This window comes from Fistularia commersonii, chromosome 9 (genome assembly GCF_037954325.1).
Source record: "Fistularia commersonii isolate RoL2024-O1a breed Wild chromosome 9, RoL_Fcom_v1.0, whole genome shotgun sequence".
Taxonomy (NCBI): Eukaryota; Metazoa; Chordata; class Actinopteri; order Syngnathiformes; family Fistulariidae; genus Fistularia; species Fistularia commersonii.
Genome location: NC_141292.1, coordinates 15,868,286 through 15,975,785, shown reverse-complemented (window position 1 = coordinate 15,975,785; position 107,500 = coordinate 15,868,286). Strand labels below are relative to the sequence as shown.

General features: G+C 42.7%; 7 protein-coding genes across 15 annotated transcripts in view; 2 read left to right on the top strand and 5 right to left on the bottom strand.

The window, feature by feature from the left end:
• The window catches only part of LOC147231366 (G protein-coupled receptor kinase 5-like), a 17,654-nt gene extending 16,325 nt beyond the window's left edge, over positions 1 to 1,329 (bottom strand). Inside the window, exon 1 of the mRNA XM_086152727.1 lies at positions 1,203 to 1,329. Within this exon, the coding sequence (XP_086008853.1) occupies positions 1,203 to 1,254 (52 nt within the window). The 5' untranslated portion in view covers positions 1,255 to 1,329. The remainder of the gene's footprint in view (positions 1 to 1,202) is intronic.
• A 5,524-nt stretch (positions 1,330 to 6,853) lies between these two features.
• dusp26 (dual specificity phosphatase 26) lies at positions 6,854 to 14,305 on the top strand. Its single transcript, XM_086152698.1, has 4 exons — positions 6,854 to 7,198; positions 8,648 to 8,831; positions 8,912 to 9,123; positions 10,389 to 14,305. Exons 2-4 carry the CDS (start codon positions 8,653 to 8,655, stop codon positions 10,598 to 10,600), a joined length of 603 nt encoding a protein of 200 aa, XP_086008824.1. The 5' UTR covers positions 6,854 to 7,198; positions 8,648 to 8,652; the 3' UTR covers positions 10,601 to 14,305.
• Positions 14,306 to 16,757: 2,452 nt separating this feature from the next.
• ppiab (peptidylprolyl isomerase Ab (cyclophilin A)) lies at positions 16,758 to 21,429 on the bottom strand. The gene is made up of 5 exons (XM_086152726.1): positions 21,240 to 21,429; positions 20,167 to 20,197; positions 18,460 to 18,548; positions 18,145 to 18,317; positions 16,758 to 17,030 (listed from the first exon to the last, which is right to left on the bottom strand). The coding sequence occupies exons 1-5, from the start codon at positions 21,306 to 21,308 to the stop codon at positions 16,898 to 16,900; spliced, it is 495 nt and encodes a 164-aa protein (XP_086008852.1). The 5' UTR covers positions 21,309 to 21,429; the 3' UTR covers positions 16,758 to 16,897.
• Positions 21,430 to 22,236: 807 nt separating this feature from the next.
• Positions 22,237 to 49,381, bottom strand: zmiz2 (zinc finger, MIZ-type containing 2). 4 transcript variants are annotated; one of them, XM_086152723.1, is made up of 22 exons: positions 47,760 to 47,892; positions 47,083 to 47,373; positions 42,291 to 42,370; positions 41,352 to 41,469; positions 40,853 to 41,055; positions 39,270 to 39,438; positions 38,184 to 38,402; positions 37,729 to 37,944; positions 35,843 to 35,926; positions 35,398 to 35,575; positions 34,029 to 34,170; positions 33,872 to 33,950; positions 33,659 to 33,790; positions 33,474 to 33,579; positions 31,761 to 31,918; positions 31,617 to 31,684; positions 29,738 to 29,806; positions 29,414 to 29,655; positions 26,297 to 26,445; positions 25,945 to 26,145; positions 25,269 to 25,421; positions 23,007 to 23,145 (listed from the first exon to the last, which is right to left on the bottom strand). In XM_086152723.1, exons 2-21 carry the CDS (start codon positions 47,140 to 47,142, stop codon positions 25,314 to 25,316), a joined length of 2,781 nt encoding a protein of 926 aa, XP_086008849.1. In that variant the 5' UTR covers positions 47,143 to 47,373; positions 47,760 to 47,892; the 3' UTR covers positions 23,007 to 23,145; positions 25,269 to 25,313. The 4 variants fall into 4 exon arrangements, with proteins under 4 accessions (XP_086008848.1, XP_086008851.1, XP_086008850.1 ...); XM_086152722.1 differs by having other exon boundaries at positions 22,237 to 25,421; XM_086152725.1 differs by lacking the exons at positions 47,083 to 47,373; positions 47,760 to 47,892 and adding an exon at positions 49,204 to 49,381 and having other exon boundaries at positions 22,237 to 25,421.
• Positions 49,382 to 55,524: 6,143 nt separating this feature from the next.
• On the top strand, positions 55,525 to 61,345 carry pargl (poly (ADP-ribose) glycohydrolase, like). Of its 2 annotated transcripts, XM_086152720.1 has the most exons (16): positions 55,525 to 55,645; positions 56,024 to 56,545; positions 56,631 to 56,753; positions 56,892 to 56,981; positions 57,424 to 57,495; positions 57,572 to 57,658; positions 57,721 to 57,881; positions 57,994 to 58,073; positions 58,147 to 58,219; positions 58,527 to 58,602; positions 58,674 to 58,821; positions 59,048 to 59,126; positions 59,214 to 59,322; positions 59,898 to 59,994; positions 60,074 to 60,202; positions 60,280 to 61,345. In XM_086152720.1, the coding sequence occupies exons 2-16, from the start codon at positions 56,063 to 56,065 to the stop codon at positions 60,396 to 60,398; spliced, it is 1,926 nt and encodes a 641-aa protein (XP_086008846.1). In that variant the 5' UTR covers positions 55,525 to 55,645; positions 56,024 to 56,062; the 3' UTR covers positions 60,399 to 61,345. The 2 variants fall into 2 exon arrangements, with proteins under 2 accessions (XP_086008846.1, XP_086008847.1); XM_086152721.1 differs by lacking the exons at positions 59,898 to 59,994; positions 60,074 to 60,202; positions 60,280 to 61,345 and adding an exon at positions 59,708 to 59,818.
• ogdhb (oxoglutarate dehydrogenase b) lies at positions 60,970 to 81,240 on the bottom strand. Of its 3 annotated transcripts, none has more exons than XM_086152718.1 (23): positions 81,166 to 81,240; positions 80,062 to 80,446; positions 74,899 to 75,069; positions 74,299 to 74,392; positions 69,725 to 69,840; positions 69,159 to 69,313; positions 68,937 to 69,083; positions 68,267 to 68,357; positions 67,985 to 68,164; positions 67,747 to 67,875; positions 66,955 to 67,134; positions 66,024 to 66,176; positions 65,844 to 65,946; positions 65,632 to 65,760; positions 65,414 to 65,564; positions 65,129 to 65,256; positions 64,860 to 65,038; positions 63,339 to 63,410; positions 63,118 to 63,243; positions 62,959 to 63,031; positions 62,724 to 62,831; positions 62,224 to 62,378; positions 60,970 to 62,139 (listed from the first exon to the last, which is right to left on the bottom strand). In XM_086152718.1, exons 2-23 carry the CDS (start codon positions 80,293 to 80,295, stop codon positions 62,077 to 62,079), a joined length of 2,937 nt encoding a protein of 978 aa, XP_086008844.1. In that variant the 5' UTR covers positions 80,296 to 80,446; positions 81,166 to 81,240; the 3' UTR covers positions 60,970 to 62,076. The 3 variants fall into 3 exon arrangements, with proteins under 3 accessions (XP_086008844.1, XP_086008845.1, XP_086008843.1); XM_086152719.1 differs by having other exon boundaries at positions 62,724 to 62,887; positions 81,166 to 81,232; XM_086152717.1 differs by having other exon boundaries at positions 62,724 to 62,887; positions 81,126 to 81,205.
• A 6,123-nt stretch (positions 81,241 to 87,363) lies between these two features.
• Positions 87,364 to 107,500, bottom strand: part of camk2b2 (calcium/calmodulin-dependent protein kinase (CaM kinase) II beta 2) — a 35,508-nt gene continuing 15,371 nt past the window's right edge. The window contains exons 14-22 of one of the 3 annotated variants that reach the window (XM_086152713.1): positions 107,359 to 107,424; positions 103,877 to 103,911; positions 100,061 to 100,129; positions 98,984 to 99,028; positions 98,337 to 98,385; positions 96,159 to 96,234; positions 94,185 to 94,279; positions 93,872 to 94,108; positions 87,364 to 90,573 (exon numbers count right to left, since the gene is read on the bottom strand). In XM_086152713.1, the coding sequence (XP_086008839.1) occupies positions 93,873 to 94,108; positions 94,185 to 94,279; positions 96,159 to 96,234; positions 98,337 to 98,385; positions 98,984 to 99,028; positions 100,061 to 100,129; positions 103,877 to 103,911; positions 107,359 to 107,424 (671 nt within the window). In that variant the 3' untranslated portion in view covers positions 87,364 to 90,573; position 93,872. The remainder of the gene's footprint in view (positions 90,574 to 93,871; positions 94,109 to 94,184; positions 94,280 to 96,158; positions 96,235 to 98,336; positions 98,386 to 98,983; positions 99,029 to 100,060; positions 100,130 to 103,876; positions 103,912 to 107,358; positions 107,425 to 107,500) is intronic. The other 2 variants (XM_086152714.1, XM_086152715.1) reach the window with 2 other exon arrangements.

Sequence of the window (107,500 nt, the reverse complement as noted above, 5' to 3'; positions counted from 1 at the left end):
GGGAAAAATATGAATTAAAAATATAAAAGGTTTAGTGTTTGACAGCATGTGGTGTTTGCAGCCCCCTCTAATCAATCCCCTGTAGTAAAATGTAAATCAAAATTATTTTTAAATTTCATGCTATTAGGTACATAACATCGAACCTGATCAATGTTTTTTTTTATTCATTATTAATTTTCAGAAAAGTGTAAAATATCATCACACAATATAAAAAAATCAGAATGATGTAAAAGCCAGCAGGAAATGCAAAGAAAAATGCAAATAATTATAAAATAAAATAATAATAATGAAATCCTAAAATATAACTAAAAAAGAAAAATGTATTTAAATCGAAAAAAAATACTGAGGAAAATAAGTCCAGTAAAGTGAGGGAAAAATATGAATTAAAAATATAAAAGGTTTACTGTGTGACAGCATGTGGTGTTTGCAGCCCCCTCTAATCAAGCCCCTCTAGTTAAATGTAAATTAAAATTATTTTTAAATTTCATGCTATTAATTGAATTTGATCAATGTTTTTTTTTATTCATTCTTTATTTTCAGAAAATTGTAAAATATCATCACAAAATATGAAAACAATCAGAATGATATAAAAGCCGCAGGATATGCAGTGAAAAAGCAGAATCCGCAAATAATACTAAAAAAAATAATATTAATAAATATAACCAAAAAAGAAAAGTGTATCTAAATTTAAAAAAAAAAATGGAGGAAAATAAATCCAGTGAATTGAGGGAAAAATATGAATTAAAAAATATAAAAGGTTTAGTGTTTGACAGCATGTGGTGTTTGCAGCCCCCTCTAATCAATCCCCTCTAGTAAATTGTAAATTAAAATTATTTTTAAATTTCATGCTATTAGTTACATAACATCAAACTTGATCAATATTTTTGATTCATTATTTATTTTCAGAAGTGTAAAATATCATCACAAAATATTAAAACAATCAGAATGATGTAAAAGCCCATGTAAAATAATACTACAAAAATAATAATAATAATAAAAAAATGAGAAAAAGGAAAATGGATTTAAATCTAAATTTAAATACTTAAAAAATAATAGTAATAAAATATAACTAAAAAAGAAAAATGTATATACATTTTAAAAAAAATTGAGAAAAATAAATCCAGTGAATTGAGGGAAAAATATGAATTAAAAATATAAAAGGTTTAGTGTTTGACAGCATGTGGTGTTTGCAGCCCACCCACCTGCCCGGGCCCGGACCAGGGCGCTGTTGGCCACCATGCTCTCGATCTCCATGCCTCCGCCGGCCTGACGGCGTCCACAGTCGCCACAGTCGCTGCGCTGGCAGGAAGCAGCCGGTCGGTCGGGTTGGAGGCGAGGCGAGGCGAGGCGAGGCGTGTCGCACCTGCCGTGACTCAGGGCCGAATGTGGAGGAGCTGCAGGAGAGGAGGAAGAGAAGGAGGACTTGTTACATCAGCAAACAAACCGGAGCAGTTTGATGACTTCCTCCCTCCCATCGGTTCACACACACACACACACACACACACTTTCAATTCTTCTTGTTTTAAAGGACATTTCCTTCTCATGGTTAGAGCATTTTTGGGGAGTTGTGGACTTTTCCTGCACTCAGGGTACGGAGGCTATTATTATTGTTATTATCTTCTTCGTCTTCTTCATCTTTCGGCTTTTCCCTTCAGGGTGTCCACAGTGAATCCACCCTCAGAATCCCTCAGTGAATCCTCCAGACCTCCTCCTACCCAGATCTTCACCATCTTCCTTCCTTTGTTCATGTCAAACCATCTCAATCATCACTTAGTCTTGGTCATACATGTCCTGCACCTCTTCTTCTTCTTCTTCTTCTTCTTTCGGCTTTTCCCGTTAGGGGTCACCACAGCGAGTCAACTTTCTCCATCTAACCCTATTCTCTGTATCTTCCTCTCTCACACCAGCTACCTTCATATCCTCTCTCACTACGTGTCCTGCACCCCTGTGACAAATTCTTCTTTTCCTTTGGTCTTTTCCCTTCAGGGTCTTCACAGCGAGTCAACCTTCTCCATCAAACCCTATTCTCTGGATCATCCTCTCTCACACCTTCATATCTTCTCTCACTACGTCCATAAATCTTCTCTTTGGTCTTCCTTCCAGACCTCTTGCCTGGCAGCTCCAAGTCCAGCATCCGTCTACCAATATATTCTCTATCCCTCCTCTGTCCATGACCCAACCATCTCAGTCTGGCTTCTCTGACCTTCTCTCCAAAACATCTAACATGTGCCATTCCTCTGATAGACTCATTCCTGATCCTCTCCATCCTGGTCACTCCCAAATAGAACCTCAACATCTTCATCTCTACAACCTCTAGTTCTGCCTGCTGTCTTTTGGTCATTGGAACAGTTCCTGGTCCAAACATCATCTCTGGTCTCACCACTGTCTCGTACACCTTTCCTTCTATTCTGGCCGATAGTCTTCTATCTCTTGGTACCCCTGACACTTTTCTCCACCCATTCCAACCTGCTTGGATCGTCTCTTCACCTCTTTTCCACACTCTCCTACTCTCTGGACTGTTGACCCCAAGTACCTGAGATCCTCCAGCTTCTTGATCTCCACTCCCTGTAGCCTCACCGTTCCACCCGAGTTCCTCTCATTCACACACATATATTCTGTCTTGCTGCGACTAACTGTCATTCCTCTCCTTTCCAGAGCATACCTCCACCTCTCTAGATTTTCCTCTACCTGTTGTCTGCTCTCACTACAGATCACAGTGTCATCTGCAAACATCATGGTCCATGGGGATTCCAGTCTAACCTCATCTGTCAGCCTATCCATCACCATTGCAAACAAGAAGGGGCTCAGAGCTGATCCCTGATGGAGTCCCACCTCCACCTTGAACTTCTCGGTTACCCCTACAGCACACCGTACCAGTGTCTCACAGCTAGCATACATGTCCTGCACCAGTCTAACATACTTCTCTGCCACTCCAGACTTCCTCATACAATACCAGAGCTCCTCTCTTGGCACCCTGTCATCTGCTTTTTCTAGGTCTACAAAAACACAATGCAGCTCCCTCTGGCCTTCTCTGTACTTTTCTATTAGCATTCTCAACCCAAATACTGCATCTGTAGTACTCTTCCTAGGCATGAAGCCATACTGCTGTTCGCAAAAAGTTTCACGCCAGATGCCATTCCTGACACAACGCTCTGCATAAATCTGGACTCTAGGAGACACCGGCCCTGAGGCTGCATTATTATTGTTATTATAATTAGGATTAAAATCCTATAAATACTATTACACTCTATTACTAGTATTACACTCATCATAAAATCATTATTATTATTATTATTATTATTGTCATAAATGATTTTATTATTATTTTTTATGCTATTTGCTGATTCTAACTTTTTTAGTTGCATTTCCTGCTGAATTTAACATCATTTTGTTAGTTTATGTTCTAAATTCCTGTGATTATTTTGCATTTTTCCAGAAAAAAAAATCTATCGAGTTAGATGGTAGGAAAATGCAAATTTGGAAAAGGTTTCCTTTAAAAAAACGGCTGTTTTTTAAAGGAGTATAATAGTAGTACAATTGTGAATATACTACAAATCGTCCAAGTACAATAATAAAGTGACAGCATTTTGAAAATAATAATTTTAATGAGAAGTTATGCTCTATAAATATATTGTTGTTGTTGTTGTTGTTATTATTTGCTAACATTCATTTTTTAGCTGTATTTCCAACTGACTTGTACTTAATTTTGGTCATTTCATTGTAATATTTTGTAATTATTTTGTATTTTTCTGGAAAATGTGTGCAAAATTGGTAAAATGGGTTTTCATTTTAAACCACGAGGAATAAGTAGAATGATTTAAATATTTCAAAAGTATATTTTAATGAGGATTACGTTCTGTCAATGTACTATTAGTATTGTTGATGTTATTTGCTGATTCTAATACTTTTAGCTAAATTTTCAGCTCACTTTTACTTGATTTGGTTTTTGCATGTTAAGATTTTGAAGTCAATTGGACAAATTGGCAAACGTTTTCTTTTAAAACCACCAGGAAATAAGTATAATGATAATAACTGTGTTTAAATATTAAAGTTCACATTCAAAAAAAAATCTCATCCACTTATTGTAAATTATAATAATTTATCTGTATATATGTTCATAACTATGCGATATTTCATAACAGCTACATGTAGAATATTTTTTTATACTCTTGTGCACTCCTTATCTTTCACTTGTTACTTAAGACACTAGTTTATTTGTATTTCTTATTCTCCCTTTTATATATATATATATAAAAATATAAATATATACAATCTTCTATTATCACTTGTTATCGTTATATTTTTCTTGTAACTCTGGCTCAACAATTTCCTTCGGGATCAATGAAGTTGTTCTTATTCTTATTTTAATTAGCATTTATGCTCTTTAAATATATCATTATTGTTATTATGAATATTGATGTTGTTATTGCTGTTATTTAATTTTTTGTTGCATTTCCTGTCAGATTTAGCGTCATCTTGTTCCCTTTGTTCCAAATTGTGCAGATGGTGTGAAATTGGCAAAAGTTTTCCTTCATTACATATTAAATATAATAAGATATAGTAATATAATTTTAAAAAAAGTAAAATAATAAGGTGACAGAATAAAAAATAATTGTCATGAGGAGTTATGCTCATATACAGGCCTGACTCAGAAAATTGGAATATTGTGATAAAGTTCTTTAAAAAAAACAAAAATTACTTTTTCATGATATTCTAATATTTTGATATAGGATTTTTGAGTTGTCTTAAGACAGGGGTGTCAAACATACGGCCTGCAAAGGGATTCAACCAGGCCTGCAGGATAATTTGAAAGTGGAAAAAATGCATAAAAGACAAGGATTTTTTTTTTTTAATTAAATGCAATTCAAGAATATTCCACTAGGGGGCGCTATTCTGGTCAGCGTAGAAGACAATCCGCGTCACTGAGACGGACCAATCAGCAGACGGTATCAATGCACCACCTGCTGCTTGTTATGACGTAGTTTCCACCCTGTTCTCCACCTCATTAGCCAAAATGTTGTTATCAAAACAGAGAAAAGTAGTTAAAGAGTGTAGAATTTTCAAAGAAAAATGGACTACGTCCTATTTATTTACGGAGACGCACGGGAAACCTTTGTGCTTGGCGTGTTTGCAACAAGTTTCGGTATTTAGGGAATATAATATACGGCGTCACTAAGAGACTCATCAGAGCGAAAAATATGACAGCTTGCAAAGAAACTGAGAAGAGAAAAGATCAACCAATCGCTGAAGAAACAGCGTCCACTTTCACCCACAGATGAGAAATCAGTGATGCAGCGGTAAAAGCCAGCTAGCTAATTGCTAGCGAAAATGTGCAATTTAATGTTAGTCAGCAGCTTCACTACTTAAGAGTATGGTGGAATTCAATTTAATGCAACTCCATACATTTTCAGTGTGTATTGTATGTGTTTGCATGTTTCATGGATGAAGTTTACACATTTACAGGTAAATACTTTCTTCCTTATTTATATAGCACCCTCATTTAATAGCTCTCTCTTTAGTTTGTAAGGTGTAGGCAGGGATTGAATTTAGATTTTATATGCACATGTGTAAATGGTTTAAAAATCCTTTTCTTTATAAGTCTCATTTAATCTTAAAGTGCATTACTATATTTTTCAATACCAATTACTTGTTAAAGTTTTGTGCCTTTGTACAATCAGTGGGATCACATGATCACATGATTGCAATGCAAACATGTGAATGATAGAAGTAAATTTCACTTTTGTCTAAGGAAATATGAGGTGTTTCATGAAATGTTTTGTAAAGGGATTGTGCATGAAATTCCAAGATTTTCCTGATGTCCTTGTACTTCTTTACACCAAAACAGAGGAAAGACATGATATTTTGGTTATTTATTGCTGAGTATGCTATTATCTTAACAGTCCAGCCCACTTGACATCTACCTAGGCCGTATGTGGGCGCCATGAGAAATGAGTTTGACACCCCTGCCTTAAGACATAAGCCATAATCAGCAATATTAAAATCATCAAAGGCTTGCAATATTTCAGTGGATTTGTAATGAATCCAGAATGTATTTTTGTTTTTGTAATTGCATTACAGAACATAAAAAACTTTATCACAATATTCTCATTTTCTGAGACAGTCCTGTGGTAGGATATTATACCATCGGAGGAGTAACGTGTCGCAGAATCATGACGTATAATGTTAGCAGAATGTGGTAAGTTCAAATTACATTACATTACATTTGGCAGACGCTTTTATCCAAAGCGACTTACTATAGAGGACATAAGGACTGCAAATAACACTTGCAAATACAAGATGCACAGGAAAAAAAGATGCACAAATGCAATGTATAATCACAAAACATAAAGCCGTGGGTGTGGACATTGGGGTGTATCTGCACTACAATATGTGTAGTATTTGGGTCTGATAAATGCATGATATAATGGTGGAATGAATGAATGTGCAGCTGTAGTGTATGATTGAGTAGATGTCGTATAGAATATGATATTAATTGTGTAGCATTATACAATAAAATGCTCAGTAGAGTGGTACAATGTCAAGGTATTTCGATAATCGTCATTATAAAGTGCTTTTTTTTCCTATACAATCATAATTACTCTCATGTTCTGTTGAAGTACTTCTGCTATAGTGAAGTACTATTGATTCACTGACAGCGGCGAAGTACTTCTGAGTCAAAAGATACAGCAAAGCACTTCAACGAACGAATACATTACAGAAGATAAAGAACTTTATCCCAATATTCTAATTTTCTGAGATATAAAAAATAATCTTGCTTATTTTTTAATTAGACTTGCAGTTCCACCAATCGTCCACTAGATGGCGCCATATCCGCTCCTCCGTCCAGGAGCGCTAGAAGCACCGGCGTCATGCGCAGCCGTCATTAAGCATTAAATATAAAAATAAGATCCGTAATTTCAGCCGAGCAGCGCGGGGGAGGAGGACGTTTCGCGTCGGACGCTGGGAAACGTGTGTCTTTTCCTTGTTTTTTGTTTCTTTTTCCCCGCTGTGAGAGGTAGAAGAGGAGGGGGGACTTGTTGAGGGCGACGCGGGCGGAGATGAAGATGTCCGCCGGATGCTGAGCGTCTCCGAGCGGACCAACATGGCGGCCGAGCCCCGGTAACGGAGACTGGTCGAGCTAACCCCGACCGGAGGCGACCGTTAGCCGCCTTCCGCCGCCGTCGCGATAAATCCACAGGTAATCCGCCGACACCGGAGGGCTCCCGGTAGACGCTCACCGGGTTCGAAGACCGGGGCCCCGGGTCCCCCCTCCCCGGGCGTCCCCACCTGGGTTCCCCGCTTCTAGCGGTCAAGAGGTCGGATAACGACCCTCCGAGCGACCGCTCTCAGTGGAGGGCCGTACGGTGACTATTAACAAAATAAATAAAATACATTTTTTCCAAACGCTAAAAAAAAAAAGCTGATTAATAAAAAAAGAAAAACGTTTATTATAGTTTAGTTCGTTTTTAATTATTAAATAAAATATTGAAATATCGTTTTAAGAATGTCACGTGATCCAGTGTTAAATCAATAACAACACGCCTGGGATTTAAATCCTGCTGATTGTGGTGTTTTTATTTGGAACAACTGTTATTCAAATGCTTTAAACATATTTTTTTCTCTATTATTTGAACGTAAAGAAAAAGGAATAAATTGCTGCCAAATAGTCTCTCCCTATCAAGTGTCTCCACGTCATTTCTGTATTTTCTTTCTCTTAAATTCATTGAAATAATAGGTTTTATTTCTCATTTTCAAGCAAATCGACAGAAATGATCTAAAAACAGCACAAACACAATCATTTGTCATTTTTTAAAGGATTCAATCTCCCCTCTGGTCATATTTTTACTGACTTTTTCTCTTTTATTTCAGTCAAATCAGTAGTATAACACACACCAATTTATAAAAAACATAAAGGACAAGGCAATATAAGCAACTTCAGAGCCTCCATTTATTTCCCACCCCTATTATCATTACTGTATTTAACCAGACACTGCTGTATCATTCTTCCATTTGACTCCATCAGTCCGTTTTCTCTCCCTTAAACAGGTGAAATGGGTGAAATTGTTTTTAATTATTAAATAAAATATTGAAATATCGTTTTAAAAATGTCACGTGATCCGGTGTTAAATCAATAACAACATGCCTGGGATTTAAATCCTGCTGATTGTGGTGTTTTTATTTGGAATAACTGTTATTCAAATGCTTTAAACATATTTTTTTCTCTATTATTTGAACGTAAAGAAAAAGGAATAAATTGCTGCCAAATAATCTTTCCCTATCAAGTGTCTCCACGTCATTTCTGTATTTTCTTTCTCTTAAATTCATTGAAATAATAGATTTTATTTCTTATTTTCAAGCAAATCGACAGAAATTATCTAAAAACAGCACAAACACAATCATTTGTCATTTTTTAAAGGATTCAATCTCCCCTCTGGTCATATTTTTACTGACTTTTTCTCTTTTATTTCAGTCGAATCAGTAGTATAACACACGCCAATTTATTAAAAACACAAAGGACAAGGCAATATAAGCAATTTCAGAGCCTCGTTTTATTTCCTACCCCTATTATCATAACTATATTTAACCAGACGCCGCTGTTTCATTCTTCCATTTGACTCCATCAGTCCGTTTTCTCCCCCTTAAACAGGTGAAATGGCGTTCATGTCCCGCTTCTCTCGGTCCCGGAGCAGCTCCAGGTCTCCGAGCCGGAGGGATTCGGAGCGGGTCGCCCCGAACCTGACCGTGTCGGAGCTGGAACGGCTCCTCTGCACCGGCAAGACGGCCTGTAACCACGCCGATGAGGTGTGGCCGCGACTCTACATCGGCGACCAGTGAGTGGAAGCGTCGGGGCGGCGTGTAAACAAAAGCAGCGGGTCGCTTGTGTTCATTCTCCGTCTTTCTGCCGCTGCAGAGACATCGCGTCCGACCGGCGCGAACTGACCAAGCTAGGAATCACCCACATCCTGAACTGCGCCCAGAGCAAGTGGCGCGGCGGCGCCGAGTACTACACCGGCATGAACATCACGTATCACGGCATCGAAGCCCACGACTCGCCCGCCTTCGACATGAGCGTCAACTTCTACCCGGCGTCGGAGTTCATCCACAAAGCCCTCGCCGCCGGAGGTACGGGGGGGGTCAAACTGTGGATGTCTTCGTTTTTGAAAGTCATTTCAAATATTTCTCGAGCCTCAATGTCATTCATTCATTCATTCATTCATTCATTATCTAAACCAGTGAGCCAAAGTTGTTAGGAGTCAAACCAGGACACCCAACAGGTTAGTCAAGCCGAGCCTACGGCCCCCTCTTGTGTTCTGTTCCAGTATTGACGTATTGATGTGTCAGAAATCTTTTCATTTCAGCTGCTCCCTTCAGGAGGGAATCAACCTCCTCCTTCTAACCCGGTTCTCTGGATCCTCATCTTTCACACAAACTTACCTCATGTCCTCTTTCACCTGCAATTCCAGCATCCAAACATCTACCATGTGCCGCCCCTCTGATAGACTCATTCCCAAAGAGAACCGTGACATCTTCATCTCTGCTTCCTCCACTCCACCTACCGCTGTCTTGTACACTTTTCATTCTAGCTGATACTTTTATGAAACTTAACCCCTGATTCTTTTCTCCGCCCGTTGCAACTTGCTTGATGGTGTTTCTTCACCTCTTTTCCCACACTCTCCATTGCTCTGGTCTTTTGACCCCAAGTGCTTCAAATGTGATGGTGCCCATTTTTAGGAATAAAGGGGATGTGCAGAATTGCAGTAACTGTGGAGAAATAAAGTTGATGAGCCATACAATGAAGTTATGGGAAAGAGTAGTGGAAACTAGACTGAGAGCAGAAGTCAGCATTTGTGAACAGCAGCATGGCTTCATGCCTAGAAAGAGTACTGCAGATGCAGTATTTGCTTTGCGAATGCTAATAGAAAAGTACAGAGAAGGCCAGAAGGAGCGACACTGTGTTTTAGTAGACCTAGAAAAAGCATATGACAGGGTGCCAAGAGAGGAGCTCTGGTATTGTATGAGGAAGTCTGGAGTGGCGGAGACGTATGTTAGACAGGTGCAGGACATGTATGCTCGCTGTGAGACAGTGGTGCTGTGTGCTGTAGGGGTAACAGAGAAGTTTGATGATGGACAGGCTGACAGATGAGGACTATAATCCACTCCCTGCAGCCTCACCATTGCCCCCTTTGGTTCTTCTCATTCACACACATATATTCTGGCTTGCTGTGGCTTACCGTCATTCCTCTCCTTTCCAGAGCATACCTCCACCTCTTTAGATATTCCTCCGCCTGCTCCATGCTCTCACTATCGATCACAATGTCATCTGCAAATTCCTCTAAAATGAAGTTGAGCAAATAAAAGGCCAGTCGGTGGCGTTGTTTCTGCCGCAGGGAAGGTGCTGGTCCACTGCACGGTGGGCGTGAGCCGCTCAGCCACGCTGGTCCTGGCCTACCTGATGATCCGACAGAACCTCACCCTGGTGGAGGCCATCAAGACGGTCAAGGACCACCGGGGCGTCACTCCCAACCGGGGCTTCCTCCGCCAGCTCAACGGGCTGGACGGCATCCTCCGGGAGAGCCGCCGGACGCCCCAGCAGAGCTGAGCTCCTCCCCATGACATGGAGGTGAAGGACTCGCCCAGCAGGGTTCTAACCTTATGGGGCGATCCAAACGGTCATATGAGCTTTTTTTATTGAGATGACGGTTTAGTCTGAAACAACCAAGCAGTGGTTAAAGACACAACCCCCCCTATAAGATACGCTGATACATTATTACGAGGGGGGGAATGGTTTAGCTCTTATTTTAATACGATTTAAGAACAAGACATCACTGTCGCTGATCTGACCTCAAAAATATAAAATCGAATAAATCTAAAATTTCCTTTTTTTTTTTTTAGTATGTAACCTGATTTTCCTCCAATTTTTACTTTTTTACTTGACATTTTCACATGTTTAAGAAAGAAATCAGAAGGAAAACTTTTACGTCAATGTTAATAAGTATACATTGAATTAAAAAAAAAATATGAAAAGGTTAATTACAAACATTTATTTTTAATTTGATTCTTTTTTCATAAAAAATGAAACCATTATTACTATTACTAGTGTTTTTTTTAGCTCAGAACAGCGACAGACTGTGCAAGCATGGGTTTGCTGAGACAACAAAGACTGAAGACTCTCAGAAACCTAGAATTTTTTTTATCAAACTTCAAACATTCCCTGTGAAGAAAACGTTAAGAATCTTCACAGATTTTTGGGTACCAGCACTGCCTCCTCGCACCCCGAGATCTACGTCGTATCGGAACAGAACCTCCGGACGTTTTGGGTCACGACCAAATTTAAGTCAAAAAACAAACAACAAAAAAAACTTAACAGTCTAGATGCTGGAAACGTTTTTGTTTTTTTTATTTTACCGATAAACCGCTTCAGTGGTTTGCCGACAAACCAACTGATAAAGTTTTGTTTTTTTTTACTTATTTTAAGTATAAATCTTTTTTTTCATATTTTTATTACGACAAAGTATCTAAGATAACTACCGAATATTTGCAGAATAATGTCACTTTTAATGAGTGAAATCAAGAGCATGATGTTACAAAGTTGTAATATTTCAAGAAAAAAGGAACAGTCAAGACTTTTTTTTGGTAGAATAACATTGGGAATGAGGAAGATTTAAATTCACTACAACAGAGTTATTTCGTGACAACTAGATAATATTTTGTAAGAGTTATAATGGGAATAAGGCAGGAAAACAAAAACCAATTCAGGTCAGAGTTTATTTGTACGCCACCAAATCAAAACATAGTTGTCTGAAGGCGTTTTCCATGCAGAGAAGGTATGGACCACACACTCCTTGGACAGATCCTGGCTCAATGTTGACGGCCTTCTGCCTCAACTGGCTGGGTTAGAGCTGGTTGGGAAAGACATCTAGAATAATAAGAAGTACAAAAAATAAGAAAACCGACTGGAGACTTTGTCATATTACAACTTTGTTCCGATAGTATTTGGATTTTCATCTCTGTAAATTCTGCTTTCGTTCACCGACTGCATTGATTGAAATCAGTCTTTTTAACTCGACGACTTATTTCGCGCGAGAGGTAATACCATAACATTAAGACTTCATTATTATTATTTTTGTAACTGTTCATTTTTACTTTAAAGTCACTTTAGTAGCACAATTTTTCAACTTGAATTCACTTTTTCATTTTCCTATAAAGTTATTTATTGTAAGATTGAATATTTGTGACATTCCAACTTCCCCCTCCTTTTTTTCAAATTTCCGGAATTTTATAAAATAATCCATACTGTTTTATTTTTTAATGTAAACACGGAAGTGAAATCCCGGAAGCACCTCAAAACGTATTTCCGGATCACTTCCGGAATCCGACCAGCGACCTCGTGTAGCCGGTTAGCATCGCGTCTTAGCCGCGGGATGTTACCTGTGTTTTTTGCGTCTCCGCCTGTTCCACTTTGAAAATACCTTTCTTTTTTATTGAAAAAGATGGGGGATAAAAAGCAAAACGTATCAACATCTTATTCTAAAAGGGGCTTGTCCGACTTCCTGTCGTGCGTCACTGTAAGCAGGTGAACACTGGAAAATAAAAAATAAATATCTATCGCAAAAGTGCCGTCAGAAATCAAAGCTACTAACTGCCTGGATGACGGGAAAAACATTCGGTGCTTTTTAAGTCTCGGTGTTCGACAAGGCTTGTCATTTTAAGTGAAATAAAATAAAATAATGGGTTCAAACCCCGCCCCCGCTAGCGGATTACCTCAAGTCAGAAACCGTTATCTACCGTATGTCGAGCTGTTAGCCTAGCTAAACATGTACATAAACTATGCGCTTCGCAAAGTTGTCACAGAAGTTAATATTACGTATATTAAAATACGCGATGTCTTCTTTTTACACTGTCCGCCACCGAGGCGAGACGACGAATACGCCTCTATCGGCTTGGTTAGCGTAGCTTAAATTAGCTTAGCATAAAGAGCAGAGCCGCGGGCGTATCAGGAATACCCGGATGTGGAAACAGCGCCATTGTTTACTAGTGGCCAAACCATGTAATTGCAAGCATGGCGTCTCTATATCCGCGTTGCAAGAACCGGAAAAAAGCGGCGTGCAGTCGGTTTTTTCTCCCGTTAAAGTAGCCGAAAAAACTCAAAGACGAGACGCCTGGAGACGGAAGACTCCAAACTACGGTCGGGTATTATTTAAGTCGAAGTTTGATCTTTGGAACTTGGGAGATGATAAATGTTTGTTTATGTTTGGTGCAGTGGGCGAGGATGAGGCTTCTCGTCGCCAACAGCAACACTGTGTGTGTGTGTGTGTGTGTGTGTGTGTGTGTGTGTGTGTGTGTGTGTGTGTGTGTGTGTGTGTGTGTGTGTGTGTGTGTGTGTGTGTGTGTGTGTGAGACCGCCGATTCAACCAGCTGGATGTGTGTTAATGTCACAAGTGGAGGTGTTAAAACTCCCGTGTTTGTGTTTTTAGATGATTTCAGTTGGTTTGACTTTGTAAATTCGTGTCTGCATGAAACTCGAGAAATCAGATGCAGCTTTTCCAGTCTGACTTTTAAATATTTACATTTATTTTTCATTGTTTTCTTCACAATTTTCCGTTCTTGCGAATTTTTGCTGTGAGTTTTATTTGTGGTGTTTGCCTTTTATTCAGTCCAGGTCCGCGTTGGCATCAAAACAAAACTTTTTAAAGTCTCATCAAAATTCAGTCGACACAAGTGATAAAAATACCTCAAAAATGAGTAAAAGGCAAAATGATCACATCATTTCTTTAATTGGTTTCCAAAAACTGCATTGATTAGAAAATACTATTAAACTAATATTTTGTTTTATAAATTAGATTTATTTAGTAACTAATGGAAATGTCAAAATAATTTAGGAAAACCAACATTAAATGAATTCATAAAACCACGCCGAACACAATTATTCATTTATTGACTTAAACTACCAGCTAATATTTACAACAAAAAAAAGACAAACTTGTAAAATCAGCAAAAAAAAAAAAAATAAATGAAAATCGTCACTATTGGAAACTAAATTCAATTTCAACATTGGATTCTCACCACTTAATTGATTAGTATAATTTCATAGTAGTGATCATATGTTTATCTTAACCGAGTCAAATTGGACCCTTTTCTTACCCAGACCTTTTTTAGTTTCCCGTTGATCCCCGTCATCTTCCGCCGGGAACGTCGATGCCTTAATCTCTTGTTCTTTGTTGTTGTTTTTGTTTTTTTTTTATTGTTGTGGATCTCTTTGTTTTGATAAATTCTGTCAATAAATTTGTGATGAAGTTGCTTCTTGGAGCCGGCGGTTTGTGTTTTGATTTTTTTTCAGTCGCTGTTGATCTTGAAAAAAATAAACACTCCGACTCACCTCATTACACAGTCATAACATAATATCATAACATAATATAATTTTTTATAAATATTCATTATACATAAATGTGAACAGATGTGTTGTTTACAACCATTGCAGTCACAGTTAATTCAGGTATTTTGAAACATATTTTATATTGAACTAACAGATAAAAATATCTCCCCCATAACAGAAATATATATTCAGCGATCGGAAATAATTGAATAATTTGCAACAATAAAAGCAAGTCAGATTTCTTGGTAATATACAAGTTTAGCTAAATAAACAATAAAAAATATTTTGATACTTAATTTTGCATCCCATTCATTAACTTCTTATTAAATGAACCTTTTGATCGAGGATGAAAACACCAGAAATCGATCACTAGCAGGACAAATGAGGAGGCGCTACTGTTGCCATGGAGACCGTCTCAAGAAAGATGATGAAAATTTTAGACCCTTTCAAGATTTCTAAGTGGGAGAACTTGCAAAATCACAGGGGATCAAATACTTATTGACCTGACTGTATATATAATATTTTTCTAATTTTTTAAGCTCTGATTTGTTTACAGATAAGGTACAAATGTTGATTACTTTTTAGACCTTCAAACACTTGATAGCCTTAACTTGACACTTTATATTTTGAGAGATGAGATGATGAGAGATGGGAACAACTTTATTAATCCCGAAGGAAATTGTTGTGCCAGAGTTTCAAGTACAAAAACATAACAGTAATAGATAATAGTAGAAAGAAGGAAGAATAAGAAATATAATGAAATATGAATTGTCTTAGCTGTTAGCAGTAACTACAAAGATTGAAGATTCCCTTCGGCTGAGGGAAGAGGAATTAAAACGTCTGATAGCCTCAGGTAGGAAAGACCTCCTGTGGTGTTCAGTGGAGCTCCTTGGTGGTTTCAGTCTACGACTCAAAGAGCTCTGACAGGACGTCAGTGTCCATGCAGGAGGTGATGGACATCCATGATGCTGAGGAGCTTCTCTGACACCTGCACCACAGACTCCAGCTCCACTCCCAGGACAGATCCAGCTCTCCTGATGAGCTTGTTGAGTCTGTTCGCATCAGCTGTCTTGATCCTGCTGCCCAGCACACGACAGCGTAGAAGAAGGCGCTGGACACCACCGAGTGGTAGAACATCTGCAGCATGGTCCTGCAGACGTTGAAAGATCTGAGCCTCCTGAGGAAGAACAGACGGCTCTGACCCTTCTTGAAGATGCTGTTAAAGGTCCAGTCCAGTTTATTGTCCAAGTGGACATCCAGGTGTTTGTAGGTGTCCACAATGTCAACTTCAGTACCCCTGATGGTGACCGGATTCAGGTGGGTCCTTCGTTTCCTGAAATCCACCACCAGCTCCTTTGTCTTAGACACATCGAGCTGCAGGTGTTTCAGTCCACACCACTCCACAAACCTGTCCACCACCCTCCTGTACTCCTCCTCCTGGCCTCCGTTGATGCAGCCCACGATGGCAGAGTCATCTGAGAAGTTCTGCAGGTGGCAGGACTGCGAGGAGAACCTGAAGTCTGAGGTGTAGAGCGTGAACAGGAAGGGAGACAGGACCGTCCCCTGCGGCGCCCCCGTGCTGCTCACAATGGTGTCCGACGCGATGTTCCCCAGCCTCACGTACTGCGGCCGACCTGTGAGGTAGTTGTTGATCCAGGCCGCGAGTGGAGCATCTACCTGCATGTCCAGAAGCTTCCTGTTCAGCAGGGCAGGTCGAATGGTGTTAAAAGCACTGGAGAAGTCAAAGAACATGACTCTCACAGTGCTTCCTGCCTCCTCCAGGTGTGTGTAGATTCTGTGCAGCAGGAAGATGATGGCGTCTTCCACTCCTGTCCGGGGCTGGTATGCGAACCGCAAGGGGTCCAGCGAAGGTCCGACGACTGTGCCAAGGTGCCTCAGGACGAGCCTCTCCAGCGACTTCATGACGTGTGATGTCAGGGCCACCGGTCTGTAGTCGCTGTGTCTGCTGGGATGCTTCACCTCGGGCACTGGAACCAGACATGAGGTTTTCCACCGGTCGGGGACAACCATCTGGGTCAGGCTCAGGTTGAAGAGATGTGAGAAGATCCCACACAGCTGAGAGGCACATCCTTTCAGCACTCTGGGGCTAAGGCCGTCAGGGCCGTCAGCTTTCCTACTCATTTCATTTTGTCATTCACACATTATAAACATATAATTACCAAGCTAACTTTTTTTTTTAAGCACAAAAGGCTTCCTGTCGGCATCTGATCTTCTAGCAGAGCGGCAGAGTCTTGGGCCGAGGCAGAACGCTTATTTATCAACCACTTATTTAAGCCGGTAAACGTCTGGGTGGACGAGAACCCCGACGGTCGCTTCCTTTCCGCAGCTCGGAGGCCGACAAACGACAAGAGGACGGCGGACGGGCTTTTGGGGGTGTTTTTATTTACATCTTTCTGCTCAGATTGGGTGAACAAACGTGGCCTTTGGATGTGGGACGACTGAAAGGACCCGATCGTGGGATCACGGGAAGGGGAGGCGGCGCCGCGGGACGGCCTCCGTCTACTACAGCTGGCCGGCGTTGGCGATCACCACCTTGGCCTTGGGCGTGCCGGACCTCGTGCCGTACTTCTCCACCTCCTGGACGACTTCGATGCCCTGCACCACTTTGCCGAACACCACGTGCTTCCCGTTCAGCCTGCGGGACGACACGGCAACATCAGGAAGGGTTGCGGCGAGAGTTAGATCTGGCCTTCTCACATGAATGGATGGAAAATTGACTGAAAATCACCTGGTATTTTGGAAAAAACAAACTCAATAATTTGATTTTTTTTTTTCCAATTTTCAAAGAAACTGTGCTTCAAGAAAAAGGAAAAAAAAAACATTCAAAAAGGAAAAATGCAAAAAAAAAAAAAAAAAAATTGCATTAAAAAAACATGGGAAAATGTGATTTTTGCTTTTTTTTATTTACAAGAAAAAATTTGGAAAATATAAAAAAATATTAAAATTTTCCTTCAATAAATGACTTAAAAATACAATTAAAAATGTGCAAAAAGTTATCCGAACATTGCATTGAAAAATGTGACATCTTGTAAATAAATTTTTACAAGACAAAAAAATGCAAAAAATGGCATTAAATGTTCCACTAAATATTCCTTCAAAACATGTAAAAAAATGCAAGTGTTCACAAAAACGTTTCAATAAGGAATAAATTACAACGTAATTAGCAAAATAAGTCTATTAATTAAAATTGTACATACAAAATGCTAGCAAATAGGAAAAAAAAGCTATTTTAAAAACAAATTTAAAATAGCTAAAAAAAAATAGAAAAAAAAAAAAAAAAAAATCACTTTTAATTTTTTTAACAGGTTTATCACAAAACAGAGCCATACGTCAAATAAGTCGATTTTATATAATAAACCTGACTTTGGTATTATTTATACATGTTTTCCTTTGGGGAAAAAAAAAAAAAAATCAACGGAAAAGATTGCCTTAAAAATGTCTCTGCAAAATGGAAGGAAATTCCCGATGAAACCTCAAAGAAGTTGAAATAAAAAAACTTGGGAAAAAATAGAAAAACAAAAGGAGAGATTTTATTTAAATTGCTTGACAAATGGAAGAAAAAAAAAAAGAAAAGACCTTCATGTGAGGCTAAAATGGTGCGTCCAGTTCAGAAACCATGGCTTTGGAAAAAAGAAAACTCACCAAAAAAACAACAAATAAAAAGGGGAAAAGTTAAGAATTTGCTAGAAACAAAATAATAATAATAAAAAAAAAAAAAGAACTGAAAATGTGAGACGGAGTAGCCTCACCAGTCGGTGTTGGCGGTGCAGATGAAGAACTGCGAACCGTTGGTGTTGGCGCCGGCGTTGGCCATGGAAAGCGTCCCCAGGCCGCCGTGCTTCAGCTGGAAGTTCTCGTCGGGGAACTTCTCGCCGTAGATGGACTTCCCTCCGGTGCCGTCGTGGTTGGTGAAGTCACCGCCCTGCGGAGCCCGACGGACTTTGTCTTATTTACAACAAACCTCCTAAACGGGTCGTTTCTTAAGAAACCGCCATTTGTTTTTTAAATCTCCAAGTTATTTTTTGTTTGCAAAATCTTCAAATGGGGTTCCTTGTGTTTGTTACCTGGCACATGAAGCCGGGGATGACGCGGTGGAAGGTGGATCCCTTGTAGCCGAAGCCCTTCTCGCCGGTGCAGAGCACCCGGAAGTTCTCTGCAACACAGACACGCTGCTTGGTGACATCGTTTTATGTCACTTTTCCAGAAAAAAAAAAAAAAAAAAAAAAAAAAAGAATTAATCAATTACTCTGTGATTTGATTTTTTTTTTTTTTTCAAATGTTCAAAGCAATTGTGCGTCAAAAAATACCATAAAGTACAAATTCAAAAATGAAAAGTACCAAAAAAAAAAACTGTGTTGGAAAAAAAAAACATGGAAAAATGGTGATTTTTTATTTTTAAGATAAAAAAAATCTGAATATATATAAAGAAAAAAACTCAAATTTTCCTTCAATAAATAACTCAAAAATACAAATTCATTAAAAGGGTGCGAAAAATGATCCTAATCATTGCATAGAAAATGACACTGAAAAATGTGATTTTGTTTTTACTTACAGGAAATAAATTGGATTTTAATTTTCCACAAAATATTCCTTCAAAACTTTGTGTAAAAAATACAAATGTTCACAAATACGTTACAACAAGGAATGGATAAATTACGACGTAAGCAAAAGGTGTCTATTAAAATTGGAAACAAGCAAATTAAGAAAATAGAAAAAAATGAGCACAGCCACTTTACAGATTAAAATTGTGAAAAATAAATTCTCCTTCGTAATATAATTGTCATTTGTACCAGGTTTGTCACGGAAAAAAAAAAAAAGCCTTATGTTTAAATAAGGAGTTGATTCAGACAAAAAAATATTGGCAATAACTTAAAAACAAAAACAAACAAAGCTGCCGTCAAGTTGCTGACTTCAAGGTTGACCATCCCGACTGCGATTGGGCGAGAGGCGAGGTTCACGCAACCAATCACGGGGCCACATATAGAGATCCCCCCCATTTCCCACCCAATCTCCTTTCAGCTTCCTGCCTGGAAACAAAAAGCTGCTTCTATTTTCCCTTTTCCTCCAGAACTCTTCCTATCTTTTTCCAGGCCAACCTCCAGGGTCTTTCATTTGCGCAGCATCCTCTCCCCCGCCGCCATATTTAGACCACCCACGCCCGCTCGCCAAGGATTAACGGGGTCACGGCGTCCGACGGCGGCGCCTCTCCTCCGCACTCATTAATAATTCACCGTTGCTTTCATAAGCGGAAAACACCCGGGCTATTTATAGCGCACTCGCCTGTCTGATCCAGATGGGGAATTACGTTTAAAAAAGAAAAGAGAAAAAAGGGGAAAGTTTGAACACACCATTCTTTATGGTTTTTATAACGCCATTTAATGCTAGTTTTTTTGTTTAGCTTTATTTGGTCAGTTCCACTCCCGGCCACTAGAGGGCAGCACCTCCCGTTACTGTAAGAATTCCAGTGTTTACATAACAGTGCTTTGAAAAGGTTAATCTGGGTTTAAACTATTAAAACCAGCTTAATGTAACACCTCTTTGTCACTTTCTTTTATTTTTCTGGTGTCATGTTGCAGATTTCACATCTTTATCATTCTATTTTCTTTGATGTATTTACACTAAAACACATGTCCCCTCTATTTTTTTCCGCATATCGCTCTTACAATAATAATCTAATAAAACGGTCTTTTACAAAAGCGATGTTTGCGTCTCTGAAAGGGGGAAACAGAGCGTGAGAGCACTTGGTCCCCGCTGGGTCAAATCTTACCTACCGGCAGTCTTTGGGACGACGTCGGCTCGCAGCTGCAACACAAGAATATCCCGGGATAAACGACTCAAGCAAGCAGGACACAAACAGAGGCAAACAAAGGAGACTGATGTGATAAGATGTTCTCCGGGATCTCCATCCAGAGGCCAACATCTGCTTCTTTAGCTTTGTTTAAGGCCACCAGGTGGTGCCACCTCTTAGCTATCGCCTGTGTTAAATTAAACCATATTCCACAGAATAAAACATTTTCATATATATATATATATATATATATCATATATTTCATATTTCACATATATATATTGTAACATAATACCTTTCTTAATTACTTACCGTGCAAACGATTTATTTGAATTTGAAGTATTTTCAAGACTTTGTATCATATATTTCATACATATTTTTAGCTATTGTATGCCAGAACTTCCTTCTGGATCAATCTATCCCACCTAACTACTTCACTATTTTCAAAAAATTAATTAGGCATCCATTTCTGGTTCAAATTGTTGAGAAAGGTAATGTAAGATTACAAATGTTATGTTTGAAAACAATTCGCTGCTACTAATCCATTACGTAACGTACACTTGCGTGAAACGGCCGTTTCCGGTTGCACATTTTCCACGAATTGTTAACTTAATTCAACCACTTGCAGGAATTCACTTAAAAAAATCGTCTTTTATAAGCAAGACTTTTTTGCCGATTTCTCTGACAGGTAACTCGTCGATTATTTGTAATCGATTATTAGTCAATCACTTCCGGTATTTCCCCCTCGTGTTCCCCGCAGCGCCGCATGATGCGTTCACGGACGCTCGGTTATTGCAGCTTCGTCGGCGGGGCGTGGCTACTCCCGCTCACCCGATGCATCATTTTTAATTTGATTTTTTCCCCTTGTTTGTCAAACCAGCCTGTCTTAGAAGCTTCACGGCGGGGTGAAAACACATTTAGACGCCAAAACGAGCGACGAGAATGAGTCAATCGGTGGAAATGCCACATTTTAACCGCCGGTTTTGAACCGCAATGGAAAAGTCCGGAAGCGACTCGCTAGGAAACGTTAGCTAGGCGGCGTCGGGCTAATCTTACCTCCATTACGATCCTGCCGATGTTTGAGCCTTCGACAGAGATGTCAAAGAACACTTTAGGGTTCCCCATCTTTTAATTTTGCTTTAATAAAAGTGATATTCAGACGAAATGCGCGATGGCGACAGAACACACTGGATCGTAACACGATTCCGACGTGTCAGATAAAGGCGCGCAACCCGTTTCTGGCTGTTTTTATGCGGTTCTGTGACCATGTGACGTCAGTGGAAGAGTGAGCCAATCAGCGCCGAGGCCGCGGCCGCGTCTGGACCATTGAGCAGGCGAGGGGGGCGGGGTTTAAATGCCAAAATGGGTGGCTGGGTTTAATTAACGAGTTGTCCTGCGCGGGCGGAGCTTAGGTGAACCCGTGGGTAAGGGGATGGACGGAATCAGCGGGACGTCCCGGTGAATAAATCAAGCGCCACCAGGGGGACCGGCGGAGCTAAAAGGCACCAACTTTGATGTAAAGGCGCTTTTATACTCATCTGCTTCTTTGCTTTAAATACTAAGAACGCATTACATTCATATTCTATTTCAATATTTTTTTTAAAGTGCACTCAAAACAATAGGTGTTATTGCAAAATGAAAAAAAAAGCCATTCTAAGTACAGTGTTTACAGATAAAGGTTCACATTTCCTTATTTAAATGTCAGGAATGTACACAAATAGGCTGAAAGAAGTTTAAAATTCAAATGGGGAAAAAACATCTACATTCAAAAAATGGTCCCAAACAGCATTTATCACGGGTCAAAAACTGAAGAAAAATAAAATGACATTTTGTTTGAATAAAGTGATTTTAATTGTGAATCTGAGTTCCAGCAAAGGGACAAAGTAACTGCAGGTACAATGATGATTATGATTAAAAAATAAATAGAAAATAACGTCAGTTACAATGTATTAAAAAATATGCTGAATAGTTTACATATTTTAAAAAAAGGAAAGAAAATTCTAGCAAATGTTTTTTTTTCTTTTCTTTTTTTTTTTTTTTTTTTTGCAGTTGATTAAGTCCTTCGTTTGTCCAAATATAATATTATCGTGTTGCTCTTAGTCGCCCCCTGTGGGCAGAATCCGGACCACAAAAGGCTACGGTCGGATAAAGAGATCATTCATAGAAAAAGGACGTCAGCTTTATTTCTATTTCATCTTCAAAAAGTGGTAAAATAATTTCAGCCTTTAAACTTGCGTCCCCGACAGCTGACTTTTGTTCTTGTTTTTTTTTTTTTTTTTTTTCTCATCGTACAAACACTCGTATTATTTTAATTTTGTTTTTTTTGTTTTTTACACCATAGCAACGTTCCGACACACAGGACATACGACGATGATCCGATGTGAACTCCAAAACAAAAAAAAAAAAAAAAAAGAAAGAAAAACACGTTAAAATGATCAACATTTGGATACACACACGTTCTCTAATGAAAACAGCTGATTATACAGGACATAAACCCGCGTCGCGATGGGTTTTTATACACGTCGGACGAAGCACAGGCCTTGTTGACGGCCGGGTCGCTCGCTGAGACCCCTGGTGGAAATGCTGCGGAATCACAATATCATCTTTGGGAAATTTCTACTTCTTTGGAAATTTACAAGCCATTAATGATGAGTATATTTTGAGTTGATTTTCTCGAAATCCTAAATAAATCACCCCTGGAAATGAGTGCTCTTTAACCAAAAGAGCTTGGTTTGTTGTTTACCTAGCCTTCATTTTATAATGGCTAGTTTGGACTTTTAAAATCTAATCTTTTGTCAATTTATGGATATTTAATGTCACCGCAAGTTGGCCAAAATCTACAAATCGTTTAGCCGAAATATGAATTAATCACCTGTTGTTTTCACTCTCTCCCCTTTGCATTTCCATCGGTGGCCACTAGAGGCGCCGGCGAGCGCGTCCCAGAACCAACCCCAAGCTGTTCCTGTGTAAAAAAAACAAACATACGAATATCTCTCCGATGGCAAACAAAAGATGCCACGACACACAGCTCATTTACAGAAAGCCCGAACCCCGTCCCCCCCGCCGCGGGGGTTCGAGCCGACAGCGCGGGAGAGTTCTATTTTTATATTTCACAGTGCTGACCGATGCCCATGACGCTCCCGACGCCGCGCGGTACAAATATCTATAGTACACGTGGGTGCTGCCTTCGCGTATTTTCAACATTCACCGAGCCAATCAGTGCGCAGAACACAAAGAAATCACCTCTTCATAAAGCCCCCCGCCGCCGCCTCACCACATTATTATCACTACATCATAAAAGGTGCTGTATGTACCGGTTCTCGACTAGCCAGCGCTAGCTATTTTCTTTAGGAAGATTAAAATCGAACGACGAACGGGTTGTATCGAGTTCACAGGTTTTTTAGCCCCGCTGCTGGGTTCACTGGAAAATATTGGCATGCTAGCTTGTTTTCAGCTATACATTTAGCATTTTCATGGGAAAAATGAGATGCGAGAATGCCCGAGAAAATGCCACGAACCAAAAAAAAAAAAACACAAAAGAACATTTTTAAATTTAAAAAATGTTGCTTTTCTCGAGATCAATTAAAACAATTTTGTTGTCATGACAACTATTTCATTTTTTTTTTTTAAGAAAGGTTGGGAATTTCACAAAATTACTTCCAAATAGTTTTGTTTTCTGATGTAATTTTCTAGCGAGTATATTCTTCAGTCAATCTTATTTTAGCCCGTCGCTTAGTCGTCAGCTAGCACACGGTTAGCTCGTACACTGGACATAGCTGCTAGCATCACACGCAGCTAATATTAGTCCAAAATCACCTGCGAGATCTGAAGCTCACCACCACCATCCTGACGCAGGAATCAGGAACAATGTGTGCTTAGATCACTTAACGCCACGAGGATGCTAATGCATAGCTAATGCAGACTTGCTAGCGTTGAAAGAATGGGGATGAAAACATTTAACCTGCATGCATATTTTGCGTTCTGTCACACAATAACAAAAGAAACGAACAAAACGTCAACGACGATAACACCGACTATACAAGAAGAGCTGCGCTACAGAGGTGATGCTAACGCTAGCAGTTAGCCCCGCTTTGAACGTTAGCGAGAGGTTTCCTGATACATTAGCATTCTCGTGGTATCCAATGCCCATCCACGTGGACGATTCTGGTGGTGGTTTTTACAATTATGGGATGCTGTATATCCGCGATGCAGGCTAGCCTGTCTGCTACGTGTGATGTCAGCGGTGAACAGAGAATTTCATTGGTCGCACGAGCGGGGGATCGTCCACATATTTTATCTGAGAAAAGTTTATTTTCAGTGTGAAAATCTGGCAAAAGTAAAAATCAGCCTAAAAAGAATCAAACACTCTATTGTGTTTGTTTACGTGCCTCCGTCCTTTCCGGCTAACGCTAGCCCGCGTCACCCCCGAGAGAAAGCTCGGAAATATCCCCACCGTTTGATTGGCCGTCGAGGTAAAGGTTTTGGTGTTGTCACGGCACAATTGTGAGGTGGCATCGCGCGGCTACTGCGAGCTTAGCACTGTGTGCGGCCGGCCACCGAACCGTTCTGTCAGGGAGCGGAATCCGAGGTCACGGTGTGCAAACATACAAAAAGTTAATATTAAAGACCCACATGTAACAAGGTCTGGAACAACACATTATCCTCCGACTCATTGTTTAATAACGACGTAACACCGTGTGGTTAAAACACGACGCGTTACAGCCGAATAACCTATGACGGGTAGTTTGAACGGATAAACAATGAGTTTCGACACACTTCTTTACAATAAGAATGATCACAAACGGCGTACCGTGGGGTTATAATGTGTCGTGCCGGACTCGTTCGCCACGAGAAGTCGTTATCACACACTGCTTTGCAATAACGCCAGCCGAGCCGCGGGAATCAATAAAACACGGTAAATCCTCCGGCGAATGATTTGTGCTCTAGATTTAAATGCTGGTCTCCAGAGTCACTGCTTCAAAACAGCAGCAGGAAACACACACACACACACACACACACACACACACACACACACACACACACACACACAAGCAGCGGTCGATGACGGGAGACGCAGTGTCATACGTGGGGGCGGGGCTACAGGCATGTGGGCGGGGCTACAGGTGGCGCTCAGTTGTTCTCGAACAGGGAGAGCAGGTCGTCGCTGCTGTTGCTAGGCAGGTCGGGGGGGCCCAGGTAGGACAGCAGCTCGTCGGGATTGGTCAGCTCCGGGAGGAGCTACACACACACACACACACACACACACACACGGTTAATTTTATATGGTCCTTGTTAGAATATTTCGTCATGATTATAATGCATCGCGTTGACATACATTCATTGTATTTACTGTTTATTTTGATTGTGTGACGTGGGGACGCTCACGTCAAGAGAGGGACTTGCAAAATCTCCTACGTCAAATGATAGAATCTCCAACCTCACGTCGTTATTTCACTATCAATTGCAAAGACTGTTAAAATGTAACTGCGAGACCCCATCATGCAATGTGAAGGAATGCACTACCCTGCTGTTCCAATGACAACCGCTGTGGATAATCGACCAGAGCCGGGGGGTCAGGAGGTTTGAATAAACCATTCTTGCTTGATTAGTTCCTGGCCGTTGTGACGTTTTTCCCTGAATGATAATCTGAACGCACCGGGACGACAAAGTCCGGTCCCGAAACGGACATCCTCGATCCGATCGCTCCCCCTTTAGTCGCCCAGCTTCTCGTCCCAACGAGCAAAATTTTCTATCCACTCACGTCCAGCGAGTGGTCGGCCCCGTCCCCTCCTGGTCCCCCGGAGCCTCCCAGCCCGAAGGAGCCCTCGCCGTGCAGCCGGGGATTCTGGGAGCCCTGGCCCCTGGGCGGCAGCGGGCTGCCGGCGTCGCCCAGGCCCTGGTTGCCGTGGATACCGGGGGCGTGTTGCTGGAGGAGGCCGTGGGGGTGATCGAGTCGGGGAGCCTGGGAACAGAAACCCGTCAGCTGCCGGCGTCACGTCCGTCACGCCGCCGCCAGAAGGAAGAGACAGCCAGTGGCTCTCGGCGCCACTCCGGCGCTCGCCGGTGGCGGAAATAACACTTTTGTTAGGGATGGGAGAGAGAGAGAGTCTCACCTGGTCGGGCTGGTAGGGGAGGGGAGCCGCCGGAGGAGGCAGAGGAGGCCCGGAGGTGGAAGAAGACGCGGAGGAGGGATATTCTCCCAGGGTGGGGGTACCAGGGGTGTTGGGGAAATCCGTGAATCCCGACTGGCCGGAGAAGCTCCCTGCGACACACACACACACACACACACACACACACACACACACACACACACACACACACACACACACACACACATACAAAAACACATTAGCGCACTGGATGTGAAAGCTAAGTGGGAACTGGAATCTAATGCTGATGGCAAAAATGTTTAAGCAGCCCAACATGGAGGGAGTTCAGCTGGAAGTTAAGAATAAGGTGTTTTAAAACTCCCTTGATAATAGCTTCTTATGATAATAACTGTTCTCCCCTGGGTTGGAGGGGCCGTGGCATAACGGGGGACTTTTCCCCCATTTTTTGGGACTGCCCTAAACTGATGAAATTCTGGGAAGAGGTAAAAAAAAACAAATAAGTGAGATTTTAAAATTAAACAGACCAATTGATCCACAGCAAATTATTATGGGTACGGCATCAACAAGCGATTTAAGGCAAAAACAGGTGTTTTCGCTTAGAGTTCTGCTATTAATTGCACATAAAATGATCCCCGTAAATTGGCTCAAACCCCACAAACCTACTGGACCAGCGGCGTCAGAGGCTTCAGGATGGAAACTGCATGGACTTCAGACACACCTATATCTTGACAAATGGGCACCCATTAAAAAATATTTGGACACTTGAAGATATTATCTCTATTTGACTGAGTTAGATGTTTTTTTGTTTGTTTTTGTGTGTGTTTTTTTTTAATTTCTTTTATTTATTTATTTTGATTTCTTTTATTTATTTGTTTTAATTTTATTTATTTTCATTTCTTTTTATTTATTTATTTACAGACTATCATTTCTTTTATTTATTTATTTATTTATTTTATTTTATTTTATTTTATTTTATTTTTCGCTTGCTCGTGAGGAAATAAGTGACCTATAAAGAATATTGTATAATGTGTATCTTGTCATGAGGTTTTGTAAGAATGTGTGTGACTCTGTCAAGGAACCTGTTCTAATAGATAGAAAAGATAGAAAAAAAAACAACAACACATTAGCGGCCTACGTAAACCACAGGGCGGAATTACACCATTTGAATCCTTACTTTGCTCTCCGCAGTGCGTTTAGATATGTATTGATCAGAAATAATGATAGCGGATCACATTATTATAAATGTGACAGTGTTGGCGTTGCAGTGTAAGTGGGCAGTAGTTACATGATCATCACCTGCAGATTTTTATTTCACGTTCCGATTGTGACTTTTGAAGTATCTTCCATTTTTTTTAAAAGTTTAATCCTACATTATTTTTTTTGCTACAATTTTTAGCGTTTTTGAAGTATTATAGTTAAAATTTCAGCATTTTCAAAGTAGTTTCTTGTGTCTAGAACGCCGTTCTATAATAATAACAATACAAATAGTGTAGTTAAAAGTAAGAAGGGCGCCACAGGGGCTCTTAGGCTCCCACTTCACGGCTGAGTGACGAGGACACACACACACACACACACACACACACACACACACACACACACACACACACACACACACACACACACACACACAATCAGCGGGTTTGCTTTATAAAACGAGCCCCGGGACACTTTCTGCTTGACGCCCTATTATCATCGCACAGACGCGAGGCCTATTCCTCAAAAACGCATGTCTCTATTGAGGAAAAAATGCAAAAAAATAATATATATACCTATCAGCAGACATTATATTTTGCAGGGGTCTGGCAACACGGTGGCGGGAGAGAAAAGCAAAATATTTGTTTACTTAGTCGGTCACATCTTGCTCAATTATTGCGAATCTTTCGCCGAGCTGTCAGAACACGTCGCTACCCTGCACGTGTCCTGACAGGAACAAGAATGAGGGACGATATTTCTGAAGAAACCGCCAATACGGAGTAGAATTTACGAATATTACAGCTGCTATTATAACAAATCAGCTATTAGCATGTAATGGTTATCACTCGTATAGATCATTTGTGCCCGTCGCTTCCAATCCTCTTGCTTGACCGGTTGAGAAGCAGGGCCAGATGGATGGGGGGATGTACCGCTAAATGTAAATATCATCTGCGCTACATGGAAAAGGTTGTGAGACAAATGTGTGATGTTTATGAAAAAATATCTGACCTGACCTAAAGAGAAGACATTCGAGCTGCCGCGACAAGAAGATTTGGCCTTGAATTCCCCATGATAGTCGACACTATTCATGTCGGGAAGGGTTTCGGCAGTTTGGAGATGATTTGAACTGGTCTTCTGCTCGCTCTAAGCGATCTCAGGCCAAACTGTTCTCAGTTCTACTGTGCAATATTTCATTTCATAACAGCTACACTACAATTTTTCCTTTTATCATACTATTGTGCACTCCTTACCTCACTTGTTTACTAAGACACTTTATAGTTTCACTGAGACACTTTATAGTTTATTTCTAATTCTGCCTTTTTCTTTTATTTATTACTGTTATATTTTCTGTAACTCTGGCAGAACCATTTCCTTCGGGATTAATAAAGTTGTTCTTATCTTATCTTATCTTATCTCAGTGGTGGAACAAACTTCCGGAAGCAACAAGACTAGCATCATCTCTCTCAACCTTCAAGAAACAGGTAAAAACTGTTCTCTTTCAGGACTTTTTACTGCGCTGATGCCCCAGATCAGGTTAGGCAGCAAGTGAGGCTATGCAGTGTGTATGTCTGTCAAAAAAAAAAAAAAAAAAAAAAACCTCACTAACCCGAGCTGACTGTTCAGTATATTTCCTGTTTATGGTGTATTTGCAAGTGTTACTTGCAGTTCTTATGTCCTCTATTGTAAGTCCCTTTGGATAAAAGCGTCTGCCAAATGTAATGTAATGTAATGTAATGTAATGTAATGTAATGTAATGTAACGGTCTATTTACCGAGATGGCGGTGGAGAAACAGATGGAAAAAAAAATGTAAACAATCTGAGAACCTAACACACGTCCTTGTTGGTCATTGACATGTTAACACTTCCTGTTTGAGGTCAGAACTCCAAAGAAAGAGCGAGCGAGCGAGCGAGCAGGGACGGCGGTACCCGGTCTGTTGTAGTCGGGGGTGTTCCGGCCTCCCGCCCCCACGCCCTGGTAGGGCGACGCCGCCGGGCCCAGGGCGGCGATCATGTCCATGACGTTGGGCAGCATGATGTGACTCGGGCTGACGGTGCGGCAGCGTTTCAGCACCGGCCCGTCGGGCTCCTCCTTGATGTGCAGGTCGGGTTTGACGGGGACGGGCCTCCAGCCGCACAGGGGGTCGATGGTGATCTCCTCGTAGTCGGAGCTGCGGGGCGGGAGGGAGGCGGCGGCGTGAGAAGCGGCGCCTCGGAAGGGACGCTCCCTGCACGGGAAGCGGGGTTACTCACTTCTGGATGTAGACCAGGATCCCCAGCATGTACTGGTCCACCTCCAGCCCCTCCAGCAGGGCCGTCTTACTGCAAGACAGCGCCTCGTCCGGTTAAAACTAACATTGCGCACTCTAAAGGAAATCCGCTAATGTCCCAAAATAATCATCTTTTATGTTGCCGCTGAGTGAACGAATACACTTTTTCCAGCCGTCGAGTTCTTCAAGGTGAAGGACAACGGCGGAGTTCTCCAGAGCCAATGAATATGTGCTTTTTAATTCATAAATATCTATTTCTGGGGAATATAATACATGCTGTAATAGTTATAGAGAATGCGGTACAGCGTAGTACAGTGTACTATGCTTACTAGTACAGTGAATAGCGTAATATAATACGATATGATAGGCATTATTAAGCAATTATTTCTTTTTATTTTCTTATATCATCATAGTTTATCCTCATGTTGTGTAGAATTTCCTCCGAGTCAATGATGAGGCTATTTCATGATTTTTTTTAAACTGCAAATGGTGTTCTTTCATGTCTTAACATGGAACACATATATTTCATATTATTTATCTTTTATATTCGAATACCACATAAAATGAGGAAAATGTTATGGATTTTTTTTTCTGTGTGGGGAAAAAAACATGTCTAAACATGACCAATTATTCCATATTAAATGCTCACTATGAACTTCTAAATTCAAAACGTGAATCGGAAAATAACACTAACAGCAATATTATTCCGAAGTACAAAACAGATCAATCCTTGTATTAACTTGTTTATCACTATTTAAACCTTAGACTCACATCAAACATGCAAAATAGAAAAATGAGTTGCCGGACTGAATTCGATTTTATTATTATACAAAAAATGACCACATATAATCATATACATGTACTTGTAAAATACATATGTGTATAGGTTAAATATATTTCTATACGTTTTTGCATACCTTTATTTTTATTTCTTTCTTTCGATCTTTACTGTTCTTTTTGTTTTAGTTTTATAATTTGCACAGAACTCTAAGGCAGCTAAAAGTATTACGCAATCTGGAGTATAATTCAATACAAGGTAATAGCATGAAGCACTGTAGTATACAGGATAGTCTCAGAAAATTAGAATATTGTGATAAAGTTCTTTATCTTCTGCAATTAGAAAAAACAAAAATGACTTTTTCATGATATTCTAATATTTTGAGATGGGATTTTTGAGTTTTCTTAAGATGTGAGCCATAATCAGCAATATTAAAAGAATAAAAGTCTTGCAATATTTCAGTGGATTTGTAATGAATCCAGAATGTGTTTTTGTTTTTGTAACACAATATTCTAATTTTCTGAGACAGTCCTGAAGTAGGATATTATACCATCGGAGGATCATGACGTATGATGTTAGCAGAATGTGCTAAGTTCAAATGCAATATATTATTGTAAAACATAAAGCCGTGGGTGTGGAAAATTGGGGTGCATCTGCACTACAATATGTGTAGTATTTGGGTCTGATAAATGCAGTATATAATGGTAGAATGAATGAATGCTGCAGCTGTAGTGTATAATTGAGTATTTGTAGTATAGAATATGATATATATTGTGTAGCATGATATAATAAAATGCACAGTAGAGTGTTACAATGCCACGGTGTTTAGATAATCGTCATTATAAAGTGCTTTTTTTCCCTATACAATCATAATTATTCTCATGTCCTGTTCAAGTACTTCTGCTATAGTGAAGTACTACTGATTCACTGACAGCGGCAAAGCACTTCTGAGTCAATGGATACAGCAAAACACTTCGACCGACGAGGGAACGAGTGTGTAGAACCGAGAGGAAAAAGACGGTGAGATACTTTGGGAGTGTGTGCATGCAGGCGGCGGTTGTGTGTTGTCGGTATCAGTACGTACTTGCAGACGGGACACCTCCACGTCCCCCGCTCGCAGTTCAGCTGCAGGTACGACTCCAGGTCGAAGCACTGGTTGACACGAGAGGGTCAGTTGGGTCGGACGCTGTGTGTGTGTGTGTGTGTGTGTGTGTGTGTGTGTGTCTACCTGTATGTGCCTGCAGTCGTGGCCTCTGGCCGGCAGCTGGATCCGCCTGAAGGTGATGGGACACTTCAGGGACACTTTGATGGCCGTCTGCTCGACGCCGTCCTCGCCGTTCAGACCGGGGGTCCCGGGAATCGTCCCGCTGCTGAAGTTCCGCTTTACTGAAAACACCGGAGAACGTCATGGTCTCGCTGGGCCGCCGACTAACGTGAATCGACCCCGAGAGTGCCGAGCGGCTCGTCCGATCTCCGAAGGAGAGCCCCGACGCCCCGGGGAGGAAAGCGATCCGGTTCTTTCCAGTAATCCCGCGGGTAGGTTGGTTGAGATATCAGAATTTTGGCAAAACGGTGTCAAAAAGGAAGCATCGAATAACTCTTCCAATAGCCCTTTTTGCAGTTCTCAGAACCTTTCCGGGACGTAGACCGCTCCTTTGTGCATCAAGGCAGCGTAGAACCACTCCAGCTCCAGCAGGATCTTTTAACACTTCCACAGGAAGTCGTCTGACACACCTGCTTGGTAACTGGTGGAACTCAAAAGCCACATCCTGCTAGGACGTTTCTCCAAAATAAGTCCGTAGTTTGCCGATGGTGAGGTTGTTCACGTGGAGAAGCAGCGCAGGGAGAAGATAGAAACCCCTCAACCCATCTGACAGTCTGTGTTTGGTGTTGGTGAACGTTGAGGCAGCTTGTTTTTAAATAGGGCACTGAAGGTGTTCTACCGCGTTGGGTTCCCTTACTGCCTGTGAAAATACACAACTTAGGGAATTCTAGCCAGTCCCTTCTTTGAACTGGTCTGTATAAGAGTGGCTAATAAACCGCACTTTGAATAAAACAAAATGTATTGATTTTAACAAACAGTCTGCCAGGTTCAGTTGGACCAAAGACAAACATCTTACTGGGTTGAAAAGGTCGATCGCCTCGTTCAGAGGTCGGCAACCCGCGGCTTTTCCATCTTTACACTGCGGCTCCAAGTGGCTTAAAAATAAATGATAAATATTTAATTGAAGTGTATTTCATTTGTGTTAGTTCCTTTTTTTTAACTTTTAGTTCTAAGTTGGAAGATTATTGTGATCTTCAAATATTAAATAAAATGACCTTTATTATTTTTCAACGCTCAAAATAACGTCACACTGGCGGAAGCCGGTAAAGTCCCGATTTGCAGATTTTTCAGGAGCAGAAGTCCTATAAACCAGGTGAAATAAATATTTATGAAGATATTTTGCAAATATTTATTTTTTATTGTTTACCGACACAGTGATTTTTTTCCGATTTATCTTTGAAATTCAGGTCAAGGCTCCGCTACACGCTCTGAAAGCCCAAAATGAGTTCATTACATAAATAAAATTTAATTTTCTCTGTCATACTTTGTGAATTTCAGAAGCAACACACTTGTTTATACAAAGTGTAAAGGTCATAAAAAGCAACATATACAGCGGTACCTTTATTTTAGACGTCAAAAAGTAATGGCGACTCCCGGTGTTTCCTTTTCCGAGGAAACCGGGTCCAAATGACTCTTTGGGTGCTAAAGCTTGCCGACCCCTGGGCTAGTCGATGTAACTTCCTGGCTGCACCTGATTGGACCGAGCAACACAGAGCCAAGATGGCGGCGCGTCCGGCGTACGACCTGCAGTTGCATCAGGGCTTGTTTCGTGCGCCGGTCAGGTGATCCGAGAGCCCGCCCCTACCCGACCCCCCGCCCGAGGAGTGCGCCACTCACTCTTGGTGATGCAGTGTTCGGCCGGCAGCAACCTCTTCTTCATGAGGCCCTGCAGGACAGACCTGACGGAGGGCCGGTGGACCAGCTGCAGCACAAACAGATGAGACTGCGGCGGGAGGAGGAAAACAACTTAGCACGTGGCCTCCTGGCGGCCGGGAAGTAGCGCGGGCGAGGACGCTACTCACGCAGCAGCAGGCGGTGACGGTGATCTGCACCGTGTTCCGGCCCGGCTGGCACACCTGCTTCAGGTACAGGGGCTTGTGGGAGGTTTTGTTGTCGCCCCGCTCTATGGACAGAGGCGTGGCGTTCACGCTCACCTGGGGACGGACACCGACTTGATTTAGGATATTTTGAGGTGTTCACTTCCACGAGGCCGGGCGGCCGGCAAGCAGGCTCACCTGCACCGACGCCGGCCAGTTGGTGTTCATCTGCCTGTCCTCGTGGTGGTAGCACTTGAACTGCAGCTCCAGATCCGGCCTGCGGGGACACACAACACTGAGCGGATCATTCCAGGGGCGGCGGCGGCGGCGGCGGCGAATCATATATCCTCCGTACCGCATCATGAGCGTCTTGTAGACCGAGTCCCTTAGCTGGAAAGCGTGGTTGCTGACCGCCAGGTTGTGCTCCAGCCTGAACGGCTCCAGGACCACGCCGTCCCGAACCGGGAAGGTCAGACGAAGGTCGTCGCTGGGGTTACCTGGTGGGTCGTTAGAGGTTTCAGGGGAAGCGACTCTTTGAAAACGTGTTAAAAATATTTATGAGAGTTTAAAACTGGAAAGGAAACAAATGCTCCTCATCTGATACGGATGTTTTCCCTTTCTGATGAAACCATTTCTTGCTTGTTTGTTTTTCACCCATTTATTGAGCTAAATCCTATCCGTTTGTTTATTTTGGGAAGATTTCTTGCTGATACTTGAAAATATGTCAAACTAATTCGTTAAAAGTGATCATTAAATAATCACAGGGAAGGGATTTCATTCTCTGTGTCCATTAGAAAACACATTTCTTTTTCCGTCATGTTCCGGTAACGTCTTTTAAACGTTTGATAGTCCGTGAAAAGATTTAAAAGAAAGTCTGCGCGATGTTTAGAAAATCTATTAACAGATGTACGATAATTCATTGTAATTCTTTTTTGTGTTTACAGATGCGCGTCAATTTCTTGCCATTTTTTTGATAATCTATTGGAAATCGGAGTTCATTTCTCAGCGTTTCTTGCTCATTTTTTCATGATACATTAAGATATTTGAGGTTATTTCAAGGCCTTCTTTAATGATTTATTTACAGTTTTTGAGGATAATCTGTTAAAATGAAGAACGTCATTTCTTGCGAAAATGTATCAACAGAGTCAGGATACATTCTAGCTAATATTTTCCTATCAGCTTCAAGTTATTTCATGATATTTTTCTAGTTAATATTTTAATATTTTAGCTTCTTGTCATGTTTTTAAAATCTATTCACATACTTAAAGTCATGTCTTGACAATTTAATGAAAATTTGTTAACGGATAATGAAATGGGAAATTTCTTGAGAACGTTACGATGGCTTCGGTTATTTGTTTCATTTTTAATAGTATTTTTAATAAGCATTTCTAATAGTATATTAAGAATGAATGAATAAATGTTGCCAATGTTTTTAGCAATTCCTTCACGATTTTTCGGACAGCCCGTCAAGATATTTGAGGGTCATTTCTTGCTCATTTTTAAAATCTATTAGCAGATTTAAGGACGTAGTTTTCAGGTATTATCCTTTCTCCACGGCTTTTACAGTCATTTCGTAAGGAGCCATTTCTTCCCGACGATGGACAGGATTCCACCCTAATTTTCCTCCAGCTTCCTCAAGATGTTCAGCTCACATTTTCCCTTGAAGACCACCTGGAGATGAAGCAAGCGGTCCTGCATGGGGGGGTGATTTATCTGGGTCTCACCTGTAGGGGGCGGCTGGGTGCTGATAGGGGGCTTGGTGTCCGGGGGCAGGTAGGGGGGTTTGGTGTCCTGTCCCGGGGAAAGGTACGGGGGCATGGACGTCCCCGGCGTCATGGGAGGCGTGGGGTTCCCCCCCATGGGCGAGGTCGGGTACCCGGGCATCACGCCTCCCCGGCCTGGCTGAGAGACGGACACGAGAGGGGCCGTGTCCAACCTCACATTTCAATATTTCATATTTATATGCTGCTTCCATTTGCAACTGATACAAACTGTAACCGTGCGGAATTGATGTTGAAGAACATCAAGACAATAAAAACAATTGGCTCATTCCGTTTCCAAAGAATGACTGAAAATTGGCAAAAATAACCAGAAATAATACGATAATAATCCCGTCTTTATTGTTCCAAACACACCGAGGGGTTTCCCTCTGGCTGCCATGAGACTTACCCCGCTGACGGCGGCCTGCGTGAAGGCGTTGTACCCTCCCCCTCCACCAGGGGGCATGCTACCCTGGCCGTTGAACGGCTCCGACTGGAAAACAGGAAAAAGGCTCTTAATTTTGGTCATATTCAGTTATACGGGCAATATGACGTAAAGGAAATTCGACCGTTACATTTATCCCATCACGGATGAGCCACGAGCTGCAGGCGGACGGCTAACTAGCTGCGCCAGGGGAGTCGTTGGGGATTCAGTGTCTTGCCCCCCCCCCAAAAAAAAACGATGATAATTCATAGTTTGTAGTTTAAAGGTTAAAAGCAAAGAATCATTTTATTTATCTCAGTGCGTTTTATTTTGAAAGAGGGCCGCAAGGCATCGTTGGAACAAGATCTCCTAGTTTCAGACGCAACAATCCTAATCCTACCGAAGGCCTCGGCCTTTAGCTCTTCTGAAAGCACTGGCTGGAAATAAATACGTTGTTTGGGAGCTAAATTAACACGATGGTGTGACTTTTAAGTGCCTTACATGTGATGTTAGCGATCACATTTGTCACCTGTTGATCGCTGCTGTTAGCTCTGCATTGGAGACGCTAACGCTAAAGCCCAGTATTTTGGCAGTGAATAGTTAACATTTAAGTGATTTCACTGGTCATCGATCTTGTGTTTCGCCGTTACATTTGCTTCTGTCGTCGGCCTTCCCGTTGGTAAGCAACGGCTGGAACCATATGAGTTGTTTAGAAGCTAAAGCAACACGATGGTGTGACTTTTAAGTGCTTTGTATGCGATGGTAGCGATCACATTTGTAAATTGTTGATCGCTGCTGTTAGCTCTGCATTGGAGACCAGTTAGCGTAGAACAGCTATGTCATTAGCTAATGTATAAGCCTAACAATAGCGCCATCCAATATTGTATAATAGCGCATTAGCCTGTATCGTGCTAATTATCCATCCTGCTAAGTCATTACATGACAATACATTTGTTAAATTGGTGTAACGCTAACGTTAAAGCCCAGTATTTTGGCAGTGAATAGTTAGCATTTAAGTGATTTCACGGGTCGTCGATCTCGTGTTTCGCCGTTACATTTGCTTCTGTCCTCGGCCTTCCCGTTCTATGATAAGCAACGGCTGGAAAGATATAAGTTGTTAGAAGCTAAAGCAACACGATGGTGTGACTTTTAAGTGCCTTACATGCGATGTTAGCGATCACATTTGTCACCTGTTGATCGCTGCTGTTAGCTCTGCATTGGAGACCAGTTAGCGTAGAGCAGCTATGTTATTAGCTAATGTACAACCCTAACGATAGCGCCATCCAATATTGTATAATAGCACATTAGCCTGTACCGTGCTGATAATCTATCCTGCTAAGTCATTACATGACAATACATTTGTTAAATTGGTGTAACGCTAACGCTAAAGCCCAGTTTTTTGGCTGTGAATAGTTAGCATTTAAGTGATTTCACGGGTCGTCGAGCTTGTGTTTCGCCGTTACATTTGCTTCTGTCCTCGGCCTTCCCGTTGGTAAGCGGCGGCTGGAAACGATATAAGTCCTTTAGAAGCTAAAGCAACACGCTGGTGTGACTTTTAAGCTTCTAGTATGCGATGTTAGCGATCACATTTGCCGTCGGCTCTGCGTTGGAAACCAGTGAGCTAACAACAGCTGGTGCATTAGCAAAACAATATCCTCAACCAGTGGTGCATGTTGTAGTATTAGCCCGTTTATCGAAATAACACTGCATTTGTCACGCTTTAAGACCTGATATTTGAGCCATGAATACTAATAGTTACCATAAGCTCGTTGTGAAGAATATTACAAAGCTTGAAATACCAAAATGATACGGCCGCATATAAATGGACATTAAACTAATTGCTCATCAGTGATAGATGGACAGTTTGTTACCTTGTAATACTGAGGGGGGTTGGGCTGACCGGCGTTCGGGGGGAACTGCCCCGGGTTGTGCGACCCCGAGTTGTACTGCCCCATCAGGGGCACGCGACCGGACGGGTAGGAGGGCGAGGGGGCGCATCTTTGCGGGGGCCCGGGGGGATACTGCAGGGGCTGGCTGGGGTACGAGGACATCCCGGGCGAGCCGTACTGCTGCTGCAGCGGGAAACCCTGAGCGCCATCGAAAAACACAACTGTTTCACGGCACGCTTGGAAAACAGGCGGAAGAATACAGTGGGTTTATTGGAAAAAGAAGAAAAAATGAATGTAAAAATGCCATGAATTTCAAAATAAAAGTTTGTTTTCAAGTGTTTCCTTTCGGTTTCCTTGATTAGCGTTGGTATGGCGACGACTTGTCTGAACCTAGCACCGAGTAAACTAGTTCTACCGGACCGGGTTAAGAGGCCGACCTCAGAGTGGAAGGGCCGTTTCAGGCCCTGCTGCCCCCCCGGGTAGCCCCCGTGCTGGGGCATCTTCTGCGCCTGGGCCGGATGCGGGGGATACAGGCTGCCGCCGGAGGGGGGCGGGCCAGGCCGGGAGGGCATCATCCCACCGGGGTTCATCCCGGGGGGGCCCCGGGGCCCCGAGTGGGACAGGAACTGGGCCCCGTAGGAGGAAGCGCCGCCCATCTGAGGAGGAGAGGGGATTTACGGGGAGTCAGATGAGGTTAGACAGGAACCTCCATGGACCATGATGTTTGCAGATGACATTGTGATCTGTAGTGAGAGCAGACAACAGGTAGAGGAACATCTAGAGAGGTGGAGGTATGCTCTGGAAAGGAGAGGAATGAAGGTGAGTCGCAGTAAGACAGAATATACGAGAGGAACTCGGGTGGAGCGGTGAGGCTACAGGGAGTGGAGATCAAGAAGCTGGAGGATTTCAGGTGCTTAGGGTCAACAGTCCAGAGCGTAGGAGAGTGTGGGGAAGAGGTGAAGAGACGGTCCAAGCAGGTTGGAATGGATGGAGAAAAGTGTCAGGGGTACCAAGAGATAGAAGAACATCAGCCAGAATGAAAGGAAAGGTGTACAAGACAGTGGTGAGACCAGCAATCCTGTATGGACTACAAACTGTTACAATGACCAAAAGTCAGGCGGCAGAGCTAGAGGTTGCAGAGATGAAGATGTTGAGGTTCTCTTTGGGAGTGACCAGGATGGAGAGGATCAGGAGTGAGTCTATCAGAGGAACAGCACATGTTAGATGTTTTGGAGAGAAGGTCAGAGAAGCCAGACTGAGATGGTTGGGTCATGGACAGATAAGGGATAGAGAATATATTGGTAGACGGATGCTGGAATTGGAGCTGCCAGGCAGGAGGTCTGGAGGAAGACCAAAGAGAAGATTTATGGACGTCGTGAGAGAAGATATGAAGGTGTGAGAGAGGAGGATCCAGAGAATAGGGTTAGATGGAGAAGGTTGACTCGCTGTGGCGACACCTGAAGGGAAAAGCCAAAAGAAGAAGAAGAAGGATTTACGGGGAGTCAAAAGTCCAATTCTCCCACCTGGCCATAGTTCAGCTCCTGGTTCTGCTTCTCCTGGATGGCGGCGACGGTTGCCGTGGCGGTGGCTGTGGCGGTGGCGGCCGCAGCAGCCACGGCGGCCGCGGCGGCCGTTGTAAAGTCTGATGGGGGTCGGACGCCCAGGCCGCCACCGCCGCTGTTACTGGGGTAACTGTGGAGGCGTGGAAGGAGGAGAAAGAGGGGTCACACTTAGCGGGCGGAGCTTTTCATGGTGCTCTACGGCTTTTTAGCGCAGCGATTCGGGACGCAATAACAACTCCTGACCATGTAGCGGCGCTAACGCATCAGTCAGTTGTTACTTTAACCAGCTCCATACATAAGGAGACACTCAGCTGGCTGGAAACAAACAAGATGGAGGAATATTTAAAACAAAAAAATGAAGACGACCCCCCCGCCAAAAAGTAGATTCTTGCGCGAGTACAATCCCGACTTCATTAAGTTCGGCTTGGTAAACGGAGGTAGCGCCCAGTGTGTGGAGTGTGTGTTAACGCTGTCTAACCAAGCACTTAAAACGTCAAAACTACAGCGGCGCCTGGAGACCGAGCATCCGACGCTTGTGGGAAAGACGGTGGAATTTTTCAAGAGAAAAGAAGACGGGCTGCAGATGCAGAAAAGATGGATGGTGTCACTGACTGGCAACTCTAAACGTGCACTGAAAGCTAGCGAGCTCGTATGTCATTTTATTTGACAGGGTTTGTACTTGGTAAACTGTAAGTGGATTCGCTTTATTGAATTGAATTGAATACAAATCAAACCAAGAGTGAGATAATTATAAACCTATAGTGTATATATACTGCTCAAAAAAATAAAGGGAACACTTGAACAACACAATGTAACTCCAAGTCAGTCACACTTGTGTGAAATCATAGTGTCCACTCAGGAAGCAACGCAGATTCATTCGGACTTGTTTTAAGGACATTACATCAAAGTTGGATCAGCCTGGAGTTTGTTTTTACACTTTAATTTGGAGTGTGATTCCTAATCCAGACCTCCATGGGTTGATACAATTGATTTCCATCGATCATTTTGGTGTGATTTTGTTGTCAGCACGTTCAACTGTGTAAAGAGCAAAGTATCTCATAAGAATATTTCATTCATTTAGATCTAGGATGTGTTTTTTAAGTGTTCCCTTTATTTTTTTGAGCAGTGTATATTAAATAATACATATTAAATCATATAATATAATTAATAATAATAAATATTCACATTACATTGCATTTGGCAGACACTTTTATCCAAAGCAACTTACAATAGAGGACATAAGCACTGCAAATAACACTTGCAAATACAAGATGCACAGGAAATATACAGAACAGGAAGCTGGGGTTAGTGAGTTTTTTTGTTTGTTTTTTTTGACAAAAGACATACGCAAACGTACACACACACTGTATATATTAAAATTATATCTAATGGGCCCTGGGCCACTCTGCACTGAAAAAAATGGGCCAGAAAGGTTAAGAACCCCTGTGTTAGCGCACACTGACCCCTGTAGGGTTCAGGTCTGTTAACAACTATAAAAACAACCCTGGTTCTCGGAGCGCCGCTTGTGAGCGGGTGCCTCGTACCTCCCTCCGTAGGCGGAGCCCGGGTTGTACGCGGCGTTGGGCCGTCCGTACATGACCGGCTGGCCGTAGCCCTTGGATACGGCGTCTCCGTAGGCCTGCTGGCCCATGAACTGGGAGCCCAGGCCTCCGCCCATGCCGGGGCTGCCGCCTGGCATCATGTGGCCCCCGGGGCTCTCGCCGGGACCCATGGGGCCGCCGATCACCTGGAGGGAAAAGGAGAGCAGGGTGGTTGGACAGGAGAGGGAATGGTCACGAGGAAACAGTAATAATATTCTAATATTATCTAAAACCACGCACTCCTGCTCGGTAACGGCGCTAAAGTAGCTCAGACTCAAAAAGAGCGGCACGTTGCCCTCTAGTGGTCAGAATTATTTAATCCCTCCTTGCGGTGAGGGAATGTGTCTGCAGAGTGTGTGCGTGTGTGAGGGTGTTGGCATGCATGCGTGCGTGTGTGTGTGTGCGTGCGTACATACGTGCGTGCGTGTGGGTCATGTGCTACCTGGCTGTGCGTGGGATTGGTCACGCCCCACACGGTGGTTACTACAGAGAGAGATCCGGCGTGCTGATTGGTTCCTGGTTGCCAGGAGACTGGGTCATTGAGGAAGGGGCCGTCGCTGCTGCGAAGGGAACAGGGTGGGAGGCGAGACACGGGGATTCGTCAGCCGCGTTCCCTCCACAAGCATGTTAATACATCATCGATCACATGATTGGCTTCCTAAATATTCTCCCTCTCACGCCATCTGATGTTCCACCGCTGCAATATTTTATTTACCCGACAACCAGAGAGACCTGGGCAACAAATCGCGTCAAAGATCAGCAAAAGAAGGAAAAAAAAAAAAAAAAAAAAAAAAGCATTATTGAATCTGAGAATAATGATGAATGGGTGCCAAAAAAAATTGCAGTTAATGATGATAGCATTTGCAATCGCATTAAAAGTCAAGCTAGCAAACAAATCTGAAAAAATGACAATAACATGAGCAAGACAATTATAACGATTACAGGCGTCTTGAAAATAAAAAAAATGACAAAATAAACTGAAATTAGGCAGAAATATAGTAAAAAGACACAAAATATTAGCAGTGAATACTGGGTGTAATACCAGCAGTGGCCACTAGGGGTACAGTGAGACATTTCCCGACAGAATCATCTTTGATTAAATATAATTCTAATATAAACTAGAAAAAATAAGCAGGAAAAACAACAGAAATGATCAAAAAATAAAAAATAAAAATTTTTGATTAAATATTCTTTCTTTTTTTTTAAATTCTTTTTATGAGCTCACATTGAAAAAAGAAAATAGAGGAAGAGAAGTAAACATGTGACATGGGAAGTAAACACACAGGTGTGGAGTCACATGGTTCACCTGAGGACACCGGGGTGAATGTCACCGCTCTGTGCACGCACGAGTGTGTGTGTGTGTGTGTGTGTGTGTGTGTACCTTTGTGGAGGTGGAGGCAGGGAGGGTTTCATGGAGTTGAGGGGGTTCATTGGATGAACATGGGGATCATCACAGAGCCCCTGCAGGCAAACACACACACACACACACACACACACACACACACACACATACACACACACACACACACACACAGGTTACTTATTGCTCATTTGCTACACGACAATAATTCACCACAGTGTCGACTGAGCGCACAAAGACATACACTGCCCTCCCACTCGCTTAAGTGTGTGCAGACCGTCGGCCAATCACAGAAGCCCGCTGCTGAGATACCTCTCTGAGGAGGGGTGTGTGTGTGTGTGTGTGTTAGTGTGTGTGTGTGTGTGTGTGCGTGGGGTGTGGGGGGGGCTGTGCTAAATTTAGCTTGTTGATTTGAAAAGGAATTTAAGAGAACAGAGATGTGAAGAGACTCAGAGAGGAACCTTCTTCTGCTGACAGCCAGACACTCAACGCGCATGCATGTGTGTGTGTGTGTGTGTTGAGAAAATATTCATGAAAAATTGCCTGAAAATCTGCAATTAATGACATCAAAATTAGAATTATGAAATCAATAACTTGCACAAAAATTGAGGAAAAATGGCTTAAATATTGATGTTAAATTGAAAAAACTGCAATAAATTACATTAAAATCAGAGAGGGAAAAATGAACTGAGTATTCATGAAAAATGATCTGAAAATCTCCAATAAATTGCATTAAATGAGAAAAATGGCCTAAATATTGATGTCAAATTGAAAGGACTGCAATAAATTACATTAAAATCAGAGAGGGAAAAATGAACTGAATATTCATGAAAAATGATCTGAAAATCTCCAATAAATTGCATAAAATGAGAAAAATGGCCTTAATATTTTTGTAAAAAATTTGACAAAAATCAGCCATAAATGACATTAATATCAGAGATAAGACATTCATATTTGTTCAAAAAAATGAGATAAACATTCATTAGAAAAATGATTCAAAAATGTGACATTTGACCGGGAGGGAAAGACTCGATTCCTTGTTGTTGAAAATGTTCCTGAATAATCAGGAAAAACACTTAAAAGGAACAAGAAAAAAAAAAACGGAAAACACTTGATAGGAGATAAAGGACCGTATTTGAGCGTCGCCTCTTTGGCGTCTGAGAATAAAACGCCGACACGATGACATCACCGGCAGAGCTCGTCCTATATATCAGCGCCGCTCCCCCTCCTCCTCTTCGCCACTGCGTCTCCTCCTTCCTCCCGCTAATGATTTCCTTTATCTCTCGCTGACATGCTAATTTCCCAACATCACAGCCTTCCTCCACTCCCCCAACACACACACACACACACACACACACACACACACACACACACACACACACACCCATTCCTTCCTTCTCTCCAGCTTTTTTCTTTTTTTTGCACTTCGCAGATTTGGGTCAGACGCCCTGCACATCTTGTGATGGAAGAAAAGAAATATGTATATGGAAAAAGAGGGGGGAGGAGGGGCACACGTGTGTGTGTGGTGTGTGTGTGTGTGTGTGTGTGTGTGTGTGTGTGTGTTGAGGAGGGGGGGGGTCATGTGATGGCAGCACCTGAATCGTCTCCGGTGTAGAAAAGGCGCGTCACTTTCTGCCAAAGCGCACAAAGGGAGGAAGCTTGTAGAAAGTACAGCGTGTACCTGCAGAGGAATGTTTCTACTCACATCCTCCACACACACACACACACACACACACACACACACACACACACACACACACGTCCGTCAGACTGACACCCCCCCAACATTCCTGGCTGACCCCCCTCTGACCCTTTCAGCTGCCGATGTGGATGACAGAGCGTCGTCGTGACGTCACTTGTATTTTTAAATCCCGCTCATTATTATTTTATTCTTCTTTTTTTTTTTTTTAACTTAAAAAGGAGGGGGATTTTCAACATTTGTAGTACGATGGGAATTTTTTTGGGTCGGTAAATATTTTGAAAGTTTCAGAGGCGACACGCGCTCGCGGCTCAAAAGCGACCGGTCCAGATATCAGGAGGCGGAAGCGGTCGAGATATTGATTAATTGGCCGATAGATTAAGAGGATTATCGGCAGCGCCTGATCAGACCTTTGCCTGACCTCGGGTGAACGTCCCTGGCTGGGTGACCTTTCCACGCGGATCATTGATCAGCCAGAGGCTAGTATCAGCCAGCTTTCACGGCGATCGGTCCGATCGATTGATCGATTCGATCCCGTCGGCTATTTTTCTTCACCCGACTGTCGTTCCGCACGGAAGTTCGACCGGCGTCTAACTTTCTAGCTTTGCGTTCCCGCGGGAGAGCGAGATGACGCAGACAACATGGAGGCAGAAGTTGCCATGTTCTTCATGGTAGAAGATCTGAAGAGTTGAGGTGTTTCTATCTGCTCCCTGCAAGGCTTCCCCATCTGAGGAACCTGCTAGCTTGATGAGCGGTGTAGTTATTTTAGCCAGAAGAGCTCAGACCTCTTTGACGCCCCTTCGCTCGCCGGTTCTGTCCAACTAGTGACTAGTTGTTTTTAAAAATGGCGCTCCAGAAGTGTCAGCTAGCGGATGTGGCTTACGAGATGTCCGGGGAGGCTCTCGGTCATCCAGGCCGGGGGAATTCTTGTCAAAATCTTCTGGTCGTGGCGACCGAACTTGAATTTGTTTACTTGAAAGACCTCAGCGTTTGCAAAACGTGCGGAAATTCAAGTCCGGTTGCCACGACCAAGTTCTACCAAGCACCTGTGAGATCCTATGAAACCGTAAAAAGAGCTCACAGTTGGACTAAAAAAGGTTTTCTGGTTCCTTCGCTGTTTCTGAGACGGTTCTTGTACCTACATTGCCAAAGGCGCTATTGTAAATGGCTCAAAACGTCCTCATCAACCGCGACGATACGTTATAATTCATAATAATCCCCGTTTATAGTTAATTTTATAACCGCTTAGAGGGGAAAGTGTCGGCCATCTTTTTAAAACCCTTCAGAAAAATGTAATTGACTCGTGAGCACAAAGTAATCAATCAAGATGAAAGGGGCCGCCGTTTTTGTTTTTTTTTCCCGAAGAGCCATTCATTAGTTGACGTTCAGCCGACGATAATCTATAATCCGCCCAGATTAAGGGCGTCAGAGCCGCACGCGACTAGCTTGGCGACTAAAAATCCCTCTCTGAAGAAACCGAGGTCAAAGGTCACATCTGTTAATTGCTTTAATTGTCCGGGTGGACGCGGGGAGATAGCGGCCCGCCGCGATACTGAACTCCAAAGAAAAGCAGCGATTAACTCGGGTGTTTGGAGGAAGCGCTAGGTATTTGACGCACTGAACCGGAGACAGATTTAAGCTAATTATTTTCCGCCGGTGGGCGTATTAAACAACTTCAAGCGCAGATATCATCATTGCTACGTCGCCATGTTGTCGTCTTCTCTGTCGCACTTGAGCAGACATACATTCATACATACGCGACGTTCGGCGGTCGCCATAAATGAGCCCTTACTGATACTATTAGTCACAAGGTTAATGCTAACACAACGCAGCTACGACCGCTCGGTGAATATTTACAAATTAGATGTACGCTAAGTTATCGTAATTCACATCAACGTCCCGATGTCCCGATCGGTTTGGCGAAAATCCGAATTCCGATGTCTACCTCAACCAGATGTCTCACGACTTAATGCTAACACTAGCGGCTAAATCCCCGTCGGTAAATGTTAGCGAAAGGGAAATCGGCCACATTAGCATCTCCGCGGCAGCCACATAAATATTTTTGTCGTTCGATTTCTGCGGCCCGATGCTGGCTGGGAGTTTGAGGTGGGACGTCAGCGATAGCCGAAAGGCTTTCATTGAACGGGTGCATTTTTCCGCCGCCAAAATATTGGATGAAAATCAAACAGCGAGGCAAACCTCATGTTTACAACTCCAGCGCCCCCTCATGATATCTCAGGATTCATTTTCCTTACGGACTCTTTACGTCACACGTCGCGGTTCGCTTTTACAGCCCAATTAAACACAGGTGTGTGTGTGTGCGTTTCCCATTTTACAACCCGATGAAGGTCCAACGGTGACGGAGATGTTTCCTTCAGGATTTTAGGATTCCTTTTGCTAGTGCCGTGTTTTTATTTCGTACACAGAAAGGGACATGTTGCTTTGTCGTGTTAAAACCTCGCACAACCAAATAGGTCACTGGGAAATGTTGACATATCTTTAAAAATGTCATAAATTACCCAAAAAAGTAATTACCGTAATTTCCGGACTATTGAGCGCACCTCAATATAAGCCGCGCCTGCTAGCCGACCGCTATCTTTAGCTTCCTCCTTCGCACTTAAACTGTCTAAGTCGTCTTCTTCGGTGTCGGAGTTGAACGGACTCAGAATTTCCCCGTCATTTTTTTGGTCCGATGTGACGAGGATAAACGTTTAGCGGCGTGAAGCTTGTTAGCGTCCCCCCAAAAAAAGTCCGTCTATTAGCCGCAGCGTCGTTTACGTGAAAAAAAAGTCGCGGCTTATCGTCCGAAAAATTACGGTAGTATGAAATGCCTGCAAGGAATTACCTGAAAAATAAAAAATAATCAAGCTTGCCAACGTCCCAAAACAAAAATGAATAAATGACTGAATGATCCAGTTCTTTCCAGCGGGTTCCAGGTCATCTGAGGCCGGCGAAACCTGCTTCCACCGCGCGCTAATTAAAAGACTCGACGGGACGTGAAAGACAAGCACTTTAACCACCTCAGGACCTTACCAGCGCGGTGGTAGAGAATCAGGAGGGAACGCGCCTACAGCAGACAAACTGAGATAAATAAAGGTCGTTGGAATCACACACCTCGGAACAGGAAGTCGGTGTTTCTTTCGGGCAACAGGTGATGGATAGCCACTTTAGCATAAAAGGGCGTTCTTAGGTTCCACCCGGCCTGAAAATGAACCTTGCAACAACAGCGCCGCGTCAGAGATCCCGCTCGACGCTCATACCACATCGCCTCGCTTAATATTCATCCGCTTCGGCAACAGGTGCGGGAAATTTGCGAGGAGGCTCGAGGTCTGAGTCGGCAACTAGAGCGCAGGTGGTGTGATTACGCCTCGTTGGGGTGCCAGGTACCTTGCCAAGGCTGCGGTTCTGAAACATAAGTTTAGAAACAATAACAGGATTGTATTGACACCTGGTCCCTGACTGACATGGGATATTTGTTGGGGAAAAAAAGAGATGCAACATCACCGGTCGGACTATATTTGTCAATGGATAAATACGCTTTACATTCAACTCAATGGGGCTGAATAAACAAATACAACAACAGGACAACGGTGATAATTGGGGAAGTCGTAGCAAAGCATTTGGATTGTAAATTAGACGACACATTTCCTCCTTTATCTATACCGCTGGTCCTGCGGTCAGGCCAGCTGACCCCGGATCAGTAACATTTTAGCCATTCATTGGCTCATCCACAAATCGAAAACACACATACGACTGTCCATCCTCTCATTTACGGAGACTGAAATATTCACCTTGTCATTAAAAAGTCCGGACAACTTTGTGCCTCCGGTGAACCTCCTGCAGGGTGTTTGGACTGTGGGAGAACCTGGAGGAACCCCTCGCAGACACTAGGAGAACATGGAGACTCCACAAAGAAAGGCCCGCTATGGGAATCCAACCGGGAAGCTTCTGGCTGGCAGGAGGAAGCGCAAAACCAAGGTATCTCTGCCGCCCACAACGTCATTTCTTAATAGTCGTGTCTATTTACAAAGATACCGTGATTTATTTGGCTGTATCATCCAATGGAAACCCTTATTCAAGAGAATTTTTTTTTAAATTAAAAATAAAACATGTGACTATAAAATATTGGCAATGGAAAAAAATCAAAGTAATAGATATTAGACTATTTTGGTTGGAAATGAGAGTTTCCTTAAAAGTAGGCGAAAATCAACAATATATAAAAAGATTTTTTTTTTTTTTTTTGATTGGAAATAAAACATGTGACTATCAATATTGGCAATGGAAAAAAATCAAAGTAATAGATATTAGACTGATTCAGCTGGAAATGAGAGTTTCCTTAAAAGTACACGAATATCAACAATATATAATTTTTTTTAATTAAAAATAAAACATATGACTATCAATTTTGGCAATGAAAAAAAATCAAAGTAATAGATAGACTAATTTAGCTGGAAATGAGAGTTTCCTTAAAAGTATACGTAAATCAATATATACATTTATATATAGGTATTCAATAGGACAATAATCTTCACAAAAGGAGCAGGAAATGGACCAGAAAAAAATATCTGGACAGAAAAAGACAAATTAAGAACAAAAAAAGGTGACTATTGGAATTCAATATTGACAGTGTTGAGACGCTGCTGCGTCACATTTATGGTGTTCCACGGAGCCAAAGGACCCCCGTGGAAAACCCGTCAAGGGCCCCCGCCGTGTGTGTTTTGAGTCCCAATCACACACACACACACACACACACACACACACACATCTGGATGCTTCAGACACACTCCCCCCGTGTTTCCATGTAACTCCTACCGCCAGCACAACATGTTATTGTGCCCGTGGTGCGTTCAGGGACCCACGGCCGGAGGGGGAGAAACAAGCACCGGCCACCCCGGAGACACAATACACCCACGATGCACGTCCAAATCACAGTTATCGCTAAAAACACACACACACGAACACACGCCGAGGAATTTGTTAAGGTTAAAAACGAAATCCATTCACATATCAGCCCCCGAAGACACGCCGCGGTTCAGTGTTTTGCAACCGGAGCGGACACGTCCGTCTACCTGCCCCGTTTACCCACGCGTGGAAAATCCACACACGCCACCGAGCCGCGGTGACAAGCGAGAACAAAAGCCGGAGGAGCGGGTCTCTGCCCCCGCCTCCCCCCCGTCACCAGGCTCCGTAACACCGCCAAAAAAAGGGAAACACACACGTCTCGGTGTCACTTACCTGGCACCGACACACGCAGATATGTCGAGGTTCGGTCGGGGGGCGGGACGGAGCGGAGCCGCGGCGGGGGCTGGAAGCTTCGCCTGCCGCCTCCCGTCTAGCCGGAGCCCGCTGCTCCGAGCCGCGGAGGTGTCCTGAACACCGCCGCTGGCGACCGTTAGCCGCCGGTGGAGGCGGAGGAAGAGGAGGAGGAGGGGGGTGTCGCTTAGCTCACGTCAACGGCGGCGGCGGTGGTGGTGGCGGCGGCACCGGCGCCCGTTGTGATCCACCGGAATGGGGGAGGAGGAGGCGGCGGTGGAGGAAGAAGAGGCGGCGGAGCCGAGACGTCGCCCCGGGTTCGCTAAGGCACACCGCCCGGCTCCGCTAGCCTGGGGCGCGTTAAGCTAACCGGCGAATGTCGCAGTGGTGCTAACCTAGCGCCCCGCTCCTTTATTTATACCTTTCGGAAGGGAGGGGGTCATTAAATGGATATCTTAACAGCCCCAAAAAGAAATATTACATTATATTTAGCAAAAAAAAATACATTTTTTTTGTTTTAAACCTTCCCGCGGTCTTTCAGCTAATAAATGTTAGCCGGCGGCTAACATTACATTTTTTTAACGAGCTGGCGCGTGTGTGTGCGCGCTTGGGTCTTGCGCATGCGCGGTGCGGCCGCCACTTAAAATAAAAATAAAAATAAATATAAATCTCTATAATCGGAAGATCATTCCTCCTCATTTTCATTATCATCTCCTCCCACTTCCACCTGTGACTCGGAATGACTGCGGATCGTGGATCGCACGGTGGAGGAAGGCGGCGAAGTGACGTCAGCGGGTGATAATCGTGCGTGAACAACAAACAACAGTTCACAAACTATTCAAAACAATATTTATAATAAATAATCATATCTGAATTTTAAGGCAAGGTTATAATCATTTTATATTAAAATACCACAGGTTCTCAAGCATGAAAACAAATTCTAATCGTCGTTTGGTTTGCCGATAATCAATATGATATTCAAACTATTTCAGCTATTTGGATGTTTATGTTCGTATAGTTTGAGAATATATGAATAAAAGATTCATCAATCGGTCCGACATTCATTATCTGGATCCCGCAGGATAAAGGTCGCCGTGGCGATGGAGCCCATCTGAGCTGTCATTGGACAAAAGGCGGGGCAAACAGCCAATCGCTCACTCATTCACAAGGCATGCAGACAGCCGACCAATCACACGTCTCCCAATCACTCTCACTCATGCTCCATGTAAACGTAAACAATCATTCACTCATTCATTCACATCATTATCATTATCTGCGCAACACGCAGATAAACATTCCTTCACTCGTTCATACGTCATATAGAGATGAAATTAATTCACTCATTTACACGTCATCTAGAGATCCAACCATTCATCCTCTCATTCACAACAAGAATAAGGGTCAAAGGTCAGAGGTTTCTGCGAGTGTCCAAACGCACTGAAGCTGGAAGTTTTTTTTGTTACGATCATTGTTTTCTGTGTGTGTCACCGCCACACACACACACACACACACACACACACACAGGGGTGGAGGGGGCATTAATAGTGTCTGCAGCAGAGCCGCCTAGGAAGGGGGGGGCATCATCTTCAATGTGGAGAATATAAAAAAAAAAAACCTCTCAACCTGCCGTCGGTTTGTTCAGACCTCTGTTGCCCTGGAAACAGGTGCTCAGATTTCCCATTTCTTCATCTTTTTTTTTTTTTTTTTTTTTTTTCCACACTATCCATATCAACCCCCCCGAAACCTCCACCCCCACCCCGAACGACCTGCCGCAGAGCGCAATCACACATCCGACCCACTGCAGTCATTTCACAATGTCACGGCGGGAAGAAGGAGAGGGGGTTGTGGGGGAACCTGGGAGAGGCTACTTTGACTCGCCGCCGCAACGACCTGACCTCCAGCACGGGGACGACAAAGGAGCAGCGGCGGTTAAAATAAAATAAAAAGAAATCCATTCGGGTGTCTGGTGGAATATATTATTATCATTAGATATAGATATTTTGATTAGAATTTAAAATAAAATCCAAATAAATATTTAAGAATAATTTAGATGTGTTTGTTTACAGTGGGGGGGACTTGTATTTGATACAAATACATTGATTTGTGTGCGCTTGATATGTTTCTGGAGTTTATTTATCTTCTATTATGAAGGAATTTTCTTTTATTTTCATTTCTTTTAATTATTTCTTGATTGATTTATTCTTGAAAAAAAATGCAAAAGAAACTTGGCAAAAAATGCATATGATTTTTTTTTTCTTTTTTTGATGTGATGTTTGGATGTATTTCTGGAAAATAGAACTGAGAGAATAATGATTTACAGAGACTGAAAAGTTCCCAAATTTAAATTTAATTTTTTTTTTTTTAAATAAAAGTGAGAGGAAAAGACGCCAGATGTGCTTTCTATGGAAACCGTTTCCTAAATTATATTTCATTTTCTCCGTTTCTTTTCAGGTGACCTGGTTGATTATCTCCTTGCAGAATCAAAGACGAAATCGTCGCTCATTCAGAAAGAAAAAAAAAAAAAAACCTTTTTTTTTTGCAACAGGATTTTCACCCATTTTACTACTGAATTTCTGGATAATTTTTAACCTTTTTGTCAATTTTCCAGGTTATTTGTTTATTTTGAAGTTTTTGGCAGATTTTTAAATATCATTTCTTTCTGACATTCAAGTATTGTTGCTGTGTTTTAATACTTTCACACACATTTTTCATTCGCGTCTATTCCGCACATTTTCTTGATATTTAGCTGTTGCTGTCTGGTTCAATTATATTATGCATCTACATATATTTACATTTATGTTAAATGTGAAAATAATACACGTCGTATAGAAACAAAGAAACATGCACACATCTGGATAGTTTAGTGTGTGTCTGGTGAACTTCTTGCATGTGTGAGGAACCCGGAGAACCCTGAGGAACCCCACGCAGACACACCTCGCCTTTTTGGACGATTTTTCTCTCCAATTCAGAAATTTGGGTCGTCCTCCCCTCCTCCCACCCGGGTCGGCGTGGCCTTTTTAAGTCATCCGGCTGGTTTCCCCTCACATTCCTCGGTGCTGACGCTTCCCTGGGAGCAGCCGGAACATTCCAGAGAAGCGTCCGACCCGCGGTCTCACACACACACACACACACGACTGTGATCACTGTAGCTTGATTGACGTCAGAAACATGACATTGAACTGTTGCATAAGGAGATCGATGGGTAAACTGGTTTTCCTCCTGCAGATATTTAGAAAAAGGTCAAAATAAAAAATCCGACTGAAAAAAATTCTGAATATTTACCGTCTTTGTCGTGTTTTTCTGGCCTCGCTCACTCTTGCAGGGGTTTCCTGGAGCTATTTAGCTGCTAAAGCTGCTTAGCAACTTTTAGCTCATTTCTGCGTCCCTTATTTTGAAGAGTCATCAAACTGCTGATGTTCCTGTAACTCTTATTTCTGATTATTGATTTGATATTTTCTGCTCAGTCTTTGATTTCTTTCCTGTGTGTTTTTATTGGGTTGTTTTCTTCCTCTTTCCTGAAGTCACTTTTGTTAGATCGGATCAGAATAAAGATGCAGTGGCAGAGGGTGTCCTTATGATGTGTGAATGACAGGGTGAATGGTTGTTTTGGTCTATAAAATGACTATATGAGAGGGTGAATGGTTGTTTCTGTCACTATAAAACAACTATATGAGAGGGTGAATGGCTGTTTTTGGCGATTAACACACTTTTATGAGAGGGTGAATTGTTTTTGTCTATAAAACGACCATATGAGTGGGTGAATGTTTGTTTTGGGCGATTAAAACAGTTGTATGAGAGGGTGAATGGTTGTTTTTGTCTGTAAACAACTATACGAGAGGGTGAATGGTTGTATTTGTCTATAAAACGACTATATGAGAGGGTGAAATGTTGTTTTTGTCACTTTAAAACAACTATACGAGAGGGTGAATGGTTGTTTTTGTCTAGAAAATGACTATATGAGAGGGTGAATGGTTGTTTTTGGCGCATGAAACAGTTTAATGAGAGGGTGAATGGTTGTTTTTGTCTATAAAACGACTATATGAGAGGGTGAAATGTTGTTTTCGTCACTTTAAAACAACTATATGAGAGGGTGAATGGTTGTTTTTGGCGATTAAAACATTTTTTTGAGAGGGTGAATTGTTTTTGTCTGTAAAACAACTATATAAGAGGGTGAATGGTTGTTTTTTCCCATAAAACAACTATACGAGAGGGTGAATGGTTGTTTTTGTCTAGAAAATGACTATATGAGAGGGTGAATGGTTGTTTTTGTTTATAAAACCACTATATGAGAGGGTGAAATGTTGTTTTTGTCACTATAAAACAACTATATGAGAGGGTGAATGGTTGTTTTTTGGCGAATACAACAGTTTTATGAGAGGGTGAATGGTTGTTTTTGTCAATAAAACGACTATATGAGAGGGAGAAATGTTGTTTTTGTCATTACAAAACAACTATATGAGAGGATGAATGGTTGTTTTCATTTATAAAATAGCGATATGAGAGCTTGTGACCTGTCCTGGCCTAACCCGGCCTCTCACCCAATGACACTTCCTGCAGGATAAGCAGGATAGAGATTGAATGTGTAATTGAAGGATTATTTACCCTTAAATGAATATAAATATAATTAAAATGTCATTTCCTTGCCTGCACCACTGCCCCCATCTTCGGTCCACTGCTGCCCCCTAGTGGCCAGACGTTGTCATGACAGCGAGGAGGCTGAACTCTAGTGACCTTTGTCTCCTCTGGAAAGGCTGCAAAAAGGATGGAAAAATAGATTTATAGGTTGTCTTTTACCTTTCAATTTTGATCCTTTTGTTACCGAATGACACTTGAGGATTTTTTTTTTTTTTTTGGCATTTTAAACACATCGTGCTTCCATTGTATTTTTTTTAAATACAAATTTACTACACATATAAATTTCCATAAATGAATTTCAGTTTCCAGCCTACTTGACACATCCGGTCACAGTACCAAATGATTACACCCTAGTATTGTGTATTTTTTTCTCTGAACAGCTTAGTTTTTAATTAACATCTGTAGGTGAAAGGAAGGTTTGCTCAAATAGTCCTCAGTCATCACGACACAGCAACTGCAACAACGTTGTTGCTCAGAATCAACCAAAATATGCAATTTAAACAGTTAATTAGCTCAGCTGAGACATAAAAATGACAGTCTATTGTTAGATAAATGCAGGAATGACCTGACATCAACGCGGGTGTCAAGTATTTACCTAAAAAACGAAATATTTTTTCACTGAAGCCCGATACCGCGCTTTTCAAAGAATAAGATATCGGCGGTCGCTTTGCCACGAAGCATGCTAACGATGCTAACGAGCGTTCAACAGAAGATCCAGCGGCCACGGCTCAGAAAATGACGGCTAATTTTTCGTTTTTAAAGTTCTTAAAGAGTCGAGTACCGGAGTAAGTTTCACGCAAATCAGGGATTGGCTATGTTTGTAGTCCTCCGGAGGACGGCGCCGGTGTTTCGTTCGACCTACAAACACCAAGGCATCGTCGGATCCATCCTGAAAACATCCTGGAAAAAATGCCCAAATTCTTTTCCTCATTGGATTTTACACGCACTTCTATTCTATTCTATTATTTATCGGCATTTATACCAGCGATCGCAAATATCCTTCGGCAAATTAAAGAACTCATTTCGGCCGCAAGTCAAAAAGTTGGATGAACACCATTAGTTCTCGCTGGCTACCAAGATGTTATAATGTGCAGAAATAGCCTTGATGTTAAATCAAATAGAAACTTTTGTGAACATAATGTTGTTTGGTTCAAATGAAATGATTACAAGCGGAAACATTTGATTTAAAATTTGATAAAGATATATATATCAAATTGGGGAATGTGTCACAAGATGCAATACTTCCATTAGATTCTGTGAAATATTATTGTTTTATTTATTCCATGTAATCATATACATGTATATACATTACGTGCATTTTTACATACCTTTATTTTTATTTATTTATTTCAATCTTTACTGTTTTTTTTAATTAGATTTTGTTCTATTTATTTTTGATTATTTTTATTCTACTATAAAGTATTCCAATGTTTCTCTTATCACGTGTGGCGTTTACGTACCAATCGATAAAAATCCCCGTTGTTTAATTAAAACTACTAACTCTTTTTTTCAATTTCCCTATAAAAAGATAAAGCGCAGAGAATCCTTTTAAAGAGAAACACAATCGGTTTCTTGTGAAACTCAAAATGTCGCCGGTGATTTGACGTTTTCAACCTCGAAACTGTTTTTTCCGACGCGACCTTGAACGCACCGCCAGATCAAGTCGTTTCTCCGCCGAACTTTTACTTTCGTTTTCGCGGGAAGCGTCGCAGACGGTTCGTTCCGCGTCTCTTACCGGACGGATCCGAACCTTCCAGAACCCGGGAGTTGGTGTTCCACCCGCTGAAAGGTCAGTCTGAGTCCCGACTCTTTCTGGGGGATTTGGGAAGTTTAAAAAAAAACAAAAAGACAAGGAATGGAGAAGGGGGGGGGGTGAAGGTGACTGGTCTTTTCAACAGGAAATAGAGGTAAATACGTTTTTAAAATAAGTTTTAAGAGTTAAAATAAAACACGAAGGTGGAAGTTTACAAGTGTTTCATTTGGGGCGGATCCGTTGTTTGATTGGCGGGTCGACAGGTCGTTGATTATGGTGACACTAAATTGGATACCTCAATGATACTGTACTTGTATGCTTGTAAGAAGTGCCTTTTAAGAAGTTTTACATTTGCTTCATTTTTTTCTTTAAATATGATACGGTTTCCACTCACATTTGCCTCTCCTGTTGCAGCCTTTCAAAATAAAAGCCTCTGGCCAGCCGTTGTTGGAGATGTCCAAGCACAACGACAGCACGCAGATGCGCCTGGTCCTTTGCCCGGACATGTTGCTTCAGTCGGACGAAGAGGGAGCCAGCGGGGGCGGGTTGGCCCGAGGAGGCAGATCACCCACTAGAGACGGGGGGCAACAAGGGAACAAGTTGACCCAACCAGATGAAGGCAGGAGTTGGTTGCCCAAAAGTGGCATGTCGCCTCCTGGAGATGGTTGTCAACAAGGGAGCAAGAGTTCCCAATTGGATGGAGAGGAATTTATCACTGGCGGTTTGTCACAAGGAGACCGTTCCCCACATCGGAGCAGACCCACGACGGGAGCCTGCAGAGAATGTGGGGCGCAAGGATGTTGCGGGAAGGAGTCGGGGTCAAGGGAAATGTTGGAGTCTTCCTATTGCACGCTGGATGAACTGAAGCGCCTGTCGCAGTTGAAGAGCCATCTTGGACCCCTGAGCTTCAGCAAAAACCACACCGTCCTCGTCGACGTGAGACGGTCGGCCGTCGGCCCTTCGGTTTCTCGGCGACACGCCCGGTTCCACACAAGCTCGACCCTTTTTTTCCTCTCCGCAGGTGCAAAGCTTCAACACCCGAAATGAAATCCAACCCCAGGGGGACAGAGTCATCTGGCAGAGCAACGTGGTGAAGATGCCCCACGCCAAGCAGAACATCATCACGACCAGGAACGCCGTCCATGTGAGTCCCACCCCCAAGTTCTTGGTTCCCTCCATGCTCTCCTTACTTTGGTCCTCCCCAGGTTCTCCATCTTCCTTGAAGTTCATTGAAGACCGCACCGTCCGATAAAACGTCTCCTTTGTCTTGTTGTTGCCGCAGATGCAGAGGCAGACGCTGAAGTGGGATGCCATTTCCAAGTCCCTCAAGGGCCTCGCCAAGAAGAAGTCGGTGGACGTCAAAGACGTGGAGGTGACGGTCGACCGCCAGAAGTTCAAATTTTCTTTGCTGTTTTGTTTTTTGGCCGAATCTTGATTTGTTATCGTACGACATTTAAAAATGTCAGCTCCTCGGTAGATGGTAGCCTACGGACAAAAAAACAGCGGTTAGCTCGCCACGTTCCAACGAATGACAAAGAGCGCGATTCACATGCTGAAGGAGCAAACAAATTCGGCTCCTAGCTAGCTTCTGGTTGCTAAGCTATCAGTAAAACCAAACATTTCTATGCATGCTAATTAATAAATAAGCATTTTCTGGGATAGGATATCCAGAACATACTGGATTCATCTGTAAACATCTCGAGAATCACCGCGGGTACATTTTTCCCCGTCGGCGGTTCTAGCCAAACAATGTTAAAGGTGTCGCCCGTTAGCGTGTGCTAACCGTTCGATCCCTGCGCCGTTTCTCCAACCAGGAGGCCATCATCAAGTACAACCCCGTGTACAAAGAACGGTGGTCCTTCGACGCCCTTCACACCTTCGTCAAGGTCAGCGCCTCCTCCCCTTCCACTCAAATGTCGCCCTCCGCTTGGCGCTAAAACATCCCGCGGCTCCCACCCACAGTGCATCTCCACAACAGAAAACTACATCAACACACTCTTCCCCAAGATGGCGGCGTTGGCCCTGGAGCTGCCGGACCACGTGAAGAAGGTGTGTGCACGCGGCGTGGGCGCTAACGGGCGAAAACTGACAGCGCACGTTTTCCCGCGTAGGCTATCCCCCTGCTCCAGAGGGGGCGCAACGCCGCCATCACGCTGTCGCAGGTCCAGATCTCCTGCCTGCTAGCTAACGCCTTCTTCTGCACCTTCCCGCATCGCAACACCTCCGGCGCCAACGCCGAGTATGACGGATACCCCTCCATCAACTTCAGCAGGTCAGACCAGGAGCGGGCGCTAATAATCAACAAGCGATTAGCCGCCCGTGTCTCCCTAGCTTTTGCTAATGTAGCGTAAATGTTAGCATTCACGCTTCCGGATGTGTCGCAGTTTGTTCGGCGGCTCCTCCCATCGCAAGAATGAGAAGCTGCGAGCCATCATGCATTATTTCTTCGAGGTGACAAACGCGGGTGAGTCGCTGCCGCGCCGCCCTTTAGCCCGTTGCCGCGGTTACGTTTCTGACGGTTGCCGATGTCTCCGCAGACACCAGGCCAGTAGGAATGGTGACGTTTGAGAGGTGCTGCCTTCAGGAAGCAGAGTTCCCCCACTGGAAGAGGTGATGATAAAAGGGAACAAGTACAGCGAGCGAAGCCTCCTCACTTCGGTGAACCAGATTCCAAGCGAAAAGCAGCTGCTAGCTTAAAAGACGTAGCCCTACACGGGTCAAGCTACTTCCCGTTATCGAGTTCTGTTTTCACTAAAATGCGAGCATACATCCTCTTCTCTTCTCAACCCTCTTCTATCTTCTCCATCCCTTCTCTGTCCACCTCCGAACCGTCGCAGTTGGATTTTTTAATGAATCAATAATAACTCGACGTCGTTTCCATCCACGTCATGAAGCAGATTTATTGTTGGTGTTGCAGGAGCGGCAAGATGATGCCCAAACTGTTTGTGTCGTCGTCCGGCACCATCGAGACCAACGGTACCGGGATGCTCCAGGTGAGTCCAAAGCGTCCGCCGCGACGCCGGGCGCGACGGGACCTCCGTTGACGATCGGCACGTTCCCGCAGGTGGACTTCGCCTGCAGTTCCATCGGCGGCGGCATTCTGGGATCCGGCCTGGTCCAGGAGGAGATCCTGTTCCTCATGCACCCGGAGCTGATCGTGTCGCGGCTTTTCACCGAGAAACTCGCCGACAACGAGTGTCTGCTCGTCACAGGTGCCTCGCTTTCCGACATTAGCTACCTAACACACTCGGACGCGGGGAGAAGCTAGTCGCGCCCAGAACATGTAAGCCCTACACAGATCGGCCTCACAGCGCTAACCTCGGTGCCGCTCAAGAAGCTACTAGCACCCATGCGGGTTAAAAAACAAACAATTAGCTGTTCACATGCTAGCTTAAAGATGTGAGAAGCCGAGAGGAACACCGGTCTCTCTCCTTCCAGGTTCGCAGCAGTTCAGCTGCTACTTTGGCTTCGGGGACAGTTTCCAGTGGGGAGGGCCCAACAGGGACAACCTGAAAAGGTTTGCGCCGGACGTCACGCTTGTCATCCACAACAGCACGCACACGCGTGGCTTTCTTGACTTTGTTTTGGTGCGCGTGTCTTCCAGAGACCGTTGGGCTCGACTGCAGAGGAAGATCGTGGCCATCGACGCCCTGAAATACAGACACCAGGCGGACCAGTACAAAATGGGACTGATCACACGGGAGCTGAACAAGGTCGGGTCTGCGCTGCACATGCGTGGCGTGTCGGCCAAAGAAACTGGAGTTGGACGTTACAATCGGTCGAGTAGATCGCAGATCTCGCTTTCGCTCACGGTCTCACTTGGCTCGAGCCAAGGGAACGGGCCAATCGCGACGCTGTTGCGGGCATACAAGTCCACACAAGGTCACCACCACCCGTGCGCGTGGAAGGACCGTGCTAGCTTATTGGCCTCGGGGCGTGCCGTCCGTGTCCCAGCACGACTTCCGGCACTCACGCGATACTTGACAGTGATTGGCTGTCGGTAAAGCGACCGGTGGGGTCAGAGACCAGAACTTGTATGCTTATGATTTTGCCAGTGGATAGATTTGCCTCACTTCGACGTTGTTGTTCTCCTCGAAGGCGTATTGCGGATTCGAGGCCTCGGAGCGTGCCGTCCTTGTCTCAGCACGACTTCCGGCACTCACGCAATACTTGACAGTGATTGGCTGTCGGTAAAGCGACCGGTGGGGTCAGAGACCAGAACTTGTATGCTCATGATTTTGCCCGTGGATAGATTTGCCTCACTTCGACGTTGTTGTTCTCCTCGAAGGCGTATTGCGGATTCAAGGCCAGGGGGCCGGACGAGCCGGACATCGCCACGGGCAAATGGGGCTGCGGAGCCTTTGGCGGGGACCCTCAGCTCAAAGGTACGTCTTTACAAGTCGGCACTCCTGAATCACTACCCTGGAAATGCGACGGCGCTAGCATCTCTCCGTTCTCGCTCAGCCGTGATCCAGCTGATGGCGGCGGCGGAGGCCGGGAAGGGGATGGCGTTCTTCACCTTCATGGATGAAGACCTGGAGAAGGACTTGCAGCAGATCCACCATCTGCTGGCGACAGGAAGAATGACAGTCGGTGAGTGCCGGAGACGTGACCGGAGGGACGGCGGTTGGTTCATCGTGAGCTGATAACGCCTTTTTGTGACCACTCAGGCGCTCTCTATGTGCTCCTGGAGGACTTCTACAGCCACCCTCGCTCCTCCGGTACCTCCAACCCGGATCTGTTCGCGTACATCAGAAGAGAAATCAGACACCGACAGAGTTTGCTGTGACAAAAGACACAGAGGGGAGATGACGGATGTCCACGTTACAGGAATGATGACCAAGTCACACTTAAGACCTGAAAGTAGATTCACTTCGGTAGCTTGTTTTGCACATAAAAGCGAAGTCTAATTAACAAATGAAGGTGTGAAAATGAAGCGAGCCAAGTTTTGCTTACCTGATATTAGCACAGCTTTACATAGAATAACAAGACGTGTGAACAAATTTATTAAAATTATAATGATTATTAAAAATGCAGCATCACTAGAAAAATAAATAACATGAGGAGAATGTTAAGATGTCTTATCATCTGTTGTTTAGGCCTGATTATAGGTTGAAATTTAGATTTTATTTAATCCAATGTGGTTAAATTTATCTTAAATAGACGTGATATGTCTCGGAGCCTCGGGTTTTCACCATTTTTTCCAAAATCAATCGATTTCATTCCTTTTTATTTTCGTGTGTAAATGATGGCACGGCTGGAAATGGATATTTTAACATCGACCTGGGCAGGTGTATGTGTGTGTGTGTGTGTGTGTGTGTGTGTGTGTGTGTGTGTGTGTGTAAAAGACCAATAGCCAATGCAAGCAGCTGTAATCTTTATTTGTTGTAAACAAGAGAACATAGAAAACGGTATGAAAATAAATAACATCCTTCAAATGGAAGGAGCCGGAGAATCTCTTTGCATGATTCGTGTTCAAGTAATCGGGGACGTCCGGGGGAAAACACACTCGGGGAATCGCTCAAAAACAACGGAGGGAATAAAAAGTCCGACGAGTGGCGTCTCCAACAGTCGGATCACCTGAGTGACTTCAAGCGCTGGTAAAAAAAAAGTGCAGAATGTGTTTTCTGAACAGGCAGGAAAAGGTGGAAAGTTCTTTTTTTTGTTGATTTTTGTTTTTTTACATGATGAATTGTAGGGCTCTAAAACTCAATAAAAGCTGTGTGAAAGTTGTGAGGCTACGACTTATTTGTCAGGGATACGGGATTTTTTTTTTTTTTTTTTCATTTTTTTTCCAAAATTTCAACCAAACCGATGAAGATATGGTACTTTTTTCTTTTTCAAGTTGTAATTTCAATACAACGGAGTTTCTGAACAATCGGAATCCAGATCACTTCACATGGGGTTCAGAGGATTATCCAAGGTCCGGGACAGGAACACTTAATAAAGCGGTGAGTCATCGTCAGGCGCCTCATAGATTTCCCCAATTTCATTTCCGGTTTTGGGAAAAAGTGTCAGATTTTGGTCCAGTTCCAGGGAGTCGCACCAGCTAGCTTAGCATCGAGGGCGATGGTGGCGGGAGACTTGAGAGGCAGGAGAGCAATCACAACGACAACAACAACAACAACAACCTGAATCGTAGTTCAATAAGAAAATATATTACTATTAAAATCATTCCATCTCAAACAAACTCAGGGAAGGGATGGAGAACTTAAAGGAATTTAAAACAAACAAGTAGAGAGTGTCAATCACGGAGGTTCGGAGGTAAGACTGGCACGCCGGTTGGATATTTTAGGATTCGTACATTCAAAACATGTCTTTCCTCATGAGCCGCTCACTCTTGTGTTTGTGCGCTCTGATTGGACACGTCGGCGTGTCCGGTGTGTGTGTGTGTGTGTGTGTGTACTGGTTAAGCGGGTCCGGAGAAGGCGTCCAGCTGGAAGGCGGTGTCGAGGAGGCGCTGCAGCTCAGACAGGTGAGTGTGTTTGTTCCCGGTCGCAGGAGCCGCCGCAGGATCCCTCCCGGCGTACCTGCCCACAGAACACACTCTTCATGTTTACACACACGTGGTGGCGTAGCCGGCTAGCAAAGCTAAGGCGGCGGCGGGTGGCTACCAGACTCGTCGGCTGCGGTTGACGGCGGTGCGGATGCGGGGCTTGACGTAGTCGTAGTAGCCCTGGTTCTTGTGCTCCTCCTGGCACCAGACCAGATCTGCGTTGGGATAGCGGTCGGCCTCCGCCTTCACCAGGTCGAAGGGGAACGGCGAGAGCTGAGGGACACGACAAGCGTCCAACGATTTAAGAGTTGAATCGTTCATTCGCCTGCGTGTCGAAATAATGAAACGCTATCGATCCGTTCCAGCCGCCGGTTTATCTTTCAAATTGGAAAAAAGCGCTTTCTAACTAACAAATGTGTTATTAAAGAGAGTGTAAAGAAATGAAGTGGTTCTACCACCACTATGGGCCTTCTCTTACTGGCTACACACTTAACGCTACCATGTGTTGCCAAACGTAACTAGCACGCTTTGCGGTTGGACTTCGGCTGGCTTGAAACTCGTATCTTGGCCGAACGACGGCTGGTATCATGTGAAACCTGCAGGTGGCTTCTCCTTCACCTGCTCCACCCTGACCACGGCCACGTCCTCGTCCAGGCCTCGGTTCTTGCGCTCGCGGATCAGCTCGTAGTAGATCTTGCCGGTGCAGAAGACGACCCTCTTCGCCTCCTGCGGGCGGGAGGAGGCCGGACCCTCGTCCGGGATCAAACGTCTGAAATGCGTCCCTGCGGGACGAGGGTTCGCCGGGTCAAAGGTCAGCGGGGTTCGCTCCCCGGCCCCTCCCGTTCTCTCTCACCTGGCAGCATGTCGTCGAAACTGGATTTGGCCTCCGGGTGGCGCAAGAGAGACTTGGGCGTGAATACGATCAGCTGGGGTTCGAAGAGAACGACAAGTCCGGTGACGTCGGTTCCGTGATTTTCTATTCAAATCCCCGCCCGAGGATATCGCGGCTCACCGGCTTCCTGAACGGCAGCAGGATTTGTCGACGGATCACGTGGAAGAAGTTGGCGGGGTCGGAGCAGTTCACCACGATCCAGTTGCACTCGTACAGCTGGCGGACGGCGAACTCCTCCGACGGTTTCTGCCCGGGGGAGGGAGGTTTGGGCGTGAGCGGCCGGCGACGGCGGAAAACTTCAATCTGATGAGCCGTAAAAACAGCTCCGAACGGAGGCTCACGGGAAAAACCTCCGCGTCGTCGTTGCACATCTGCAGGAACCTCTCGGGCCGCGCCGACGAGTGTTCGGGACCCTGAACAACAAGGAAAACCCATCAAAAATATCAAAAAGTTACACCGAAAATCACATCGAACCCTTTCGAAAGGGTTCTCAATCTTCCGTAGAGACCGCCGATCTTTTTTTATTTGTTTTACACATTTTAATTGATATTTTTGGCGTGTTTTTCTGGAGTTCTGTGTTGTTTCAGTCCGAATTGGTTAAATAGTGAAAAGCTCTTGTATTTTATATTTATTTTTATTTATAAATACATTTTATTTAATTTGACTCATTTTATTTTATTTTAAATTTCATTTATAGCACTGAGGAGTTCCTATTTTTAATTCATTTTTAATTTTTAATTATTCTATTTTGCTGTTTTGCATTTTTTTCAGGGCTTCTGCGTTGTTGCTCGACTTTAATTTTGTTGAGTGTATAAAAAGCTAAAGTTGTTTTGTATTTTATAATTCATTTTTTGTAGATCTGTAAATATTTTCATTTATATTTCATGTTTTTCAGGGATTAAATTTGTTACGTATAAAAAAGCTCAAAGTTTATTCTTGTATTTCATAGTTTATTTGTCGTTGCACTGAAAAGTAAATATTTTTAATTTACATTTTGTTGAGTCGTGTGTTTTTCAGGGATTCTGTGTCGCTTGACTTTAAAGTGGCTTTGTATAAAAAAAGTTAAAAGCTTAAATTAGTCACAAGTTCACTGTAGAGCAAAAAAATAAAGGTTATTATAATATAGTAGTATAATACATTTTTTTTTTTATAAATTATTAATTCATTTTGTGCATAATGTTACATTATTATTGGTAATATGTCGATTAAAGCGACAAAACAATCCGAGGAGCCGTTTGGGAGCCGACAGAGCCGGTTCTTTACAGTGAGCCGAGCCGGAAGAGCCGCTTCTCTAGAAAGAGCCGGGATTCCCGTCACCGGTCTGGAGGACGACCGGAGAAGTTTAGAGACGGAGGGGAAAAGGGTGGGAGAGGTGGAGCCCTGAAGAAGGTCAGATGGAGGGAGACGATTCGCGGATGATTCCTCAGCTAAAAGAAAAGACTCGCCGGACCCACAGAGTCTGACAGAATCTTTAAAAGTTACGGGCCGACGAGCGTCCTCGGTCCGAGGACTTGTATGGGTGAGATGTGTTTAACGGACAGAAACTCCAGCTACGTACAATTATGTTACACCCTATGTTGTGATGAATCGCCACGGCTTTTGAATTTTAATTTCCAACGACCGGAAGCCCCGCCCCTGCTCTGCACCTGGCATGTCGGTCCACGACAGGAGGTCGGAGATAATCCCGACTAGAAGGGGTTAACTCGCCTTCTCTTAATTCCATTATTGCTCGCCGTCACTGTGACCTCACTCAAGTTAAGCTAATCGGGAAACGCTATCCAAAAACCAAAAGTCTTAATCCGCGTCCTGCGTCAACTGGATCGTCTCCGTCCGTGATGTAACGGGGGGAGGGCGGATCGTACCATCCCCTCCATGCCGTGGGGCAGCAGCAGCACGATGCCGTTGTGTCGAACCCACTTGGCCTGTCCGGGGCAGATGAACTGGTCGATGATGCACTGGGCCGTGTTGTGGAAGTCCCCGAACTGGGCCTCCCACAGAACCAGCGCGTTGGGGCTCGCCATGGCGAAGCCCAGCTCGAAACCTGCGCGCCGAAGACCGGAGGAGAGTCGTCAGGACGCCTCGGGCGCTCGGGAAACAAAAACAAAAAAAAACCCACCGCGGCCAGACTCACCCAGCACGCCGTACTCGGACAGCGAGCTGTTGCAGACGGTGTACGGCGCCTGGTCCGCCGAGATGTGGTTCATGGGGATGCAGACCCTCTTGTCCACGTTCTGGTCGTGCAGGACATGATGGCGGTGACTGCCATCGGAGACCAGCGGTGACAGACGGAGGGGTTAAAAAAAAACGGGAACAACAACCGGACCGCCTACGGATCAGACGCCGGCGGAGCTGAGATGTTTGCGAGCGCCAATTGCCGGAAATGTGAATTTGTGAGGAAGGGAAGGAGGCGTCCCACCTGAAGGTCCCCCTCTCCACGTCCTGGCCGCTGAGGCGAACGTGGATGCCGTCCTTCAGCAGCGACCCGAAGGCCATGTACTCGCCCAGAGCCCAGTCGCACAGCCGCTGGCCCACCATGTTGGCCCGGCCCTTCAGGATGCGGCTCAGACCTGCAACAAGCAAACGTCCGGTTTGACTGACTTAGAGGTCGGAGGAGGAAGCGGCGGAGAGACGGACCTCCGTGGATGGTGAAGTTCTCCACCGGCACGGAGGCGGCCGTGTTTCCGATGTGCGTGAGCAGCTCCTCGCTGATGCCGGTGGACGGGCAGCTCATGGTTTTAGGTTGACCCTCCAGCGTGAAGAAATCTGGAGACGAACGCGGCGTAAAAGTTGACGGTCACGAGACGGGAGTTCGGGCTCCCGTCTCGTTCTTTCGATAAGCTCCTCACCGGGCCAGGGAGAGTCCAGCCAGTGTTTGATGTGCAGGATCTTCTCGTCTTTGGAGCGATTGTACGCTTCCTCGCAGATCCTGTCGTACTGGGCCACTTCCTCCTGGAGGCCAGGGATCCAAAACGGCGAGGTTAGAGCGACGCGACGCGCGAGTGATAACACGGACCGGCGCGTTTCACCTCGTAGTCCTGCATGGTGACCACGCCCTCGGCGATGACCTTCTCGGCGAACTTCTGCAGGACGCCCTTCTGCTTCTTGATCTGCTTGTACATCAGCGGCTGCGTGAACATGGGCTCGTCCATCTCGTTGTGGCCGTTCCTCCGGTAGCACACCTGCGCGGCGGGAAGGCGGGGGTTAGCGGCGCTTTCGCCGGGCTGCCGACTCACGTTTCCAGACCGAGGTGATCGAGACGATGATTCGCGTCATCGTGAGCGAGATTCTCCGTCCGCGAGAATCATCGGCCTGAAAACTCCCCGGGTTTCATCACCTGACCTCAGCACGAACTCCTGACAAACTTCTAAAAATGTTCCTTTTGTTGAAAGTCTGAAATTTCAGAACTCAAGTCGTAGCTTCCTCATTAAAACTTCATTTTTTGAAAATGTCATCAAATCAACTTTTCCATCAATTTTAAGAATGATTAATTAATTGATTCATAAATGATAAATTATTAGTATTTTATTCTATTCTATATTATTATTATTATTATCGTCTGTTGACCTCTGATAAATCTGACAATTCTTCAGTACTTTGACAACTAGCTTAAAAAGTTTATTCACACACACACACACACACACACACACACACACACACACACACACACACACACACACAGAGTGACCTTTTACTTTCAGTTTTTGTAAACTCATAAACCTCTTGTGAAAGAGTGAAGTGATTTGAGGCAGACGTGTGTGTGTGTGTGTGTGTGTGTGTGTGTGTGCATGCGCATGTGAGTGTGTGTTAGTGTGTATGAAAGTGTGCTGACCTATTTGAACTGGAGAAAATATCAAAAAAAAGGAATTAGAAACTAAAGCCGCCCCAAATAGGAGGGGTTTGTTTCCATAGGGCCCCCTGAAGGCGGCCATCTTTGAAAAGGGCAGCGCCCAAACCCACCAGGTCCACCACCACGTCTTTGTGGAAGGTGTTCCTCCACTCCGCCGCCACCTGGCACACGTACACGACGGCCTCGGGGTCGTCGGCGTTGACGTGGAAAATGGGCGCGTTGACCACGCGGGCCACGTCCGTGGGGTACGAGGAGGAGCGAGCCATCCTGGGGTCCGTGGTGAAGCCGATCTGGGAGGGCGGAGAACAAGCTTCACTCGGGGTTTGGACGCGGATGTTGACTTACAATAACAAACAAAAATGAATGCTCTTCTATCATGTGTTATTTCTTCATCGCTCTTCGAAAGACATTGTTATTTTTGTTTAAAAACACGTCAGAAAAACGGGGGCCCTGGAAAGGACCAATAGCATTTCACTTGAATTTAACAGGGAAATTGAATTTGATAAATGAGGAAATCGAATCAAAAGCTCAACTTAAATTCCCACCTCAAGGTCCGACTGCATTTTCACTTTTTCCAGGTGAATCATCTCTTTAAACGCCACGGCGGCAACAAGTAGCATCTTACATTTAGCAACACATTGTAGCATTAAGTTAAACAATTGAGCATGACATGCAAACCTTTGCTTCAAATAATAAACATAAAAAAAAAAAAGAATAAAATGAGCTCATTTTATTTTCTTCCACCCTGCATTATTATTATTTTCTATAGATTATTTGTTATTTATAAGGAATATTTTTTCTTATTTAAAATAACAGGTCGACTTGATTTTAATGGGGAAATGTATTGTGTAATGTATCAGGGGAACAGCAAGGTACCGCTGCGTGTCGCTAACATCTGGTACCTGGTTGTTGACGACCACGTGGACGGTGCCGTGGGTGGTGTAGGACGGCAGGTCGGACAGATGGAAGGTCTCGTAGACGACGCCCTGCCCCGCGAACGCGGCGTCTCCGTGCAGGAGGATGGACATCACCTGATTGGAAAAACGGTCCCGACGACAACGTGAGGAACGTCGAGCCATCGGTCGCTTCGAGGGTAAATTGTTCTGAAACTCCGGCGCGTCCGAAGGCTCCGGAACGCACCCTCTTGCCCTCGGCGTCCCCGCAGTAGAACTGCTCGGCCTTGGTCTTGCCCTGCACCACCGGGTCCACCGCCTCCAGGTGGGACGGGTTGGCCATGAGGGACATGGTGATGGGGCGGTCGCTGACCCGGTTCATCCGCTTGTGATACATCCCCAGGTGGTATTTGACGTCTCCGGAACCCTGGAAGCAGGAAGGACGGTCGGAGAGTTCGGGGTCAAGATCAGCCGCGGGAGACATTTCCGGGATAGAAGGAGAACTCGGGGTTGGGCGTTTTTTTAAAACCTCGTCGGCGGCCTCCAGCTTGGAGTCGAACTGGCAGAAGATCTGCTCCAGCTCCTTGCGGATCACGTTGGCCAGAACGTTCAGCCTCCCTCTGAGGAGGAAACACACACACACACACACACATATTATACATTGGATAAAATGACGTGTCCTAAAATCGTCATTTCTGCATTTCCTCAAGTCAATATCATAAATAGTACAATAAATGATTTTACCTTCTCGGTTCACAGGGTAGCTCCATAGCTTTCCTATTCTTTTTTGTGATATTTAATGACATTTAATCCATTCAAAACATCTATTTAAACCATTTTGTCACGATGATTGTTTTTAGTATTTCATTTTGAATTATTATATTATTGTTTATTCATATGTCTGCACAGTGCCTTCAAAATAAAATGTATTAGTATTATTATTATCATTCAACCTATTTTCAGCTACAAGCTGCGAAAGGTCATTTTATAATAGAATGAAATAAAATAAACACACATCTCACAGCTGATGTCAAAGAGTGGCTCGTAACGCGGATCTTACAATCGAATTGGATTGATTTCAATAACAATCAATGAAAGAGATCATTTCAGGCTTCGGCCGTGTTCGCACAGTGGCGATGTTGTCCTTTGTGTTGATGATTCTCAGTATATGTGCGTGGTGTTTGCAGAAGACGGGTCACCTGTGCGGCATCCCCATGATGATGCTCTCCACGCCGCTCGCGCTGGACTCGTCGATGATGGTCTTCAGGGCGGGGATGAGCGCCTCGCAGCCTTCCAGGCCGAAGCGTTTCTCCGACGACCACTTCCTCTGGAGGAACTCCTCGAACCTGGAGGGGTGTCGTCGCGCGTTAAACGGCGTTTCCACGGCGTTTCCACAGCGACGAGGCCGACGACGGTCCCACCTGGTGGATCGGATCATCCGGCCCAGCAGCGTCCGCCTCTCCTCCGGGCTGAAGCGCATGATCCCCGGCGTCTCGAACTTCTGGCGGATCCACTGGCACTGCTCCACGTCGTTGATGAACATGAACTCCACGCCGATGTGCTGGCAGTAGGCCGACTGCGCCGCGCGACCGGAAGGGGGGGCGAAGAACAGCAGGGGTTTTTTAAAAGCTCAAAATCCATTCGAGTATTTCCATCCACCGGGTGTTAAATTTGACATCAAAACATGAAGAAAAAAAAATTCGCAGGAAATGACGGGAAAGTGATATGGGGCTACAAACTCAAATATTTACTCGATAAACCGAAAAACGTTAAGATTCGGCATTCCGGTGAATCACTAAACTAATATTTGTTTTGAGAAGTTCAACCAACTTCTGGATCATCGGACAGCCTTCCACGATTCCTCTGCATTTCTTCATTTTGCCTTTTTGATGAAACCCAGCAAGTTTTCTATTGGATTAAGGCCCGGGGTTTCCTTGGGTGTGTGTGTGTGTGTGTGTGTGTGTGTGTGTGTGTGCGTGTGATTCACCTCCAGGCGGCTGATGATCTCCCTGAGGGGCAGCGAGCCCTCGTTGCCCCCGATGAAGGTGGTGGTGGGAAGCCGGAACACCTTGTCCAGGTCCGACTGAGCCAGCCCATAATAGGCTGTCGTCGTCATGGCGACAGGAGGCGGCGGTGGGGGGGGAAACAGACGCAATGAGATCGCCGTGTGACCGATAACACAGATGGCGTCGCCGTGATGTTGCCATGGCGATTTTGAGCGATATTAATTCATTTTTTTCCAGATTTTCAGGACACAATCACTATAATTATTATTATTATTACCATTATCATTATTATTATCATTATTTGCGGCGGTTCTCACGATTTTTTCAATTCAAAGATTTCTAGAAACGTGTTTTGCCACCATGTGAAGCCCTGACAAAATAAATGAATAAATAAATAAGCATATTTTTGCTAAATATTACATGTAAATATATATCTAAAAATATGATTGCAAAATGTAAACAGTGCAGAATTAGCTTATTTCTGAGCTTTTTTCCCGCAAACATATCCATATATCATGACAAAATGACACGATTAATGTCTTCTTGAGTCAAATATTGATTTTTAGCAATTTTGAGGCGATTCCTCTGACGTCTATTTTTTGAGTCGATGATTCTGCGTGGAGCTAATGCGAAGCTAGCGTCGCCTGATGTGCGTTCGGAAGGTAAAAACAACACGGCGGCGTATCTTTGGGCGTTTGAGCGCACGTGTCAGCAGACGAGCAAAGGTTTCCGTGGGATTCAGCAGCGTCGGCCTTCGAATCGGGGAGATCTTTAGACTTTCTGACCCCCTCCCTCCCCCACGTTTCCTGCGGCGCTTCGGTGGAGACGCAGCACAATCTAATCGCGGCGGGTTTTCAATGGCGGACCGACAGATAAGCGGCGATCGGCCCTGTTCGACTCCCAGGCAAAGGTTAAGGGCAGGCGTGGAAACAGCTTTGGCTTTCTAGCAATTAATGCTGATCTGGTTTGCTTTTTTTTTTGGTTTTGTGTGTTTTTTTTATGAAATAAAAGACCAGTTTTAAAACCTGTCAGGACTCAAAATAAAATAAGTGACACGGTGGGACTATATACTTAATTAAGTACTTAAATTTTTTTTATTTTTTTTATTTTTTCATTCAACATATGGCTCACTTTATTTTCTTGAAAATTGACTTTTTTTTTAACGAGATACAAACTCAATTTCAAAAATATCCAGTTTAAGGACCGGCCCAGTACAATGAGTACTTTTGACTTTTTTTTTTTTTAGAATAATCTATGGACGGCTTCAGTTTATGTAAGATTTTGAATATTATCTGAAAAGTGAAGAAAAACTTTTTTTATATAATCACCTCCTTAAAGCATATAGGTATATTTTATTTTTGCCTACGAACAACTCATTTTTTCTGATTTGAGGAAAACTTTTTTGACTATTTTTTTTTATGAGATACAAACTCAATTTTAAGAATATCTAGTCTAAAATAAAATCAATCACATAAGTGCACATCACTAATACAATGAGTTCTTTCAGTCCCTTTTCTTCTTAAAAATCGAACAAAAAAATAAACCATAATACATTTTGGGGACAGCGTCAGTTTTTAAAATATTTCAGATATTATCTGAGAATATGTATATATTTTTTGGGCCTAAAAACAACTCATTATTTGACATATGGCTCAGTTTTGCTGAAAAAAACTATGATTATTTTTAGAAGGTGATGATATATATATACATATATATTATACTTGGAAGTTGACTGTGCAATATTTCATTCTGTGCAATATTTCATTTCATAACAGTACACTACAATTTTTCCTTTTATCATACTATTGTGCACTACCTCTTACCTCACTTGTTACTAAGACACTTATAGTTTTATCACTTGTTTACTAAGACACTTTACAGTTTCACTGAGACACTTTATAGTTTATTTTATTTCTAATTCTGCCTTTTCTTTTTATGATTTATTACTGTTATATTTTCTGTAACTCTGGCACAAAAATTTCCTTCGGGATTAATAAAGTTGTTCTTATCTTATCTTATCTTATTTTATCTTATCTTATCTTATCTTATCGCTGCCGGATAGTTCCTTCCTAAAATCAAGGAAATCCCCTGCCAACGTCTTGGGAACTTTGAATAATAAGACATTACTAATGCATTTAATTGACATTAAATGTACAATACAAATGTAAAATACATTTACTCAATACTTGACTTAGATATACATATATGTGTATATATATATCTGAGTCAAGGACTAAGTGTATTTCCCCTTCTTCCAGGTGAATCATCTCCAAACCTCCTGTCAGAGGTGACCTTCAGGCCGGACTGGAAGATGAATCTGAATCTAGTGATGTGTCCGCGGCGCCGCAGGGTTCTTCCCTTTCTTTCAAATGTATTCCTTGCTCATTGGGGCAGCCGTTGGGTATTCTTGCTAGTGCTATTCCCCACGGGAGGCTGTTGTTGTGGAACGCACGGAGCCGGCGGACAATGGGAGAACTCTAGAGGCCCGGACACAAACCAGAGCTTCTCGTTCATCCTTTTTCACGCTAAACGGAGCCCGAAGCGTCGGCGCTGACCCGCCGTTTGACCTCGGCGCCCGCCCGGCCCCGACCCCCGAGGGCTCGGAACAGAGCGGCTTCAAACCAAACAATAACGGGTTTCGCCGGGGGAAACGTCCCATTACCGCCCGTAACAATCAGCTGTTTTTTAAGTGAGGCTCGGCTATTCAATAAGGACAATGGCGGACGACGCGCACACACACACACACCCACACACACACCTATGCTTTACAGTTTACTGTCACGCGGCGCGACCATGTGAGATGTTCATATTTAATGCATGAAGTTGGAGAAGTTACAGGAAAAAAGCTGACCACCTAAGGAATGGTGTGTTTTCTAATAATCTGCAGCAGGCAGGAGCACACTGGGTGGAACATTAACACCTCGCTGTTCCTGCGCTGTTAAATATTTGTCGGGAGGGTGTTTATTTCCCCTGCCGCTTGAAATCGGACAGAAATGTTTGGGTGTGAATGAACAGCAATACACCGATGGCGCGGCAGTAAAGCCAATGAGAAAACGGACGTTTTTTTTTTAAATAAGATCTGCAAGGTTGAGTGGATTTGTAACAGGAAGGATTTTCGGGGACCCCTGGTGTGGAGACAAGCAACCTGAAATCAAATCTTGGGGTTACTGCGACCCGCATACATCTGGGGGTTTTATAAAGTGGGTTTAAAAAAAGAAATGAAAAAGTCACTTTTCAATGTATTTTTTGCTTCAAAAATTTGAAAACAAAATGATTTTTTGATTAAAAAAAGTCTAGAGACACTGCTAAAACCATCCTTTCTTTTCTTATTTCTATAAAAAACACAAAAAAATAGCAAAAAAAATAAAAACAGGCAAAATTAAAAAGATTGACTTAATCACCAGAATAGTCCTGCAAACATGATATACCTTCAATTTTCTAGTCAATTCTAGTGGCAAATTTTCCCAATTTGTCCAGATTTTCTCTTTTAACTCAACAATGTTTTAAGGGTTTAATTTCATCAATTGTTTTTTAATATTCATTTTTAATATTCATTTGTCATGTATTTTTTTAGAGGAATAATTCATTACATAGAAAGATTTTTTTTCATTTACCTGTTTAACTCTACACTAAAACAAAGGAAAAATTTAGAATAAGTGTTACTTCTAGATAATGATTTTATTTGACACCCCTGATGTAGACAGAACCATTCATTCATACGTCATACAGAGAAATAAAACCGTTCACCTTCCCCTTTCACATTTTAAATAGAGCCAGACTGACATTTTTACCCCTGATTGACAGGAAATCTCCACAACTATCATGAAAAAACAGCACAGAGAAGACATTTCACACCAAGTTTAGCCTGATATGTCGCCTGAAATGACATGGAAAAGTACAGAAGAAATCATCGACACCTGGAAAGATGTTGCAATGTAACCGCTTGTAAAACGACAGATTGGATCGAAATGATGGGGAATATAATCACAAACAAACAGGATTTAATAGATTCTGAGATGCTTCCCCGTCCCCGTCTTTCTACCCCAACAACTCGCAGATCCATTTCACGGGCGAAAGCCGAAATTGTGCGGTGACGTAAGCGGGAGCGGATGAGTTAAATGTTACCCCTGCGTTCCCCTGCGTTCCCCTGCCTTCCCCACCCACCCTGACGCTCAGGTTCACCTTGGGAGTCAATGAAAACAAAGCGGAGACGCCGATATAGATAAAGAGCGGTGACGGAGGTTCGGTCAATAAAAGTGAACACAGAGTCCACGGAGCGTGAAAGTGGGAGTCTACGGCCAAAATCCAAGATTTTCGCTAGTTGTGGCGGTGCTAAACGCTAATCCCCTCACTCTTACCACTGATCTTGGCTCGTAGCACACAGCTAAAAATTAGCAAACGCTTGCATCTTGTAAAACTCGTGAGCACTCGTAAGTCAAAGCTCCGCCGGATTTGAATCCTGTGTATTATTGTTCCTTTTTTCCCCCAACCTGACTTTCTATCATTACACCGATAGCAACAGTCTTCTGACTCTGGTCTGGACTATGTTTCTCACCCATGCTCTGGACACCGATGGAACAGGGCGTGTCGTCCAAGTCCACACAGCTGATTTCCAGAGGGTCCAGCTTGGCTATGTGGTGTCCTCGCGTCTGCGAAGGGGCGACACAAGAGTCCATCAGTCACGTTGCCTCCCTGTTACATCTCCCAACATAGTCTTTGTATGTCAGGAACCTTGGAGAACCTTGAAGGAACATGATGAGCTTCGATGCATTGTGCTGAAAACAATCCTATTCATCTATTAATTTGGAACCGATGCTATTGGATACCAAATGAACCTCGGAGATGGTGGACAAACCAAGTTCTCGAGTGTGCCTCTCCAGAATCGGAGATACGTCGCGTGAAATCTGTCATTGCCCACGTTGTCATAGCAATCATCCAATCAGATGCAGGCGGGAATTGAGACAAATATTCTGCTATTTTGTCTGTTTAGAGTACCGGAGTATCCCTTTTTATACATGCATTATGTTGAAGGTCGAAATCCCGATACGACGATGACCCGGTTCCACTGGCCTGGCTGTTGGGCATACAAGTATGGAGTCCACGACATGATTAATGGGTTACCAGTTTATGTGACACGGCGGTCAGAAAAGGTTACCTGATAAGCCCGGATCAGCGTGTGCACTGCCAGGTGATCTGCCACCAGCTTCTCCACGTGGGGCTGGACGCCCACCAGCCCCGGAACAGTCCCGTCCAGGGGAGGGGGGCTTCGGTAGGCCGCACCGGGGGGGGCGCCGGCATTTGCGTTACGGAAGAATACATCCCAGGACTGCAGGGGAATAGAGGGAATTCAGGGTCGCTCGGAATGGTTGAATATCGCTATATATCCTGGTAGGGCGCAGACATGTAAATATTATGGGTATTCATTGGGTCTATCGACACTTGGTGAGCCGCGGTGGTCCTGATGCCTCACTGTGAGGTTCCCTTCAGGGGCTACAGCCAATCACCTGCCTCCATCTCTGTTGGTCTTCCTGCCTGGCGGCTCCAACCTCATTGTCCTTCTACACCAATCCTAACCATCCCTCCGGTGGACATGTCCAAACCATGTGCAGTCCCTCTGATGGACTCAGTCCTGACCCCAGCCATCATGCTCACTCCCAAAGGAAACATCAGCATCTTCATCTCTGCTGCCTCCAGCTCTGCCTCAGTGTCTCAAAACCAGATAACACCTTGACTTCTGCACCTGGCTCCACCTGACCTTATTCTGGCTGATGCTCCTGCATTGACCCAAAGTGCTTGAAATCTGTCAACATGTCTGTGAAGGCTCTCAGTCACCCAGGCCACGGTATCACTTGAGAGGTGAAATGTCTTCAACAAGAAAATCAAAGCCCTGTTACCGTGAAGAAATTTGACACAATGGTTTCCCACCTCCACCTTGAACGCCTCTGTCACGCCTCACCACTATCTAACAGCTAGCATACATGTCTTGCACCAGTTCAACACACCTCCCTGCCACTCGAGACTTCATCGTACAGTACCGCAGTTCCTCTCTCGGCACCCTGTCGTGTCCATTTTCAAGATCAGGGCCGCTTTCACAGCCCTGACGTGCCATAATTTGATTTATTTCATTTGAATTTATTTGGCTATTGAATTTGTAAATGACTGCTGACTGCATATCCTGGTGCAAGCAATAAAAGGTTGACGGCACATAGACCCATATGTCGCTATCTGTTTGCTGCAGGGGGGTGATCTGAGCTCTGCCTCCTATTTCCTAAAGACAAGGAGGACTCAAACAGAATACCGTAAATTCCGGACGATAAGCCGCGACTTTTGTCACACACTTTGAGCACTCTTAGGGGGGTGCTAACAAGCTTCACGCCGCTAAAAAATGTATGCTCGTCATAATGGACCAGTGAAATGACAGGGAAATTCTGAGGCCGTTCAACTCCGACACCAAAGAAGACGACTTTGACGGTTTAAGTGCGCAGGAGGAAGTCCAAGCTAGCCATCAGCTAGCCGGTGCGGCTTATATTGAGGTGCGCTAACTAGTCCCGAAATGACGGTGTCTTATCTTAAGAGTCCAAATGGCCCTTTGGGCGTAGAAGGTTGCTGACCCCTGGTCTCCATCTACAGAGGCACAGTGACAGTAAGAAATGTATATAGTACAAAATATCCAGATTAAGCAACGGGAAAGCTAAATGCTAACGTGGTAAAACCCCACTAGTCGCTGCCTTCCAGTTTCCTACCAGAGAAGGGAATTAACATCCAGCTGAAAGGTCATTTTTGATTACTAGAGTATTTTTTTGATGACTTCTAACTTAATTTCTTGGTGACTTATAAGAATCTTTCTCATTGATTTTTAAGGTAATATTCATGCTGATTTTTAAGATAATGTCTTGCTCATTTTAAGGTATCTTCTTTATCACTTTTATTTTTTTTTCCATGTCTTGATCATATTTAAGGAACAATTTTGATCATTCCTCTGCTGGGGCTGATTTCCTCTCTTCAATAATTTCCATGAAATTCCTGCTGATCTCAAGATACTTGCTGACATTAAAGTAACTCTTCCTTATATTTAAGTAATATTCTCTATGATTTAAGTCGTTTTTAAAGTCATTTTCTAAAGATTTTTGACGTTAAGTACCCCAAGATATTTTTACACCACTTGAAAAGAGAAACAAAAGAATAGCCTTCAAGAAAAAGTAAAGAGAAACGAGCGAAAGATTTAAAGCAAACAAAAAAAAAAAGACAAGGATCCATGTCTGGGAGTTGAAAGCTCAGGTGTATCAAAATATTCACGCGTCCGATAATTCCCTTTCCATACCCTGCACACCCTGTGAGAGCCAGTCGCTGCCGTCACTGGCCAAGAGGCGGGGTTTAACCCGGACGGGTCAGCTGTCAATAACTAGTCCACATACAGACACGTCCAACCATTCACTCTCTCATTCACCCCTAAGGACAACTCAGTCTTCAGTGCACCTGCCGACGGTGTCTGGACTGTGGGAGGAGGACGGGGAACCTGTAGGACACATGGGGAGAACGTGGGAGACCTTTCGGACGCCGGATCGGAACCTGGAGGCTTCCGCTCGTGAGCTGACACTGCCATTGCTAGATCCGGTACAGTCTTGTAGCCGAGGGTTTCCGGACTATCCGTGTTTATCGTGGCGAACGGATGCCAGGTTGTTCAAGGTAGCGAAGAGCAAACTTCAGAAGCTTTAGATCGACTCGCGGTAGATTTGGTTTTCACCAGGAACTATTATCCTGTGGTTAGGAATCATTGGCCCGACGGTCCCTGCAGCACCGACCGTTTCTAGGTCTGGAGACCCGGCTGTTTTTTAGGCTGAGTGACCGACGTCACGCTCGTAATTCCAGCTTTTCACCACTTGGACCATTTGAATCTGCTTTTCTTGAATCCAACATGGAATGTGGAATTTAAACATGGTGCGATTTGACGAGAACCAATGCAGGCCGGCTTGGTTTTGGGGTATTTTTCTAGTCGTAGCAGAAATACTGATATTTATGACATCTTGTAAAATGAAAGCTCATCGGGAGCCTCGTATATACAATAATTCATAGGATATTGACTCATTAATCGACACTCATTTGGGGACGCTGTTCCTGGTCCTGCAAGGCCCTGCAAGGATGTTTATCCTCTTGAACACATGTGATGCTAATCAGGTCGACGGAGGGGCCGTCGGGGCTAAAACCAACACTGTAAAACTTCGGGCTCATTATTAAATTAAAAATAAAAAAAATCCTCGTCCGAAGATGTTAAAAGAAATGTATGTAAACTATGTGAAATGTGGACTGTATCACAATTTCGGTGATCCCGAGCATGTTGCATAACCAGAGAAACGGCTTAAAAGACAGAAACCAGCGCATCAGGAAATGAAGTCCTCACCACCACGCCTATATGACCTGCTCATTCAGCCACAAGAACAATTAAAATAAGACAGTATAGTAATATCATTGCCATAAAAAAACTAAATTCTACAATTATCAGAATCAACATTTTGTGTCTTGGTCTTTATCGTTACATTTCTTGACATATTTTGCAGGTTATTTGGGAAATTATCTGGAAAACATACAAGGTGATGGTGTATATTACTCGATAATGTCTGAGCAAGATTTTAGGTCATTTCTTTGCTGACTTGGGAGGATTTGTTTATTCCTGGCTTTTGATTTGGTCATTTTCTTTCAGATTATTTATGGCTTGTTAACGAAAGTTTCTGATGCGTTGTGTCCTTGCGTTGACTACGACCTCCCCTGATATTATAGATCCGTTTTTCCCACATACTTGGCGTCGTTGACTGAAAACAGGATAATAATAGTTTATGAATAGCCAGAATTAACATGGTAAACATTCCAGGAGATCTAGGACTTTATCAGCTCTTTATCAGATTATCTTTGACTGAGCAACAATGTAATCTTGTCATCTTTCAGGTCTCCTACATCGGTACTCTCCTCATGTCTTTAAATGTCAGCGAGACTGTCTGCAGTTATTCCAGCGCTCTGTTGGCCACCTAAAGACGCCAACGTCAGCGGGATCAGGCTGATGCCGAGTCTATGGGAAAACAATAAAAACGTGTGCGAAGCCGACGCTGAAAAACACGGCAGATAAATACAGCGGAAAGTGAACACAGCGTTGAGAGGATTCTGGCACTGCTGTGGTTATTTGCCTCAAGAGTAGGAAACTTAACCTCATTATTAATAAATAATACTAAATGATAATGATAATAAACTAATTATTGAATATTGAGTTCTCAAAAGGCACATGACTTTGTTTGTTCATTGCTATTTAAAAGTACCAGGTGGCTTCATTAATCATCTGCGTGCAATAATCACAAACTGGTTTTAGGTTTTGTTATGGTTTCTGGATAATGTCGCAATCCTCCCAATTTTCATCTGAATTCCTAACAATTTACATGTGACCTCTTGCCTCCTTTAATTTTTCTATGTTTAACAAGGAATAAATAAAATAAATGAATGAATAAATATACATATACATATACATATACATATACGTATACATATACATATACATATGCATATACATATAAATATATATCCCCTTCGGTGGCGGCTGGTGGCCTTTTACAGATGCACCCTATTTGAATCGGAGTGCATGTTACAGAATTTTTACAACCAAGAGGAACAGGAAATATTATTCTTACATTATGATTAAAATGTCATTTTTTGGAAAATGATTTGATGTGATTCTTCAGGTGGGGAAACCTCGGCGCCCTCCATTGACAGATCACCACTAATATACATTGAAATTTGCTACTTTCAGTTGGTGTTTATTTCCTGGATAAAATATTGTTGAAAATTCAGAAAAATGGAAAGTACTGGTGTGAATTGACGATTGCCATTTTTTGAGCACCTATTTGAATTTGCACAGAATTATCACCCTCGTTATTTTTGGCCTATTTAAAGTTAATGAGGTGAATTTAATTTGCAAATAAAGTGATATTCAATCAATATAAAATGAATTCATTCTTACTCATCTTGATTTTTTTTTTTTAACATCGCAAGTGAACGATCTGACAGGCCTCTGTCTACGGCGCCACGTCGATCACTTTTTGTCTCCCGCGTTTGCGGTTGTGACGATGCTCTATTCAAACACACACAATCAGCAAGCGTGTGTTTAGTCAACCTTTCCCTTACTTATTGTCGCCACGTGTCCGTGTGTGTGTGAGTGTGTGTGTGTGTGTGTGTGTGTGAGAGGGAAACCACAGTGACACCCCACTCAACATGACCTCCGCTCACTGTGCAAGTTCTGGAGGCTCCCAAAGGCACCTTCAGACAGCCGATGGTCTACCTTGTGAACATTGCTGGGATTTTCCAGCCAGGCGTAGTACATCTCTTCCACATAGTTGGAGCTGGTGCCGTTTAGAAATGGCTCAGCAGCCAGTGAAGAATTCAGGCTTCTCGTCGGCGATAACGTCCTGGTAGCGCCCTCGAGCAGCGGCGCTCTGCGACGTGATATACTTTGGACTGTCCGTGCAGCCGTCAGAGGCCGAAGCCTCGCCGCTGTAGTCCTTAAGCGGTGCATGGCCGCGGCGAAACCACGGCCCCCGTCCCCGTCGGCGGGAAGGCACTGGCGGCGCCCAGGCGCCAGAAACGGCGAGCTTCCGAGCTCCTCGGCCGACGGCGCTCCTGTCTCTTCTGGTGGGCTTCCCACACAGAGCCTCACCCTCTGGATGCTGCAGGGGAACAAAAACATGCACACAAAATGACTGAGGGCTTGTCAAGTAAATAAATAATAACCCTTTCTGGAAAAATCAGTACTGCTTCACAACCATTTATTGTAGTTCTTTTCTCCGGTTTTCATAATTACTCAGTTTCTTTGCTGATACTATATCAGTGTTGAATATCAATAGAAAAACAATTCTCTGAATATTAAAACACACACTATATATAAGTTAAATAGACATGTGATTGTATTATTGCATTAGGGGACTTTTAAGACTATAAATTAATGTATATTTAATTTGGATTTAACAGCAGTTAAAAACAAAAATAAACAAAGAGGTCGGCAGGTTTGTAAACACATACCCGGATGAAAAGTAGCTAGTTTTGTTTAGCATGCTCTTGTTGTTTTCGCCGTCGGCGAAAAGAAAAAGCAAAAGCAGCCCCCCCCCCCAAAATTTTTCTTAAATTCAAATTTAGAAGAATTAAAAAGCCGAAGGGACGAAACAAACAAACAAATAAACAATTTAAAACTAGCTAAACAACATGTCGATAAACAGGTTCACACATAGATAAAACTAACCGTCCGCGCTCGTGCGCTCTGATAAGCGTGTTTTAAACGTCCCCACTATTTCTCTCTTTTTTTTTTTTTAAATGTTTTTAAATGTCACCGGCGGCTGAGCGTCCCGTTACCGTTACCGTACGCCGGTTCTCGGTCACCGTGTAACGTTACCGGGGAGGAAGCTGCGGTGTCGGAGATCCGGCGGTTCCCGTGCCGGTGGCGTGCGTGCGTGCGTGCGTGCGTGTGTGTGTGTGTTTGGGAGATTAGCCCGCTGGAAGCCCCGCCCCCTCGCGACCTCTTGTCCAATCACCTGTGTTGCCTGTGTGTCGTCACGCCAGCTGGCCGGTGACATTCAGGCGTCTACGTCATCACTCGGTAAATCGCCATCAAAATTTGTTTGACTTTAAAAAATTGTTTTTTAAATAGAAACATTATTTGTAAATAACAAAATTGCAACAATTATATACATTTTTTTTATTTTTATTTAATTTTTATTTTATTTTTTATCCCTCTGGGTGTTGTTGTCAGGGGTCACCACAGCCAATCACCTGCCTCTCTGGAACCTCCTCTAGAAGTCCAACCTTTGCATCCTTCTTCTCAGGTCTTCACTATTCCTCCTGTGTCCATGTCCAAACCATAAAAGACTGAATTATCTCCAAAACACGTCCCTCTGATGGACTCCTTCCTGATCCCATCCATCCTCCCCTCGCCTAAAGACAACCTAAACATCTTCACCTCTGCTATCCCTTCCAAACAGCTTGCACACGATTCTTCGCCTCAAATTCACTCCCTGTAACTTCACGGTCCTCCTTAGGTTCCTCTCATTCACACACATGTATTCTGTCTTGCTGTAGCTAACCTTCATTCCTCTTGTTTCTAGAGCATACCTCCACCTCTGTATTTCCCCCGCTTGCTCTTGCGACATTGGCAAACCTCACGATCCACGGACTTTCCTGTCTAACCTCATCTTTCAGCCTGTCCATCACCATCGCTGGTGAGAAGGGGCTCAAAGCTGATCCCTGATGTCGTCCCACTTCCACCTTGGACTCCTCTGTCACACCACACCGTCTCACAACAAGCATACATGTCCTGCACCAGTCTCTGCCACTCCAGACTTCCTCGGTACCACACGTCATCCCTTTACAGCCGGTCGTATACTTTTTCAAGAAACAAAGACACAATGCAGCTCCCTCTGGCCTTCTCTGTACTTCTCTACCAGCATTCTCAAAGCAAATACTGCATCTGCGGTACTCTTTGTAGGCATGCTCACAAATACTGACTTCTGCTCTCAGTCTAGTTTCCGCAACTCTTTCCCATGACTTCATTGTATGGCTCATACCTCCGTAGGAATAACAACTCCAAGAACTATTTTGTCCTCTTGTCGCTCTTCTGGCACCTGTTGCTGCACTTCCTCATTCCACCACCAAGTCGCCTTGTTTATTTCCTTGCAGACGACACACCAAGTACTCTTCTACCCGTCTCCCTGATAACACTAGCTGTTGTTGTCCAATCACCTGGAAGCTCTCCTTGACCATCCAGAGCCTTTCTCAACTCCTCCCTGAAAACCATACAACTCTCCTCCCTTTTCAGCTTCCACTACTTTGTCCTCTGCTCTGCCTTTGTCCTCTTGATCTTCCTTCTCACCTGCTTCAGATAACATCGTCTAGACATCTAGTCCAGATTGACTCAAGCTATGTGCTCCTACCGCCGCTCTCATAAGTTACACTATGTTCCTGCCTCTTTTGGAATAAAAAAATATTCACTACAGCCATTTCCATCCTTTTTGCAAAATCTACCACCATTTGTCCCTCTGCGCCCCTTTCCTGGATTCCAAACCCGCCCATCACTTCTTCATCCCCTTTATTTCCTGCACCAACATGTCCACTGAAGTTTGCTTTCAGCACTCTCTAGCTTGTAACTCATAATTCTATCTGACACGCTTTTCATCTCTAGAACATTCCTAGCAAATTCTTGTCAAACTCTTCCTGTCTGGCATCTGGACTTGTATTTCTTCACTTGAGGACATTTCAGTCCTCATTCCAGAGGCTTCCTCAGTTCTAAGAACCGTGGGGAGTTTACCAAAAGAGCTTATCTTGGGAAATGCCCTAAAAATGCAAGTGGCCACGTCAAGAAGAGTTCGACGAGAATTCACCATGACCTGGATGACGACGATACTCAGGCATTTCTAGCAAACTCCACCTTTAAGATAATTCCTACTCCATTTCTCGAGTTCATAGCATGTTAGTACAGCTTAAAACCTGTTGCGAAGCTACTAGCATTCCTATTTATATTTATATATACATACATCTAGCTAACTAGCTAGCTGGCTATGTAGCTAGATATATAGATGGATTGATAGCTCGCTAGATAGCTCGCTAGATAGCTAGCTAGATAGCTAGCTATATACATGTATATTTGTTTTGTGTCTGTATATGTATACATATTCATACACACACACACACACACACACACACACGTATGCACGCACTAATACACACCTGGATTAGAAACAATAAAAATCAATTTATTCGCAAAATATGACATTTGTTTTTATGACATCCTAGCAAACTCCTCCTTCCTGTTCTAGCTAGCTAGCTTTATTAGCAAAATATGATGTTTGTTTTGAGAGCTAGTTTATTATAGCCCACAAAATGTGGTAAAAAATGAACATTGTAAACTGTTAATGAATATATATTTTAATAATATTTGATATTCTATTATCTAATCCGCAAAGTGAAATGTGACACCGAATATTCGCCTCTTTCAGGATATAATTCAGTTAATTATTAAGATTTTTCATGCGTAGTTAAGCATTATGCAGGTTTATTAAGACAAATATTTGCACAGAAGTCGAAGTTAACTTTAACTATTTTCAATTAGAGTGAAAATCTGGGCCAACGGCTGATTGACAGACGGCACAACCGGCATGAGAGTTTTACTGATATTTTAAAAATAAACCGTTTTTATTCTTACGGCAAAGATAAAAATCATAGGTTTGTCCTGCTGTTGAAGAAAGAAGAAACTGCGGGTGATAAAATGTAAAAGGCTTTCAACGGACAGGCGATGTTTTTCCTTAAATAAACAAACACACAAGTTGTCTTTCATTAATTCGTTCATTGAATAAAAGCCGCGACGGCTAAAAATACCTAAATAAATCTATGCGTCCATATAAAGGCTGCACTGCCTATAAGCCGCAGATAAAACTGTTAAAGTCGTCTTCTTCGCCGTCGGAATTGAAAGGCTTCAGAATTTCACGCTCGTTTCATCGGTCCCATGTGACCGGGCTAAATGTTTTAGCGGTGCGAAGCTAGTTAGCACAAAAACATCCGAAAATTAGCCGCAGTCTTTATTTCCATTTGTGTTTAGACCGTTTACCAGTCTGGTTTCTCAAGCAAATTAAGAATTATATTTCTTACAAATGGCTTCTTTATTCACCTTCAACTCATTTTAAATGTATTTTCAAAGACCATTTGGTTTCTGTTGATTTAACTTGTTGAAATGACACTGTTGATTCGGTGTTTGTCGGTGGGTTCTCAGAAATACGCTATTTTTTTCCGTTTTCGAAGCCGAATGCTAACATTGCTAACTTCTATATAACTTCGATACGAGTTATGCTAAGCTAATCAGCCCAATACGTCGGGCTCGATCTACCAGTTGATCGCAAAGGTCGTACGGGTGGATGGCGAGGTATTTAAAAATAAACGTCCTCCCGATGATATGTGTCACTTAATGAACGTACAGGGCAGCTAGTCTGACCTTTTCTGGCGCATACAACGGCGCTAAGTGCTGCAAAACTCTAGTAAGCTAGCAAGCTAACTAGTAATCCTTCCGGTTTATTCCTTTTAAGGATGAGTGCAGGAGCCGGACCAAGTAAGAAACCAAAAACTCATCGCTTCCCAGTGGTGGACCGTCAGGGCCTGCAAGGCCTTCTCTGCTGGCCTAAAAAATTATCGGAATCACAAACGTTAATCAAAATTTGTCCATGAATACTTATTAGATAATTCTAACACTACACGGGTTATCCATCTGCGATGCACCTCTCTTTATACTGAATTTCTGCATAATGAGATGTTTTTATAGCCATAAACTAATTATTGGGGGGTGGATTGATTCGGAGCACTACTGAAGGCCTAGGTGTAAAATGCACGGCATTTCACGACCACCGCGGTACCCAAGAGAGGAAATGTGGAGCGGCGTTTTCGGACTGTTCGTAAAAACCACGACTTCCCTCCGAAAAGAAAGTGGAAGGGTAAAGGAGCTAAATTAGCAGTTGTCCACTAGCGTTTGGAAGTGTGCTTGAGGCCTGTTAGCGGCAGCCGCTATCCAGATCGGACACCCCTGGCTGAGTCGTCGTAGTAAAGTCATGATGCAGAGTTGTTTCTTGCAATATTTTGGTAGATCATTTGTACTCGCATGCTGGAAAACGGGTGCACAGGATCGTACCGATGGTTCTTCGGTATTGCTGAGGGAACATCTGGGTACCTGGTGTTCCTTAAAGGGAACACCCAACAACTACGCAACTCCCAAGGAAAACCATCCCGTTTATCCTGGACTCATTTCTGCGCCATCGTTGGGAACTTTAGGGCGCAAGAAGGTCGGCTTGGCGTCTACTTGTTCCTCCAAATGTCCAAAACCAAACGGGAGGTTCATTAGAGACCCTGAATAAGAGGGTGAACACGGTCGCCTGATGGGATTCTCTTTTTCTATCGACGAAAAGGAGCGAGTTCATCGAACGCCGCCGTTCGTGAGGATCCGCGTTCCTCCCGTGTCCTCGTTCCGTCTGGACTTCGATCGCTTCTCCGCATAAAAAGAACAAAAAAAAAAAAAAAAAAACGCAGTTGTAACATTCACCTTCGACCCCCGTCGTCGGTTGCGTAACGGCACTTCCTGTTGAACCTGCTCGCCTTCCCGCCGCCGCTCGTTCGGGTTCTCGTTGATCAGACCGACGTGTCGACCTTTGACCCCTTCCAGTCGCCGACCTCGATGACATCAGGATTTGAAATAAAACAAGCCGAGTCCACGTGTCGTCGGTCCGACGATCCGGGGAATTTAATGAAAAATCAAGAAACGGTCTAAAACCAGATCTCTAATTTTACAACAGACTTTATGAAAATAAGCCACATCTTTTAATGAGCATAAATATTCTCGATCTGACCTGCTACGATCAAATATAATACAGGAGAGCCTCGGCTTACGAATTAGCCGGATTACGAATTAATTCTTTGAACACAATCGATGCAAATCCCCTTGATCTGTTCTTAAATCGGCAAAAAAACACACCGTATTCATTTGATGGGTTTATTGGGGGCAAAAGTACAGAAAGGAATTGAAGATAACCTTAGTTGCCACTGTGTTTCTGGTGTTCTTTCTCTTACTGCCAGCAATTGTGCTCTAAAATCACTAAATCAGCAGGTGAGACCCTCGCTAACGCTATCTGCTAACGCTATCTGCTTATGCTATCTGCTAATGCTATATCCAGCAAGCTGGCTTTCATTCATCCAAACTAACGTTCACTTTTCCACTTCTTCTTAGACTTGAGATCTTAGCTATGTTAGCGTAGCCCCCCGTTAGCCACATGAGCTACCTTTAGCTCATCTTTGCCCTTCAAAAAGGTCGTAGTGCTCGGCGAGATCGGGAACGCGAACGCCGCTTTCACGTTTAGCGACTATTTCCTTCGGCTAACGTATCGAAAAAAAAGCATCGTGACAGGAGAGCACGAAGTCGAACGATGTAAACACCGCTAAGTAGCGCGCTGTTGCTACGCTACAACCTGGAAAGCCAGGGAGATGATCTGCGCTCGCGGCTCGAATCCAAATTTGAGCGAAAACTGTTCGTCGGCTGATAATTAGAAATATTTTTCCATTTGAAAGTGAAAATACAATTCGTCACGTTTAAGAATATACATAGGTGTAGTTGTTAGCGCTTCAGCGAGGAGGTCGCCGGTTGGATGGAGCCTCCAGGAGGAACCCAGAAGCAGAGCGGAATAAGCAGCATCGATAATAAATGAGCGGTAAATACTTTATTGATCCCCGGAGGAAAAACTCTTGGAGCACATTTACTTCCAACATGCACAAAGTCACACCATAGAAAAGTCCAGAGTAAAAGTACGACCGGATACTAAAAACAACTGGGGGGAGAAAGAATACAGTTGAGGTGTGTGTGTGTGTGTGTGTGTGTGTGTGTGTCCAAAATAACAAACATCAGCATTCAATGAGACCCTGTTTTTAACATCACATAGAATAAGCTTTATTTATTTCATGTTCCCTTTAACACCGTCTGTATATATATATATCTCTCTCTATATATATGTATATACACATTTTTCTCATTCCTACTTTTTATTTTCTGTTTTGCTTCTTTTCTTCATGTCTTCTAATGCCTTTTAATGATCTTAATGCTTGTTTTCATTCATATACTTTAATTTTAAATTGCTTTCAAATGTACTGTTGCCGTGGTGACGACAGCGAATTTATTTTTTAATGTTTTCCCACATCCTTTTTCACTCCTTTCATGTTTTAAAAATAAAATTAAACTTGGAAATGTGCAGGGAGCAACTCTTTAGTATCGAGTCCGTAATAATTAGTGTGATTTGCAACAACAGCTAATTTTTTCACAGTATTTTTTGTGAATTAAAGGGGCGGGAAATCATCTGGAACAATAAATAACCCCAGAAATTAGCATGAAATCACCTTAAACAGGTGTAAAAAAAAAAATGATAATCTGGAGGAAATAAAAGGAATTATCTGAAAGTGTTTCTGAATAAATATGAAAATAAGCTGTTCCACCTCGTCTTTGCTGTTTAGCGCCCTCTAGCGGAGAGAAGATGTATTGCAGGGCTCAACACACCCAGTCATATCAGCTATCAATCATTGTTTTTATTGATTTTTCCCAGTACAGGTGGGTTAAAGTGGATTCTGATAAAAATTCCAATCGATTTCGGATCGCTGAGCATGAATTTATCCCCGATATTCTCCCATCCATCACTCAACGGCTTATTTTTCTATGCTTCCCGAACATTTCCTTATCATATCCTTGCAACTTCAAGCTAATTCAATATTTCTTAATTGTTTGACGGTGATTTAATCTTCATGCAAATACTTCTCTGCTGATAAGGTTTTCACAAAAATAGACAAAAACTACTGCAAAAGACTGATCGGTGGAAGAATACATATATATGTATAAGTAAACATACATATATATCTGTATGAAGTGTTCAGAAAATGGGGGTTGCTGCTCATATTGTGGAAATATTTGCTCTTCCTGTTCGAGGAAAAAGCATTTTTCGTCGCCTCCGGCGCAGTCGTCCACACACAATGCAAACCCAACAATAACGACGAAAACAAACAAAAAAAAAAAAACAACATATACGCTCACGAAGCCCCGAAAACAGGCGATAAATAGAACACATTCACCATCAGCTCTGTCTTCAAAAACAAAAAGAAAATAAGAGAAAAAATGTTAAATTTAATAAAAATAGAAATCACGTCGACGTCCAGCGATATCATGTAATAACTGTATAATAACATGCAGTTAAACACCATCCACTGTGTAACGGGGAAAATCACCACGAAACAAATCGCAGATTTACGCAACGACGACGACAACCGTCGTCTTTGAGCTACGGTGGGGGGGGCGGTTAAGGTGTTAGCATATTAGCATGTAGCATCGGCCGGAGGCGGTTTGCCATCAGAAGACAATAAATTTGCATTTAATTTTTGTGAAATTCATTTTTTTTGGTGAATTTTCATCTAATTTTGGTGAATTTGGGGATTCTTTTTTTTAATATTCTTTGCAAATCCCCTTAAAATTGCTGCATATTAAAGAAATGTTCTCACATCTGCAAAATGTTTTTAATAAACATTGTGTCTTAATAATTCAGCCAATCCAAACTTCTGCTATCTCCGCCACCGGCATGTCTTGTAGCCTCACCTTTCTACTTGGTACCTCTCATTCGCACATGTGTCTTCTGTCCTAACCTTTATTGCTAGCATTAGCTTGCTAGATGTTCCCCCACCTGCTCCCTGCTCTCACTACATATTGAAACATTGTAGTCCATGGAGATTCCTTTCAGCATGTCCATCAATATAGTGAACAAGAAGGAGGTCAGAGTTGACTCCTGATGTAAGCCCATCTCCACCTTGAAATCCGCTGTCATGTCAACGTCATTGTCTCCCCACTGTCTCCCAGCCTCCCAGTCATACATGTCCTGCACCGCCTGAGCATACTTGTCTGAGAGCAGCCCAGATAACGAATCAACGGATAATGAGCTATACTATATTGGTCACCAGAGGTGACGCTCCTCACAATATGGCTGTCCTCATGACTATCTGTCAAATAGTTGTCACCAATGTCTGGCGCTACCCTAGCATACTCCTCCACCCTAGCCACACTGGTACCATATGAATGGATAATGAGCTATATTATCGTGCCAACCCCAGGCGACGAGCCTCTTGCAACTGACCAGACTATTGGTCTTACAGCTGTCATACATGTCTTGCACCACCCTCGGTTACGTGTCTGCAAGCGGCACAGATAGTGAATAAATTGCATAAATGACGATCCTCACAATAAGGACGCCTGCAAGATGATCTGTCTTCCAGATGTCATACATGTCTTGCACCACCCCAGCATACTTCTCTGCTAGCAGCAACAGAGATCGAATGAATGGATAAATGAGCTCTGTTATATAGTAAACCACTGGCAGCAATCCTCGCACTATGGCCGCCTACAAGACTATCCGTCTCCCAGCTGTCATACATGTCTTGCACCACCCCAGCATACTTCTCTGCTCGCAGCAAAAGAGATTGAATGAATTGAATAAATGAGCTTTTAGCATTTATACGTTTTGATGGTGTCCTTGTTTTTTTTTTTTTGTCTTTTACCAACACGTCAGGTGTCTGATAGCAAGCCCGCCCCCGGTCCGATTGTGCGGTAAAGACAGTTAGCGGACGGAGGCGTGGAGGTCGGAAGGGGTCAAACCCACCAAAAACATCCCGGCCGAACAACAAAAGAGCGTCGATCATTTAGAAAAACAAAACGCCCACCCGTTTTTTTTTTCCCCATGTGTGATTTTCGAGTCCAGCACAAACATGCCAATGACTAACACTGTCTACACACACACACACACACACACATTGTCCACAGCACCGGTTGCCAGCGTGGATCTGGAAGGTCTACCCGTGGGCTCCTCATTCAAAACCAAGACCAGCAGAGCTTCACTGACTCACCGGACGCTGCGTTCAGGTGCCTTTCCTCGCATTTAAACACACGGCGGACTCACCGATCCGACCCTGACGAATCAAGCGGGCGTTTTTTTTTTGCGATATCAAACTTTTTCCTTTGGGTTTACCGGGAAAAAATAAATAAAAATAAAAATGTAATTATATATATATATATATATATACGTTTCCAGGTTAGATCAGTGCAGATTCCTTGTGTTTAAATAGCAACGAGGGTCAAGCAGAGCACCTGGGGTTGATGTGTGTGTGTGTGTGTGTGTGTGTGTGTGTGTCGTTGGCGGTTTCCGGTTTCCTCCCTGGATCTGCTCGTTCCCAGTCGGCCGGCTCGTCGCACAACAACCTGGAGGGGTGGTAGAGATGGTGTTAGTGTTGCCATGGCAACGAGGACGTAAACATTCATTCATTCATAAGGGGGTCGATATTCAAACACTTTTGATGGCGTTGATAATGATAATGAGCACAACTTTTGCAGCGACTATAGTTTACAAATCTTCTTTTTTCCCTTCAGGGTCTCCAAAGGTCTCCATCCAACCCTGGTTTCTGGATCTTCTCACCACCTCCATCCATCTTCTCCTTGGTCGTCTTCTAGATCAGTGTTTACCAACCTTTTTAGAGCCACGGCACATATTTTACATAAAAATCACACGGCAAACCACCACATAAATATGTCAAAAACATTTTTTAACGAATTAGAATGAATCAATTTACTTTGTGTGAAATCTAATGTATCTAATATCTGTAGATTCGTCAAGTTGCAATGCTAATTCCCACTGATGTGCAACTTTTCCAGAATATCTGAAGACACGTCATCAATATGTCTGGAAATGATATTATTCGAGAGAACTGGCTATTTCTTTATCAACGTCAGAGTCGAGCATTTCTTCTCCGATGATTTTGCCGGCAGGTCGAATTAATGTTTTGCTGTTTGGATTTAAAGACGAGTTCAGCAACTTTATAGCAGCTTTCACTGTTTTCTCACTCGTCCTGGTAGTTTTCAACAACGCTGCTGTTTGTTTACGCAGATACAAGTCATTTCCGGATGATAAGCCGCGACTTTTTCCACGTAAACAACGATGTGGCTAATAAATTGACTTTTTTGGGTGGGGGACGCTAACGAGCTTCACGCCGCTAAAACGTTTATCCTCGTCACATCGGACCGATGAAATGATCGGGAAATTCTGAGTCCGTTCGACTCCGACACCGAAGAAGACGACTTTGGCGGTTTTAGCGCGCAGGAGGAAGCTTAAGATAGCGACCGGCTAGCCGGTGCGGCAACCCATGCGGCTCTTCCATCTTTACACTGCGGCTCCGAGCGGCTTGGGAAAATAAATGATAAATATTTAATTGAAGTGTATTTAATTTGTGTTAATTCCTTTTTTTTTACTTTTAGTTCTAAGTTGGAAGATTATTGTGATCTTGAAATATTAAATAAAATTATATTCATTATTTTTCGACACTCAAGATAACGTCAGCCGGTAAAGTCCTGATTTGCAGATGCTGTGCGCAGAAGTTCAGGAGCAGAAGTCCCATAAACCTGGTAAAAAAAATATTTATGAAGATATTTTGCAAAAAATTATAATTTATTGTTTACTGACACAGTGATTTTTTTCCCGATTTATTTTTAAAATTCAGGTCAAGGCTCCGCTACACGCTCTGACAGCCCAAAATAAGTTCATTACATAAATAAAATTTAATTTTCTCCGTAATACTTTGTGAATTTCAGAAGCAACACACTTGTTTATACAAAGTGTAAAGGTCATAAAAAGCAATATATACAGTGGTGCCTTTATTTTAGACGTCAAAAAGTAATTGCGGCTCCCAGTGTTTTCATTTCCGAGGAAACCGGGTCCAAATGGTTCTTTGGGTGTTACGGGTTGCCGACCCCTGGACTAGCCGGTGCGGCTTATAGTGAGGTGCGCCTTATAGTCCAGAAATTATGGTACTTTTTATTTTAAAAATGTATCACGCAAAGCGTCACTAATCACTCTGACACACAGATGCACAGGTTAATTCACCACCCGTTGCCATTGAAGACACATTATTTGCGTTGGATAAATAATTTTCGGACCAATCGGGTGAAAGTGGGCATGATCTCTGACAGCACAGTGGTTGGGAAACACTGATCTAGACCTCCAATTCCAGCATCCGTCCACCAATATGTTCACTCTCCATCCTGGTCGCTCCCAAAGACAACCTCAACATCTTCTTTTCTTCAACGCTACCTTCTCCAAACCATCCAGCATCTCTGGTCCAACCACTGTCTCCTCCACCTTTCTTTTCATTCTGGCTTCTAGCTCATAGTACTGAAGTTTGAAATGAAAAACAAGGGCTGGATTTAATGCTACTGGTTCCCAGTTGTGCAGAATGCCAAAAAAAACAGGATTTGTTTCATCCCTGTGGCAAGTGGACTTGAAGTTCTTCACTTGAAGCCTCTTCAGCCCTCATTCCAGAGGCTTCTTCACTTCTAATGACCTTCCGGGTTATGCTAGCTTGTTATGGAAGTGGGAGTTGATGGGCAGTAACTGGGTCTAAGGGGTCGTTATGCTAACAGGGGTGTCGTTGTTGGGGGTCAAAGGAACAACTTTTGCTGCCGAACTGTTCCGAACTCCTCTTGCGTAACTTGGCCTCTGTGATGCCTCTCTGGAAGCTTGATCTCCAAAGGAACCGTTCCTCTTTCCACATCTTCTGCTTTGGTCACACCCAAATTTGTCTGTCCGCTGTGACGGCGGAAACAGTCGAGGTGTTCACTTCCAGATCCGGGTCTAGAAAAATGTCCCGGTTAGTGTTTGCAAAACAGCCCAGCAGCTGCTGAGAAGCACCATCAGGCCACATTTTCGTAGTTTTTGTTATGGGATGATGGGATGTCAGCCCTGGAGCTGTGCTTGATGTTAGCATAAACTTTATTATTATTGGGGATTTTCTTCTCACATTTAACATGTTGAGGGAACTTCGGGAGCAACATGGTTGAGGTCGCTACAGACAGCATGGGCCCCCTCTGGATAGGTGTTCCATCGGAGGCGAGCAGCATTGTGCGGATGGCTAAAGGCTATGTTAGCATTAGCACTCATTGGAACATTTAACATGTTGATGGAACGTAGGGAGCACTGGCTTCTAATCCGCACGGTTGAGGCAATAATATGGGCTACTTCTGGATAGGCGTCCTGTTGTGCAGATGGCTAAGGGCTAAGCTAGCATTAGCACTCATTGGAAATTTTAACACGTTGATGGAACGTAGGGAGCACTGGCTTCTAATCCGCACGGTTGAGGCAATAATATGGGCTACTTCTGGATAGGCGTCCCATTGTGCAGATGGCTAAGGGCTGTTAGCATTAGCACAGAACATATGCAGCAGTCACTGTGACAACTCTCGTGGCAGTGGCTACCAATGATAACGGCATTAGCGCGCCGGTTGTTGTTCACATAAATACAGTCCGCCGCGCTACGTAGCATGCTAGCTAGATCGCCGTGTCCGGACCGGACGAAAGGATCCGGGTTTCCGCTATCGGCAAAATACGACAGCGCCGGACGTGCCGAAATCTAAAGCTAAGTAGATAGCAAGTAACTACATGTAAAACAACCAGTTTTTGGACTAATAAAACTAGCGGCGCGACCTGGAAATGACAGAAAACAAGCGGTACCTCAGCCCTGCAGGGGGGCGGCCGGGGCTCCGGAGCAGTGGAAGTGGACATTCTGCCAGCGGCCGTCCCGGCGGTGCCAGACCCGGGTCTCCTCCGATTGGCTGGACCGGGGCCGACCCTGGACGTCCACGAACTGCGTGAGGCGGATGTAGGCGATGCAGGCGGCGTCGTCTCCGATCATGTGCACGTGGGGGTTGAGGATGGTGGTGTGGATGGGCTTGCTGTTCTTGGACAGGACTGGCGGGGCGGAGGAGAGGGCGAGCGTCGCTATCGGTGCGTTTCGGCCGGGTCGGACGAGAACGGCGGCACTCACGGTTGTCGAAGTAGAACCTGTGGAAGTCCATCCCCTCCACCAGGTTCCCCAGACCCTCGGGTTCGAACGAGGTCAGGCCCGGGTCGCAGATCTTCCTGGAGGGAGGAAAAAACAGAAGCTCTCAAAGAGACAGTTTCCTTAAGCAGCTGTTTGGTGACTTTCCTGACCCTGGTGGGGTCGGAGGTGATGACATGTACACTATTGTGGGGTACCTGAACACACCACGGGACGTCTCGTCTGGGACACGTGAATGAGAGGGTGAATGTTGAATGTCTCGATGAGCAAATGAGTGAATAACTGTATGACCATATAAGGCTCAAATAGAAAGCTGAAGGGTGAATGACCATATAAGGAGAGAACAAGAGGGTGAATCTTGTACGACCATATAAGGTGTGAATGAGAGGGTGGATGCTGTATGACCATATAAGGCTCAAATAGGAAGCTGAATGTTGAATCACCATATAAGGTTGTTTAAAGATGTTGTGGTCTCTATATAACGAATGAATGAGTGAATAACTGTATGACCATATAAGGTGTGAATCTTGTAAGACCATATAAGGAGTGAACAAGAGGGTGAATGCTGTATGACCATATAAGGTGTGAATCTTGTATGACCATATACGGGTGTTTAAGGAAGCTTTTTTTCCATATAAAGAATGAATGAATGAGTAAATAACTGTATGACCATATAAGGTGTGAATGATAAGCTGAAAGCTGAATGACCATATAAGGAGTGAACAAGAGGGTGAATGTTGTATGAACATATAAGGAATGAACAAGAGGGTGAATGCTGTATGACCATATAAGGTGTGAATCTTGTATGAACATATAAGGGTGTTTAAGGATGCTGTTTTCTCTATATACAGAATGAATGGATGAGTGAATAACTGTATGACCATATAAGGAGTGACTGCTGTATCACCATATAAGGTTGTTTAAAGATGTTGTTGATAATGAATGAATGACTGAATAACTGTATGACCATATAAGGAGTGAACAAGAGGGCAAATGTTTTGTGACCATATAAGGTGTGAATCTTGTTTGACCATATAAGGTTGTTTAAGGATGCTGTTGTTTCTATATAAAGAATGAATGAATGAGTGAATAACTGTAAGACCATATAAGGAGTGAACAAGAGGGTGAATCTTATATGAAAATATAAGGTGTGAATGTTGTATGACCATATAAGGTGTGAATGTTGTATGACCATATAAGGTGTGAATGTTGTATGACCATATAAGGTGTGAACGTTGTATGACCATATAAGGTGTGAATGTTGTATGACCATATAAGGAGTGAATGCTGTATGACCATATGAGGTGTGAATGAGAGGGTGAATACCGTATGACCATATAAGGAGTGAATGTTGTATGACCATATAAGGAGTGAATGCGGGTGAATGTTTTCATGTGTTTATGCGTTGTAAAGTTGAGGGTGAATGTTTTATGTCTCTATGTAAAGAATGACTGAGTGAATGCTTGCACTGCAATCCGGGGTGAACGCCGCCTCTCGCACGACAGCTCAGATAGGCTCCGCCCCCTGCGACCCCTGACTGCAGAATAAGTGGGTGCAGAAAATGAACGCCTGAATGGATGAATGATATGTCCATTGTTTCCTTTATCATCATCTTTCTTATTTATAGCAACGGAACAGTCACTTCCTGACACAAAACGATGCTCCATCATGTGACGTCACAATGCAAATCTTTATCTTTGCACGCACACACACACACACACACACACACACACATATTCCAGCAATTCAGAGGGCAGGGATAGAGAAAAAAAAAATAAACAATGAGTGTAATTACTATTTAATCCCTTGAGACAAAACACATTTAGCGCGTCAATCAAGATTAATGTGTGGGCTTTTTTTTTTTAATGGGGATAAAATCCTGCTTTTCCGGGCCGAGGACGACATTTCTGATGCTTTTTTTTTTTAATTTATTACGACGGAGAAGAAGAAGTTGCTCACGAATAGGCATCGAAGTCTCCGTTGTTGACGGCTTCGATCAGCTGCTCGGTGATCTTGATGATTTCCTGTTTGCGAGCTTCCCGGGAGGCCGAGGGACACAAAACACAGGGCAGGGTTACATTTACTATTTTATTTTAAATTCAGCAGAAAGACAAACATGGGCTCTCTCTGTTTAGAAAAAGTACTGTACAGAAATAATAGCATTCAGTATTTGCAAAATTATTTTTAGCATTTTCAATAATAATAATGTATTTAAATTTATTTAAATTTATGTGCCACATCGTCCAAATGGTTGGCTGTGTTCACCGAAGATTATTATTTTCCAATATTTACAATATATCTTGTTATATTATATCTAACCATATTATACTATTTTATATTCTTTTATTTTATTATTAGTATTGTATATTTCTGAAATTACTAGAGAATTATGTCAATAAAATATTGGATGCTTAAAACATGTGATACAAAATAGGACAAATTTTTATATATCTATATTTACAATATATTAGTCATATAACATTAGGGAATTTTTTTACAGAAATGAAAGGCAATACAACTTAAATAAAATATTAAAAAAATATTCGTAATTAGGTGTGTTTATTGTTATGTTTAGTAAACTTATTATTGTATTATTATTTTATCTTTAGAATGATAGCAAATACGAGCGAAAACAAAACATCAGATATCTCATTTTTAGCGACTTTAAGTGCAAAAAAAATGACAAAAAAGAAATGAAATCTTTTGGAATTACAAGAAAATTCTATGAAAAATACTGAATGCATCAAAGATGTGCCACAAAGTGAGGGAAGACTATTTTTTTAAATATATATTTACAATAAATTAGTAACATAACATCAGGGAAATAATGTTTTTTACAGAAATTAAAGGCAATATAACTGTAAGATTTATCTTTAAATATATGTAATCAGATGTGTTGATTTTTTTATGTGATGTTTAATGAAATTATTATGCCATTATTATTCTACTTATTGAAATTTAGGACAATGATAAATGTGGGGGGAAAAGGACAGCAGTAATTTAATTTTCTGGACATTTTAGAGCAAAATGCCAGAAAAATGATGAAAATGAAATGAAATAATTTCTAAATATATATACATTTATAAGAAATTAGTTATAAACATCAGGGAAATACGTTTTTGACAGAAATTAAAGGCAATAGTACTGTAAGATTTTTTTTTTTTATATTATTCTTATATGTGACGTTTAATCAAGTTATCATAGCATTATTATTTTACTCATTGAAATTTAGAACATAAAACATGTGGGGGATAAAAGAAGAGCATTACATTCATTTTCTGGGCATTTTAGAGCAAAATGACAAATAATGATAAAAAATTAGATGGCATTTTCTGCCATTACGTCAGTATTCTATCAAAAACATTGAATGCATAAAAGATGTGCTACAAAGTGGGGGGAAGACTATTTTTAAATATATATTTTCAATAAATAAGTTGTATAACATCAGGGAAATCCATGTTTTAGAGGAAAGGAAAAGCAATATAACTGTAATAAAATATGAAAAATGATATGAAATCAGGTGTGTTGACTTTTATATGTCATTTTTTCCGTATTAGAAATTATTATAACATTATTCATTTACTCACTGAAATTTACAACAACAACAAATGCAGGTGAAAAAAGGTTACACGAATCAACACTATTTCTTAAGCGATCATTCCACAGGAAGTTCCTTTTGAAACAAGAGAAGAAAAAAAAAAAAAAAAAAAGGATAACGCTGCCGCGGTAACGGGTAAGCCCGAGAACTCACCCGAGGGTTTGCCGGCCATGGCGGGGCGTCGCGGGCCGGAGGCCCCGGAGCCTACCGCCGCTCCATGAGGACAAACACCGCGCTATTCTGGACCTTCGGATCAGGTTTACCTGCTTTCACTCTCAGAGGAGGCTTAACACACTCTCTCTCTCTCTCTCTCTCTATCCTTTGCTTTATCCCTCCCCCGCCCTGTCACTCACTCTATCCCATCATTCCCTCCCTCCACCCTTCCTCTCTACCTCACTCACTACATCTATCTATCTATCTATTCAAGGTAAATAATTTTATTGAGTGAGACACTGAAATTCCATAAAAACGTGACAAGATAACCTTCAAGGGAGTGTGTGTGACAAGAGTTGTGTGTGTGTGTTTGTGTAAAAACCCACCTTTCACATCTTCGTCTTCAATCGTGGTGTTGCTGCTGTCTGATGACTCCTGCAGACAAAAGACAAGGGTAGACATGTCACGCTAAAAATAATTCAGATGGAAATAACCCGAATATAAATAACCTGAAATAAAGGAGTTCAAAATAAAAACACAAAAAAAAACAAAGAATAAAAAAATAAAACTGTACGGTGAAAAAATTAAATTAAAAAAATCAAAAATAAAATGTCATAGAAAATGCAGAGGAAAAAATGAAAAAAAAATTGAAAATTCAACGTAAAAAAGAAAAAGAAATCTGAAATATCTCGGGGAAAAAAACATTGTAATAACACTGGCACAAAAACTGGGACGCGCACATTGGCGTGCACACAAATCCACCACAAAACTCGCCTGACAACAACATGGATCGGCCAAAATACGAGAGCGGCTGACCTTTGACCCCCCTCCCACACACACACACACACACGCACGCACACACACACAGACAGCAAGAGACTGCAATACCCTTTCTGACCACAAGGGGGTGGTATACAACCACAACAAAACACACAGAGTCCTGCGGGTTCCCCGAGTGACCGAACCCGCAAACGGATGGAGGGACGGAAAGGACGAGGAGCGGAGGAGAAGGAAGAGAGGAGGGGAGGTGTACCTTGATCCCGTCTACGGGATTATGGATGACAGTGGTCTGAGGCTCCTGGAGGAGGATGGAGAGAGAGAGGAGGTGAAGAAGGAGAGAGCGGAGCTTCCGGGATGAGAGAGGTGAAGTGAGCGGAAGTGCCGCGGCTCAAACCGGAAGTCGTGATTTGCGTGTTTGTGTTAAAAATAAGAATGATCGAAAGATGATTAAATAGCCTTTGTGTTGCCCGTGTTGTCAAAAAAAGTTACATTTAACACTGAAAAGATCTGTTTTCATACAAATACGGTCATTATTTACGTTTCTTCTGCTAGCAGACGGCTAACCCTAAAGTGCTAGCCTTACATGTTAAACTTAGCTCGCAATCAATGTTAGCTTCAGCCTCTAAAACTGATTTAAAAAAACAGTTATTTTGAGCTTTTTTGCACTCCGCAGTAGCGCTGCCGTACGAAAAAGTGTTTTTCGTTGTTTCTGAGACGGTGGTAATAAAGATTTTATTTGATTCTTTATTATGCTAACCTTACCCGCTACCACAGTAGCTAAAAACAATGTTAGCTTAAAGTTACGAGCAGCCAGCCTGCATCGGAAATAAACCAAAAAGAATAAAACAAAAAGTTGAAGTAAAATACCCTGTTGAACAGAATTAATTTATTGAACAGTCTTTTAAGCAATGGAATTCACTAAAAAGAAGTTATTTATTCTTGGTTCCAAGAACATTTTGTTCTCCTTATTTCACGTTCTCTCATTAAAATCATTCAATGCTATCAACCACTATAAAATTAATGTGGTCTAAAAATGACTAATATTACTAATATGATGATGCTTTGAGGATTCAAAATTATATAATAATTTGCTAATTAATGTGAAAATGTATCTGAAATTTTAAAGGAAATAATCCTAAAAATACACTGGTAGTCAATGGAAATTAATGATAATCACTTGAGAAATAATTTCCTGTATAAAGTAAGGGTTTTCCGGTATAAAGGGAAGCGGAATCAATTATATGTCTTTCGGTCTTCCTCACACACACACACACACACACACACACACACACACACACACACACACACACACACACACAGAGCTGCATACCAGCGCAGCAGAGGGGATGTTGCCTTTGGGGCTGGTCACTATGCTGTTTCTGGTGCTGTTTGTCTGCGGCTGTTCAGAAAACAAAAATACACAAAACAACGTCAGAGTGGAGAGTTTAACCATCAAGGCTCATTTATGCTCATGTTAACGTACGTAAATGTACATCACAGAGTCCCCTTGTGTACTTTATGTAAGTACCGCTCCACAAAAAAAATCTTTCTTGATACAAATGATAGTTTTTTCATTCGACGTCCCGGCTCTTATTTTGAAAAACGAATGTTTCTGCTTTATTGCCACCCTTAACTCTTGTCTTGGCATTTCACACATCAGCTACCGCAAGCTAGCCCTTGAAAAAACATGAGCCAGAACCTAAAGTCGCCGGAGAGGAAACAAACCATGAGACTGCAGAGGCGTTGCAGAGTGCTAGTAAAAAGAAAGCTGCATTTAAAAGAAAGTAAGATTCCAAAAGGCGCCCGCTATAAATTATTTGCGGTAAACGGCTAGCTAATGAAGCTTGGAAACCCTCCAAACTTTATTTTTATTTTTTATTATAGTGCAATGGCAGTCCGACTTTTAAATAGATTGTGAAAGGAGAATTCTTCCTGGTTTTACTGATGCTATGTTGCCTTCTTCTTCTCTTCCTTTCGCTGGTTGTGCAACACTGCCCCCAACATCCTCCGGTGGTACGGCACCATTTGGCAAGCGGCTGGGAGTCCCATTTTGCCAAATAAAATCAGGCAAAATAATTTCTAAACTAAAGAATTATCTAAAACGGCTGAAAAAAGAGCATGGATTTGTCTAAAATTGAACCTGCAGTCAATTAATTTTTGATTCACAAAAAAATGCAGTTTTACATTTTACAAAATGTGTAGAATTTCACTTTTTCAATGAGAAATAATCAACAAATTATTGAAAATATTGCACACAGCTGGCCAGCCAAATGGCTTGCTGGCAAGCTAGCTTGCTGGATGGATGGATGGATGGATGGATGGATGGATGGATGGATGGATGGATGGATGGATGGATGGATGGATGGATGGATGGATAGATAGATAGATAGATAGATAGATAGATAGATAGATAGATAGATAGATAGATAGATAATTAGATAGATAGATAGATAGATGGGTGAATGATGAATGAATGGCTAGCTGGCTGGATAGCCTGCTAGCTGGAGAGATAGATGGAGAGAGAGGGAGGGAGGGATGGACCACTAACTAGCTAACTACTGCTAACAGACTAGCGGACTCTAGCTAACTAGCTAGCTAGCTAGCTAGAAATCTGTCCGTCCATCTGTCAGTCTATAAATATCCATTATCCACCCAATTCAGCTAGCAAGCTAGCTGACTGGATAGCTTGTTGGATGAATGGATGCATGAATGCTAGCCGGCTGTCCAGCCCGCTAGAGAGATAGATGGACAGACAGACAAAAAGCCTGGACGATTTTGCTAATTTGTGCTAATTATTTAATTTGGTGTCGGCATAGCTAACACCGAGCCTCACCAGTAGGTCATTACATAGTTATTACCTCCAATAACACCATTAGCCATAGATCCATATGCCCGCTGCCCCTTATGTTTGCAATCCTGTATAAAAGGGGCTTCAACACAAATGTTACATAACTCCTCCATTTGCATCTTAGGCGTTAGCTGTAGCATCTCGGACGAGGGAATAAATAAACAAGCGTGTGAAGCAGAAACAAAGGGGGGCGTGTGCGTGTGCGTGTGTGTGTGTGTGTGTGTGTGTGTGTGTGTGTGGGCGGAGGCGGGAAAACACCAGGATGGAGGCCAAAAATAGCTCCGTGGGGGGGGGGGTGGTCGAGCATGTTCGTGCGACATCAGGCTGCTGCAAAAGAGAAGCCGTGATTATGTAATGATCAGATTAATCATCTGGCGGGAAATAATCTGAGATTAGCATGGAGTGGACCGAAGCGGCGTTAGCAGGGTGGGCTGTCGGGGGGGGGGGGGGGAGAACAAGAAGGAGATGCATGTTAGCGTCACTCTGAAACCTCCTTGCTTGAAGATAGTTCACGCATGTATGCAGAAAGTAGCTAACTCTGTATAGAGCAACACATGCTAGCAAACCATTAGCAGGCTAACTGCAGAGGAAGTACCTTCAGTAATCAGATTCACTTTGTCTTCCCCCCTGGTGGGAAGGCAAGGTTACGATAGCATCGACGTGGAGTAGCTAGGAGTGTTTATGCTAGTAAATGGCGACATATGTTAGCTAAACCTGCCGAGAGAAAAGGTTTTTTCGCCAGTAGATCTCGCTAACAATGCTAACAGGGTTAAAGATATTTCAATTAGCAATACCTGCGAGTGCTACCTCTATCACGGTATTTGCATGCTAACAATAACATCCATTGCCAGATCCAACACGGTGGCCCCGAACCCGTTTTCTGAACAGCGCAACGTCATGCTCAAGATTCCAGTTATCGACGGCACAAATTTGCAGCACTAGCTTAGCATCGCCGCTCTCCTGGGAGGGGTAAATGCGACCTGGCTACGACGCTGACGCACTAAACGGCAATGTCCCCGTAAGAGGACGTAAGAGGGTTGAGTGCGCCGCCGTAATTTAAATTTTTTTTTTTATTTTTTTTTTATTTTTTAATTTTTCTCGCCCAACCAGAGCGCAGGGAGCGTTGATGGCCTCTGGCAACGGCATCCGCGGCGGGATGATGCACTGTGTCAAGCCTGCCAGATGGACGGGATTCAGAGGAGAGGATGTTCATTAGGCCGTCTGAGGCCAGTAACTCTTCAAAATAAAAGTCCAGTGCCTAGCTTGTTACGGAACTACACTTTTAATTGAAATCTTTTTGGTTTATACGCGTGAGCTAACTATGTTTTTGACAATTTTAGTGAGTTTCAGTGAGTGCTATCGCCGAGGTAATGCTGCATCGCACGGAAGGCGCTGTCACCGTGGCACAAAAGTATGTGAGCTAAAGTTAAAATGCAGCGGTATGTTAGCATCCTGCTATACATTAGCATCCCACTGTACATTATCATCCTGCTACATGTTAGCATCCTGCTACATGCTTCCCCGTTAAAGGTCGACATCATATTCGAACATCTCTTTTTAACGACGCCACATCCTTTTGTAGTCCTTTGACATTTTCCTGACATCAAACACACACACACACACACACACACACACACACACCTACTCACACAAGTACAGGGTATATGGTGCACTGTGATATATAGCCACAGTACACATGTACTCATACTGTCAAAAACAGTACTGACAGTAAACATAATAGTTGTTAAATTTGAGTTTATATATGCATATATACACATTTTTATGTATATATGTGTATATATACACATATATACACATTTGGCAGTAGTAGTAAACAAAATAGTAGTATAGTTTATGTACTGTGATATATACACACAGCAGAACAGTTATATATTTGTGGATTTAAACATATATATACACACACATCCATGTGCAAACAAGTAAGAGGTAGTGAACAAAAGTATAAAGTTTACTGCTATATACACACACACACACACACACACACATACACAGCACACACACACACATATATATGTAAACAAAAGTCATGTGGAGTATTTGGGTAAATAAACACCGACAGTACACACGATGAAATGGTTATCAGCGTATAAACACACACATACTTACACATATTTAAACACACACATGCAAGGATGTGCACATTAATACACATTGAAATAAACAAAAAGTACACGTGGTCTGATACACACACACACACACACACACACACACACACACACACACACACACACACACACACACACACATATATAATTTACAGCTTCATAGAGGTCTTACCTTGACCTCGGCCTTCTTGTTCAGGAGGCTCTTTGCTGCTGCGGAGAAGCAGAAGGACACACCTTCAGACGGCAGCGTGCACATCCCGCCGGCGGAGGGGAGGAGGAAGGGAGGAGGAAGGAAGAGGGGAAAGAGGAGAGGAACCCGGCCAGCCGTCAGAGGGAGGAGAGCGGCGACACTGATCATCCCGGATCACGTCCTGCACTTTAACGTACCACTCGCTCAGCCCTCCCTTCATCCCTCCATCCTTCCATCCCCTCATCCCCTCATCCCTCCATCCTTCCATCCCCTCATCCCTTCATCCCTCCATCCTTCCATCCCCTCATCCCCTCATCCCTCCATCCTTCCATCCCTCCATCCTTCTATCCCTCCTTTCCCCTCCCTTCCAGGACGGGCGGGAGTTGCTTTTCGCCCGTCCTGGAAAAGAACATGAAAAAAAAAAGCCCCCCCCAGGAAGGAGCCCTCCCTCCCTCCGTCCTCGGGAAATGAATAAATAAATGCATAAATAAATGAATGAATGAAATTATTAGGAAATGAATGAAGAAATTAATTGATTGATTAATTGAGAATGAATAAATATGTTAATGAATGAGTAAAGAAACAATTACATAAATAAATTAACAATTAATAATTGAGGTAATTAATGAATGAATGGAGAAATTAATCAATTAATGAATAATAAATAAATAGTATCAATGAATGAATAAACAATAATTACATAAATACATAGAAATAAATGAATGTATCATCAATCAATGAATAAATAAGTGAATAAATTAATGGATGAATGAATCGATAAATACATAAATAAATGAATGAATGAAATTATTAGGAAATGAATGAAGAAATTAATTGATTGATTAATTGAGAATGAATGAATAAATATATTAATGAATGAGTAAAGAGACAATTACATAAATAAATAAACAATTAATAACTGAGTTAATTAATGAATGAATGGCTGGAGAAATTAATTAATTGTGAATAAGTAATATTAATGAATGACTAAAACAATATTCATATAAATACATTAAAAAAATAATGAATCATCAATCAATCAATGAAGAAATGAAGTGAATAAATGAATGGATGAATGAATAAATACATAGATAAATGAATGAAAATTATTAAGAAAAATTTATATTAATTAAGAATTAACAAATGAATGGATAGATACTTAAATGAATAAATATGATTACATAAAAATGAGTGAATTACGTATGACATTAATTAATCAATTAATGAATTAAGAATTGATTAATAAATAAATACATAAATGAAATAGTTCAGAAATGATTGAATAAATAAAAAAAATTCACTACTTGATAAAGATTAATTACATAAATAAATAAATACATGAATAAATGGATGGATGCAGCCATGAATAAATTATAAATGAATGTATAAATAAGCAAATATATGAATGAATGGATTAATGAAAAAATAGATACATAAATAGGAAAGAATTAAGAAATAAATGAATTAATTATGAATGAATTTATACATATATTAATGAATGAATGAAAATAACAAATGCCTACAAATAAATGAATAAATATATGGATGGATACATGTATGAATCAATAAATACATGAAAGAATGAATAAATGAATAGATAGATATCATGGATTGATGGACTGAATAAAAACAAACAAATATATAGATAAATGAAAACGTACAAATAACAACAAATATATATATAAATATATATAATATAATAATATATAATATATATAAATAGATGAACAGATAAATCTCTGTTCCTCAACTCTGTTCCTCAACTGAATGCAAGTAAGTAGTAAACTATTTGTTAGTTTACTAAAATGTTAGTAAACTAACAAATAAATAAATACATAAATCTAAATCTTATTAAAATAGCAAATAATTAATCATTTAACAAAAAATTGTTTAATTAGAAATAAATAAACTTCCTGCCTGCGTCAAATGTATTCCCTCACACCTTCCAGATAAATAAATAGACAAATAAGTATATCATCAAATATATGCAGTAAATGAATAAAAACATAAAAAGAAAATAATTCATACATTTTATTTTAAAAATATTTTTTGGAGGAAAAGAAAAAAAACAAACAAAAATGAGGAATAAAAAGGAGCTGAAAAAAGAAAAAAAAAGCCTAATGGATTTTAAAATCCCAGCAAATAAGATAAATAAATAAAAACCAAAAGCCGCAGATGAGCAGATCGGGGGGCGGCGGTTTGTTTCAAAAAAAAAAATAAAAAAAAATTAAAAGTGTAACTGATTCTCCACATAATCCCCAAACACACACACACACACACACACTGCACAGGGTGGGGAGGGTTGGGATTAAGATGCAGGTGTCTGATAATGGCTCTGTTAATCTTGCAGGAGGCCGGATTACTAACCGGTCGGTTTGCAGGGAGGTGGTGGCGTGAGGACGGGGGGGGGGGGATTCCCAAAAATACTTAAAATAGAAACAAGAGGAAATGAAAAAAATAAAATAAAAATAACCCTAATCTCATTTTTCAGGGGAAAGACCGGAGCTGGGTGGACAGAGGGGACGCAGGTGAAATGTTTCTTTAATATTATTCTATTCAAGTATGAAGGCCAATCCAAAAAAACAAAATACATGTTAAATTAATTGAATTTCATAAATATGTTTTGTATTTTCATTGGTTTTTCTTTTAAATTCATTGCCCCCTCTGGGGCTCTTCAGTTCATTTATTTATTTTCTCAATTATTCAATGGCATTAAAAGGCTTGTCCATTAATATGTCAAAAACATTCATTTTAATGTTATTTAATTTTAATTTATAATATTTGATTTTACATAATTAAGGAAAAAATGTCTAAGTCTTCTTTTTTTCCCCCTGTGAATTTTCATATATTCTTAAATAAATTCGTTGCCCCTCCAGGGCTCATCAATTCATTTATTGATTTTCATTTAAAGGTAGGTCCGAAAAATACAAAAATATATCTATAAACTTATTTAATGTCATTTCACTTAATTTCATCATATTTCATTTTATTTATACATTTTCTTTTTTCATTTATTTTGCTTTTAAATTCACTGATGGGACAGCCTCTGCTCTGGAGTTTCCTGCATCGAGCCAGCGGGCGACACACACACACACACACACACACACACACACACACACACACACACACACACACACACACACACACACACACAAAACATGCACGATGAGAGGAGGCTGCTTACCTTGGCAAACGTTTTCAGCAGCATTAAGGGCGGTGGAGGGATTGGGATTTAGGAAGAGAGATTAAGAAAAAATAAATAAAAAAAGAAGCAGAGCGTCAGTCGGAGGAAGTTGTTGATTCGTCGACTCCGTTTGGTTTGGATTTAAAAAAAGATGTGTGTTATAATAACGTGGATAAATCGGGAGCTAGCTCGCTAATCTCAGTTTAGCGCGCCACATGTTTTTTTTTTTTTTTTCCAATCCAAGATGGAGGCCGGCGATTAGCATGGCGGGCACGGTCACCTTGCTCCACGATGCCGGCGGTGGCGGCGGCGGTGATGGCGGCGGGCGCCGTCGTCTGTCGGCCCACTGCGCGACACAGAGACGACACCCGTCACGATGTTGCCGAGGCGACAGAATGATTAAAAACAACTTCCGGAGGATG

What these genes read in the sequence shown, in the direction of transcription:
- dusp26 (XM_086152698.1), top strand. Translation starts at nt 8,653, where the DNA reads ATGGCGTTCATGTCCCGCTTCTCTCGGTCCCGGAGCAGCTCCAGGTCT. An exon ending in CGACTCTACATCGGCGACCA is followed by an intron (nt 8,832 to 8,911) that starts GTGAGTGGAAGC and finishes CTGCCGCTGCAG; the next exon opens with AGACATCGCGTCCGACCGGC. An exon ending in CAAAGCCCTCGCCGCCGGAG is followed by an intron (nt 9,124 to 10,388) that starts GTACGGGGGGGG and finishes TTTCTGCCGCAG; the next exon opens with GGAAGGTGCTGGTCCACTGC.
- ppiab (XM_086152726.1), bottom strand. Translation starts at nt 21,308, where the DNA reads ATGGGGAACCCTAAAGTGTTCTTTGACATCTCTGTCGAAGGCTCAAAC. An exon ending in TCGGCAGGATCGTAATGGAG is followed by an intron (nt 20,198 to 21,239) that starts GTAAGATTAGCC and finishes CTTGTGTTGCAG; the next exon opens with CTGCGAGCCGACGTCGTCCC. An exon ending in CGTCGTCCCAAAGACTGCCG is followed by an intron (nt 18,549 to 20,166) that starts GTAGGTAAGATT and finishes TCTGTGTTGCAG; the next exon opens with AGAACTTCCGGGTGCTCTGC.
- zmiz2 (XM_086152722.1), bottom strand. Translation starts at nt 47,142, where the DNA reads ATGCTAAAGTGGCTATCCATCACCTGTTGCCCGAAAGAAACACCGACT. An exon ending in CTGCCTCCACCTCCACAAAG is followed by an intron (nt 41,470 to 42,290) that starts GTACACACACAC and finishes TTCCCTTCGCAG; the next exon opens with CAGCGACGGCCCCTTCCTCA. An exon ending in GGGCCGACCACTCGCTGGAC is followed by an intron (nt 25,422 to 25,944) that starts GTGAGTGGATAG and finishes GTGTGTGTGTAG; the next exon opens with CTCCTCCCGGAGCTGACCAA.
- pargl (XM_086152720.1), top strand. Translation starts at nt 56,063, where the DNA reads ATGTCCAAGCACAACGACAGCACGCAGATGCGCCTGGTCCTTTGCCCG. An exon ending in ACCACACCGTCCTCGTCGAC is followed by an intron (nt 56,546 to 56,630) that starts GTGAGACGGTCG and finishes TCCTCTCCGCAG; the next exon opens with GTGCAAAGCTTCAACACCCG. An exon ending in TGGACGTCAAAGACGTGGAG is followed by an intron (nt 56,982 to 57,423) that starts GTGACGGTCGAC and finishes TTCTCCAACCAG; the next exon opens with GAGGCCATCATCAAGTACAA.
- ogdhb (XM_086152719.1), bottom strand. Translation starts at nt 80,295, where the DNA reads ATGCACCGCTTAAGGACTACAGCGGCGAGGCTTCGGCCTCTGACGGCT. An exon ending in ATCCCAGCAATGTTCACAAG is followed by an intron (nt 75,070 to 80,061) that starts GTAGACCATCGG and finishes ATTCCCCTGCAG; the next exon opens with TCCTGGGATGTATTCTTCCG. An exon ending in AGATCATCAGCCGCCTGGAG is followed by an intron (nt 69,314 to 69,724) that starts GTGAATCACACG and finishes CGCGCGGCGCAG; the next exon opens with TCGGCCTACTGCCAGCACAT.